The sequence below is a fragment of the Palaemon carinicauda genome, chromosome 15 (assembly GCF_036898095.1).
Source record: "Palaemon carinicauda isolate YSFRI2023 chromosome 15, ASM3689809v2, whole genome shotgun sequence".
Lineage (NCBI taxonomy): Eukaryota > Metazoa > Arthropoda > Malacostraca > Decapoda > Palaemonidae > Palaemon > Palaemon carinicauda.
The window spans coordinates 1,657,186-1,801,364 of record NC_090739.1 but is presented as its reverse complement, the minus strand read 5'-3'; the positions used below and the strand labels follow the sequence as shown (position 1 = coordinate 1,801,364).

Genomic DNA, 144,179 nt, shown 5'->3' with positions numbered 1-144,179 from the left:
ATATTTTGAAAGTCCTTAGTCAAAGGTCAAGGTTGAGAAATAAGCTGCTGTGGCAGAAGTTACAATTGTATTCATAGAGTAGTGAAAGTACGGGGATTAATTGTTCTGTTGAGAAGTGGAAGTGACTCGGTTTTGAAAGTCCTAGGTCAAAAGTCAAGGTTGAGAAATAAATTGCCGTGGCAGAGGTCACAATTTTACTCGTAGAGTAGTGAACCTTTCAGGGATTAATGTTAAGCTGTGGAAGTGATTCAATTTTGAAAGTCCTAGGTCAAAGGTCAAGGTTGAGAAATAAGCTGCCATGGGAGAGGTCACAATTTTACTCAGTACTGAAACTTTCTGTGATTTTTATGTTTAGATGTGAAAATTATTAAATTTGAGTCCTAGAGCAAAGGTCAAGGTCAAGGTCGAGTTAAAGGTCAAGAAATAAACTTCCATGGGCGGAGGTCTGCGCCCTACTGAGTACCCCTCTAGTTTCTTAATGTTTTAACTTCAGGCCTAGTATAATTATAAGAACTTTTTTTCTGAGAATGTACTTTCTCTCTCGCAGATCTTTAGCCGACAATGAAGTCACATGTATATCTCCTGGAGCCTTCAGTCAATTACCAGCACTCACTGAAATGTAAGTTATGTCATCATCCTCATAAGATTTTAATGTAATAAGACTTCATCGGGTTTTGGTTTCTGTTTTCTTTTGTCATTTAGATCAGTGACTAATTAGAATAGGTTTATACTTCATCAAAAATTGTGAAAATATATTTCAGATCTTGACGTTGATTATTTTAAAGAAATATTTCTTATTTAATAATCAACGTACTTTGTTCTTAAAAATCATCATTTTAAACTTTAGTGTATTAAGAATATGAGGTAAGAGACTGCGTCATTCATTCTTGGTTTTGTTAAAGTTGTGGAATAGTCATTAAAAAAAAACATGCATTCTGGAGCAATATATCACTATGCATGCTTAAAAATTCAAATTACACTTAACAAATGACAGCAATTATCTATCCACGGATATTTAAGATGGTTAATCCTGGAAAATTTAACAGATGGCTGATCTTAGAATATTTTGCATTTTAATTCATTACTTATATTGTTTATTTGCAATTCCCTTATTTCCTTTCCTCACTTGGCTACTTTCCCTGTTGAAGTTCTTTGGTTTGTAGTATTTTGCTTTTCCAACCAGGGTTGTAGCCTAGGCTATGATAATAATAATAAAATATACTTCGGAAGGAGAGACACTTTTGCAAGTTTGATTGAAGATAATGGCTGAAGCAGTCATTTTTCTCTCAAATTGCAGTGCTGTTGAGAAGATAAGAATAATAGATTATAAAATTAATGCCACCGAGACAGCCATTTTAAAAAAAATCAAACTTTAATAATGATAATAACAAAGGTATTAAAGTAAAATTTCACCTTTTTAATTATTTCATTTTTTCCAGAAACCTGGAAGGAAACCCTCTACATTGCAACTGTCACTTAGGATGGCTTGCAGAGTGGCTGAGGTCCCATCGCATCAGCACTGGCATTCCCAAGTGCCAGGCACCGCATCGCCTCAGGAACATTGCCATCACGGAAGTCCCAAACTCAGAGTTCATGTGTGAAGGTGGGAAAATTGTTAATGTTTTGCCAATTTTTTAATATAAACCCATATCTCGACCAGACACTGAAGTACTTACATGCTAGATTCGTATCTTTATTAAGCATACTGAAGTACGTAATAAAGTCCCAAACTCGGAGTTTATGTGCGAAGGTGGGAAAATTGTTTGAATTTTTAATATTTTGGCACTTTTGATTTTAAATAAACCAATTTCTCGACCAGACACCGAAGTATTTACATGCTAGATTCATATATTTATTAAACACACTGAAGTACGTAATAAGACTTGTGTATTATCAGAAATTCTTAAGTATATAATAGATTTGTATCTTTTTGAAACTTTTTTGAATATGCAAAATGCCACATTATCCTCGTGTGTGAATTTATAGTTGTTATAGTTCAATCGCTTCTCACTAAAATCCTTAACGCAAGGTATAGTTTTGCATTCTTAAAAAAAAAAAAAAAAAAAGCATAAATAGGACTGCCTCATTCTTTTGTTTTCTGCTCTAGTATTCTTCTTTCTCATTAAACCAGCCAACTGGCTTTATTCTGTTTTGCATTAGCTGAATTGAAATATTTGTTTCAGTACTTTTTAAAATTCCTAATAATTTTTTTCCCAGTTTAAAAAGATACAGATATTTAGATGGCTTTTTTAACATTAAAAGATACAAACGTTTAAATGGCTTTTATAATTTTAAAAGATACAAATGTTTGAATAATTTTTCTAACTTTAAAAAATGAGTGTTTGAATGACTTTTCTAAGTTTAAGTGGCTAGACTAAAATTATTTACTGACCATACTAGTCGTACTATCCTGACTGCACTTATAAAATAATCTCAAAAGTTTTTAAGGATATTTTCTTCAAATATGTTTAAAATATAATGATTAATTTTAATTCTGATGACAGACTTTCAAAGTTAACTATCTCTTGGAGTTTCAAAAATACATAAAACTTAAAACAACAATCCCTTAAAACCCACTGTTAAATCATTATAATGTTGAGACCATTTTTTTTTTTTTACAATGAACTATTGTAATAACCCTCGCTGTTATTACAATTGTTCATTTATCTCTCACTTTAATCTCTACATTATCTTTCCTTTTATGTGCTTATTCTTCCATACCAGGCTCTTTGATAAGTACGTATTTACATATTTTTCCCACGTAGTGTAGTGACATTTATAGAATGGCATGCCCAGAGAGGAGTAGATAGATTGCATCAACAAGGTATGCCTTGAAAAGGGGAGGAAGAATTTAGCGGGTCACTGTCTCAAATGCTAATATTATTTGGGACTAGTAGTGTATCTCTTGCCGAGTAAATATTCCCTCGGTGTTGATTGCAGAGTACATTGTTGCACACGTCTCGTATTGAGAACGTTGCAGTATTGGAGCTGCATAATATCAGTTGCTTCATTGTATTACATTATGGCTTATTATTTTCAGTAAATATATCTGAAATTCAACACTAGTGAAGCACATGTCAATCATTTCCAGCAAGATCATATCTGAGAACTGCAAAATAACAAATTGTAGAATTCAGAGTGTATCTCTTGCCTCGAGTAAATATTCCCTTAATGTTGATTGCAGAGTACATTGTTGCACAAGTCTCTTATCGAGAACGTTGCAGTATTGGAGCTGCATAATATCGGTTGCTTCATTATATTACATTTTGGTTTATTATTTTCAGTAAATGTATCAGAAATTCATCACTAGGGAAGCACATGTCAATCATTTCCAGCAAGATCATATCTAAGAACTGCAAAATAACAAATTGTAGAATTCAGAGTGTATCTCTTGCCTTGAGTAAATATTCCCTTAATGTTGATTGCAGAGTACAGTACATTGTTGCAAAAGTCTCTTATCGAGAACGTTGCAGTATTGGAGCTGCATAATATCAGTTGCTTCATTGTATTGCATTTTGGTTTATTATTTTCAGTAAATATATCAGAAATTCATCACTGGTGAAGCACATGTCAATCATTTCCAGCAAGATCATATCTAAGAACTGCAAAATAACAAATTGTAGAATTCAGAGTGTATCTCTTGCCTTGAGTAAATATTCCCTTAATGTTGATTGCAGAGTACAGTACATTGTTGCAAAAGTCTCTTATCGAGAACGTTGCAGTATTGGAGCTGCATAATATCAGTTGCTTCACTGTATTGCATTTTGGTTTATTATTTTCAGTAAATATATCAGAAATTCATCACTGGTGAAGCACATGTCAATCATTTCCAGCAAGATCATATCTAAGAACTGCAAAATAACAAATTGTAGAATTCAGAGTGTATCTCTTGCCTCGAGTAAATATTCCCTTAATTTTGATTGCAGAGTACATTGTTGCACAAGTCTCGTATCGAGAATGTTGCAGTATTGGAGCTGCATAATATCAGTTGCTTCATTGTATTACATTTTGGTTTATTACTTTCAGTAAATATATCGGAAATTCATCACTAGTGAAGCACATGTCAATCATTTCCAGCAAGATCATATCTTAAGAACTGCAAAATAACGGTTAAAATTTACGCTTTTCTTGATGAAAGTATTTTTATGTGAATTTTTGTTTGAGAAGACATTATCTTCAGTAATTTTGAGGATGCTTTTGCAAAATTAAGTAATAGTTGTTTGTAAAAAGAAAAATTGTTAACTTGTCATGTATTACAACAATTACACAAAAATTGCACCAAAGGTATATTAGTTAGACAGCCAGATATGAATGAAATACAGTACTTTTAAGTCTAATGCACGTAGCATTATTAATAGTAGGCTGTAGTAGCTACAAATTATTAGAAACTGGTTTATAGTAGTGGTATAGTTATTCTAATTATTTACACTGATTTGTGCTTACAACTATCTTCCAATATACACACCCTTTTGTCTTTTCCATCTTATGCTAATTGTCTTGAGTTATAATTTAACTGTAAATTTGTTTTATTTTCATCCAGAAGTTCATGCTTTGATAGTAAGTTATGTCATGCTGCCAGACCACATCTATGATACTTTAATACCGTATGATCTTACAAAACTCTAAAATGATCTGTCTCTGTTTTCTGTTTTTATGCACAAAGGTATCATTAGGTGTGATTTACATTTCAGGTGATGAACCAGGCTGCCTTGGTGTGGAGGAAAGCTGCCCAAGTGATTGTCGCTGTGAGGGGACAGTTGTGAGGTGTTCAAGAGCAAGACTGAGGGAGATTCCAGCTGGCATACCATCACATACCACTGAATTGTTAGTCTAGATCTTGTTATATGGGTGTTTATTGTCCAGTTACCATATAAGAGTTTATTTACCTCTTCTTCTTTCCCACCATTATCCCTACACTAATGGATTGGTTGCCTGATACGCCCTTGCTAGTGCTTTCTATCAAAGGCATACTCTTCCATCAAATCTCTCCTAATATACACTCTTATCCCATACAAAGAGATCATATCAGAATGCATGCATGCAGATATGATGTGTTTCACTAAAGTAGGCAGAGCAAGTTTGTTTTTTTTCAGTTGTGATAAATGAGTTATTTCTTTCTTGAATATGATAATGCAGTGTCATTGTTTGAATTAAATGCAATATTTTAAGTCTAAAAACTACAGAAAAAGCCTGAGAATGGCAGTGATAAGCCTTAGACAAATCAGTGATAAGCCTTAGACAAATGTGTTAGAGAATTACTAGAATTTTGAAAATTGTGCCTACAGTTTTACTTGCCTAAAACCCTCTTCAATCAATATTGATATCATATCTTCTAATTCTTTTCCAGGTACTTGGATGTGAATGAGATTACAGAAGTAAATGCGGAAAGGCTCTCCCAACTTACGGCTCTTACCAGGCTGTAGGTTTATTTAAATTCTGTAGATATACTGTACTTTTTTTGTTACGTCTATGCTTAGAAAAAACAACAAACAAGGATTTTAGAAATTGAAATATAGAACAGATATGTTTTAATGACACAAAAAATTATTTTATTCTAAAACCAGTATTATGCCAAGTTGATAATGTTGGATATTTTTTCTTTTAAAATTTAATTTTTAATTGATTTTTCTATTTTTTCTACAGAGATCTCAGTAACAACCAGATTGCTGTTCTGCAAAACAACACTTTTGCTAGTCTTCATGAATTGTCAACTTTGTAAGTGAATCTAATTATTTTACTGAAAAAATATATGGATATTGTAGCATTTAGCTTTTTTTAATTGCCGTAGACCTAATCTCAAATACGGTAAAGTGTTGATACTATTTGCAGTGTGCTCTGTAAAACCAGTTTTTGCTAATATACGCTCATTTAGTATCTGTTATTAAATATGTGCAGTAATTCTGAATGCTTCCGATACTACTTATGATAGAAATGTGATACAAATTTATAGTTCTTTTAAGCTGAGAAACTATAGAAAATTATTGATTACTCTTTCCATTAGCAAATTTTTAACTAATTATGTAAATAAAATACCATGTGTAAATCTCTTGTGGAATATTTCTCAATAGGATTGTGAGCTACAATAAATTGCAGTGCATGCAAAGAGATTCGCTAGCCGGCTTACGCAAACTCCGAATTCTGTAAGTATTATTTTGTATTATTGAGTTTGTCAGTAACAATGACTTTTCTGTATTTCAAAGTAAGATTTATTAATTTGTTTCACCCCCCCCCACGATATCGTGTCAGTAACAATGACTTTTCTGTATTTTAAAGTAAGATTTATTAATTTATTTCACCTCCCCCCCCACAACATCAGTGTCCCATTTTCAGTACAGTTGTTTAGATTGGAATGTACTGTACTGTACTATACAGTACAGTGTAGTACTTTGGGTTACGAGTAACTTAGAATACAGTACTAGCATACAAATCTTGAGTGTTTACGAGCATTGCATCGGTCTGTGAGCCAAGAAAACTATGCAATGATACTGAATGGTAAATATGAGAAAACTTATTGAAAATATAGTGTTCCGTATGGTAATTTGATTTGATATTCTCTCAATTTTAAATGTTGAATATTTTTCCTTTAATTGTAGTGAAATACAGTAATGTTATATTAATTTTTCAGTTCTCTTCATGGTAATGACATTTCAAAGATTCCTGATGGTGCATTTAGAGACCTGGAATATATTACACACATGTAAGTATATGCAGTATATTATTTAAGCTTTTTAATTGGAGATACTGTATAGTAATAGAAATACAAAAAAAATTTTAAAGGTAGAACCTAAAACAATTAGATATTTCAATTACTGTACATTGATTCTTTCAATTCTTACTGTGCTGTGGGTGTTCAATAGAAACTACGGTAATACTGTAAATATTTGAGATACTCTACTTAATTAGTAATTATTCTTTGTAATTCTGACAGTGCCATGGGAGCCAATCCTCTGTATTGCGACTGTTCACTAGCTTGGTTCAGTGACTGGGTTAAAGGCGATTATGTGGAACCTGGTATTGCTCGTTGTGCTGAGCCTCCAAGCATGAGAGACAAACTTGTTCTTACTACACCAACAAACACTTTCAAGTGTGTGCCAAAAGTTCCAGATGAGGTTGGTATCTGCAAGTTATACATGAAATATGAATTTGATTCTTCTATTAAGACTACATTAGGTCCCTTTGTCCTGTACTGAAGCATAAGCAAAGCCTCCATACTCTTTTTCAGGGGCATTAATATTTTTCTTAACTTATAGTTTTTACTCCACAAATGATCATACTGCACTGTTATGTATAAAATTAGCTTTTCTCAAATTAACATTAATTTAGGAAGTGATATTTTTTTGCCAGCCTTTTTCCTTACGGCCATGCCGTTTTCTGTGTCATCATAGGTACTGGCAAAATGTGATATGTGCTACAGTCACCCTTGTGAAAATGATGCTACATGTCGACCACTTGCTAATCGCAGTTATGAGTGCATTTGTCCTCCAGCATATTATGGCCCAAATTGCCAGTACAAAATAGATGCTTGTTATGGTAACCCATGCAAAAACTTTGGTACATGCAAGATCCTCGAGGCTGGACGGTTTGGGTATGTAGTATACAGTAGTTAGCATAATTTAATTAGTGAATGAATTAAAATTTATGGACATCTTCCTATTATTTATGAGTTTCTTAAAGGATTATGGCATACTTCCTAGTTTTTTAATGTGTAAACTAGCTTTAAATATAGTAATACTGTAACCTTTAATAAGAGTCTAAACTTATGAAAGAATCTGCAATAAGAATTGCAAAGTATATTTAAACAATAATATAAGTTTTAGTGCTAATAATCTTTGCTACTTGGAAGTCCATATTTATTTATACTGTATTCCTTTACAGCTGCCATTGCCCTTCTGGATTTGAAGGGGATCGTTGTGAAGTAAATATTGATGATTGTATTGACAACAAGTGTGAAAATAATGCTACGTGCGTTGATCTTGTCGAGGAATACAAATGCCAGTGCCCTGCAGGTTACACAGGTGTGTGTTGTCACCCGGTATTGCTTTCACACATTTGGTTGCAATAATATAGGAAAGCATTTCAGCTACTACGGAATGCCATAAACATTCCATAACTTTATATTGATGAAAAATGTTAGTGAAGCCATGGGGAAAAATTTACCAGTAGCTTTACTCTCCAAGCTCCATCTTGAATGTTTCTTTAATATCGTTTTCTTACAGGTGATTACTGTGAGCGTAAAATTCCTTATTGCACCAAGGAGTTTAACCCATGCAAAAATGGAGCCTCTTGTGTTGACCATTTCACACATTATGAATGCCAGTGTACTCTTGGCTTTGCTGGAGAAAACTGCACTGAAAACATTGATGACTGTGCTAATCACCTATGCCAGGTAAAGTAATCTTTGGTTAGTGTACAGTAATAGTAATGTACAGTACTTACGTTTTATTGTGGATTACTTTTGAAGTACAGTGTTGACAGTTTTGCATGATCTGTACTTTAGAACTTTTATGCATATATTAGCATTTTAGTATATCAATTTGCTTGTTTGAAATGATGAAAATTTCCAATTATAGAAACCATATTGTAAAACATTGTCATGTTTTGACAAATAATTCTGAATAAAAATGGTGATTAAACTTTATAATTGTTAATATCATGATCAGAATGGAGCTTCCTGTGTTGATGGAGAGAACGAATATACCTGCAAGTGCATAAATGATTATACTGGGAAGTTCTGTGAAGTAGGACCAGCAGTATTTCTACAGACTTCACCATGTCAGCAAAATGACTGTCAGAATGGAATATGTTTTGTTCCACCCAATTCTAAAGATTATGTGTGCAAATGCTCTCCAGGATTTTCAGGTAATATTTTTCTCATAGGTTCTCTTTCCTGTGTTAAAAACTCTTGTACTAATATATTGAAGTAAGAATAGTAATTACAATCAGGACAGTTACCATACAATTCATTATTTTACTAAGTACCTTATAGTAGTGATAAATTCATATCTTGTATTTTACTCAAGCCTACTGTGAATTACTCACAAGATTTTAATTTTTCAGGAAAACACTGTGAATATCTTACAAGGGTACATTTTGGCACCAATAACTCCTTCCTGGCTCTAGAACCCTTAAAGACTCGACCTACTGCCAACATCACTTTCCTTTTCCGCACAACTAGTCAAGATGGTGTCATACTTTACACAGGCGATTCTGCCCATCTTGCTGTGGAGCTTTTCAAAGGACGTCTCAGGATTTCTTTTGATGTAGGAAACCACCCAGTTTCAAACATGTTCAGGTACGAAAACAAAAATATTTCATGTTCACTGTTAAACCAGGGATTTTGAATGTCGATCTAAATGTTTTTCGTAAACCCAACATTTTCCTCTCGCTTTCCCTCTTACATATGTAAGAAACTTGCACAGCTTTTCTACTAGTAGGGATACTTTTGAAACTGCTCCTTTATCCAATCTATTTTGACTATACAGTACTTGTTTCTGTTTTTTCTATACAGTAGTACCAGATCTTTTTTATAATCTGCTATTTTCAGCATTGTCTAATATTCTGGAAAAGGCATATTTGCTTTTAAATCGTCTTTATCTCTCTGCTCGGGCTGATCCATAAAAGTAAATAGATTCCTAGGCTGGACAAGAGAGTAAAATAGTCTTTCCCAGAATTCATTTTTAAGATGTATTGTTATTTGTATTGGATCATTAGAGCATAAGCTAACTTCAGTGTAACTTTGCAGAATTGGCAGAAGAGAATTTCTAACTTCTTGCTTTACAGTAACAAATAAATATTATGTTTCAAAGATGGTATATACCAGATGTTTAAGTTTAAATAAACCAGAAGGACTAGAACTTTTGTTTGCTGGGTATAATAAAGATGGCCTTATATTTACAGCTATGAAATTGTGAATGATGGCGGTTGGCACGTATTGGAGCTAATAGTTGAGAAACAGAATTTTACACTCTGCATTGACCACGGTGCCGCGCGTTCCATTGTCAATGATGGGGTCAATGAATACCTGCAGCTCTCTGTGCCACTTTACTTTGGTGGTTTACCCAAGGAAGTAGCTCAGGCTGCTACCAAGAATTGGCATTTGAGGGAAACCGGAAGTTTCAACGGTAAGGAAAGACACTAGTTTTGCTTAACCTATACTGTAGTTGTTAATGATAACCAAGGGAAAGGCCAGTTTTGGTTTGTTTATTAGCATAGTCATGATGATCAATTTGCCTTGATAATATTTAGCATTGTTAGGATACTCTAGAAATGAAATAATTTTTACAAATATTTTTCTTTCATTAAATGAAAACAGGATGTCTTGAACGCTTGTACCTTAACGGCCGACTCACAGATTTGGGATCAGGTCAACAACACAAAGTAGCTCCAGGATGTGGTGGGGAAGAGACTGTCAGGGATCAGGGACTTAAGCACCACCATAACCGTGTATCAAGCCCTGGTGTTCTTCTAGAAGAGGAAAAGACATGTGGTGACAACTGCGTTGTAAATGAAGTACAGGTAGGGAAAAATTATATACAGTATAGTACTGTACAGTACTTATGGTAGTAAAATATTTGTTTTGTTGTCCTAAGAATAATCTTGACAATGTGGTTAAATTTGGAGCATTGATCTGGTTTGTCCTTTGTGTATTCCATCTTTAAAATAGATAATTTCTCCAGCTATAGCTGGGACAGCTGTTGAATTCATCAACCAAGTATTTTAGTTAATGGCAGGTAGTGTACGTAGGCGAGTCGTCCCGGACACAGTTTCTGTCAAACTTTTCACTTTTGCCTTTGTTTGTAACAAGTACTGACGTACTGTTGGGACCTTACCAAAGGCTTACATCCTTTTTCTTATTCTTATCAGAGTGTGATTCAGTGATTCATGAAGCTGACTATGGATGTTCAATCTCGTAAATGCTGGGAGAAAGGGTAGGCTTTGTAACTGGTTTATGGCTAGACCAATGGTAGAGACGCACACTGTTGTTCTTGAAAGGGGCATGATTATTCGCATTCATCCCCATGTTCCGAGATCAGATCGTGGTCTCCAATTTAGTGGCAAACTTACACTTCGTGAAGTCTTGTGCACTTCACAATTAGAAACTGCCAACCATCTCCCATCTTTTTACGAGGGACTGCATATATTTCTGAATACATGCAAATGTATTCTACAGCTGTCTACCAGGGAAAGTGGACATCTCCTGCAATTGGTATTGTAGATTGGGTATTTCTCAAGTTGGAGTATCTGTCACCGATCACAAACTTGCTCTTCTTCCTTCACTGAGAGAAGCACCTCTTGGTCATGAATGTAAATGGTTACTATTCACAGTTTGGTCTTTTGACTGAAGGATATTAGGCCTTTCTTCTTCATGGGAGTTGCCTATGCTCGTGAGAAGATATGAGCTGACAATTAATATTTCACATGCTAGCCTTAATATCGGCAAATAGAGTAGGCACATTGCAGTTTATCTTATGCAATAACCCATGCTGATAGTTGGAAGGAGGTCTCTTTTTCTGCTCAAATTTGTAACCAAATCCCAGAACCCATTAGAGACAACCTAAGGTTTAAGATCTTTTCTATCCCCTCTCTAACAACATTGTTAGTTTAAAAAATTAATTTATAAAAGCATATTGGCTAAAAGAAGAAAGGATCTACTACTGTTACAGCTCTAAATTTAAAGATACATAGTCAAAAAGAATGCTACAGAAACTAGTAAAGTTATAAGACAAAGTACAGTATAGTGTTTCATCTAGAAATTTAATAAATACTGAAATTTAATATGACTTGAATGTGCTTTAGATGATTGCTTGTCCAGGTAAAACATAATTCCATGACACATTAAATAACATTTTAGATTTTTATCATGTCCAACTCACAAGCAGCCCTCATGAAATGTTTTAACAAATTAACCTACATGTATGGTTTTGGTAAACAGATATTTGGACAAAAGTACATTCATACTATTGTTGATTAAACGAAGAAAGATAGTCAAAAGATTTAAGTTGTAGGGTATATTTGTACTGTATTAATTTATTAATTTTAGGAGGGCATACTAACAATATCAGACAGATGTTCATAATTGCTTTTATTTTGATCTCCATGTACAGTACTTTAAAATTTACACTACTAACATCATGTTAAAATATATTTTCATCAACTTAAAATCCAAGTGAATTTTAATCTTTATCATTTGTTGGTGTATCATTCTAGAAAAAATGCATAAAGTATTTGTGAATTTGAGCATACAGATATTATTACATAGGTTCTCTTAATAAATGTCAATGTTATGCATTATTGATTTGTTTCTTTGTTAGATCCACCCACCGGTCTTGGAGGAAGCTCACAGGAAGAAAGAAATAGTGGTTGATGATGTCGAAAGAAGAGATCCATGTGAAAATCACAAATGCAGACGTGGAAGATGTAAGGCCAAACGGGAGAATAACCGTCTCGACTACTACTGCCGCTGTCGTACTGGCTGGTCAGGCAGATTTTGTGATCAAGGTGAGGCTGTAGAAAAGATAATGTTGGGTGGAAACATGTTATATAACTACTTATGTATAAAATGTATACTACTGATAATACAATGGTCCCTGATATTTCTTTGTTAGTATAGATGTATCTTAAATTATCAAAATTTACCCCCAAGATAAATTTAAAATAATGTAAAGTAAAAATAAATTTTTTCTTAGTCATTACCACTTTCCTGACTATACAAACCCAAGTCTTTTTAAATAGTACTTCTGCTTCCGCTGAGCCACCTGGGAGAAAGAAAAAAGAACCCTGTTCTCCTGTAAGGCTATATAAACAACTCTCCGTTCTGAAAGTAACAAGCTTAAGATTTGCTGGAAGAACGAGGTTGGCAATAAACCTTATATAGATACTCAGTTAGACTACATCCAGGGCCCAAAGGTAACCGGAGGGCACAGCCTACTTTCCCACCAACTATTCTCGGACCATAGGAGAGAAGCGGAACACATGTCTACCACGTAGGCTTCCACTCAACGGGGGAATCTAGGCTTCATATAAGTAATCAAGCTTGTTGGATCAATGCTCTTCACCCCAGAGGAGTTAACCAAAAACAGAACCATACATCAATTCTCTTAAACTCCCCTGACAAGTCATCTTTAGGTAGACACTTCCTTTTTCCCGTCCCACTTTCCTAGAGCAAAAGTCGAGGAGAAAACACTTAGAGATTAGAAAACCAAGCCCACCCTCCCAGGATTACGTTTCTATCTAAACATGCGCTAGCTTACATGTTGGATGGCAACGACCGGGTCTGAGGATTGTCTCTCCGTCTTGCGTGTAACATACCATAGGTAATAAGCATTGAAGGTAAACTGCCTCTTTCATACTCCTGCTTTCAACATCTGCCTTAGTGTGGTAGTCTTTTTTAGACATGTTCCCACACCATGTACTTCGTGCACTTTAATGCTTAGGAGAGTCTTGCTGCCCTTGCTCTCCTGAATGTTTCCCATAACCAAGCTGCTGTTCCTTTTGGCTATCTCCTGATGGTCCTGACAGGATATAGAGATCCTCCAGTGAATCAGAAATGGAACTGAGGGAGGAGATCGAGGAAGAGTCAAATATTTGTCATTCACTGTATGATTGATTCTGTAATTTGGCCATAAATTCCGGTAAGAATTTTAAGTCATTTTGTTCCAAGCTTTGGATCGCGAGACCAGATAGGAGATTTTATGTAGCTAGCTAATTTTTATTTTGGCTGATGCCAACACTAGGAGGTCAAGGTCTCTTTCTGTTGCTTACTGCAGGGGCTTGATTAAATCTTTCCTGTAGAACAACAGAAACTTCCTGACCTCCCTTTCTGGAAGATGTAGCTGTTGGGGGTGATGCTATAAGCCCAAGAGTGAAAATAGCTCGATAAAGAAACTAATACTTTTCCTAGAAATAAACTATTCATAAGGTAATGAGAAGAAAAAAAATCCAACAATGTTAAAATAAACATTATACTGTATAAACTATACTCGGCCTGCTTGTTCAACGTTCCACCGATGCAACAGCCCGATTAGGAAAATCATACAGCATGGAGATACTTCCGGTGGCTCCCAGGTTGAGACGTCAAGTAGGAAGACCTAGCCTAGTGTACCTCGATAATCCTTAATTGCTGGCAATGACATCTTTGTTTTTCAGGAAAAATATCGGTTAGTCTGTTAAGGCAAATACGAAGGTAGAGACTAGACCAGCTAAATATTTTTTCTGCAGATTAGCGCAGAAGACTGCCCACTTAGTTTGGTAGACAGCCGTGATGGATTTCCTCAGGCATCCTGAATCTCCTGTAGTTCACCTTGAAAACCCCTTCTTCCCAAGGAGGAACTGGATAGTCTCTACCTGTGATGAGACATGGGTAGGAGCACATTGCAGTACGTTTTCACATGGGGTTGGCATTGTATGTCTGGTCATGGTGGCAATTCTTGCATGCCAGCTCATCCAAAAGAACAACAACTAGGTCTGGGTTCCATTCCATGTGTAACCACTTTCATACAACCAAAGTTAACTGAAGATTGAGAGAGGTTAGAACCTTCTCTAGTACTCGTCTGAGCAGGCAGAAGGGGGGAACGTGTACGTGTCCATTACTTTCCCTGGAGTGCTGGAGCACATCCTCTGTAAATGCCATTATGTGTGTGACTGGTGAGCAATAGGCTGGTCACAACAGGTTTATGGTCGCGAAACCCCTGGATGTTAAGAGGCCTCACCACGTTTGAGTAAAAACTTGACTTCTGCAGCCGAGTTTGTCTTGTTATGATATTCTGCTTCCTCAGGATGAATCTTACTCTTACATCTACTAGGTTTTCCATTGTCCTAGAGTGAGCCTGTCACCAAAGTGCACAAGGAGTGAGAAGCTATGTTGTTGCTCATTAGCCCCTGCCGAGTGACCTCTGGAGTCCAACTTACATGGATTGTGTTCTTACGATGGGTTCCCCACCATTCCTTGGATGCGTCTGCGACTCCAGAGGTGCATATTCCAGCGGATTGCCTCTTTGGGAATCCTTTGACAGTGACGACTATCAAACAAAGGAGGGGGTTCCTCCATCCCTGACCATGGCAGACCAGCCTGTACATTCCAATCTCTGATACTGTGTGGATAGGGGAAACACCTTTGCTACCATTGAATATAACCTTATTCCCAGAAACTCCATTTCTTGTGTGGGGATCAACTTTGACTTCTTTCCACTTCACGATGATCCCCAGTTCGGCACAGAAGTGCAGAGTCCATCTCTTTACTAAGCCAAGGCTTCTAAATGAGGAAGAAAGGAGTAGCCAGTCCAGTTAGCAAAGTAGTCTAATCCACTACAGACCTGAATAGATAGCAGGAAGTTGATCTTTTCATCACTGCTAGGGAGTCTGTTAGATAAACCTGTTCAAGGTGGCCAGATAAATGACCAATCTCCAAACCCTGTTGCCTTCATCCCCATGAAGAAGCAACTGTAGAAACCCAGAGATTGTTCTGAGGTTTCCTGCACTGGAACTTTTGCAGGAGACGAAGGTCCAATAGAAATCCCTGTGGTAAGACTGGAACTTTTGCAGGAGACGAAGGTCCAATAGAAATCCCTGTGGTAAGACACGAACGGCTAACTCATTCAGGTGTGAGCAAGAGAGGACTTGGATACGATGTGATAACAGTCCTGTAGCACTCATATGGTCCACTAGTCAGTCTTATGTTCTTGTCAATTTCCCCAGTGGCTTTTGACATAGCCCACCTGTAAACACTCGGGGGTTGCTACAGCTATTGCTGGAGAGACTTGCTCCTCCTTTTCCTTATTTGAAAGAATCCCGATGTGGAACGAAACAACTTAAAGAATAGCAGCCTCATGTGACACAGTATCGCTGTTGCTTCTCTTAAGAGTGAAAGGCTGCAATGACAAGGTTGAGTCTGGTGAAGGGTCCTGGTACATGCTTGTTGACCGGAATGACACTGCCTTTTGGAACAGTCTTGGCTCATTTTCTTCCTATACTCCACCATCTTATCTACATTTTCCTGGGCAGAAAAATGGCCGTCTATGTGAGCGGAGAGTTCCCCAACTCCAAAGGTCTCTGCTGGCTAGACATTTGTGTAGCTTGCTAATCTCATGGTCAAGCGTCCTCAAGATTCACTTCTTGGTGTTGAGGTTGTGATTCGTCAGGAAATCAGTGGTTTTATGGTCTTAAAAGAGATTGGTATATCTCTTGCGAACTTCTGGGTTACTCAAGTTCTTCCCCATGGCGAAGAGCACTGGAACAGATGGAGCCAGGAGGTAATGTGACTTGCTGTAACAGATGCAGTATCCATAATCATTGTCTCAGCCGCTCTTCTTGAGCGAGCTTCTCCACCGTCCAACTGGTTACAAGGTAGCAATATTTTCTCCTACTGTATAGGGAGAAAAAAAAAAAAAAAATTGCCTCCTCCAGCACCAGGTAGAACTTCCTCTGGATGTCAGGAGGTGAAATTGTTTGAGAGGGGAAGGGTTATTGCCCTCTTGACCTCCCAAATGTCTCTCCCCCTCCAAAAAAAAAAATGACTGTTCAATAGCTATGACCAACTGCTTTTTAGAATCTGGGAGGACTTGCAATAATGCTCTGGAAAACAAATTACAGCTTCCCGTCAAACAACGTAGACTTAAGGACCAAGTTCAAGGGATTTAACTCTGATCTACCTCTCCTCTTTACATTTGGAGAAGAATGAGAAGGATTCTTCCCTACTCCTCTATGAATACAATCCAGAGAGGAGAGGAGAACCACATTCTGTTGGATGAGGGACCCTTACTAGTGCACACGGCATGCCACTTCTCTGTTTCTCTTCTCTAGGAGTTTGTACCTGGCAAAGTGTTGTGAGTCTTTACTAGCTGATCCCACTGAAATATACGAATCTCCCTGGGTGGACAGTGACAATTTTCGATGATATCAACCACTTTGGCTAGGCTGAGGACAGTGTCATCTTGCTGCATCTCTCTTTCTTGCTCGGGGAAGCTTCACCCTAGGTCCTTAAGCTGGAACTGGAATCCCTCTCGGCCTTCTCTGGCTTGGCTGAGGACAGTGTCATCTTGCTGCATCTCTCTTTCTTGCTCGGGGAAGCTTCACCCTAGGTCCTTAAGCTGGAACTGGAATCCCTCTCGGCCTTCTCTGCAGCGACTACTACATCTACCTGATGCACGATTCTTCTGACTCTGAGAGGGTGAAGAGTGAAAGAGACTGCAGTCTAATTAAATTTAGTCCAAACAGGAGAAAATCCATGTGTATGAGTGCCTGCCAATGGAATAGTGTATTGCCCACTCTGGTGGGCAGGAATCTTTGTCAGTCTTCTTAGGTGAGGGAGGGGGAAGGATGGGATGGCACACTACTCTCTTCCCTGGGGGTGTGTTGGGAACAAAGGTATCCAACCATGTGGCAAACCAGATCTTGGTGTTATGTCTTTGGGGACTGCAGATGAGGTTGGCACCAATTAGCATTTCCTCAAAGGCTGAGGTCGAGATCGAAGTTGTCCTCAAGGAATCTGTTCCATGCCGGTGCCGAGGAGGGGGGAAGAAGTTAAGAAACCCCTCACACTATTCCCTGAAGAGGAGATTGTGATATAGGTGAAAACTATATTGAATACATTGGAAGGCCCACAGCAAATCCCAATGATGGATGGCAAAGCCTATAAAAAATTCTTAAGGGTCTGTAGTCTCTTAGGAACCCTGTTTATATGATTGTTCAAGCATCCTTGCCCTTTACATCCAAAGTTGTGTGCTCTCAGAACAACGTAAAAGATTGATAGCCTTTCTTCTGGTTGTAGAAGCCCCAAGTTCGGGATCTAGGTGGACTTTCTGCTGATCAGCCTGAGGCTACTGAAGTCTTTCATCTCAAAAGGAAAATACCTCCAAAGCCCCATATACTTTGCATGCTTTATACACTCCTTCAGAACGTATTCCCAATAACGAGTGGGAAAGAATCTAAACAACAATGCCTTCCTTGTGGATGGGAGCTCTGCGAGGCATGTCAGGAAGAAGTGCTTAGGAAGGATGAGTTGGGAAGAGAGCGCATGTCCCGTCTGGTTGGTGCTTCCGTATAGAGGAGCAATGTCCGGGAAGAATAATTTCTGGCAGACCTACTTGCACTGAAGATGCTCCTGGGTAGCGCCTGGAAGACACGCTCTTTAGGAAGGAGCACCTGTACTCTTGGTAACACATGCATCTGGTAGAGCTACTAGATGTACATCTGGGAGATGCATCCATGCTTGATAGATAGCTTGAAGAGAAGGCAAAACTGGGCCAGTGCATACAAGGCACACGCAGCTGGAGGGAGCGAATCTTGGGACGCGTCAATAAAAGAGATTTGGTGCTTGGTAGATGTGCATGGTCGTCATCGTCGGCGCCCGCTCGTGTCCGAGTATTGGGTTCTGTCGTTAGCCATCAGCCTCCTATCTTTGGGGTGGGTGCTTATGTCTGATGTGGCTGTTAAGTCCTAGTCTGTGGTGGAAGAGTCGCGGACAGTGTTCACAGGGGAGGGTAGATGCTGGGCGGGGCTGTTCTAATCGCTCTCTCTCCTTCTCATCCTAGCCTCCTCATTTTGTATCCTCTTCTCCTCGAAGTCCACGGTGCCATGGTGTACTGTACTCCTCCAGGTATTCCTGTCCCTGGCTGTTTCTTCCCATGAGGAAGGATCGATGTCAGTTAGAGCCAGGGTGCGCTTTAGTTGATCTTTATAGCGCATTTTTGGGGCTCCTTGTGGTCTGGTGCCCTGGGTCAGTTCTCCGTAGAATATCTTCTTTGGGAGCCTAGATCGATCCATCCTATGCACGTGTCCTGTCCAGCGGAGGTGGTAGTGGACGATGGTGGCCTCCACGCTGGTCAACGAGGCACGTTCTAAGACTTCAATGCTGGTGGTGTGGCTCTCCCAGGGGATTTTCAAGATCTGCCTCAGTTTCTTTTGTTGGAAGCGTTCTAGGTTTTTAATATCGCTTCTATATAGCGTCCATGTTTCACATGCATACAGGAGCGTGGAGAGGACTACTGCCCTGAACACCATTATTTTGGTGGTCATTGTCAGTGCGTGGTTGTTAAATACGTGGCAGTTGAGTCGGCCAAAGGCGGAGTGGGCTGCCCTGGCCCTGATCCTGTTCTCCATGTCCTTTTTGCTTGTGGGAGCTGATGTTAGGATGCTCCCTAGGTAGGAGAACTGGTACACCTGTTCTAATGGTTGGTCATTCACTGTGGTATTTAGGTTTGGGAGCATCAGTCCTGGTGGATGTTGGACGAGGGTCTTGGTTTTGTCTATGTTGACTTGCATCCCAAAACGTTTATAGGCAGAGTTGTATGCATCAGCTAACGACTGCAGGTCCTCTGCCGTCTGACCTGGGGTGGCATTGTCGTCAGCATACTGCAGTTCTCGCACTGCACACAAGGTGGTCTTGGTTCTGGCGCGGAGTCTAGCGAGGTTGAAAACGCCTCCATCCATGCGGAAACGTAGGTCGACTGAGGGTGTGTCTGGGGGAATCTCATTGAGCATTGCTGCGGTGTATAGCGAGAAACACGTTGGGGCCAGAACACAGCCATGCTTCAGGCCGCCGTTGATGGAGAATGGGTCTGAATGAGTGTCTTGGTGGCACTCTCTCCCAACCATTCCGTCATGGAGGGCATGCACCAGCTTGACAAAATCGGGTGGGCAGCCATATCTTTTGAGGACAGCCCACATGACAGGTCGAGGTACTTTGTCGAAGGCCTTTTTCAAATCCCAGAAGATGAACATTATGGGCTGTTGTTGTTCGAGGCTCTTCTCTTGTAGTTGTCGCGCGTAGAAGATCATGTCTATGGTCCCGCGGGAAGGTCGAAAGCCGCACTGGGACTTTGGCAGGACGTCTTCTGCGAGAATAAGGAGGCGGTCAAGGAGAATCCGAGCGAAAATCTTACTCGCGATGCTTAGTTGCGATATTCCCCGGTAGTTGTTACAGTTCTCCCCGTCTCCCTTCTTGTAGTTGGTAATGATGTTTGCATCGCGGTAATGATGTTTGCATCGCGGAAGTCACTTGGGAGGGTCTTGGTCTGGTCTCCCATATTTTCAGCAAGGAGCATCAAACGGTTCCTCAGCCCGGGGCCACCGTGAGTGAGGAGCTCCAACGGGATGTTGTCTGGCCCTGGGGCTTTGCCGGGCTTCATGCGCTGCAGGACCTAGTTGAAGTCCTGGATGGAGGGTGGTAGTGCCATCCAGTGACGGACGGGATGCTGCGGGGTCATTCGCAGGAGATCGCAGGAGATCGTCTGGGGTGTCTGCTTGGTCATTGAGGAGGTTCTCAAAGTGAGACCTCCACCTGGCCAGGATGCCCTCGCTGTCGGTGATGGTCGTGGCCCCATCCGCGTTCTTCAGGCCGCCCACTGATGACCGTGTGGGACCGAATATTTCCTTTGTTGCTGCATAGAAGGTGCGCAGGTCACGTTGGTCAGCGAAACTGTATTTATGCAGCTTTTCTTTGCCACCAGGTGTTCTGGGCTTCACGAATCCCTCTTTGGTCATCAGCTTCAGCCACATTGTGAGCACATTTGTTAGCAGCTGTTGGTTGGTTTTCTAAAGTCAGGCATGCTTGTCATTTGGTTTCAATGAGAAGAGAGATGGTAGCATCATTCTCATCGAACCAATCCTGCCGTTTCTTGGGGTTGTAACCTAGTGTTTCCTCCGCGGCACGGGCCATGGCGTTTCTGAGGGTGGTCCAGTGGTGCTCAACAGTGGCCTGACCCACGGGGTCTGCAGGCCTCCTTGTAGTTCCGTGCCACCTGTGGGTTGCGGAGCTTGCTACGATCAAAGCGTTGGTGTGGTACGCTGTCAGGTGCCCTTCTGGGTGGTCGTAGGGTCGTCATGGAGAGTCGGGAGATGAGGAATCTGTGGTCCGTCCAGCAGTCGTCCGCTCCGGATCGGGTGATGCGGACGTCTCCTTGGTCTCTGGCTCTGGTCAGGACGTAGTCCAGGGTGTGCCAGTGTTTAGACCGAAGGTGTCTCCATGTGGTCTTTTGTCACTTTGATAGCTGGAAGATGGTGGCGCTGCCTGGATGGTGCGGTCGAGCTGGGTGTAGAAGGCAGCTTTGTCATCATCGGTTGAGGTCATAGTCGGGGCGTAGACAGAGATCAGGGTGAGGTGTCTGTCCTGCGTGATGGGGATGTGGACAGTCATCAGGCGTTCACTGATGGCCTTGGGAGCAAGGTTGTGCTGCTGCACCAGCTAGGAACGGATGGCGAAGCCGACACCGTGGATGCGAGGCTCCTCTAGGGCCTTGCCTTTCCAGAAGATGGTGTAGCCTGTTCCAGCTTCCCTGATGTTGCCCTCTTCGGGTAGTCTGGTCTCGCTAAAAGCCGCCACATCAACATTGAAGCGTGCTAGCTCCTTGCAGACGAGGGCTGTATGTCATTCCGGGCGGTTGGTGTTCGTCACGTCTTGGAGGGTGCGGATGTTCCACGCACCTAAGGTTAATATTTTTTTCTTGTTGTTTCGACCGCATTAGTGGGATGTCCGCCAGCCGCGGTGAGCTGACCAGTCGGGTTTGCCGTGTCCGATGTTTACCCCACCTTTTCTAGGGGCCTCCCCATGTGGGGTGGGCTGCGGTGTCCTCAATAGGCCAGCCCAGTCACGGGTCCAGCTGCCGAACTCTGATGTCACGGCACCGTCACCAGAGAGCGACTGAATCTTAGACTCGGTGCCTGAGTGCAGTTGTGGGCTGAGGGCTAACAGCTATCCAGGCCTGCCCCCTTCACCCACGGTGCTGTCGCCTCAGGACTTGGTGGTGGTGATGATGATGGTGAGAAAGAGATGACGAAGGGTGGAGGAAACGACAGAATGCCAGTAGCTGGGTATATTGTTTTGGGTGGTCGTGGCTTTGCAACGGCCACGCACACACACTTGGCCCACATCGTTTTCACCGCGGCTCAAGACATATGAGACAAGCGGCTTCTCCGATGTTGGTTGCATCGGGCTGCCGGGTTCTTGTTATGTCAAGGCCCGCCTTGTTGCCTGCCCGACAGTCATTGCCCTCTTCCGCCGGCGCTGGGAAGCTCCGCCGTTGGGGTCTTGTTTCGTTTGATTTTGGAGTTTCCCTTCTCCTGGCCTTTGCCTAACTGAAATAAAGGAGAAGGCCTATAGGGTAGATATGCTTGAAGAGAAGGCAAATCTGGGCCAGTGTATACGAGAGACACGCAGTTGGATGGAACGTCTTAGGACACATCTACGTATAAAGAGAGAAGTCTGGAAGGGATGTTAGAAGGGAAGGCAAATCTAGGGTAGAGTGTTCGAGAAGCACACATCTGGGAGGTGTTGAAGTCTGAGAAAGAGCTTTTAGTAAGTTTAGAGACAAATCCTCTTCAAGCAAAACTCCTGGATGAGGCGCGATTGGAAGAGCGCACTGGCTAGTTATCTCCTGAGGAACTGAAAAGGTAGACTGCCTACGAAAGTCATGTCTACAAGCCACCACCAGAAAAGAGAAATGGCAAAGGTTTCGGAACAACCTTGCGGTAGTGTTCCGAAGGGCAACACGGATAGACAATTCTTTTATTTTGTCAGTGGCGAGTGTCAAGCACTCGTTTACTGGACCTCTCGGCCCTCTCAGCCCTCCTATCTGGAGAATCGGGAACAAAGTTCGCCTCAGAAAGGGGCCTGGGAAAACCTCTCCCTCCATATTCGGACTGAAGTTTTCACAGGCTGCTCTGAAAACACTCAAGGAAGGGCAAGACTAGCTGAAGAAGCAAGAGCTGAAGAGCACTTCCCTCAGGATAGGCACCTAGGAGAAGACTCTGATAGTAGAGTGGAGACTACACAGATACTTGGAACACGGAACCTTAAAGGCAAATTCAGGAAGCTCTAGTAAGTTCCAAAACTATCTGGAGAAACAGGAACTGAAGGGCGACTGGGAGAAGACACTCCCTCTAAGGATAGACTAGAAACTAAGCAGCTTTTCCGAGGACACCAGAGCTGTCTGTTGAAAGGTCTAGAAGTTCCAAGACGATCTGGATGAGAGATACCCAAGAGGCGTCTTAAGATCCCCTTCGAACAGGAATGATCTCTGGCAAGGTTGAATAAACCTTGTGAGCACACTCCAAAGCTTGGTTCTGGATGAGACCACCAATTTTGTCAAGGCTCAGAGCTGAAGGAGTCACCCGCAGTCCCCATCAGCTCCTTGTAAGGGAGAAATCCTATGAAGTCTCCCCTAAATGTCCCTAGACAAGGCTAGGTATGAAATGTCAATGACTTCTCTGGAAAGGTCTGCTTCTGCGAGGGCCTCCATGGAAATGCCTGCCTCAGTCCTTTGGGGGCTCTACACACAATCTGAAATAAAAGATGGAGGGAATGCCTGCCTCGGTCCTTTGGGGGCTCTACACACAATCTGAAATAAAAGACACTTCCTACTTCAAGGATTGTCAAGGTAAGGCCACCCATCTTGCCCAAATGGCCTCCGAAGGCAGATTGGAGAGGAGAGAAGGGAATTATCAGAGTTAAATTAAGACATTGTGACTTAAACATCTCAATGATGACCCCAAGGGGAAAGTGAAACTGTCTGCCATTGAAAACTGCTTCCTTAAGAATTACCAACCAAACTTGAGAAAGGTCTCGAAGTTCAGTCCCCTCCCCCCAATTGTCAGGAGAGACGAACCATAAAATAAGAACACACACTTGTCACAAGAAGCCCTTGGTTGAGGTCAAATACTCTGCAGGAAAGACAATGGGGAGGAAATATTTCTTACTCTCAAGAAGGCAATGAACTTTCGCCAAACAACCTTTTCAAAGTAATCTTTAAACATGCTGGAAAAGAAAGAAAAAGTTAAGTATGCGGGAACGTCTTATCACTGACGACTGTTATTGTAAGCAGTTTGTCAGTGAGGCATAAATTTTATTTGCTGTATTCCAGCTTCACTGTTATTTACCTCCTATGTAAAGGACAATGGTTTGTATTTGTTTTAGAACCGATAAATGTTTGTAAATTATATAAGGACATCTACTGTACATGTACTATACTAAAAACAATAAATTTCAGAAGATTTTTGAATTACGTAATTATAGCTAGACATAAATTTCTAAACAATGCCTATGATAAAAATAAATTTCCGACTGCTGTACATATTATATTCTGTTTATTGGAAAAAAAAAATGAATAAAAATCAATCTTTGATACATAATGTTAGAGTTAATAAAGTTACTGAATATGCTATTTTTACCTTATATTAAAAATTCTCCACTTTTCCAGCTCCATCCTGTCGTAAAGAGCAGTTCACAGAGTATTATGTGGAGAATGGCTGTCGGTCTCGCAAACCAATCAAAAATGCTATATGTAGTGGTACTTGTGGTTCTCACTGCTGCAAGCCAAGGAAGACCAAGCAACGAACAGTGCGTCTTATCTGCAACGATGGTACTCGCTACTCTAAACAAATTGAAATTATCAGGAAGTGTCGTTGTTCCAGAAGATGTTACTGAAATCAAAAAGTTGGAGAATCAAACTACTTAGCATAAAAAAAGTAAAAACATTTCTTTTAATAATGTTTAAGATTATTTTACCGTGCAAGTGAGACAAAGTGTTTGTTTTGGACAGTGATGAAGAAGTATTACTTGTTGTGTTCTGTATACAAAGAAAAGAGAGAACTTTGGGAACCCTGTTGAAATGTTGGAGATTTATTTTAGAGATGGAAGGTCGTCTCATCTGAGTTTCTCATGTTAATGAAGATGTTTTTCCTTATAATACATACCTCTTGAGATTCACAAAACTCATGGACAAAACCAGTGACTGTGTATCTTTTTATCTCATCCTAATTGCAGAATATTTTTTAGAGATAATTAGACAAATACAATCTGGTACAGAAGGCTCTTGAAAGGGAGATGTAACTCCAAGGAAAGCAAGTTGATGTACATCTTTGTTGTAACTTGTGAATAAAAAAGGTGGACGTTGCAGCTTTATAGATATGGTCATTCTAAACTACTACTGCCTCTCCTGCTACTTTTACTTTAATTGTAGTACTACTTCTACGTGTGAAATTCTAGGTATACGTGGGGCTGACAAGGTGTGCCATTCTAGATATTTGACAGATAACCACACTCTTGCAGAATGCACTATTAAAAGTATTGTGTATCTTGATGTAAAGTGACTGCCAGTTATGAATACCTATTAATTGAAGTGTACTAAAACACTGATGTACTTCATGAAAAAAGTTTTATCAAGATCAAAAGTGAGCAGTGTAGTCAAAGTAGCCCAACTAACTTTTTTTTTTTTTGCAGCCACATAGCTCAAAAATAAAATTGAAGTCACCTACACATTTTACACATATCACTGAAGACACTGAATTACCATCTAATGAATCATTTCGGTAGTGTACAATACTTGTACAGCATTAACGTTAAAATATATCCATAGTACTTGCTCATTCTTTTGAAATGGAGTATACCAAGTTAACCAAAATAATTGTCATGCCACTGCAGCCACTACACCAGGTGTCATAAGAGTTAGTGGAATAATTGCATGTGTTAACTTTTGTGCTGAATGACCACATAGTAGATAATATATACAGTATAAATATATATATATAAATAAAACTAAATACTTTTCTCCCTGACTCTTTACCTCATATGCTGTTGTGTTTATGGACGTTGCAGCATCAAATATGTGTCATACATCAAAATATTGTATGTTTATTGTATGCATAGATTATGTAACTCACATGAACTTGTAACAAATTTGAAATATATTAAAAGATACTTACATATGAACTGATATTCATAAATCATTATCGTAAGTTTCAGTATGTATATAATGACAAATTTTAGCATAGTTAATATTGAATAAATCTATGAACTGTAATATTGAAGATGAAGGCTTTATTTACATGTAAAGGAAGATTGCAATTATTTTTGCATCTAAGTTCTGACACTTATACTTTCTCCTTCAATACTTTTATGTGTGCTATTAAATTATTTTATACTAACTGTCTTTGTACATTAGAACCCTTAACTCAAATTTTCTAAACCTATTTGACATTTATAATCCTTATATTTTGTACAGATACTTAGACTTATATGGTAGTCTGACATAGTGGAGAGATCCCATACCTATAGAATATAAGAAAATTATTGTGCGCTAACCTGTAAGAAATCTTTCATATTGTTAAACACCCAATTAGACCAAAATGGTTATCAAAGATCTGTAGATATCTTAACTGTATTTTTACAGTGTTAAAATTCTGTAAACTAATCAAAAGTTTGACTTGAAGCAATTTAATTTATTTTACAGTTCATATATTTAGTATTTCCAGTTAGTTATTCAAATTCCTACTTTTAATTTACAAATCGGTGACACCACTCTGTAAGTGTAATATGACAAAGTATATACAGAGTGGATATACGGTAAAATCTTTTTTGAGTCATTCTTACCCAATAGCTCTCCCATACTGCCTCCTTCAGTAAACCATGTGGCTCGCAATCATTTCTTTTTCGTCTGTAAACAAAAACAATGTCATTATTTTGTAGATTACATAATATTTCTAGATTTAAAATCTCATGAAACTGAAGTGTTAAGTGTGAATAGTGAGGTGTTTTGATCTATACATATTACTGGATGAATATACTGTACTATACTGTACCTGTAACATAACATGAACTACATTCAACTAATATTTGCAATCAAGCAAATGTGTGTGCCATATATAGTATCCCAGTAGGTGTTAGAACTCAAGAAAAAAATAAAAAGTCAGCATAGATATCAAAGTTACAGTGTTCAAGTATATATATACCTTGTTAACTTATCCATATTTTGTCTCTACTCATAATAACTTCTTTTCCTTTCCTTTTTGAAAGGTACTGGGGTTGTGATAGTCCTCAAAATTCATGAATAAGAACTGTTGCCATTATTCACCAGAACCATGATTGTTCATATTCTAGACATTCTAAGAGCAATTCTGTAATGCATTCTAACTTAGAAGACAAATGTCAGCTTGTGTAAATTCTACTGCAATCTTTAAAACTGTAGAGAATCTTATAAATCCCCTTTGTATCTCATAGGAAAGGTCAGGTTATTAGTTTTATATATCCTTCAATTTTTGTCAGGAAATTCAGTGATGTATATTTTACAAAATGTGAACAGTAAAGCAAAGACAGGCCCTATATTTCACTGTACTTAAGACAGTAAAGCCTTTTTAAGGTTTGATGTTCTTTAGAAGATAGAAAATAATGAGAAAAACAGGTGTCCACAAATTAAGAAATATTGATTGCTTAATGTACATCACAGAACGTAGTTACCTCCTATTACTATGGCAATGCAATATTGAATACATAAGTGGTAAAATACCTACTGAATGCAAATGGCAATTCTTTCTTTAATTTTTTCCGAAGATTTAGATCAATAGTGTAAAGTTATAATGGATTTAAAAGTTGAAGTATTATGTGTAAATTAACAGGCCAGTTGCAGATAGTTAACCTTGCATTCAATTTTTACGTAAATAAAAAATTTACATTGATTTTTGTAAGTAAACAAAAAATTATCTTCAAGTACAGTATAGTATGTGCTCCTTCAACTCTCACTAGTACATTGCCTGATTTTCATTCTCAAACAAGCTGGCGCTTTGATGATCCCTCCGGAATTCTGCACAAATATAGATACCACTTGATTTATTCTTTTGCCACTACAGTATTGCATGCGAGGGTATCAGAATACCGACACTTATTTCTATCGGAATACTGACCACTTAAGACTGAATTCCCTCCCATAAAAAATGTGGATTAAAAATGCTGATGACCATGAATTGGTGGAACCCAACACTTCAAAATCCTGCACTCGATTTACTAACAAACTCCCATAAAAAAATAAAACTTAGCTTTTGTCAAAATCCTGGTTTACTTCAAATCTCTCAACATAAAAATTTTGACATTCTCATAGTCTAATTCTGTGTAACTCCTCCTTATACTTATTTAATTTTTGTAATAGTAACACTTTCTTTTAACAATTAAAAATTAAAATTGGTTTAAAGTATATGCCTTGTTTTACTGTCGGTCTCACGCTATAATTATATGGCTTTTTCATTTATACATTTGTCCTTGCTCTATCTTTACATCGTTATTCCTACTTGCGTTTTACAGCTTGTAGACAGTGAAGTCACATTAAATATTCTTATAAAAACTACTACTAACCAATGATACGACCTGCAACTGATCAATGGAAAGATATTTAGAAACATTAGACTCTACGGTAAAAGGAAATTGTAATTTGCTTTTCAGTGCTGGAAATATTAAATCATATGCTCAAAGGAGAAGTTAGGCCAGGGAAATTTATTTGCGTATAATAAGACCGTTTCAGTTTTCCTTACCCTCTTATATGTCAGAGGCTGCCTAACTATTCTTAATCAAATTATTTATTTGATTCACTTGTTAGATGAAAAAAATTATTACACTTTCTGAGATGTACAAAACTTCAGTCTTAAATAATATAAACTTTACTGTGTCAGGTTGAGTTTTCTTATCCTGGTAACCTGGTTATTTTGTGCATGCTCATCAACCCATTGCAACAAATTTGAGATCAGCTTAAAATCCTACCCCACAGAACGGCAATTCTTATACTCATAAATTTAATCAATTGCACATCCTATCCCTTAAATTTCTCCAACAGTGCAAGTATACTTTTAGTCTATTCTAAACTACGGTAACTTCTTAGGCAGTGTCCTGCCTGGCTAGGGGGTACTGCTAAAAAAATAAACCAAATTACCTTTAATTTGGTCCATCCTGGACTCCTTTCTTTAACGGGACACTAGCCTAAACTAGGGTGACACATCCTACCTGTCAAAGATGGGCAAGCCTGAACCCACTCTGGAAAAGAAATGGAAAAATTATAATAAAATAGGTGACTATGTGGGCTGCTGTGGGAAATACGTGGGGTAAACTCTTTAATGTGCATTGAATAAAACTTGTCACAGGAGGTAATCTGGATTACAAAATACTGTATACAGTACATGGAGGTGGAAATTTTATAACCAAAACTTACAAGAGCACATAAGGAAGATAGAAAGTGAAAGAATGACACAGTTAGATAGACAGGTCTGTGTCCTAAGAAAGACACTTGACTGGGAAACAAGAGTTGAAAGGGTAATAAGAAAAACAGTAGCTACAACATAAGGCATGTAGGTTACTTTTTTATGCAATTGAAATATTTGGACAGGCAATGAAAAGGGAGGAAACTGGAAAATATGAATGCTATAAATACAGATTCATGGAAAGATAGATGATAACATTACCATTGAGAAATGGAAAAGGGGTGTGTCCAGAGGCAAAAAATTTCATTCAGATGGCTTGTACATGTGAGAAAAGGGATGAAGGAAACAACTAATGTAAAAATATCTATGATGTTGATAAAGTTATAAATATGGTGTTCAGTGGTAGGAAAATAGACTTGGATCTTACTGATTATTACCGTGAAGACAAATTGTTTGGTCAAGATGAGAAATAACTAGCCAGACTGGGTTCAAGTCCCACTCAAGCTCAGTTCCTTTGATCGCTGCAACCTCGCCGATCTTCTGAGCTAAGGATGGGGGTTTTGGGGATCCTATAGGTCTATCTGCTGAGTCAGCAGCCACTGCCTGGCCCTCCTGGGTCCTAGCCTGGGTGGTGGAGAGGGGTCTTGGGCACTGATCATATGTATAAATTGTCAGTCTCTAGGGCATTGTATTGTCTTGCTTGATAGGACAATGTCACTGTTCCTTGCCTCTGCCATTCATTAGTGGCCTTTAAACCTCCAAACCTAAATTTGATACAAAATCTGGCAGTACATGCAAACTCCATATCTTTTACCCCACTAACTATAAACCAAGCAGACAACAACAACAGAATACCTAAAGGGTAATACTGTAGTATAAAGATATAAATTTTGCCCTTAATATCATATGAATTAGTAACATTATCTATAATTACTTAAAATAAAACCACTTCATCAGAGGTTATTTTGTAGATGCCAAAAACTATAAAGTGGAGATAACAGAAATATGTTAAAAACTATAAAGTGGAGATAACAGAAATATGACAATCTTATAACAGAGTTTGTATTTTTCCTAACATACAAACCCGAATTCTTTACTATAGGAGATATTCTAGCGCGAGCTGGAAAATACGACAGAAAAACCTTAGCAAGGTCGTTAACGACCGGGCAGGTAATTACCCACCTGTTAGTGGTGGGGGGCCGCCGGTTGGTAGCTGCTGTTTACCTTCAATCGGATTCTAGCTAGGACTATCCTAGGGGGACAGTGATGGAGGGAAGATTTGTGTAAAGAATTCGGGTTTGTATGTTAGGAAAAATACAAACTCTGTTATAAGTTTGTCATTTGTTCCTACACTTGATACAAACTCTCATTCTTTACTATAAGAGACTTAGTCTTGAGGCCAGGGTGGCCAAGGAGTTCCCTATTCCTAGGGAAGATAGTCCTCAGACTAGACTCTTTTGAAGCAACAACCTTCCGTTAATCTTCTTTCTTTGTAGATCCCCATAATCTCAGCACGACTGAAGGTTTGCAGCATCAAGGAAACAAATGTTTCAAGATGAAGTGGGTCAGGAACATTCAACTCGGACCCTATCATACTTAGGATTCCCCGACCTTGCAAAGGGGAAACCTCGTGACCACGAGTATAACTTATACCCTGTGAGAGGAATCAGATAAGTATCATACCTTATTTCCATTGGCGAGTCCAGCTGAAACTGGATACAGACTAGGACCCCCAGATGGGAGGGAGAAGGAGACGAGGAAGATCGATGGATGTCCTTCTTAAAACCTAGTGTAACCCAGAATCCTAAGCCAATGGTTACTGTCCCCTGAAAGAGCGTAAGGTAGCTACAGCACCCGTTGACCTGTCACAATAGGCCCTATAGAAAGGGTGTCTAGAGACCTATGTGTCACGTCGCTCGAATAGTGAGTGGTGAATGTAGATTGGCGTTTCCAGACCCCAGTACTTAAGACTTGGGAGACTGAGAAATTTCTCTTAAACGCCAGTGAGGCAGCCACTCCCCTAACTTGAAGGGTTCTGGGTTGTGCTGCCTCTGGGTCTGTGTGAAAACACCTCGCAATAACTTTCTTGAGCCAGAAAGGGATGGTGTTGCGAGATGTTCTCTTCTTTACCTTGTTGGTACAAAGGAAGAGATGATGGAGATGTGGTCTGAAAGGTCTGGTGCGCTTCAGATATTTCTTTAGCGCCCTGACTGGGCATAGTAATGACTGGTCTATATCCTGTTACCTTATTGAGTGTGGAAAACTGAAAATCTCTAAATCTCTCATCGGTAGATGAAAGATTATGAGTCTAGCCACCAAGCCCGGTACGAAGTTGCGAGACACTCGCCCCCCCCCATCTCTTAGAATGGGTGACGTAAGACAAACCATGTAGCTCACTGACCGTTTTAGCCGAGGACAGAGGTACGAGGAAGACGGTCTTAAGGTTCAGAAAGTAGCCTGAGGCCCTTAAGGGCTCATAGGGCAGACCCTTCAGGGAACGTAAGACATGTCTCAAGGTGATGGTCTAATCTCAGCTGGGGGGCAAGATCACTCAAACCTCGAATCAGCCAAGGTGATGTCTTCTGAGGTGGAGAGGTCAACCCCTTCTCCGTCTACAGATGAGGCTCAAGGCTGAGCGATAGCCTTTAATCGCCGAGACTGAGAGGAGCTTTTCCTCACTGAGGTACAAAAGGAAATCTTGGAACTACTGATCCTTCCTTTTGAGAACCCAATTGCTTCACATTGTCGCTGTTGTATCGGTTAAAAAGTCCATTGTCTTGGCTCCAGCAGTTAGGACTTCTTGTAGGGACTGCCTGGAGTTTTGGTTTGACAAGTCCTCGTGGCTCTCAAGGTCGCCGACTGTATCAGACCACGTGTCAAGCCAGAAGGGACATTGAAGTCACTTCCATTGCCAAGGCTTCTGTGACTGAGAAGAGCCTGGAAAAGTAGAGTGTCTCTTCAAGGATTAGCCTGGTGTGAGGGGATCCAAGATCAGAGGAGAAGGGTTGACGTCTCTGATCTCGGTGAACAGACCAGGTTTAAAGGTTTAAAGGTCGCTCAAGAATGGCAGAGGCAAGGGACAGTGACATTGCACTAGCAGTTAGGACAATGTCCTAGACTGACCATATATGGTCAACGACCAAGCCACCTTTCCATTCCAGCTAGGACCAGGGAAGGCCAGGCAGTGGCTGCTAAAGACTCAGCAGAAAGATCTATAGGCTCACCCAAACCCCCCAACCTTAGCTTACAAGGATGGTAAGGTTGCAGGCACTAATGGCACTAACGAGTCTGAGCGGGACTCGAACCCCAGACTATCAAACACCAGTCAGAGACGTTACCAATCAGGCCACAGCCAGAAGATAATTCTGGTCTTGGGTTTGGGGTGGACTACATAGCCTGTCTAAGGCTGGAGCGTCGAGGGGTCGAGGAGACAGAATCAAATCGCCGAGGCATGAGATATCACACAGTTCTTAGAGTCCTTAAAAATAGGAGGATTCTAAGTTCCTCGACGGCAGCTCTCCCGAGGAATCCTCAGGCTGCGATAATTCTTCGAGTGTTATTACAGGTAAAAGTGGAGACGCGAGTAGCAGACAAACCTTATGTCTTACCCTCGTATCTTTCTTATTGAAAGGGGAAGAACGGTAGAAGTCGGAGTGTCTGGAGGTAATGGCGAAGACCGTTGATGAGAGTCGGAAGACTCTCGTGAGAATAAAACTCTTAATGACAATGGTCGCGTGCATAGCGCTAATTCCGTGCCTGCGCGGACACTCTGTGCTAATTGTTACGAGAGTCCGACTACTCGGCGTAACTGAAACTCAAAGGTTCCAAGCTGTGTGAGCTCGAAAGTCCAGCGCGCCAGAGGCCTAACGGACTCCTAAGGTCATGAGAACCCGTAGGATCAACATGACAAGAGTTCAAAGGCTCCCGATCACGCCAGCCGAAAGGGTGATCGTCACGAGACCCCGAGGGGTTCAACGTGAGGAGAACCAGTAGGTTCAAAAAGACGTCTCCTTACAGCACGAGGGGAAGAACGTCAGGGATGAAGATAACGCCTCCGCAGGGTAGATTTGTTCTCCCGAAGGAGAAAGTCGCTTAAGACAACGCCCTCGCTCTGCCCCTGGAGGAGAACCAAAAACCTAAGGGGGAGGAGCGTGGATCAGTATACTCCTACAAGTTTTCTCTCGTGAATGGGAGGAAGGTTCTCCAGAAGGAGATCGCCTAAAACAAGCTTTTTCCCTGCTCTATGGGGAAAAGCATAGGCGTAGTAATTTCTCTCTTGCGAATGAGGGAGAAGTCCTCCCGAAGGAGGACATCACCTAAGACAAGCTTTCTCCCAGTTCTATGGGAAAAAAGCTTAGGCGTAATAATCTCCCTCTCGTGAACAAGAACGGAGTCCTCCCAAAGAAGGACATGGGCTAAGACAAGCTTTCTCCCAGTTCTATGGGAAAAAAGCATAGGCGTAATAATCTCTCGCGAACGAGAGAGAAGTTCTCCCGAAGGAGGACATCGCCTAAGACAAGCTTCCCAGTTCTATGGGAAAAAACTGTAGGCGTAATAATCTCTCTCTCGCGAACGAGAGAGAAGTTCTCCTGAAGGAGGACATCGCCTAAGGCAAGTTTTCTTCCAGTTTTATGGAAAAAACGTAGGCGTAACAATCTCCTCGTGAACGAGAGAGAAGTCCTCCCGATGGAGGACATCGCCTGAGCCAAGCTTACTCCCAAGGAGAAGTTCCCCCCGAAGGAGGAACAAGCCTTAGACTTGCTTTTCCCCAGCTCAAGGGGAGAAAGCACAGTCTTCGGGGACGAGATAGCAGGGGTAAAACTCATTGAGCTGTTTGCAACTCTTCACGAAGGAGGGAAGGTTGCTTAATGGCTGAAGTGGGGAAGCTTTCTCTTGGAAGGGGGGGTGGTTCTCTCACGCAACCCAATTCCGAAGAAGGTTATCACTCCCTCGTAAGGGGAGGATCTCTAACCACTGGAGGCGAACCTCCTGTCAGCAATCTATGTTTCCCAATAGGTTAATCAAGTTGCAGGTTGACAACGAGTGCTACCTCGTAAAATGGGCAGCTCATGAGCTGCCACATGAAGCGCAGGATAACGAACAGAGCGGCCGAAGCCCTCGGCATTGCGTTCTACGTCGCTGCTATCTAGGTGTTTTCTTTTAGCCTCTCTAACACGTTTCCCCTTTCCCTCCTGCTCTCAACCGAAGAGAAGAAGGGCCAAACCCCTGCATCTTCTTCCGAGGTTTCCGAGAGACTCGTAATCCTTAACTCATTAGGGAGCAAAGGAACTGGGGAGATTGTCCAGTCTGAAACACGAGAGCGAGGGATTGAACCCGCGAGTGTATGACCGGAGATTTGCGTGTGTAGCACTAATTGCGTGCGAACACCTTGCGTGACGGGAGTCTGAAGACTCTGCCATAAGAGTAAAACTCTTGATTGTCATGGTCGCAGTGTTGGTTGAGCGTACGCGAACACTCCGCGCGACAAGAGTACGAAGACTCTCCGTCATAAGAGTAAAACTCTTGGCGACTTGTTTCACGAGAACCAGAAGGTTCAGCGTAATCGTCCGTGCCCCTAGAGGTTGTCTTGCGAGAACCCGAAGGGCCAGGGCAAAGGGAAACGGAAGTTTCCCTTGTCATGAGACACCGAAGTGTCAGCGAGACAAAATGCACGAGAGCCCAAGGTTTCAGCAACTTGAGCTGCGAGAAAACGAAGGGATAGCGCACCGGGAAACCGAAGTTTCCTTGTCATGAGACCCAAAAGGGTCAGAGATCGAGAATTCAAAGGCGAGAGCTATCTCTCTGAAGATAAAGAGTGAAGCGAGGAGAAGCGCTCTATCTGACTTTTCTAGAGCGAACGGAGACCTTCAAACTATTATACAAAGAAGAGGGTTCGAGGTCAGGACGTGCTTTGCCCTTGGCCGCGCTCCTGGCTTCTTAGATGGTCCCTCGCAAGAGAAAGACGACAGCGAGACAGAACGATGACGAGAGGGAGCATTCTTCTTAGGTTTGTGGCAAAAGCGCATATAGTCTCGAGGCGACCGAATTCGAGAAAAAGCGAGAATGATGATGTCTCTTCCTATATCGCCTGTCTCTTCGGCGAGAACATCTAGGTGAAGGCGTAAACAGGCATGCGGGAGAGTGTTCTCGCACGTCTGTGCCAGCCGTAGGGCGCGCGCACAGGAGAAAATTTCCTAGCGCGCACAGGAGAAACTTTCTTAGCGTGCGGGCGCATAGTGGAATCATATGGGACGTGCGGGTGTGCGCACATATCCTTGCGGATGCGGGAGAAGTCTGGCATACCGGTAAGCGCTGGCGCTTTGGTAGGGTAGGCGCACGGGAGAAGCCAGCATGGCTGACTTGTCAGAAGTTCTTCTATCAGTAGAAAGTTGGCGCGCAGGTTTTACCTGGCGCGTAAGATGGTGCGCAGTATGGCGGGTAGGAGAGTGAGATGTTGGGCACGTATGCGCACGTGCGGGAGAATGTTGGCGCGCGGGAGCGCGTAGGAGAGCACTGGTGCGCAGGAGAGTGCCACTGCGCAGGAGAGCGCCACTGCGCAGGAGATTGGTGGCGCGCAGGTAGTTTGCGCGCAGGTGAGCACATGGCGCATGATGGAGCTATGCTCTAGTTGAAGCGTACGCGCATGTTGGCGCGTACACTGTTTATGCCCAATGTTAGGGTAAGGAGGAAGCACTCTTAAGTTTGTGACGAGAGCGCTTATAGTCTTGCGGCGAGACATCTCGTGAAGAGATAGAAGGCGAGGAAGAGCGAGAACAAATATGTCTCTTCCTATGTCGCCTGTGTCTCCGGAGAGAACGTCTGGGCGAAGGAGTGCGAGCTATCCTTTTTCTCTTCTCTCTCTCTCCCTCCTAGCCTTCGAAGAGGGCGAGGACAATGAAGTGGAGGTGGAGGAGGAGGTGGAGGAGGAGGAGGAGGAGGAGGAGGGAGGAGGAGGAGGAGGAGGAGGAGGAGGAGGAGGAGGAGGAGGAGGAGGAGGTACTGCGATGTCCACTTCTACATACTTGGCAGGGGGACCCTCAGAACACCTATGACCTCTGTAGCCAGGGCATAGGGAAAGAGGATCCACCTCCAGCGACGACATAAATGCGCCCTGAACACTTCCTCAAAATAGAGGACATCATATCTAACAAAGAAAAAGAAAAAGGATTAATCAAAACCCAAAAAAGAAAGGCTAGTCTGCCAGGCAAATAAAGCAGGAGCAGCAATGTTACCACTGCGACGGCTAGAATTCGATTGGAGGTAAACAGCAGCTACCGACCGGCGGTCCCCCACCACTAACAGGTGGGTAATTACCTGCCCGGTCGTTAACGACCTTGTTAAGGTTTCCCTGCCGTATTTTCCAGCTCGCGCTAGAATATCTCCTATAGTAAAGAATGAGGGTTTGTATCAAGTGTAGGAACAAAAATACCTTTTAATACTGACTAACAATCATACTGAACACGTATATGTCCAACAATAAAAGTATATTTCAGCTGAAAGACATATCTTGATATAAAATCTTAATTACCTTACTGAAGATGCATTTGTTAATAAGTGTCATATACAAGCTCATAACATGAGTAGTACCACAACCACTAACCAACAGAATTTGTTTCCAATGGTGATTTGTTCTAACACAAATATAAACCTTAATCCTTTTATAGGAGTATGACTTCAGCAAGGCTGGAACTCTGCTGTTAAAATTTATAAAGAGATGTCGGTAGTTGGTGACGGGGAAGTCCCGCAACCTTACTAGCCCACCGAGTTGCCATTTTGATGCAGAGCAGTATGGGCATAATCTCTGCACTAAACAAAGCTTAGCCAGAGGAAACCTGAAGAAGAAAGGGGACTCCGATCTGCCCTTCAGACAAGCTTCAGGTGAGGTGGTTTTATCACCTTTCCCTACTGAATTTGATATTCTTTGCCCTTCTCCTCAAAGTGAATCCTCTGCTGTAGTAGCTGACGATGTGCCCAGGAAACTGGACCTAAGGACCTAGTGGCCCGCCTTAAGACATTAATAGTGTTCCGTATTCAGATAAGTTAGGACCCCCAAGGACTTTTGCTGCTGTGCCTTCCTCGTTTGCTGCTCCCCCACCCCCCACCCCAGCAGAGAGAGCACCTCCGATGTAGCCCCTGTTGACCAGTCCCAGCCTGCCAAAGGAGGAGATCTTCGATCCTCCCCTCCTGTTGTGTATTGTCCCCAGCTGAGAAATCTGTGACATCTTCTGGCAAGAAGAAACATCCTCGTCCTCTGTTGTTGAGCCTTCAGATGATGCACAACCTACGAAAAAAAAGCATCTATACTAATTCTAACCAAACTTCTTCTGAACTCTTTTCCATGCGAGAGTGGCAGAGGTGGAACTAACTCTCATATATAGTAGTACAAGGAGATGGCACTTCTGCTCCTAATGCAGGTACATGTCATACTCATCCTTCGTCCGACAGCAGGACACCCAGAACAACTCAATGCAGAAGTCAAAGGAGACTTTCTGAAAGAGACATACGACAGGGTGAGACTTCAGAGCCAGCGAGATCCAGGCACATAACATCTATGCACACAATCACAACAGGGTCTGCTTCAGATCTTTCTTGATTCAGTCCCAGTTGGCAAGTTTACTGTAAATTTCTTGTTGCGTTACTATTAACAAATTCCAGATGCAGCCCACAAGGTATGTGGAGGATCGGGTGTTCTGTCCATAAGTTCTGCAAATATAACTATTCACCAAATCAGCTGTGGACGTCATGAACCACAATCCCACCGCAACAACAGCAACCACCTCTTTCCATGGAACCATTGTCTATTTTCCAGCACCCAACCAAAGGAAATAAAAGTGAAGTACTGTATGTTGATAATTCACCTTGCCGTGGGATTGTAGTTTATGTCACCAACTGCTGATGTGGTGAATAACCATATTTGCAGAACTTGTGGACAGACCACCCGATCCTTCACATACTTGCTGACTGTTCTATCTCTCAGCTGTTCAGATATTTCCAGCAGCATACTTAACTCAATTAGCAACGTAAGAGGTCAACACTGGCAAGAAACTATAATCAACATGAATTTGACTCATGAGAGCAAAAAATGTACCAACAAAAAATGTTGGGCCACCAACAAAAAATGTTGGGCCACCAACAAAAAATGTTGGGCCACCAACAAAAAAACAACTCTAAAGAGCAAAGCCCACCACGAATATCCGCAGTCACCCCCAATGAAGAGGTTCACTAACTCTCACTCAATGGAAAGCTAAATAACAAAGAAAGGGGATACAGTACTTAAAGAAAATGAAGATGGACATGGAACGAGCTGTCTGAGAATAACCAGGAATTCCTACCATTCACCATGCAAGAACTGAATATGATAATGAAATTTCATATAACTTGGAAAGCAGCTTGATTAGATGAAATTAAAGCAGAGATAATCCTACATTTTGGTGAGAGGAGAAAAGAATGGCTCCTTGCACTGTTCAATAAATGTGCAACAACCTATCGAACACCCAAGCTATGGAGAAGAGCCAAAGTAGTAATATTGCTAAAGCTAGGTAAAGACCCTATGTCTCCCAAAAGCTACAGACCAACATCACTGTTATGCATCGTATTTAAATTATATGAACGCATGATAATGCCACAAATATCTCCAAATTTTGAAGAAAAATTATCACCCAACTAAGCAGGCTTCCGACCAGGCCGATCATGCTGCATTCAGGTTCTGAACTAACTCCATACATCAAGGATGGATTAGAGAATAAACATATCGCTGGTGTAGTCATCGTAGACCTTTCAGCTGCATATTGTACAATAAAGTTAACCACCGGGCACTTCCTCTAAATGTGGCCCAAATAGTTGAAGATGCCAACCTAGTACGAATCATAGTCCTTCCTTGTATATTGATGATTCTTTGTAGAAATAGACAGCAAGAAAAGCAGGTGTAGAGGATCCAAAAGAATTGTCTCCCGCAGGGCTTTGTACTGGCGCCCATTTCATTTAACATTTATACAAATGACCAACCAGAGTTTCAGGATGTATGAAGGTTCATATATGCAGACAACCTATGTATTGCTGCACACTCACAATTCTTTAAAGAAATTTTAGAGAGACAGACAAGAGCTTTATCATCTCTCTCGGAATACCATATAAAATGGCACCTCAATGCAAACCTCAGCAAAATGCAGGTGTGTGCATTCCACCTTAACAATCATGAAGCTAACCAGAAACTAAAGATCATATGAAAAAATAAAGAATTACCAGTAGAAACCCATCCATATCCAGTATATCTAGGTCTTACTCTTGACAGAACTCTTAGATTTAAAGAGAACACAAACAAACAAAAGAACAAACTATCAACAAGAAACAACCTGCTTAAAAAATTAGCCGACACCAGCTGGGGAGCAAATCCAAAAGCCCTTAAGCAAACAGCTCTAGCAGTCTGCTATTCTAATGCTGAATATTGTTCACCAGTGTGGAAAATATTGTGCCATGCAGAGAAAGTAAACCCAGAGCTTAATACAGCCTGTCGAATAATCACTGACACATTATAGGCAACACTTTTTATGGACTTAACAGTACTGCACCGCCTCAAATTCAACGAGATGCTATTACCAAAAATGAAAGGGTTTAACAGATGAATGATCCAAGGCATCAACTTCATGGAAATCAGGCAACAAGACAGTGCATAAAATCAAGAAAAAGATTAATGGCCGTGGAGGATCTTGAACATCTAAACCACGCTACCTACAGATTGATGAAATGGAGGGAAGAGTGACTGTAATTCAACCAATGAAGCACACCTGACCCTAGCAAACACCTACCATATGGAGCATCCCTTAACAGAAAGGGGTGGACCACAAATAGGGCAAAATGCAAGGCCAGGAAGACAGGAGTTAGACCTCAGAAGTGAGGATATGACACCAATGTTGATTACCCCTGCGGTGAATGCCACAGACCATGGACCACTTCCTCCACTGCTGCCCACTGAGACCTGCATATTCTGATGTAGATTTACTAACATTAAAGTATATGTGGCAGGAGAATTTTCCAGTTCAGTTGAATTTCTGCTTAATGGGAGGCTCATACAAACAGCAGAGAGTTCACTCACTCACAATCGCTAACACCACTGAATGTGCGCAATGATAAAGAGCGCAAACAGGCAAATGTTCAGTCTAATGAATACATGCTAAATGTTGATTAAGTGCGATTCGAAGAGTTCGTACAGAAGAGTGCGAGCAAACAGGTGATTGTTTAAAAGTACGAGCATGCATAGTGTCGCACGTAGCTCTCGTCATATTTCTCTCTCCGGAGAGAAGATTTGTCTTCTGAGGATACACTAACATAATTGTCATGCCTCCTAGAAGTCTGCAGACTGCACTGAGCACTGAAGGGAATCCCTCTTTTTTTTGTCTTTGTAAGATGAGCAGAACTAGGCGAAGCCATAGAAGACATCAATGTTGAAGAAAACGGGCTGGTTAGGGAAGGAGGCTATAGTGCACTCTTTTCCTTCCCTTACCTGAAGATGTCATCTCCGAGGGTGATGGCACCCCTGAAAGCGAGGATTCCAGATCAACTGCACCCCCCGGGATCCTGAGTAGGATGGAGGGAGTCACGCCAAGGGCTTCTTCCATTGGTGTAGCGGAAGAAGACTCATGAGGAGAAGACTTTGCTTTTGACATTGCTAGGCCTTGCAGAATTCTTTCCTTTGGCAGAATGCCCTTTAGACCTAAGGATGGTCATAAAGTCCTTGGCTGCATCATCGCCTAAAATTAATACTTCTTCGTGTTCACTGCATGGAGAAATACCAGCTTTTCTGAGGGCACCAAGTAAAGCCAGCTTGCACTGGGCTTGCCCTATAGTTAAATCAATATCGTCATCCTTCGTCGCCTTTCCCTCACAGGAGGGGGACGGCTACGGATCTAAAGCCCTTGTACCAGGGAGAAAGTCTGTGTGAAGACCACAAAGAAGAAAAAACTTGCTTGGCCCTCTTCACCTCCTGCCACTGATAGGACAACCAAGCCTTACATTCTTCACACGGGGATGGCTGCAAGCAGTCATGACCCCTATAAGAAAGGTACAGTATAGAGAATAGGAATCCATGGCCAACTTGCTCATGAAGGTTCCACACTGCAGTCTGGAGACTCCTATGCAAAACTGCACTCTTTATATACTCTATGAGTCATTCATTTGAGATAATTGACAGTTTTTAACCTGGAAAACAAGTCAACAACTTGGAACAAAACCAATTTTGGTACCAGCATGAAGGACAATTAACAAACCACCTTTCCCAGTAGGGAGGCACGAGCTGTTCCATGACTTTATGACCTGAGGTCAGTTTAACACCCGAGATAGTAACTGGCAGTTCTGTAAAATTTATGTGCCACATTTATGAAGAAACATTCAATTCTATTGTTGTTGAAGAGGCTGATAGAGTTTAGTACTGCGTACTGGATGGTAAAGTCTTGGACAATCTAAATGCCAAGGATATTAATCTCCATAACAGGGATAAGGAATTAATTTAATAGGCAACAAGTTTACAGTGAACCCTCGTTTATCGCGGTAGATAGGTTCCAGACCCGACCGCGATAGGTGAAAATCCGCGAAGTAGTGACACCATATTTACGTATTTATTTAACATGTATATTCAAACTTTTAAAACCTTCCCTTGTACGTAGTACTGTTAACAAACTACCCTTTAATGTACAGAACACTTAATGCATGTACTACAGTACCCTAAACTAAAACAGGCACAAATATTAAAGGCGATTTTATATCATGTGTTTCCTAAACACGCCAAAAAGCACAATAAAAATGGCAACCAATGTTTTGTTTAGTTTATCTCTGATCTTAATGAAGAAACAAACGCATTTACACATCTGTGTATAGGTTAGTTTTTGCATGATTATATTGATTATTCAGTACAGTATGTTGATTTTGTTATTACCAATGTTTTACTTAATTTTTCTTAAGACTTCCAAATGAAATGTTTTTCTTTATGACGCCGCCTGAAACGACGGTGTCATAAAGTACGCTCAGTAAACAAACGAAGGCATTTAACGCGCATGATGAAAGTGATAAATAATGATATTACAGTAAAAGCTTTTAGAATATATGTTATTACAAATATTATTTACTGTATCTATAAAATCATACATACGTAGCAAAGCAGGAAAACAATTTACGAGAGAGAGAGAGAGAGAGAGAGAGAGAGAGAGAGAGAGAGAGAGAGATATTGTCTTACGTACGTAAATGTAAATTTAAAAAAAAAAAAAAATAGCCCCATTTCATATAAAAGGTTATTACAAATATTTTACTTTATCATATTACAGTAGTCTGTATAATACTGTAAAGTTCAGTACAGTATGTTGTTGTTATAGTCGTGGCGATGAAATTCTCACGAAACAAAAACACGGCATTCATTACAAGAGCTGATTCTCTCCTCTCTCTCTCTCTCTCTCTCTCTCTCTCTCTCTCTCTCTCTCTCTCTTCGTGTTATACAATACTTACATATAGAAACTAAAATTAGTTTTCTTAGTGTCAACTAAATACGAAACGAAAAAATTATGCCGAGTTTACATCCATTTCAATCGTTGCTAAAAATACGGCATCCGATTTCATCAGCAAACCACTATTTTTTGGGAAACATCATTTTATTCTAGAAAATTGCTACTCTTTAAATAGTTAATTGCACATTAAGAAAGCGTGTACTTTTGTTTTTAAATTTCGGGTGTGTTTTAAAAATCGAGAGTATTGTTGACTTCTTTTGGTTTTACTTTTGGCTGTGATTAGATCAGCTGAGGTCTAGCTGCCGCTCTTGAGAGTGTACGAATACACTAACAAAGTATCGTTTATACCATTTCTTAACTTATCCAAACCGTCTACAATATACAGTTGATATTACATAAGCACCAATGTGTTATAACCTATCAAATTTTTTTGTTTATTACATTTAAATCAACACACACACACACACACGCGCACACACACACACTCTCTCTCTCTCTACCTCTTTATAATGGAATAAAGGATTTTGACTTTGACTTTGACTCTCTCTCTACCTCTCTCTACCTCTCTCTCTCTGTGGGCTACTTTTCACTACCTCCCATTCCTTACCTCTCTCTATCTCTCTAACAAATGATATCTTTGTTGCTCCTCAAAGTTTCATTTATATTGAAAATCAATCATGATTCAATTTTCCTTACTTTCTCCAATCTCGCACCATCGGTCACATCGCGGTATTTTCGAAATTTCCGGAAAATCCGCAATATATGTATATACATGCGTTATGAAAAAAATCCGCGAAGTGGTAAATCCGCGATGGTCGAACCGCGAAGTAGCGAGGGTTCACTGTATGTCCAACAAATTAAGAAGCGAGTCAGCAACTGAAGAGTAGACATGAGAAAAATATTCAAAATAGGAAAGAATTAAAGAATTAAAACTGTTCCTCAACACAGATTATTCATAAAAAATCTCATAGCACTAATCAATACTGTATGCCAATTTTTTGCACAAATGAAGAAAAAACAGAACAGAGGTGTTTCTCAAAAGTATATTTTCCATCAAGAATCATACCTATAAATAAGTTTAAATAGTTGCACACTGTTAGAGACATTATTAATGAAAACATCTGCATGTTTGTAAGCCACTGTCCTATTACTTTGAGTTTTGTTAGTGTTAAACTTCATCACCCATAATTTGCACTATGTACTAATTTTAGCTGTACTGTATCTATCGAGGGATTCAGAACCCATCGTTCTGTATTCAGGGGGTGGATTAATGCAAAGAGTAGCATCACCTACATATGCAACAAGCTTATGTTCATGGCCAAACCACACATGCAAATATATGATAAGTAATCAGTCAAGTAACCTACCGTGAGGAACACTATTGATAAGACTATTGTATTCCAATGACTATGTTTCCCATCAACAACTACTCTTTATCAAGGCACAGGCAGGCTATCCCAGTCCCTTGTACCAAAAACCAAAATTCATTTCATCATTTTTAAATAAATAAAAGTATCGTTTTATATTAATGAAAGTTAATATTTTATGTTGAAGTTATAAATTAGATTTCCACTTCTAGAACATATCAAATGGCCTCACTTAGCAGGCTGCAGGTACACAAAAAAGTTCTTTAACCCAAAGTTATTCACACTAAGGGCTACTGATACAGTGAGAACCTGAGTCTTGCACAAAGGCAAAACTTGACTGGGGGACAGAAGGTCGTTTAAAATTTTTAACACCATGCCTATGAAAATGAGGTAAAAGTGGAAGTTTGGATAAAATCATAGAATAGCGCAATAAACGGTTTGTAGAAGATATGTGGTTGTTTTAACTGTTTTTGATAATGATTTTAGGCAGAAATCCATAGTTATCGAGTTATGGTGGGTTGACTACCATAACTGAAAAGCCATGCGCTTGCACTAGGTATCATCATCAATAACGTTCGAAACACCTTTAAATATAGCGTATCTGTCTAATTATAAATTTAAATTAACTTCCTTAAACTTGTTGTTTCCAAATGCCCTCATCATCAAAACCAGTTATCGTAATGAATAAAAATATTTACCGATAATCAAAACTAGGGTTAATAGCCAATTCCGAAACTGGAATTTGCTGTAAGACATGAACGAGTGCTGGCTAATTTGGCATTTTTTTCTATGTTTAATGGGGGCTGAGGCATGATAACTTACGTTTCGGTCGACTAAAATGTGAAGCCTAACTCTTACTTTAACTCCATTGTTTACATTTGGGGGTAAAGTTTTGGATTCAACCAAATTGGGAAATGTATTATATTAATATATTTTCCTAGTAAAGCATGTGATAACAAAACACTTCTTCTCAATACATTATTGTCGCTAATGCATACTTACAGAGAAAAAAAATATTTCAGGAATTGAAGGTCTTGACTTTTTCTAAGTTTAGTGTTTATCTTTCCATGGGCATGCAAGGTAGCTCTTGTTCGTTTGTATGTCTGTTTTCATCTTACTTGGCTCCGCCCCATTGCGTAATGTGACAATATTTACTTGAATGCGCATTTGCTCCTCCCACTAATGTCGCTCCTCCAATCAAAATACTACTGGGTTCTTTTCAAGGGTTATTATTGGACGGTTCATTGGTCTCTCAGTCTTGTTTCAAGGATCTGTTTTTCGTGCAATATAACATTGTAAACGATACTCTTTTGTTTTTTTCCCTATTTCATTATGGGAGAAACCCGTGATTGTCGTTTGTTTTCGGTTTTCAAAAGTTCCGGTTTCTATATTTTCATCACACGTCATTTTACTGTCATGGATCCTCCGGTACGGTTGTGTGAAATATGTCGTTATTCCTATTTTGATGTGATCGGCCGATTTCATGGGAATTATAATGGAACTCCTGAAGTAGTGAATCGTTTTCTAAGGGAGCATTCCGTATTACCTTTAAGTGTCCAGTGTGGTAAATGTGATTCGCCTTTACATTTTCGTGAGGATAGACATGTGTGGTATTGTACCAAATCTGAACGTATTCCAGTACTTGATGATTCAGAAGAGGGTCAACCACAACCTTCCACATCTTCATCGTCATCTTCCGTTTAAGGTAAGAAGTGATTTAACAAAATATATATATTCAAATTTACCCCTGGTTAAAGGGGGGGGTCGCAGGGGGGGGCGAAGCCCCCCCCGGTAGGGGTACAGGGCCCCTAGGTTAGGTTAGGTGGGTTTGTTAGGTTCTGTGGTGCCTTGAAAATTACTTTGGCCATAAGGGGGGGGTCGCAGGGGGGGCGAAGCCCCCCCCGGTATGGGTACAGGGCCCCTAGGTTAGGTTAGGTGGGTTTGTTAGGTTCTGTGGTGCCCTGAAAATTACTGTGGCTTTAAGGGGGGGTCGCTGGGGGGCCCTACCCCCCTCCCCCCGGTAGGCCTAGTTAGGGGTATGGGGGAGGGGTGCTGGAACATTAATTATTCATTTATTGCAAATATCATTCAATGCCCCAACACCCTCCCCCCCCTTCCCCCACCCAAAACCCCGGTTCCCAAAGGGTGTCCCCCATAATTGGTGGGATGAACTAGGGTACACATAGTAAATCTCTAAATCGGTTGGTTTGCAGTCAAAATAAACGTTAAATTCATTGAAACCACTCTATTTCTGATGCAACAAATATATTTTTATTGCATTTTTCCAAATTTGGCTGAAACTAAAAATTTACCCATTTGGGAAACTGATGGCGAGTTATTGCGCATACGTTGCTTGTATTCGCTTTTGCCAGATGTTCTGTTCTTTGTATGACGTAATAATTACCTGGCTTTTTTAACCAATTACGAGCTTCCAAATATTTATGCACGAGTTCTCGGATGTTGTTCTACAACAGCATTTTTTTTTTTTACCCTCCCCTTCACATAAAGACATCTCCAAGAGGGAAGTATAATCGACTGTATTTTGAAATAAAGTGTAATGTGTGTCTAAATTTAGTGAAATTTCATTTATGTCGGCAATTGGTTATAATGAAAACGCTCTCTGTTCAGTGTTGTTGCTCAAGTGAAAGTAAAAAATAACCCAGAAATTATGACCAATGGGGCTTGTAAGCACAGCTCAACATCTAGGCTACTGCTTGCCAGAACATAGGAGCAATGATTTAATACTAATTTTGAGAGTACAGTGAGCCATGGCAGAACACATTTCTCTAACCAAAAATCTTGGTTTCCCACTGGGGGCCCCCATAATTGTCTTTATATAAGGGGGTACACAAAAACTCGCGAATGGGTGGTTTGCCCAAATAATCATGGCCAGAAATTCATGAATCACATTATAGCGTGTAGGAAAAATAAATTTGCAAGTAATTTTTATTATTTCCTAGTATACAAACCTGGAGCTATTTATAGGGGTGGGGCGCATATGCCGCACCCCTATAAATAGCGGAGGGTTTGTATTTACGCCGGAACAAATATATGGTTTATATACTGGGCTAAAAATTAAAGTACCATATATCTACCAAGAGTTGTAATTACATTATATATTCCAATATTAAAAAAAATAACCATAAAGTTTAGAATAGAAAGCGTTGGGCCCTTTATTCTATTAAAAAACGTAACTTACTACAGAAGCACAACCTATCAGTTCTTTTCTCAACTACTGGGTGGTAGGAGGGTAAGGACCTTTAGCCTATACTAAAATGACAAAAGGAGCAAAACATGAATTTCTTTATCAAAATCTTCAACTTCATAAGACACTTCTGTCAGTAGTACTGAATATGGGATTCAAAATACTGTAGTGTACTTTTCAAGATCTATTCAATTATGCAAATTCTAATGTCCTAACTAATATTACACCACTTTATAATGAAACTTATATGCCTAAGACAGCGAGGTGATAGTGGAAAAGATTCCACTCGGCCAATAATGCCAGCACCCTATCTCAGGTTAGGTTAAGATGCATGCCTTTATTTGAGGTACAGTATTAGTCTTTCTTTCTTTTAAACCCCAAAACCTCATTCTCAATTATTCAGAAGACCTTTATTTCAAAACTAAAGTTTTCAGATAGTAATAAAGGTCGCAACCTTGAAACAAAAAACAGGAAAACCGTATTTCCTATTACAAACTATATTCCTGACAGGTAAAATTGATATACTTGTAGTTCTGTTATGCAGATTAATTTGAATAAAACTACTAAATACTTAACCAACAGAAGGAAGACTTTGTATTTATAGACCTAAATGTAGCCTCTGCTACTTGCTAGTGCTAAAAACATGTTAAGTTTACCAAGAATTATATATTTTATAAACGGAAGAGCCAGAAATATAGGATGCTTACATAAAGACTTCACAAAACTTCCCAGTTCCCAAAAAGTGTTTGTTTACATTTTCAAAACACTCCCAAGATAGCCTAAGTGTGATATAATATCAATGTTTGAAAGTGGAAAATACAATAGGTAAACCGAGGATGCTCACCACTATTCATAATTGAAGAAAAATGTTGAATCTTGCAATTGGATAAGTTGAAAAATGTTGAATCTTGCGATTGGATAAGGTGACAGTGGACGCTGAAGCAGACACACGTCACTCTAATGACACCAACACTGAGACTGACACTTCTTTAATACTTTATAGCAAATTAGCAATGTTGCCAGATATGGGAATTTATCCCTAGATTTTGGGATTTTAGGTGTCTGATGGGGATATTCTATACAAATTTCTATTATTATTATTATTATTATTATTATTATTATTATTATTATTATTATTATTACTATCCAAGCTACAACCCTAGTTGGAAAAGCAAGATGCTATAAGCCCAGGGGCTCCAACAGGGAAAAATAGCCCCGTAAGGAAAGGAAATAAGGAAATAAATAAATGAAGAGAATAAATTAACAATAAATCATTCTAAAAAAAGTAACAACGTCAAAACAAGACATGTCATATATAAAACATTAACAAGATAAAAAACAAATATGTCATAAATAAACTATAGAAAGACTCATGTCCGCCTGGTAAACAAAAAAGCATTTGCTCCAACTTTGAACTTTTGAAGTTCTACCCGATTAGGAAGATCATTCCACAACTTGGTAACAACTATGAAAGGAAACAAAGCTGAGTAAACATTCATATTGTTGCAATTAGTTTACTTGTACTTATATGAAGAATAGGGAGTCATTTCTGTTAGTAAAGCCTACAAGATCAGAAGATATATTTGTGGAAATGGGAATTTTTGGGTAGTTTTGGAAATTTTTTATCATGAGTTTCGGGGATTTTTAGACTAACCCATCTGGCAACACTGCTTTACAGTATTGCCACAGGGGTTGGTCTAAAAATCCCCCCAAAATCGTGATAAAAATCCCCAAAACAACCCAAAAATCCCCATTTCCAGAAATATATTTTCTTCTGATCATGAAGGCTTAACTAATAAAGAAATTACTCACTATACTTCACGTAAGTTCATGCAAACTAATTGCAACAATATAAAGGTTTATTCAGCTTTGTATCTTCTTCATAGAAATTTGTACAGAATATCCCCATCAGACAACCAAAATCCCCAAATCTAGGAATAAATCCCCATATGTGGCAACACTGCTAAAAATCAAGGAGTCTGAAGAACATGATGTTACAGTTAGTTCTTCTTTCTTCAAGAATACAGGAATCCAGGGCGATGAATTTTCTTGGAGTACCATCCATGAAACGTTATTATCATTATTATTTGCTAAGCTACAACCCTAGTTTTAAAAGCAGGATGCTATAAGCAATAAGCCCAAGTCTAAAACTGACACTTCTTTACAGTATTGCCACATGAGTGTCTAAAAATCCCCCCAAAAAGGGATAACCCCCCCCCCCCCCAAAAAAAGAAACCCATTTCCAGAAATATATTTTCTTCTGATCCTGTAGGCTTTACTAATAAAGAAATTACTCACTTCAAGCAAACTAATTGCAACAATATAAATGTTTACTTGGTCTGTTTCATCTTCATAGAAATTTGTACAGAATATCCCCATCAGATGCCCAAAATCCCCAAATCTAGGGATACGTCACCATATCTGGCAACGCTGCTTCTTTAAGTTAAGGAGTCTGAAGAACAAGATGTTACAGTTAGTTCTTCTGTCTTTAAGAATATAGGATACCGGGGAGATAGTTTTTTTTTTGGAGTACCATTCATGAAACGTTATTATTATTATTATTACATGCTAAGCTACAACCCTAGTTTTAAAAGCAGGATGCTATTAGCATTAAGTCCAATGGCTCCAACAGGGAAAATAGCCCAGGGAGGAAAGGAAATAAACTACGAGAAGTTCAAGAATAATAACATTAAAATAAATCTTTCATATATAAACTATAATGAATGAATGATTTGTAAAGTTCTCTGGCATTCTGACATCAAAGGTTCATATATAAACTATAAAACATTAAGGTCTACTACTAGATATGTCACCATATCCAATGTATTGGGCTTGAAAGGCATCATAGGACTATAATTGTGGTGGCATAGATCAGAATAATTTTGCCATTGATAATTGTGAAAATAGCTTTAGTAATGACCTCAGTTACTTACCGAGCCAGTACTTCTGACTCTAAAATATATATATATATATATATATATATATATATATATATATATATATATATATTTACATTATATATATATATATATATATAATATATATTATATATATATATATATATATATATATATATATATATATATATATATATATTTACACACACACACATATATATATATATATATATATATATATATATATATATATATATATATATATATATTCACATATATATGTGTGAATATACTGTATATATATATATATATATATATATATATATATATATATATATATATATATATATATATATATATATACACAAGCAAGGTTTCATGTCATAAATTAACTTCAGCTAATGCCTTCTCTATTCCAGGTTTACATACCATCCATTTCCTTTGTTACTATTGTTGTGTAATTTTGTGATTGTGCGATAGTTTTATAGTAAATAAAGTACCTTTAAATAATAAAATGCTCTGGTAGACTAGTTACCAAGTTTATCCCTTAATCAAGAAATATGTATTCCTTAAGTTTAATTCTCTAAAATTTTGGGGGGACCATGTTGAAGTTTTAGGAATTATAAAAGAAACTTCAACTTAAAGTGTTTTAATAGTTAATTCGTGGATTCAATCCATCAAATTTGCTATAGAAAATTAATAAATATACAGTAGTCTTAATTCCAAAGCTCCCTTTTCTAATTGTGGTTATGTTTTTTAAAGTATATAATTATTCTGTAGCTTACAAGCCTTACCATTTGTGACCTTTCACCAAGGTTTGCACTTATTGAAGCATTTCATTTTTGTTTTGTGTGTGTTTTTGGCACTGGCTCCTGCCAAAAGGCAGTAAACTAGTAGGCCTATAGTCACCAGGTTGGATATTTTAGGCTGCCTAGATACAGGCTTTGCTAGACCCAGAATTGAGCAAAAGATTTAACCATTCGAAGAGGCTGGTTGTCCAAGAACTTTGAAGCGAAACTAGTTCTTGAAAATGCAATAATATACTGAATTCAAAAAATTTATTGAAAACAGAGGGGTACTAAGATGAATTGAACTAGCATTGATCTGAAATCTGTCAAACCATGCTATATTTTTCTTATAATGACTGTCTTCTGCTTAATGGTAACCTTTAAATGATGAACAATACATGAAAGACAAGCTGTATAACTATGTACAATATTTTTTTTTTCATTGTTTACATTTCTATACTGAAGCAAGCAAAATGTATTATCATAAAAATGCATTTTCACACGTCAAATTATAAATATCTGACTGCTATGTATAATAAAATTTGCCCCTAAATATAGTGGCTTCACTAATCCATGTTTCAGATCACATTGTTTGTTTAAGATTAAAGCTCGAAAAGTAAGATGAAAATGCAACGCTCTTTTAGCCACAGCTAGTTCAGCCCTTAGCTGCATGCTTACTACCAGTATTCGCCATTCTTCACAGTACCGTAATTTTATACTTTTCCTCTTCTAAAATTAATTTAGAAATGGACTTTTTCTCCTCTTCTGCTATTACAACCAAATCCTAATATACGTATACATGTCACTCACCATCATCTCCTCCTACGCCTATCGACGCAAAGGGCCTCGGTTAGATTTCACCAGTCGTCTCCGTCTTGAGCTTTTAAGTGAATTCTCCCCTCAACATCCTAAAAAAAAACATTTCTAATCATGCATCATCTTTTGATCCTAAAAGAGAGATATAAAGTAGAGATGAAACCTACAATTGTCATAACAATTCATATACAGCAATGGCTGTTTCAGCTACTGTCTTATCTCCTGAAGATGTTAAAAGAAGCTCAAGGTTTCTCAGGGAGATGAAACATGGAAATCTGATTCATCCAGAATGAAAAATAACTTGAGAAAAGCAGCAGGAGAACCAGTAATCCATATGTTTAATATTGTAAGTCAAATGAAAACCAGATAGAAACATAGAAGTGGAAAAGGCCTTACAGTAATAGAATAAAATGGTAACTAAATTGTAATAAGATGGAAAATTGGCTTAACACCAAGCACTGGAGACCAGGGGTCATTCACTGCTAGAATAATTTATGAATTCAAGTTACGATGTATGCTGCACTACTCGGTGAAAATTAGTTACTCGACTGCTATAGTCATCCTTTGCAACTGCTAGAAAATGTGCTGGAGGGGAAGACAAAAATCACCAAAATTGGTCTTTTTTTCAGTTTTGCTTTGTCAGAGATCGGTAACAACAGTAGTCTATATGCTGAAACTCCATTAAAAGAAAGGTACCAAACCCAGAGGTTAGATCATGTTTGTGGATCTTGAACAGGCATTTGACAAAGTTCCGTGGCAAATGATTAAATAGACACTACGAAGGCACAAAGTACCATAAATACCATCATGTTAGTGATGTTACACAACTATAAAATAAATCTACAGCAAAGGCAGTGTAAGGTAGATCAGATAAGTTTTTGTGATAAATGTTGGAGTCCACTAGGACATGTTGAGCATTTTACTATTATATTGGAAAAAACTACAAAGGAATAAAAAAAATGGGGACCCTCAGATCAAATTTATGTGGATGACCATGTATTAACCACAGGATATGAGAAAGATGCGTAGAAGAAGGCTGGTACAACAATAAGCATGGAATCAAGACAAGCTATTTAAAAAGAAAATTAGATAAAATTCAGACTTTAAGGTGAAATAAAATAGGAGGAAAACACACAGTTCCACTATGAAGTAAAGGTTGAGAGACTGGACAGGAAGATGGAAGAAAGCAAGCGGTTACAGAGGTGTAGTAAAGGTTAAAAAGGAAGCATAGCTAGGTACTAAAGGGATGCTTTAAAGTCGATTTGGAAACACTTACAAGATAATGGATTATGTGGTAGCGTCCCTGATTGGCGATCGCCAGACTGGGGTTCGAGTCCTGCTCAAAATCGTTAGTTCTTTTAGTTGCTGCTACCTCACCATCCCTGTGAGATAAGGATAGGGGGTTTGGGGAAGCCTATAGGTCTACCTGCCAAGTCATCAGCAGCCATTGCCAGGCCCTCCTTGATCCTAGCTTGGGTGGAGAGGGGAGAGGGGCATGGGTATTGATCATGTGTATATATAGTTAGTCTCTAGGGCACTGACACTGACCCTTTCTTCTGCCATCCTTTAAAACCTTTAAAGGGGGTACAGAACTGAAAAAGAATCATTAAAGGGGTACTGAGATGGTTGTGAGAAGATTGTGGTGGTGGACTCTACCATGTACCAAATGTTACAAGAGGTGTTCTTGATTGAAAAAGATTCATTGAGAGAAAGTGTTCCAAATGCCCAAAACCTATAATGAGCAAGTCTTACGAGAGTAAAGCATTTCTAACCTAGAGATGTACTAAACTGTGAAGCACGAGTTGAGTGGGCATGAAAAAATAAGAGTAGCTGCTGTATGGATGAAATAGAAACATAGCTCAACTTTTGGTAAAAAGTCTTGGTTGTAGAGAACAAAACAAGATGGGTAACCAAGACCTGTAGTAGAAACATGGACACTGACAATGAAAATTGATCATTTAAAAACTTGACAATAAAATGTCCAGATTCACAGTGGGAACAACTCATTACAAATAAGGAATTAGAAAGATGTGATCTCCATTATCAGGATAAAACTGAGCTCAAGGATTGAAATTGGTTTTATATACAAGTCTGAATGGTAAACCTTTTAAAAGTGTAGAAATACCTTACCTGAAAATAAAAAAATAAAAAACTTACCAGTAATATACTTCGTTTTAACAACAATTAATGTCAGTTGCAGGAGTGTCACTTATCCCTAAAATTAATCCTTACAAACCACAAACCCTTTCACAATTCTAGTTCCCTTTGTAAGGTTATTCAAAGAAGCTTGGTTATCATAAAATCTTTATTTGAGTCAATCTCATATAAATCTAATTCAACGGACGTTATACTGGTTTGGAGATAAAAAGTTGAACGAGCGATAAATTCAATATCTAATTCAATTTTTAATATTATACATTAACTTATTCACATCAAACACATTCTTTCATGCGTTGCAAAACTTTTCAATTTCGAAAATTATTCTATCCACACCAGTATAATGAAATTAAAATTACGGTTTATATACAATACTCGAGACCTCACCTCACCATAGTCATCGCCATCTAAGGGTAAACTTTTCCAATTCCTTATTTTATGGCAGGATATATATAACATGGAAATGCACCACTGGCAATTTACAATACTGTTACAAAAAAAAATATACAAGTTGGATGGGAACTTTTCTCGACATACTCAACTTTATTACCAATTAATCTCTCCAAAGAAAATATGATTAAAAAATCACTTTTAAAATATGTCATCGGGTATATACAGCAGAAACTTCTGGTATTAAAGCTTTGTACTAATATTAAACAATGCTGTTACCTTGCCGGACCAGTCGAGCAAGAAATGTAAACAATAGTAAGGTAACCATATCCTCCAATTGTTCCTCGGAGTCAGATCTTATTTCAAGGAGATAAAAATTACTAGAAAAATTCACGGACAGCTGCTAGGTGGATCCCTTTTACGAAGATATTCAAAGTAAGTATCTAATACAGCACCATACGGTAACTCGACCAATATCCTACGCAGCAGTGCCTGCCTGGCATTTTCATCTAGGTTTTCCACCAAAACATCGAGAAGCTGTGGATTTTCGGACAACTGCTTGCAGAAAGTGTTTATTGTCTCACAGCTCACATCTGCAAATGAAAATATAACTACTTTACATCACTACAAAGATTACAGAAAAATAACAAAGCTACAAAGAATAAAAATTCAACACCACTGTATTAACTCGACCAGGTATCATCTGGTCTGGCATCAATGTGTAATTAATTACACGTACTGCATAACCAAAATGAGCTAACTGCCAGCACAAAATTGTATTACGCTCATATATAAGCATGAAAAAAATCAGGGAATAATTGTTTCAATAAATCCTCCCAAGTTCACTGCTGAATCCCACACTTAATTAGTAGATGGGATAGGAAATTAAGGGCAAGGGTATATCAAGTGTGAATGTATGTTGATGTTGAAAGTTCTCTCTAGTGTAAATTGTTTTAAACCACAGGCAGAGCGGAGAAAATTTTTAATTTTCAAACTGTCATTTCTCGATTTATGAACAAATCCTAAAAAGTTATGGAGTCTAAATATCCAAGTACCCTTTTTAATGTGAAAAGGACATTTTGAAAAGACATTGAAGCAATAAAATAACATCACTTTGAGGACTAGAGTAATTTCAACATAGTCTTTGGATTTCTGTCAATCTAAATTTGTATCACTATATAAGGGTAAGGGAGATATGCATGAGTGTTGTAATTCAAGGGGTATTAGTTTGTTGAGTGTAGTTGGAAAAGTGTATGGTAGAGTACTGATTAATAGGATTAAGTTTAAAACAGAGAATGCAATCTTAGAAGTACAGGGTGGTTTTAGAAGAAGTAGGGGTTGTATGAATCAGATTTTTACAGTTAGGCAGATATGCGAGAAATATTTAGCAAAAGGTAAGGAGGTGTATGTTGCGTTTATGGATCTGGAGAAAGCGTATGATAGAGTTGATAGGGAAGCAATGTGGAATGTGATAAGGTTATATGGAGTTGGTGGAAGGTTGTTTGCAAGCAGTGAAAAGTTTCTACAAAGGTAGTAAAGCATGTGTTACGATAGGAAATGAAGTGAGCAATTGGTTTCCGGTGAGAGTGGGGCTGAGACAGGGATGTGCGATGTCGCCGTGGTTGTTTAACTTGTATGATGATGGAGTGATGAGAGAGGTGAATGCTCGTGTGCTTGGACGAGGATTCAAACTGGTTGACGAGAATGACCATGAATGGGAGGTAAATCAGTTGTTGTTTGCGGAAGATACTGTACTGGTTGCAGACGAGGAAGAGAAGCTTGGCCGATTAGTGACAGAATTTGGAAGGGTGTGTGAGGGAGAGAAGGAAGTTGAGAGTTAATGTGGGTAAGAGTAAGGTTATGAGATGTACGAGAAGGGAAGATGGAGCGAGGTTGAATGTCATGTCAAATGGAGAGTTACTTGAGGAGGTGGATCAGTTTAAGTACTTGGGGTCTTGTTGCAGCAAATGGTGGAGTGGAAGCAGATGTATGTTAGAGAGTGAATGAAGGATGCAAAGTGTTGGGGGCAGTTAAGGGAGTAGTAAATAATAGAGGTTTGGGCATGAATGTAGAGAGTTCTGTATGAGAAAGTGATTGTACCAACTGTGACGTATGGATCGGAGTTGTGGGGAATGAAAGTGACGGAGAGACAGAAATTGAATGTGTTTGGGATGAAGTGTCTAAGGAGTATGGCTGGTGTATCTCGAGTAGATAGGGTTAAGAACGAAGTAGTGAGGGTGAAAACGAGTGTAAGAAATGAGTTAGCACCTAGAGTGGATATGAATGTGTTGAGGTGGTTTGGCCACGTTGAAAGAATGGAAAATGGCTGTCTGCTAAAGAAGGTGATGAATGCAAGAGTTCATGGGAGAAGAACAAGAGGAAAGCCAAGGTTTGGGTGGATGGATTGAGTGAAGAAAGCTCTGGGTGATAGGAGGGTAGATGTGAGGCAAGAGAGCGTGCTAGAAATAGGAATGAATGGCAAGCGATTGTGACGCTGTTCCAGTAGGCTCTGCTGCTTCCTCCGGTGCCTTAGTTGACCGCGGAGGTAGCAGCAGTAGGGGATTCAGCGTCATGAAGCTTCATCTGTGGTGGATAACGGGGGAGGGTGGGCTGTGGCACCCTAGCAGTACCATCCGAACTCGGTTGAGTCCCTTGTCAGGCTGGGAGGAACGTAGAGAGGAAAGGTCCCCTTTTTTGGTTTCATTTGTTTCATGTCGGCTACCACCCAAAATTGGGGGAAGTGCCTTGGAATATGTATGTATGTAAATTTGTACTGTAATACTCTTGTGATATCATACCAAAATTGCTACTTTACCATTACTCCTATAAACTGAAATGCTAAGCTAATCAAAGTTATTATCACTTGACTAATATCTCCCACAGCTACTATAGGTCCTAGAAATCAATTAACCTAAACACTAACCCCCGTTACAGGATCAATGTAAGGCAAAAAGTGATGTGCTTCTCAACTGAGCCAGCTCCAAACCTTTCTCCCAGGACATGTTCATGTAATTTAAAGAACTGGCGACTCCTCTAATAAGATGAGTTCTGTGAGCTTTACCATTAGACATTCTTGATAGCTCTTTTAAGAAAGTTCTGAACTGCTCTTTGAGAAAGTATGCCATGGTATTAATTGATAACGGCATTGTAAAAAGTCTAAATCCACAAAAAAAGATTCTTGATTGATGCCCTTATCTAAGGTCCTGCAAAAGATAACAGTAAATAGCACCTTCACAGGACAGAAGGATGAGTTCTGCCTAGCGTAAACAATAGATATTCTAATTCACTCACTCTCCTTGTGAATGCTGGGTCCAATGAGCAAAGTCTTTTGACTGTGAAGTTCCCAAGGTTAACCATTTTAAACAGTTCAAAATGCCTATCTTAATAATTGCAGAATTACTTCCATGTTTCACCAATTCTTGTCGTGAATTATCGGTTTTTTAAATAATCTAAAACCATAGTGTCTCTAATCTTTAGGCTGTTGCCTGGATCAAATCCTACAAACCAATTAGTATTGATGATAGCGTCAAACTGTAACCTATGATACTTGAGACTAAAAATTGTTTTTCATGCCATACAAACCTGAAAAACTTGATGAATATGTCCAGACTAGTACTGAAGGCTGATTTATGAAGGGCAGGTTCCTTTTGCTGCATGGGGAAGTCCAGAAATGAACTGAAGCTAACATTATCCCTAAATATGAAAGACTGAGCAAGAGACAGAAGAGACTTTTCTGGGATTCTCAGAGACTTTTTGTCCGAAACATCAACCAACCATCAAGGCACAAAAGGTATTTTTCACTGAAAACAGGCAATGGTAAAATCCTGGAGTGGATTTTGATTTCCTAATTTGGGCCATATGACCCTGCAGTGGACCCTTGGAGGCCATTTAGTGTACCAGTGCCGTCGTCGTCGGCGCCCACTCGTGTCCGAGTATTGGGTTCTGTCGTTAGCCATCAGCCTCCTATCAGAAGAAGGGTGGAGGAAACGACAGAATGCCAGTAGCTGGGTATATTGTTTTGGGTGGTCGTGGCTTTGCAACGGCCACGCACACACACTTGGCCCACATCGTTTTCACCGCGGCTCAAGACATATGAGACAGGCGGCTTCTCCGATGTTGGTTGCATCGGGCTGACGGGTTCTTGTTATGTCAAGGCCCGCCTTGTTGCTTGCTCGACAGGCATTGCCCTCTTCTGCCGGCACTGGGAAGCTCCGCCGTTGGGGTCTTGTTTGGTTTGGTTTGATTTTGGAGTTTTCCTTCTCCTAGCCTTTGCCTATCTGAAATAAAGGAGAAGGCCTATAGGGGTCCAGTCTTGGTCTGGTCTCTCAGAACTGGCCTTAGCGGTATGGTTGAGCCTGCCAGGGTGGATAAACTAGCCCACCGCCATTGCCCACCCCATCATTGAGACACTCAAGCCCCTCTACTGCAGCAAAGTGCTGGACCATCAGTGTAAATATGGGAAAAACCCTGCAATTACACTAAGTAAAAAAAAAGTGAAAAGAACAGGGGTAAAGCAGAAGGATATAAAGCAAGTCCAGCTAAGGGCCGATAGAAAGCTGTCAAGACACTTTAGTAACGGTTACAGTACACCATGAGAAGTTCAGTAACAGCACTGGCCCTCTCATCGGTTGAAGAGACTAAGGTTCTTCAGTTCATGTAACTAGAAAGGTATATCACAGCAAATTAGGTAACTCATGGTTGGTTGTATTGAACAAAATCTCCCTTATAGAATAAAGAATAAAGAGCAAGTGTCTGGCTATACTAATATATTTTCATCCTTGCCACACTGAACAGCAACCACTCAGAAAACAACAATCGCCGACAGATTCCTCAAACTAGCGTGTTGTAGATAGGAAAGGGAAATGGGGTGGGGAGAGTTGCATCTGTGTGCATATCCATCAAAATATTTAGCCATCATTTTAGAAGGCTCACATACACTAGTAGAAGTATGACAGAAGAATAGTTAAACAAGAAAATAATATTAAACCTTTCCAGTTAGAAAATCCAATATATATTCAAATTTAGTAAAACTTTAAAAAATAAGATACTATCAAACTTCCTATTTTACTCATACAAACAGCAAATACATACATACATCCATACATATACCAAGGCACTTCCCCCAATTTTGGGGGGTAGCCGACATCAACAAATGAAACAAAACAAAAAAAGGGGACCTCTACTCTCTACGTTCCTCCAGCCTAACAAGGGACTAAGAGGCGACTAAAAGGGACGGGACGAGGGGGCTGGGAACCCCCTCTCCTGTATCTACATCCTGTGATACAGCTATAAAGAGATAGAACAGCAAATACAAGACAGAAAATCCTCTGCAATGGTGACTTTTATTTGAAAAAAAAAAAAAAAAAAATCTAAAAGAATATTAGCATTACCTTCAACTGTGGACTCCAAAGGTGTGATTCCATCTTCTAAAGGAAGGTCTTCGTTCTCAAGCCCCGAGTGGAGAACAATCCCTGATTCTTCGGTTTTATCGGTAACTTTGCTCTTCCGATGACGAGTATCAACTTGGACCTCTCCGTCGTCACCAAAGATCTCGCTCAACTGGGCTTCAACATTTTCTATTAGAACATCAGTCCCTTTTTTATTCCTTAAATAAAAAAAAGAATACTTTTAATAATGATTTTTAATACAAATTTAACACAAGTAATGAAGTCTATGATAAACTTTTAAATCACATAAACAAACAAATAAGTAAAAATTACTCATACTTACGCAAGTCTCGTTTCTTTGTAATTCTCGAGAACTTTTAGTGCTGATGGTACTTTAGGGTCACGTATTGGAAGTTGCTTGATATCGGCTTCAGTTAACTGACAAAACTGGCCCACAGTCTGAATGCCACGTTCTTCTAAAACCATTTTTAGACCTTCAAACCTGTGAGAATATAAAGCAGAACAATGTAGAAAAGAAAACTGTTTACTTGAAAGTAAAGAAAAAATTTTTATTTCTATGTATATGTACATCTAAAAGACAAAGATACATGCTTGTGTTATGTACATAAAATCACACCACTGCATGGAAGATAAGAAATTTGTACCCAATTAAGAGATAAAATTCAGTAAGAAATCTATTTTACAGAAAATGTGGCAGTAAATTTTTGTTAATCAAATAAAACTAGAAGGGCACTTAGTAGAGCATAAAACTCAGCTGCAGAAGCTTATTTCTCGACCTTGACCTTTGACCTTAACGTATTAATTGGTGTGAATTTTCATACACTCAAATATAAATCAAGTTTGAAGTCTCTGTAACAACGATGTCCAATCTTATGGCTGATTACGTGAATTGGACATTTTGCTTAACTGTAACCTTGACCTTCTAAAATTTAATCCATTTCAACATTTTACATAACAGTTGATCACTGAAAGTTTCATTACTCTACAATCAAAATTGTGACTAGGAAGCTGTTCACAAACACACACAAACACGGGCAAAACCATAACTTCCTTCCAACTTTGTTGATGGAGGTTAAAATAATTTAGCTAATATACAAATCTAGTCAGTGGCTGTAGGGGAACACACACTGCCCTTACACGACAAACACAAGGAGTACGGGTCAACTTCGGGCTTTAGAGAGGAAAGCGCCACACGATTTGCCGGGCACAGGCCCAGGGCAACGACGGGGATGCTCCATAACGCACTAGTAATACACCGCGAGACAGAGGAAGCACACAAAGGGACCACGTGGGGACCGCGTGAGACACAAAGGGTCGCACTGGGTTAAGAGAGAGCGTCGGGGTGTTAACGCCGACGCGACCAAAAACTTACTGGAGATCGAGACCTGAGCAAGCACGCTCTCTGACCCCGGGTCATCTCTGGGCACGTAGCACTCCGCCAGAGAATGCCCCGCATAGAAAACGGGAGTAGGGTAAACTACACAAAATTCTGGTCGGATGGGAGGAGATCCCAGATACTCCTAAGAAAGTAGTTCGAGGTAAGTACTTCGTGTTGGAACAACCAGTCATTAATACTGTACAGTACTTAATCAAACCAACTGATGTATAACTTACAAGAATGGAGAGGTAAGGCCCACAGCAACAAGATCAACAAGATCTTTGCAGTCTATCAAGGGTGAATATATGGGTTGACTGCAATTAACATTAATAGGTGAATCTGGGTATGGCTGAGAGTCCTCTGGTTCACTTGATGGAGCTGTAGTGATAAAAAAGAATGGCTTTATTGTTTCTATCCGATTCGATAGAATAATATGATATAAGTTATTTATTTGAAGGTAAACTTGTTTAATTGTTTGCAAGTTAATGCTTTGAAAATATTGGATGTTATCGTCATCTCCTCCTACGTTTATTAACACAAAGGGCTTCGGCAAAATCTAACCGAGGCCTTTTGCGTCAATAAACGTAGATGATGATGATACCATCTAATATTTTCAAAGCATCAACTTGCAACAAATTAAACAAGTTTACATTCAAATAAAAAATTTTCATCATACATTAAAACCCATGTGTACTTTAACTCAAAATATCTAGAGAAAATAACTATTTCAAATAAAAAAGTATACATTTGGAAGGAAAATCAAAAGCTTACTTGAATAAATACAATGACCAAAAATCAGTCTGCAGTGCTAAAAATGTCATAACTAAAGGGAATGTAAAATCAGATAAAACATAAGTGGCTTCCATTAAAAATTACACAATGACTTTGCAATCTGTATATATCAATTGAGGTTCCAAAATATGTAATCTAATAAAATCTCTCCCACCAAAAGAAAAAGTTCAAAACAAACCTGAAACAAATAATGCCTACCTTTGACGGGGGAATCTGCTTTGGTCATATCTAGCCTCTTCTGTGCTCTCATACCTTTTAGGGTTTTGGGTGAAGCGGGAATTTCAACCCGATCAGAAACAGGGGGATCAGCAAAGCTAACCCTCCTCTGTTTAGACGGAGGGGATGTGGACTCTTTCCCTGAAATGTGCATGTTACTATTGTAAGCTTGAGGGAAAGTAATAAACTGATCTTCATGCTTTAGGACTGTCATTCCTTACAAAGAGCAAAGTCCACCCAATTCCCAGCAATATTCTCAATCTTGGATCATAATTCCCAACACCCATTGCCTGATTTCCTAGCAACAAACATAACCCGAAGGCAGGAAAAAAAGGCTGCAAGCCAAACATATAAAATACAAATAACCAAACACCTTTAATGAAAGTATAAGAATACATTATGAATGGTGAAACTTATGACTTCAAGTGCCTTTCTACAAAAACTTATTATTTGAACCTAGATATATGTCTACTGTAGGCTCTAGAGCCTTTAAATATGCAGTCCCAAGATTATACAATAAGCTCCTACTAGACATTTGAAAGACAGAAGATATTAAGACTTTCAAGAGGAAACTGAAGACTTTCTTGTCCTCAATGCAATTCGATAGTGTGGATTTAACAATTAACTAGCAATATGTGATGTGAAATAAATGATTTCGAACGAACATAATATGACTGCAGAGGTCCTGGAGAGTAGGGTTCCCCTGCTGTATATGACCAGAAAAGCAGTGATTAATGTAAGTAAAGTATATCAATCATTTGATACGTTATTTACAAAATAGTAAACTAGACCTCTGAAAGTACAGAACTATAAAACCATTAATTTATGCCATTCTACACCATAAAAATTTGGAAGGAAATCCTAACTGGTAATCATGATAGGTCTTAATCCTACTTTGTTATCTAAAGACTATTTGTGACCTACTGGTAAAGACTGTGTGACCTACTAGTAAAGACTACCTGTGACCTACTGGTAAAGATTATCTATGACCTACTGGCAGCAGCAGCAACACATTTGCTAGAGCTACAAATAACCTCACCAGTTCCACCAATCTCCAGTTAAAAATTCTACACGGTATTTCTGGCTCATCTTCTATAATCAATGATTGCCATGCTTTTATAAAAGACATTTACAATTGAAATATTCCATATATTTCTGATTTTGATCAAGATAACAGTTAAAAACCAGGTTTAACCATTATCATGACAATGGAAGAATATTTTTTTCAGTTTTCATATTAAAGCTGAAATAAAAATTCCTTCTACATACCAGTTATGGCTTTCCCAAAAATAAATGAAGAAACCTATGTATCATCATACTTAAAACTTGATGTTACCTAACCATTATCATCGTTTAATAGCTTACACCATGACATACTCTTAACCATATGAAAAATTCTCTACTTAAATTGATCATATTGTGAAATTCAAAAAGATCATTTACAACATTAAAGCCATTAAATGAATTCACCACAAAAGTATAATTTACTTGTGCAAATAAAATCGGTGACCGAGCAGATTCCCATTTTTAAAAAAAATGCAACAAGAACAAAAAACGCAGTAAAACTAGTCTATAAATCAAATGAATATACAGTGCTGTATTTTTCATAAGGAAAAATTAACCAAACATTTTTGCGTAGCTTACCGGGGATACAAGAGTCAAAATTTTTCAACATGAAAATATATAACAAACATCCAGACTTCAACAAATAAAACAAAGTACACAACCCAAATATCAATCTTCTTACACTCCAGGTGAAAGGTTAGTCTATTACAAACAATAAAATCACATAAAAGCCTAACATTGAAAGCAATACTTATTACCCTATCCTAGAACCCAGAAAAAACATTGTACATACATACATATACCAAGGCACTTCCCCCATTTTTGGGGGGTAGCCGACATCAACAAATGAAACAGAAACAAAAAAGGGGACCTCTACTCTCTACGTTCCTCCAGCCTAACAAGGGACTCAACCGAGTTCAGCTGGTACTGCTAGGGTGCCACAGCCCACCCTCCCACATTATCCACCACAGATGAAGCTTCATAATGCTGAATCCCCTACTGCTGCTACCTCCGCGGTCATCTAAGGTATCGGAGGCAGCAGCAGGGCCTACCGGAACTGTGTCACAATCGCTCGCCATTCATTCCTATTTCTAGCACGCTCTCTTGCCTCTCTCACATCCATCCTCCTATCACCCAGAGCTTTCTTCACTCCATTGTACAGTAATAAAATACTTGCTGGGATTTTAAAATGTTTTTTGAATGAAAGTCATCAGGTATTAGAAACAAATCCTAGAGTTAAGAGAAGCTTGGACATTTTGTTTATCAAACTGTTAGATTCTTAATGACATGCATTTTATTAAATAATGATCAACATATAATTGTTCCTACGTAAATATGACCCTTCGCCCATTAATAGGATTATGAAATCAACGTACAGAAGGTCCCCAACTTGCAAAACATTCGCTGATGCAAGCACAAATCCAACTGAAAATAAAGATAACAAAATACTGTCATAAAGCAATATTATATCCTTTTATACATTAAGCAAAACGACATTTGTAGTAACCTGATATCTATTTCATATGAAACTCGTCTATTTGTTGACTTTTGTAGCTGGAAATCATACTTACAAACAGTTTCTTGGAAGCAATTAAATTTGTAAGTTAAGGACTTTCCGTAGCTGGAATACGACTCCTAAAATCTATAATAGGGTGTCTGTTGTTATGGGCAGGTGGTGGGGGGATGTCTGGCCTACCAAGTCAACTCAAGACCATCTGCATGGGATGTGACTAGGGCCCTTAAAATAATCCCACAGAACCTTTGCGGCACGCATTGGATAAAGACCTTGCTCTGAAGACTGTTTTCCTCTTGGTGTTAGCTTTGGCAAAGAGAGTAGGTGTACTTCTTATGTAGTAAGTCAAACCAAAAATTGGAGAAAGATCTCTCGCCATTCTGGAATTTATAGCAAAAACCCAGAACACAGCTGTCAACTATCCCCGGTTTTATCATTTCTAGATCATCTGCGTCAAGGATGCGACTGACAATCCAGATGATTTGTTTCCTTAGATTCTCTTTGTTAGTGCTCGCAGGACTAAAAATATCTCCGGGAACAACCTATTTTGGCTTTGTGAAATACTAGAGAGATTGTATCCCCAAACAGTAAAAGACCCAGAATGAGCAATATCAGAGCTCACAACATTAGGGAAATTAGCTCAACGTCAGCTTTTTAGAAGAACCTGTCAGTGGTGCATGTGATGAAGGTTGGAGTCTGTTAATGTAAGCAACCGGTAACATTCCTTCCCGGATTTTATCAGTTATTTAGTGCTTTTCATATTCTTTTACATTTTCAATTAAAGTTTCTTTATACATATACAGTATATATATATATATATATATATATATATATATATATATATATATATATATATATATATATATATATATAAATTATGGAAAATGAATATAATGGGCACTAAATACCTAATAAAAACTGGGAGGAATGTTGCCTGATGCTCACATTGAGACATACTGAAATTAACATAATTTTCTCTAGAAGATTGGAAGATTTGAATTCATGGAATTTGAGTGATGGGGTCATTTAGTCAAACAGTGCCAATCTACTATGATTTAATAGTTAAAAGAAGGTAAAGAGCAAGATGGAAGACAGGAAACAAGAACGGAGATAAAGCGGAATGCTAAAACGAACATGAAGTCAGCTAGGGGACAAAAGGGCACTACAATGACAAAAGTGCACCACAGAAGATTGGAAAAACCACCATGAACACATGCACTGGCAACTTCCAAGAGTTCAAGAAATGTTATTCTTCTTTCCAGGATTTTGAGTATCTGACTTAGCACAGAGGCTCAAATAGGCTCAAGTAAAAATAATGGATTTGCTAGGAAATAACTCAAATTTAACTAAGAAATAGGGCTGATTCACACCTGACACTCACGTGCACGCAATTGATGGCGCTCAAATATTCTTTAATGATAAACAGGCAGAGTATTCACGGCAGAGTATTCAAACCATCCAGTCAATCATTTTCGCTCAACTCCAGTCACGGTCACAGTCAAGCTCACGATCAAAGCAAAAGATATTTTGAACGTGCTCAAACTTGACCGAGAGCTATACCCATTAATTCTAGAGCCGAAAAATCACACATGATTTCACCAATACCAACACAAAACAAACTGAGCTCAGGAGAGCTTGAGTGGCATATGTAAACACACCAGTAAAATGAGCTGAGTGAGAGCTTGACCGTGACTTGGGCGTGAGCATGAGCATGAGTGACAGGTGTGAATCAGCCCATAAAGATCCATAATGCTGTTTCCGAGGAGCAATAATGAGAGCCTGGAGATACTCACCTACGGTTTCATCTACACCTGATTTCTTCAATATACTTGGGGAAGGTGTTGCACCGGGAGAAGGCTCGTGTTTAACCCAAGGTTTCCCGTTCTCGCTGAAAGTACGAATACAAAAAATTCAATACAAAAGTTTCCTTTAATTTTAATTTCACCTACATCTATCTCCTTTGGAAATTACATTACAAATACTGAATGGTTCTTTATCAAAAGAACCATCAACACAAAACTTGAAGTCTCAAACTTGAACTTATTACTTATATCATCATATACAAATGAATTGGTATTAAAGGGAAAAATTAATAAAATTCAAAGGCATTGTATTTGTTTTCCACTGACCATTAACTAAACTGAATTATTCCGTTAATTTAATATTCAATAACAGATTACCAAACCTATTTCCTAAAAATATAAAATTCAAAATATTTCAAATTCCTTCTTGAATCTTAAAGGCAACTATACTCAATTCTTTTTAATGAGGCGAATTTGCACCGACTCGCAGCGGTGCCCTTTTAGCTCGGAAATGTTTCCCTCCAGCTGATTGGTCAGAATTATCTTGTCCAACTAATCAGCTAGCAGGAAACCTTTCTGAGTTAAAAGGGCACCCCTGCGAGTAGGATCAAATGCGCCTCATTAAAAAAAATTGAGTAGTTAACTGTTCTGTATACTAACATTTCATTAGACTTTCTTTTACAACTAGGTGTAGGTGGAGTGCCTGAGGGGGAGACACTTCTCGCACTGCTTTTGCGAACAGGAGAATGACCAAGACGATTCTTCACCGCATCTGCGGAGAAAAACAGGATTTTAAAAGTCTATTTCCGCATTTACTTTTGAATATTAGAATAATATTCATTCCTAAAAATTCCTATACATTTCCATGTACCAAGAGGTGGTAGAGAAAAATCCTATTTCCATATTTACTTTGGAATATGAAAATAATATTCATTCCTAAAAATTCCTATACGTTTCCATGTACCAAGAGGTGGGTGGAGAAAAGTAGAGAAAAATAGTCCCAAGAACATGATTCAGATAAAATTACTTGCACTGTGTACTTTCACATACTGCAGTAATACAATAACACAATTATTATTGTTATTACTTCTACGCTACAACCCTAGTTGGAAAAGCAGGATGCCATAAGGCCAGGGGCCCCAACAGGCAAAATAGCCCACTGAGGAAACGAAATAAGGAAAAACTACGGTGGAAGACTATGGTTCAGAGGCTATGGTACTATATAATCAATCTATTTTTTTTTTTTCTTGACCTTTGAGGTCCTTCAGAGCTCAAATACAACTGGGGAAACCCTGTATTTATTTGGAAGTAAAAGTTGAAGAGACTGGACACTAAGACGGAAGAAAGGACATAAAGCAAGTGTAGCTGGGGGTCGAAGGAATAACGCAAATACCCTAAATCATGCCTAGTGTGTTCAACGATTATTTGAGAGCAAAATGTATAAGAGAAATGTGACAGAGATGCTCACATTGCCTAACCAAATAACCACAAGTATCTTATAGCAAGATAGCCTGCCCTAGTGTGCACTGCCTGGCATAAAAAAACGATATCTATTTTTTTTTCTAAATCTATCACATAATTTACTTTTATCAACCATGAAAATGGGTTATCGTACGCTGCACATTAAAATTTAGCCACCATCTGTAGGTCTAATTTGAGTAATTTCTGGAAACTGAATACAGTACTTCTTAGAAAGTTTTAAGAATCAGTGTAGGTTGATAGATTTGATTCAGAAATTTATTCAAGATAAAGAAAAATACTGCATTGCTGAAATAAAGTCCTTCCTCACAAGCATAATTATGCTGGATTATTATAATTTATTAGATTAGCTAAAGTTATATTTCTAAACATTTTGTACTAACACAAGTAATTTCAGTTAAAATGTCGACACGGTTTAATAATAGAGCATGAAAAAGTTAAATTAGTTGGACAGCTATGTGAGAAACATTAATTACAGTATACCTAAAATATAAAAAAAAAACTTTACCTCCAACAGTCAACTTGGATGGCGAATCTCCTTCATTACTTCTATTCTTGATGTTTTGCTTCGCACAAGCCACCAACATGGCTGCTCTACTTCCAGCATACTTCAGAGAACCAAACTTCTTTTGACGTTCAGGAGTCCCTAGTGTGTGGGTGAATTTAGACGCACAAGGTTTTTCTGGAGAACTCTCCTCTTCCGACTGCTTTTCTTCTGCATTGATTTTGAAAACTTTATCCTTCTTAGGACTCTTAATACTTTTGCGGTCAACTTCTTTCAGTTCTTCGTCTATCCTCTGTGCATTTTCTAAGGAACTCGAGTCACTTGATTTACTATTACTTTTTGAAGTTTCATCAGAGCCATCTTTGCTCTCATTGCTTGATAATATAACAGGTTCAGGGTCTGCTTCAATGTTGTGGACCTTTTCAGATTCTTTAGATAAAACCACTGTTTTTTCAGATTTATCTCTGGTTTCTGGGGATATTGAGCATGATATATCGATAACTTCTTCGGCTACACAAGCTTGAACACTCTCGGCGGTCTTCCGAGATTTACAGGGATACACATCACTCTTTTCGGGTTGTTCCTGATCAATCATTTCAACATCAACTTCCATGTCACTATCATCGTCACTTTCAATTGGCTTTTCTGAGGTCTTGAGTGGACTTTCAACTGATTTTTCAGAGGTTTTGAATGGACTTTCAACTGATTTTTCAGAGGTTTTCAGTGGACTTTCAACTGATTTTTCAGAGGTTTTGAGTGGGCTTTCAACTGATTTTTCAGAGGTTTTGAGTGGACTTTCAACTGGTTTTCCTGAGGTTTTCAGTGGACTTTCAACTGATTTTTCAGAGGTTTTCAGTGGACTTTTAACTGCTGTGTCTGAGGTTTTCTGTGGAGAGAGGCTACTTTTAACATTTTGCTGATGTCTTTCATCATTTAAAATTTCCAATTCCTCTCCAGCCAGGTTTGAACCCCTCTCTTTTCTGGGACTATCTAATTTAGAAGGTAAATCTTTTTCAACAGGAACTATATTTTTCTCCTCTGAAACATCCTCTTTTGATTTTTCATGTTCTTCATTTCTTGAGGCTGCCATTTCTGTCCCTTTAGCAGTTTGTGCCCATTTCTTCTTTGGCGATAGCACCTTTCCTGATGTTGTAGTGGGAGACGTAATGGATGAACTGAATTCCTCTAAATCAATACTCTCTGGCACTGATGTTACCATTTCAACCGATTTCAGATTTTCAACGTTACAGCTCTGTAATTCTAAAGAACCAGCACTAAGAGATATTCTCTTTTTAGGGGGAGATAGGGTCTTCTTCAAGGGACTCAAAGACTTGGCTCTCGTAATTTCTTTACTATCTCTCTCGCTTATCCTTTCATCTATCACTTCGTCACCTAATTCCATTTTTTCATTAACTGCACTACCTTTACTACAAAGTTCATCTTCAACATTTTTATTACAGTTTTCTTCTTCAGAAGTATCTTTACCCCTAGTCTTGCTACCAATCACATCACTGTCATTAGTTGAACCATTTTTCATACCGTCACTAACACTAGTAGCACCCTCGAGAAGATCGTTTTCTAACTTGTCCATCTCTGGAAGAGTTGCTTTACCTCTAACTGGCTCTTTACCTCCCTTGTTAAACATGTCTGTTATTTTTTTCTGGACATTTCTCTTTGCTACTGTTTCCAAGTCTATATTATGTGGAGCAGTTTTCTTTGAAGAGGACTTTTCAACCTGAGAAATTGTTTCGGATTCTGGATCCTCTCCAAAGTCATGGTTATTACTTAACAAGCTAGGAGATACTGTAGCCTTCGGACTTTCAATAGTATCTTCCTCTAAAGCCTTTCTTTTCTTTCCAGAACTAGAGCCTGGAGGGGTTAATGGCTCCGGCATGTCCTTCTTTGGAGCAACAATCTTGCGACCAGACCGGGTCACCTTGGGAGGAGTAGTTAATGATGATTCAACTTCAAATAGGTCACAACTATTTTGGTCTTTAGGAGTTCTGAGATTTTGGTTAGAACTTCTCCTACCAAGTTTATTTGATTTTTCAGACTCACTCCCCTCCTTTTGAGGGGTGGCTGCCTCGCTCTTTTCCGGACCATCAACAGAAGCCTTTATAATACTTAATGAATCATCACCAGAATTCTCCCTCTCTGAAGTTAAAGTTTTCTTCTTCTTCAGTTTCTGTTCAACATCTTCCTCAATTTCATCATTCAAAGATCGTTTACGTTTGGCTTTCCTATCAACCTGGTCCGATGTTTCTTTTATAGACTCTTCTGATTCCATGACGATATCACTGTGATCTTTCACAGTATTTTCACTATTACAAAGTCGTGACATGGCAATTTTTTGAGCCATGTCTGTTAATAGCTCATCATCTTCCTGTGAGCTGGGAATTGGTTCTTCAGATTCACTATCAGACATAACATCCTTCTCTGCAGGCACACAAGGTTTTACCCCTTTTTTTACTTCAAGATGAACTACAGGTGATTCGTCCACCTCTTGTTTTGAAACACAAACTCCTGATTTATTAGCAAAAGAACCAGACAGACTCTTGGTCAATTCTGGTTTATTTTTCAATGGGCTAGATTCTGAGGGGCTTTTTGATACTGGTTTGTTTTTCAATGGGCTAGATTCTGAGGGGCTTTTTGATACAGACACTCGGCCCTTCAAAACTTTCCGTACATCTTCAACAGTCTTCTTACTGGGCGTCTGACTTTTTCTTCTGTTGGAATCTGAACATGATTTGTCATCAAGGGTGTGATCTACAGGGCTGTCCTCCGGTGACTTCTGTAAATCGACAGAAGTCTTTCCAAGTTCTCCATCTAGGTCTTCCTCTTTATGATCACTGTCACAATTCGAATTTGATTTTACCTTGCTAGTTTTACCAGTACTACTTTCAGCAGTATCTGACAAAATTTGGTCTCCTGGTGCATCTGCATCTACAATATCAACATTATCTTTCATCCCTTTATCACGTGATGTTACATCATCCTTTTCACTCACAGTTTCCTTGCCTGTTAACAAATTTGCTTTTTCACTATCGACTAATTTTTCACTTTTACCCTCCGAAATTTCCGAGGCTATTTCTGATCTCTTTTTGGATTCAGTTCCTCCTGAAACTACAGGTACAGAAATACTTACCACACATTCTTTAATGCTAGGCTCAGATACTTTTTTGTCTTCTTTCCTTGCTATTTTATTTTTGGTAGAAACTTCATTTACCGATTTCTTTTTAGACTTTGTATCTTTTCCACAAAGCTCTAAATTTTCAAACTCACCAGGCCCTCTACTTCGGCGCGTTCTAACTCCAGATACAATTTCCTTTGGGGTAGAATTATTCTTCCTGGTAGACATAGGAGTCCCCGAGACTTTGGTTTTATCTTGTGAATCCTTCCTAGTCAGCCCTTGCCTCGTGACAGATCGTAAACGAGCTCCACCTTCCGTAACTGGATTTCCTGCAGGGCTATCAATATTTTCCTTCATTTCAGACACCTTGACTTTATCCACAGCCACTCCTACTTCTGGTGAAGACCGAGACTTGTTAGCATTATCATCTTCCTTGACTTTTGAAACCGTACTGTTCTTCGAGCTAGCCTCTTTTGAATTTTTCAACCGTGATTGAGTCTTCTTATTTGGGACTTCAGACTCTAATGTGACGCTTTCATTTAGAATAGAGTCACTGTGATTATGCAATACGCTGACTTCCATTACACTTTCATCAAGAGCTTCGTTATCAATGTCGCTTACTTTGGTACTATCACTCCTTTGATCAGCGCTCTTCGTACTTACGTCACCTCCCTTATCATCTTGAATTTTCACGACCTCTTCTCTGGGCTCCTCAGAACCAACGGATTTCTCACCACTTGTAGCCTTGCCTTTAGCAAGAGGTTTCTGAACAGGCGTACTCTTTGCCATTGCACTTGGCAAATCAGTTTTATCTGTTTTATCATCCTTCTTATCAGGACTGAGAAACCCTGTAAATGTCAATTGCTTTGAGGATGATTTTTCATTTTCTGGTAGCAACTTCTTGGAATTAGAAGCTTCACTCAAGATTGACCTGTAAAACAAAAAAAAACTGCAGTTACACCAAAACAAAAGATACCTATCCTAATATCACAGTAGTTTATCCAGACAACCACATTAAAATCAAAAGCATAAAGTCATTCTTAAACATCAAGGATCAAAAACTTTTATCTATATTATACTCATACAAACCCAACAGGTTACTGACATAAAACTTGTTATTCTAAATTCTTATAGCTTGATGGGAAAATTAAGACTTGTATAGTTTTGTATGTAATTAAACCATGAACTGTATCATGCACACAAGCATATTCACTTACTCTTCAAAAGAATGTTGTGACGCAAACTGTGTGGGAAGAATTATTTGAGATGCCGACTGTGAGAGATCAGAGTACATTGCAGGAATATCTTTTCTTTCTTTGAATTTCTCAATCTGATGCTCTGTCAGAACTCTCCGCGAAGGCTTAGGAGAAGACACCTTCACAAAATCCTAGGTAGAAAAAAAAAATTACTTTCTATTTAACCATTTTACCCCCAGGGCAATTTGGAAATTTCCAACCCTTAACCCCCAGGGGGTTATTTTTTCCCAGCACATTATGCAGTATTTTTTTTTTAAATTGCTCTAACAGCCTTAATTTTTGTCATAGAGGGGTCAGGTTGGTCTCATTCTCTTGGAAAATGCCTGAATTTTCTCAAAAAATTATCAAAAATATGAAAAAAAAATGTTTATAGCATTTTTTTGCAGGGACGTACCGGTACGTCCATGGGGGTAAAGGGATGGCTTTTGTGAAACGTACCAGTACGTCCTTTGGGGGTAAAAGGGTTAAAAACCATAAGATATAAATTCAACAGATGTGTTGAGTGAGGAGAAAATATACATGAAATTAAATCAAAGAGGTTAGATTTACTAACCTCGTCTTTCATATCCTGCAGACCGATTCTCTTCTTTTCGCATGTCCTTGGCGACCCGAGACTCAACCTACTGACCTTTGGAGAGTCGTATTTTGATTTTGGAGATTCGTATCTCTTTGCGCTATCTACACCACCCGATCGTTTTAAAAAGCTACCAGCCATCACATTATCTGGGGACAAACACCGGAAATATTTTAAGAGTATAACAAATTGTAAATAACTTCACAAAATTTATCATACATCCCAAAACCAAAGGAAAAATTGATTCAGTAAAGAAAACCATGAATGATTTTTATACCATAAAATAAAAAACATCATAGAACCATTTGAAAGGTTTTATAATTACACTACGTTTACCTTCAAAGTATTAACTTTTAATACTGTAAAATAAATATCTTACCAGGGACATTTTCTTTTGGATTTATACCGAATTCTTCAAAATCATCCTGAGAATCATTCAAACAGGCTGGAGGAAGAGAGCAATCTTTCAACACCTCATACAAGGCTGATGGTATACTGCAACTGGTGTTGGAAAAAGAGGATTTCCAGAGCTGCCGCCCAGCTTGCTTTATTTCTTTCGTATTGGAGGTCAGCGTAAGCCGGAGCAAGGGTTCCAACCTATTTATATGATCGGGTGTGTGAGCCGAACCAATGTGCTCTTCAAACATTAAAGAGAAGCTCCTCACTACTTTAACAAATTGTTTCCCGACATCAGCATTGAATCTAACGAAAGGATTGATTTTGAAACCCTCAGTAAGGGTAGGCAATACCTCGGCGATCAAAGGATTCAAAAGTTTCTCCTGATGAACTCCTCTGAATATATTTATGATACTTTCACATAATAGCTGGGCTGTGCTGATTCGTCCGGGACAGGCTCCCATCCGCATGAGACCCACAAATAGCAATTCAAATAATTCGACACACCCCGATAAGTTACACAATGGATGGGACTTCTTCTTTGGCTTGGCTGGACTGTTCACCTCTGCAATAATGAGATTAACATTAAATGAAAAATATATCATGGAAGTTTTTTATATGATGTAATTGAAAAACTTATTTACAATTAAAAAAGGTAAATGGTATTAGTATCATATTATCTGCATTTTTCTTATTGCCTATTATCATTACTTGCTTACCATCCCCATTTAGATCATTATTACAAGCATGTTTACTACTACATTGCCTTTTAATAACCTTATCATTATTTTATACCAACAGTTTCAAAGGAAGTTTTGCTTTGATAGAAACCAGTTTCAAAAAATGTCATGTGTCTTAGCTATTACCAAGCTTAAATTTGAATTACTTTCTTCCTAATAACAACTAGCAACAGTGTTTCAAGTCATAAATGCTTGCACGCTAAACAGACAAGACAGAAATTTGGCTTCATTAGCTCCAAGAGCTCAATCACTTTTTAGCAACTGAACAATGGAGAATGTTGAGGACTTCAATAGGACACGAGAACACTGCCTTCAAAGGAGGAGAGAAACTAACGTAAACAAAGGGATAGAGCATCTCTCCATATAAATGGTCTATGAGAATGGGTTTCATAAATCTCTCTGGCCCCCTATGAACAGGGCTTATACTCAGCCCATAACTATTTCCATTACAGGACACAGAACGTCATATGATGGGTCACTATAAAGAACTTACCATTTTCTAAAAAGAACTACACTATATGAGTGGATGCTATAAATAGACAAACACAATTCACAGACAAAACTAGGTAACAAAGCAAAGATCATAAAATACAATAAATTACTCATTCAAAGGATTATCTTTCCTGTGTTAGCAGCAAAAACTTGTCCAAAAAGATTCATTCTTGAATGATGCAAAAATTAGTTATGAAAACTAAAGTTGGGAGAAAGAAAAACAAAGAAATGACAAGACAAATTGGGGAGAAATTCAACAAAGCATAGTAGCTGTGGCTGATATTGAATGATGTAAAGATTAAAGGTATGAAAACTTAAAGGTTGGATAGACATGTGGGAAGAAAGTAAAACAAGAAATGACAAGACAAAAGGGGGGGGGGGGGGAATTTGACAAAGCAATAGAATTGTGGCTGATAATGCACATTACTGAGAAACAAAGTAAAGTAATATGGATGTTGTACAGCACAAAACACACAGTACCCTAAAGACTCTTGTCTAAAATAAAACTAGAAAACATCTTGCTAAAACAATATGATTTAGAGCAAGGCAACCTGCCATGGTACTACAGTAGGTCATACTGAAGGCCGAAAAATTCAAATGATTCAGCATGTAAAAAGGGCATTCCTGACCATAGAGCACAATGAATGATTTGAAGTTCTCTGGCATCCTGACATCGAAGGTTATTGATGCCGACCATAGAGCACAAGGAGCAAGACAAAATTAGTTTTTGTTGATCTGGTTTTTAAGAACAAAATAAAGGATTTCAGTAAAATAATGGCGTACTTTAACGCTAAACTATAAGATACACATCGATACTGTAAAACCATTACTTAAAACACCTCAAGTTTCCAACTTTCAGCGGACACAGACAATGTCAACGTTTGTTAATTTTTGAGTTTGAAAATTGTTTCCTTTTGCATCAATTAAACTAAAAAAAAAGAGTAACCCGCACTTACGCCGAAGGGATGGCTTGCCTAATTCAGAAAATTTAACTTTCTGTGTCAACAACAACAGGATGTTAGCCATGAGGTTGTAAGCAATTCCAAAGCTCTCTGAAGTTGATGCTGCTATTACCCTCTTATACACACTTATCATCCCTCTTGCAATGTATTCTATCTCGCAGTTGGGTTCTGCTGTCGCTGCTAACGGGGTGAGCTCCGTGAATTTAAACCACAATTCACTCCAGTCAACCATCACTTTCTGAAAAATATAAATACACAAGAAACTTCAGGCCACGAGTACAAACAATGATGAAACGTCATTATAAAATCTTTAAAATACAGTACTGTATGATTAAGAAATCTTGACACTTGCACTATACAGGTTCTTGTATACGTTGGACAAATCGGCATTTCATCAGAATGCACACACTATCACACTAAAAAAAGGAAGAGTTATTCTTTTAATAGGGTTTGAAAACCATGCTTGTGCTGGCTACTGCAAGTGTAAGCGGGGTGGTGGGTCTCTCTCTCTCACTAACAAGCGGAGGGGAGTAACACCTCGCTAAAAGTTTTACAGCTAGTTTCAGCCGTCGTTGAAATGTATCTCCACAGTAGAGCTTAAAGGTTAGTATTTGGCGCCAGAACAAATGATTTTCCTATACATACACTTAATGAATACAGTACTAACATTTTCACAAACAGATACTTTGCAGTCTCATATGGTGAAAAAACTCACCTGGTTGAATTCCTCAGTTGTCTCTATAAACCCTGTGACCGACTGATTTATAGGAAACAGTAGCATGTTGTAAATGCAGATCCAATCGTGCTCCATCCCATCGCCTTGGTCAATTATTTGGGTCTGTACAAAGAAATTTAAAAAATTATACATTACTGTACAGTACACATCAATCACTAACACAAGTTACTTTTCACAAGATCATATGATTTGGAAGATGCTACAATCAAAGAATTGTATAAGATATAATGAAAATGTTTCGTTAGATCAGTGGTTCTTAAACTTTTTTGCCTTGCGCCCCCCTTCTGCATTAAGCATAGGTCCCACGCTCCCCTCCCGACCCTTGAAATTTTTGCCAAAGTAGAAAGTACCGTATGTATGTATGTATTGTTTTTATAAACAATATGTTGCGTTTTCTATGCTAATATACTTCATTGGTAATGTAAGTATATGGATGAATGATAGATTTTTATTTCATTGATGTTGATTTTTTATAGGAATGCACTGTACTATATTTCAATAAAATAAACATTGTTCACAGAAAATGGGTAAAATATATTATGATGAAACAAAATTTTATCATGGTTTTTTTTTCAAACTGTTTTAGCATTATTCAGAAAATTGATAGAAAATACTGGAAAAAATACTAATTACTGCAAAAATAAACATAAGTTTTACTCTTAATACAACCATTCATGGATCATGACCACGTAAAAAAAATATTACACATCCTCCTTAGTAATTGATTTATCCATATTTATGTAGTATTGTAAAACAAAAGACATCATAATTACTACATCTTTATTTTCATTGTTACTATTTTACCAACTTGCGCCCCCCTTGAAAGATCCTGGCGCCCCCCTCAGTTTAAGAATCACTGCGTTAGATGATTAATATGGACCCGCCCAAGAAGTTCACTCGACTTTAGTGGAGGGTTGGATTTAAACACAAACCAAGTAAAACAAGTAAAGTTATCATCAGATCAAATCATATGTTGGGATTTAAAGTAAGCCATTATGTTGAACTAAATTCTCACTGGAGGTGGGTAGTATTACATGACCTTAAAAGTCTCAATTTACCACGATGTGCATTTTGTTTTTTAGTTTCCCACAAGGGCCACTTGGTCTCTTTCCATTTAATCCAAACTTAGCCTTACTAACTCCACTTAACAAGAAAAAATTATAACTAATAAAAAATTATAAACAATGAAGAAAGTATAATGCATTTGAATATCAGAATGCAAGAAAAAAAGAGGGAACTGATATTAGGTAAGTTTAAACCATAGTTGAAGATAAGGGACAAAAGTTTGTTCTATTTGGTACCTTCCCACCTAGCTAATTCCTTTAGCTTTACCATGCTCTAATTTTAACATCTCGTTTAAGAACACTACTTAAACCTTTAAGCGAGAGTGGAAGTATTTTGCTACGGGATATCTACTACCTTTGGCGGATGTATTTTATATTCAGTAATTTCCAATTTTTTCTATCTGTATTTACAGGTCTGAGAATTTTACAAAATATAAAATTTACATATCAATGTTTATAGTCCATTTCTTTTAGCGATGCAGATTTGCACCGACTCGCGGCGGTGCCCTTTTAGCACAGAAAAGTTTCCGGATCGCTGATTGGTTAGAATTATCTTGTCCAACCAATCAGAGATCCGGAAACTTTTCCGAGCTAAAAGGGCACCGACGTGAGTCCGTGCAAATATGCATCGCTAAAAGAAATGGACTATAGTAACTTTATTCGGCTATATGGTAAAAAATGCTGTACATTTTTTCCTCTAATAGTTTTAGTCCTGTGATGAGTTGAGAAAAAAAAAAAAAAAAAAAAAAAAAAAAAAAAAAAAAAAAAAAAAAAAAAAAAAAAAAAAAAAAAAAAAACTGTGGCTTGAGAGCGAGTTTATATTTTTTAGAGGGAGGCATTGAAAAGGTCAATGTTTCAAATTTCGATGACTTACCTGTTCAATGTAGGAAAGTAATTGCCTTACTGTAACAGCCCACATTCTGCGAAGTGTGTCTGGATGACTAGAGCCAAAATAGGTTTCGGCACCTTCAATCTCCTTGACGATAGATTGTAAAAATCCAAGCTTTCCTGTTGATGGCTTACTATTATCCAGGACAGTAATCCAAACTGTGAAATACCTGCAATCAAACACAGTAATGTTCAAGTACTGTTATCTCACCAGGTAGTAAAGCACCATTTACTCAAGAGAGAATGGAAAATGGCTGTCTGCTAAAGAAGGTGATGAATGCAAGAGTTGATGGGAGAAGTACAAGAGGAAGGCCAAGGTTTGGGTGGATGGATGGAGTGAAGAAAGCTCTGGGTGATAGGAGGATAGATGCGAGAGAGGCAAGAGAGCGTGCTGGAAATAGGAATGAATGGCGAGCAATTGTGACGCAGTTCCGGTAGGCCCTGCTGCTGCCTCCGATGCCTTAGATGACCGCGGAGGTAGCAGCAGTAGGGGATTCAGCATTATAAAGCTTCATCTGTGGTGGATAATGTGGGAGGGTGGGCTGTGGCACCCTAGCAGTACCAGCTGAACTCGGTTGAGTCCCTTGTTAGGCTGGAGGAACGTAGAGAGTAGAGGTCCCCTTTTTTGTTTTGTTTCTTTTGTTGATGTCGGCTACCCCCCAAAATTGGGGGAAGTGCCTTGGTATATGTATGTATGTATCTTTCACAGACTGAGGCTACTTAACCCAAAATAATTAATTTCATGGTGAGGGGTAGATGGAGATTGTTTGGGCACTCTTTACACTCCCCAAGAAAGATTAGTTCACAAAACTTTCAACTGGGCTCCACAAGGTGCCAGAAGAGTTGGAAGTCCCAGGCCTACAGGGCTGAGGACTACAAAGCGTGAAGTAGGGGATGATGGATGGAGAAGCATTGATTTAAAAGCTCAAGATAGACACGCCTGGCAAAATCTAACCGAGACCCTTTGCATCAATAGGGGTAGATGATGATGAGGAGTTAATTTCATACAAAATATGGACAAAACTTAACACCGTAACTTGATAACTTGTATTTGATGCTTGTTTATAGATCAGATGGGTAATGTGTTTCTGAACTCATGTTCGAAGAGAATGAGTGAATTTATTAAACAAATTATGATACAGTACATGTGTAATAGAACATCTTAGTTGAACAGCTGATCATTTCAATCTGTACACATACAGTAGTAAGGCTTTTTTTTATTGTAAGTTAGTTTTAAACTTTGTGTTTGCTTTACTATAAATTTTTCAAGTAATTTCTCCAAGTTATCCTTTTTGAAAACTTTGCTATCCAACACCCGGACATTTAAATTATAGAGATTCTACAACATACAACGTAAAAATAAAATTCTGTGATTAAAAAATCGTTCTTACATCTACTGTACCGTAACATAGAATCTGTATACAGGCTAATACCTCATGAATAATGACAAGGAAAACCATAAATTTAGTAAATACATATACACAACATATCAGCAAGGTCATAAAATTTGCCACAAAAACAAGTAAATAAAATGGTATTACTGTACTGTATATTATCAAAGGTATAAAGGGATTTTGACGAAGGAAAAATCTATTTCTGAGAAGAGACCTGTGACGGCCGGTGAAAAGGGTCCTTCTTTACACTTTTTTTATATAAATCTTCCAAATATACCAGAGAAAGATAAAAGCATGGAATGCAGAGGTTACTACCCTCGCGCGAGCACCTTGTGGGTGTCGTGTATACATCAGGGGCGTGTGAAAACCACTATTCACAGGCTGTCTTCCATTCAGATAAAGGTGCTCGCGCGAGGGTAGTAACCTCTGCATTCCATGCTTTTATCTTTCTCTGGTATATTTGGAAGATTTATATCAGAAAAGTGTAACGAAGAACCTTTTCACCGGCCGTCACAGGTCGCCCCAGAAAAATGGTATTACTGTATATTATCAAAGGTATAAACAGTTGTCATCTTGCAAGTTTACAAAAAATCAAAATTAAACTTACTCCTCTTTTGTTGTTGCCAAGTGAAGCAAAGGAGGCTTGCACAGCTGCTGAATAATGTGATTTGAAAGTGTTCCACTCATCATGTCTTGCATAGAGTTTCCAGTGATGTTGTACTGCCTCGAGTTGATAACAGACAGTGGCAGAGCTAGTTCTTGGCTTGTAGTAATGATCTCATAGAATTTGAATACATATTCACTCAGTGGGGTTCCAGGTTTACAGCTGTGCTCGATTTCTGAGAACAGGGTGAACATTTCTTTAACTTGCTCGACTGATTCCTTCTTATTTCCCTCACTTTTAATAGACCTCAAAACTCTAGTGACAATAGACTGAATAATCAAAGCTACTACAGCATTTTGCCTAGTTTTTCTTTTCACATCTTCAGTTTCATCATTCAATGAATTCATAACTTCCCCAACACATGAAAAGAGCAGCTGAAGAGAACGGTAAAAAAGAGCATCATTTATTAGCGGCTCCTCAAGAGGAGAGATACTAAAAACAAACGGCTGGCGTTCAGGAATATTTATTCCGGCAGATAAAATCTGAGCAATCACTTCTGCGCATAACATAAGTAACCCACGATATTTACGACCGGGAGAGGCGGCAACCGACATCATTAGATTGCGCTGTGCCAAGCCAATATTTTGGCCCCCGGGTGATGAAGGCGAGGTGCCGCTAAAGCAGAACTTCAGGAGAGGCAACACTACTGTGTCAAACTGAGAGGCAGCATGCTTCTTCAATTTTATAACCAGATGCCACCAGACTAGTAGCTTTTCAAGGGCTATTCCCTCATTTTTGGCATTGTTGGCTTTCAAGGGCGCTAATAGCAACTTGAGTCGCTTCTGGTGAGTCAAGACATCCACATCTAGAGCAAAATTATCTATGAGTGCTTTCCAGCACCTGAACGCTTCAATCCTTACAGCGGGTGTGGAGCTCTTGAAACCCTTTTCTACTATTTCAAGAAGATCATTAATCAGGCTGGTGCCCTTATGCAATACTGATCCTAATACCTGAACAATCAATCTCCAACCTCTGAGTATATCGGTACTATCCTTATTTACCAAGTCTATCATTTTCTTGCATGTTTTGGAATGCATCTCACCGGCCAAACATGTAACGACAGACTTTCTCAATTCTCCCGTATCCCCCAACTCATCTAGGTACAATTTTGTACTGTGTAATATTATAAACACAATGCTACGGACCCTTTCAGCCTCGTGCAGAACATACCTAAAGGAGATGGAAAACCAGATCTTAATATCTTTAAGGATGATATCAGGGATAACCTCTACTAAGGTATGAATAACCTGCAATGCTTCAAGGGCAGCCGACACTGAAGTTTCACTTTTGAGAATATCGCAAACAGCCTCTAACAGGGTACCAGCTTTATTCTGGTAAATCTCAGTGCCAAATTTACTTCTGGAAATACACCACAGAGTCCGAACAACGACCTTTTTCCCTCTTTTCTCTTTTAACACTTTAATGAGATCTTCAATGATTCCTCTTTGGGAATCTTCTTCAAGCAGGCCTACAAAACTTCCGCTTGCCAAGAGACACCCACAAGCACCTGCTGCATCATAGCTTGATTCTTCCGAATCACTGGATAAATCTGCTCTGATATTGCGCATCACATTCTCTATTTTCTTTACTGCCAAGTAATTGGACCAGTTGAACTTGACCATGGCCCCAGTGCCGGTACATAATCTGCAAAAGGTTTCAAGAAATTAGGACAAAAATTGCATCAATTTAACCCTTTTACCCCCAAAGGACGTACTGGTACGTTTCACAAAACTCATCCCTTTACCCCCATGGACGTACCGGTACGTCCTTGCAAAAAAATGCTATAAAAAATTTTTTTTTCATATTTTTGATAATTTTTTGAGAAAATTCAGGCATTTTCCAAGAGAATGAGACCAACCTGACCTCTCTATGACAAAAATAAAGGCTTTTAGAGCAATTTAAAAAAAAAATATACTGCAAAATGTGCTGGGAAAAAAATAACCCCTTGTGGGTTAAGGGTTGGAAATTTCCAAAGAGCCTGGGGGTAAAAGGGTTAAAGGACATAAGGGCAAAGAAATTTCAAATATGTACATAAGATTAAGAAAATCTGCACATGTACTTTTTCCAATTGAAAATATCCTAAATACAAAGTTAACAATAATCAAATACTTACTGTATGAGACTTCGGTAGGCAGCGAGTCTTACGGACACTTGACGTGCCGTAAACTGCTCTACCAACTCTTCCAAGTCGGTGCCCTCTTTCATGGCACCCCTGTAATAGAAAATAAAACTATGAAATTCTTTGATAATCTTTAAAAATATATCTATTCTAAACATACCAAGAATTCATTCATTTTTCAACTACTGACCTTTGGTTGAAAAAATTATAATACAAATTTGTAGATAAAACTGATTTAAACTATATTCTATGTATAATGCCAGGTTAATCACCCTCCTATCAAACAGTGAAATAAATGACACTAATGTATAGATATATCTTAGCATACTTTCATTTTAACTTCAAGTCACAAATTAGGCATAAAGCATATCCTACTATTAACAATCATTCATGGTATACTGCATACAGTATACTGTATACAGTAATTCTTCAACTTCAAACTAACAAGGAAAAAATTCTCCATCTGGATAAAGTTACCACATGCTTGACTACTGAATGCCTTCGAGATGTAAACAAAATTGTCACGCAGAGCTATGTTTTCCTTCACATGCGCTCCAGTATTTATATTACCTGTTTATGTTATGTATACTGTACTACTACCATTTTTAAAATGAGTGTACAGTATGTACATGTACAGCATTTACCAATTCTAAAAAAAATTTGTCATTCATCATAAATGTTTATCGCAGACATATAAGGTTCCGTAAAATGGCATATCACAGATTTTCAAGGCAATTTGTGTTTTTCCTAATCACAAAAGCAATTGAGCTCCAACAACCATACGAAGAAGATAGTGCACAAACAGTTGGAAAATTCCTTTTTTGTGAAGAAAATATTGAAAATAAGAAAAGTGTACTACAACAGATGTGGATGAAAAGAGAAAACTAGTGAAAATAAGGAACACACAAACAAAACTAAAAGACACAGGCGTCGTTGCAAAGGCAAAGCCTCGACCTGAATCTGATCTGATAAATCTGAGTCCCTTAATCAGAGTAGGATTTCAGTGAAGATGGAAACTAGGCTGTTAAAATTTATAACTAGTTATTGAAAGGGTAGGCCCGCACCTCCCTCGTGTCGGGCGTCTGGTCAAATTTTGGTACAAAGCACCTGTCTATGAGTTTTCCGAACACCCTCAATACTATTATTATTACTTGCTAAGTTACAACCCAAGTCAGAAAAGCAGGATGCTATAAGCCCAGGGGGCAAAACAGGGAAAATAGCCCAGTGAGGACAGGAAACAAGGATAAATAAAATATTCTAAATACAATTGTGGGTCCCAGTAGGAAATCAGCTTTTTTTAGGGTAGGGAAACACCAAAGATGACCGGCTTTCACTAACAATCGTCAAAAATACATAAGAAAATAAGATCCGTTGGAAAAATACACAATCCATGTATTCATCTAATTATTTATACACCAAATCATATCACTTTTCTTAATTATTATTATTACTAGCTCAGCTACAACCCTAGTTGGAAAAGCAGGATGCTTTAAGCCCAGGAGCTCCAACAGGGAAAATAGCCCAGTGAGGAAAGGAAAAAAGGAAAATTAACCTGGTTTTAAGAACAGTAACAACATTAAAATAAATAAATGAATAAACTTTGTACTCCAAAATCAAACCATTGTTCTCTAGTCTTGGGTAGTACCATAACCTCTGTAGGCTACCATGGTTTTCCACTGTCTTGGGTAAGAGATCTCTTGCTTTAGGGTATACCCGAGCACACTATGCTATCTTATTTCTCGTCCTCTTGTTTTGCTGAAGTTTTTATGGTTTATAAAGGAAATATTTAATGTTGATCCTGCTTTTCTAACTAGGGTTGTAGCTTACCAAGTAATAATAATAATAATAATAATAATAATAATGATGGGAGGTGAAAGGTATATGACCTTGCTATACTGGTCTCCAATGATTTTAATGCAAAGCAAATTCTTCAAAAATTTTTAGCAATTACAGGATGAATCTGACAACGACTTGTGCTGTGTTATACCCAAAAACAGAGAAACAGCATACAGTATTGTACTGTGAAAGTATATAAATATGTACACATATATATATATATATATATATATATATATATATATATATATATATATATATATACATATATATATATATATATACATATATATATATATATACATATATATACTGTGTATATATATATACTATCATTACCATTATTATTACTAGCTAAGCTACAACCCTAGTTGGAAAAGCAAGATGGTATGAACCCAAGGGCTCCAACAGGGAAAATTAGCCCAGTGAGGAAAGGAAGAAAGGACAAATAAAATATTTTAAGAACACCAAAATAAATATTTCCTATATAAACTATAAAAACTAACAAAACAAGAGGAAGAGAAATAAGACAGAATAGTGTGCCTGCGTGTACCCTCAAGCAAGAGAACTCCAACCCAAGACAGTGGAAGACCATGGTACAGAGGCTATGGCACTACCCCAGACTAAAGAACAATGGTTTGATTTTGGAGTGTCCTTCTCCTAGAGGAGCTGCTTACCATAGCTAAAGAATATCTTCTATCCTTACCAAGAGAAAATAGCCACATTTTATATATATATATATATATATATATATATATATATATATATATATATATATATATACACACATATATACTGTACATATATATATATATATATATATATATATATATATATATATATATATATATATATATATATATATATATATATATATACACATATATACTGTACATATATATATATATATATATATATATATATATATATATATATATATATATATATATACACACATATATACTGTACACATATATATATATATATATATATATATATATATATATATATATATATACACATATATACTGTACATATATATATATATATATATATATATATATATATATATATATATATATATATATATATATATATATATATATACATATACACATATATACTGTACACACATATATATATATATATATATATATATATATATATATATATATATATATATATATATATATATATACACATATATACTGTACATATATATATATATATATATATATATATATATATATACATATACATAAATATATATATATATATATATATATATATATATATATATATATATATATATATATATATAAAATGTGGCTACTTTTCTCTTGGTAAGGATAGAAGATATTGTTTAGCTATGGTAAGCAGCATTGTGAATATATTTATATAGTGAAATGTGTAAGAGTGGTGATACCTCAATGTGGTGAAAGGGTTTGTGTATCGCCATGATCAGCAAAGCTATAGTAGTCAGGGCCCCTATGCTAGGTTGGTTTGTTATAAGCGATCATACTAGTCTCCACCATCACCAATCCGCAGTGGCTATAGCATGATTAAAATGGCTAAACCCCAGACATGACTAAGGACATATCTGAGGCCTTTGTCCTTCAGTGGACTAGAAACAGCTGCAGGTATTGTTATTTCATTTTAAAGGTATTTAATAGTATTTGAAGTTGGCAAAATATAATTATATCTATCCTCCCATAGGTTTCACATTTGTTGGAAAACTTTCACTATAAAAATACTTTTTCTATAAGTATCAGCCTGCTTCTGCCTACCTATAAACAGTGTGGAATTAATATGACCTACTGCAGTTAGTAAGCATTTCAATCATTAGCCTATTTAGGCTATATCAAGGACAAACCCTAACCATGCCATAGGCCTTAGATACTTATCTTAAAACTAAGTAAGCCCAAGGGAGCTTGCTGCATACGGTAGGCCTAACTTCGAAAGCACCAAAGAAGCCTATACCTACAAGATACCCTCTCTGATTACACAGCTTAGGCCTCTGGGCTCATGTAAATTAGGCCCCTACGTTCCATCACATAGCTTAGGCCTCTGTGTTCCGGCACACAACTTAGGGCCCTATGTTGCAGCACATAGCTTAGGCCTCTATGTTCCGGCACATACCTTAAGCCCTATACTCCGGCACATACGTTAGGACTCTGTACCCCGACACATAGCTAGGGGCCCTATGTTCCGGCACAAAGGCCTCCATGCCCCGACACAGGTTAGGCCTCTATGGTAAGCACATACCTAAGGCCTCTATGTTCCGGCATATACCCTAAGCCCTATACTCCGGCACATAGGTTAGGACTCTGTGCCCCGACACATAGCTAAGGGCCCTATGTTCCGGCACAAAGGCCTCCATGCCCCGACACAGGTTAGGCCTCTATGGTAAGCACATACCTAAGGCCTCTATGTTCCGGCATATACCCTAAGCCCTATGCTCCGGCACATAGGTTAGGACTCTGTGCCCCGACACATAGCTAAGGGCCCTATGTTCCGGCACAAAGGCCTCCATGCCCCGACACAGGTTAGGCCTCTATGGTAAGCACATACCTAAGGCCTCTATGTTCCGGCATATACCTTAAGCCCTATACTCCGGCACATACGTTAGGACTCTGTACCCCGACACATAGCTAGGGGCCCTATGTTCCGGCACAAAGACCTCCATGCCCCGACACAGGTTAGGCCTCTATGTTCCGGCACATAGCTCAGGACCCTATGTTCCGGCACATAGTTTAGGCCTCTATGTTCAAGCTCATTTGTTAGGCCTCTGTGCTCTGGCACATATCTTTGGGCCTCTATGTTCCGGCACATAGCTCTGGACACAATGCTCCAGCACATAACTATGGCCTAATTGTTCCGGCACATGGCTTAGGGCCCTATGCTCCAGCACATTTGTTAGGCCTCTGTGCTCCAGCACATAGCTGTAGGCCTATGTGCTCCAGCTGCTCGGGAACATAGTTAAAGTCCCTATGCTCCGGCTTAATTTAGGCCTCTGTAATCAAGCACATTGCTTAGGCCTCTATACTTCAGCAATTTATGCTCCGGCACATAGCTTTAGGCTTATATGCTCCGGCACATAGGTCTAAGCCATATTAAAGGACATGGCCTTCTTTCGCGTAATCTAGCATTAAAAAGACAAAAGGATATATATTGACTGAATGACATACACACAGGATAAATAATTTCGAAAAAGGAGACATGAAATGACGGCAAATAAGACACGAAAAAGCAAAAAAACAATCAATGGTGAAGGAGCTTATTTTCGAAAGACGAAAGTTATATCGTTCTATTACAATGGCACTGATATTGGCATCCCTAAACGCATCTATGATTAACTACCAATAAGAAATAAGATAAGAAATAGAATAATAGGTATAACCTTTCTAACCTGTCATATATATATCAACAAACACCGATCACTTTTCTACTCACACTAAAGTCTGAAAGCGCGGGAACCAACCCAGGGTTGCCAGATTATTTCGACTGAATTATCGTACGTGAGCCTTAAAATTGTCGTTTTTCAAGCAAAATTATCGTACACAGTTTCAATATAATTATTAAGGAGTTACATGATTGACCTATTTCAAAAGATTTTAATATAATTGTTTAATTAAACACAAACATACACATATGTATATACCCAAGGTATGTATCGTACATCCTACTGTACCTAAAATAATCGTACATGTATGATGATTATCGTACGAATGGCAACCCTGAACCAACCTGTGCCCACACCAGGGTTGCCAAGATTTGTAAATGAGAAAAGGCCAACATTTAATTAACCGCAGCTTTAAAAGGCCAACCCATTAGTAGAAAAAGGCCAAATATGTAGTATTTAGGGTCCGCCTTTTTTTCATGATATTACTAAAGGGTAATCAATTTAAAAAAGGCCAAATTTGAGGTTTTTTTTTTTGGCCTGAAAAAAGGCCAAACTGGCAACCTGGCCCACACCTACACCACGCCTGCGAGCGCTGTTTGAGCTGTTCCTTATACATATTTTTCGGATAAATTTACAATTATTATTATTATTATTATTATTATTATTACTATCCAAGCTACAACCCTAATTGGAAAAGCAAGATGCTATAAGCCCAGGGGTTCCAATAGGGAAAAATAGCCCAGTGAGGAAAGGAAATAAGGAAATAAATAACTGATGAGAACAAATTAACAATAAATCATTCTTAAAAAAGGTAATGTCAAAAGAGATATATCATATATAAACTATTAACAACGTCAACAACAAATATGTCATAAATAAACTATAAAAAGACTCATGTCCGCCTGGTCAACAAAAAAGCATTTGCTCCAACTTTGAACTTTTGAAGTTCTACTGATTCAACAACCCGATTAGGAAGATCATTCCACAACTTGGTAACAGCTGGAATAAAACTTCTGGAGTACTGCGTAGTATTGAGTCTTATGATGGAGAAGGCCTGGCTATTAGAATTAACTGCCTGCCTAGTATTACGAACAGGATAGAATTGTCCAGGGAGATCTGAATGTAAAGGATGGTCAGAGTTATGAAAAATCTTATGCAACATGCATAATGAACTAATTGATCGACGGTGCCAGAGATTAATATCTAGATCAGGAATAGACATCATTTCATTATCTTCTCGTATTATTTTACATTTAGATTTCCTCTAAATATGACTATGTATTTTTATTGATATTCTAAGATAGATCACTTAATTCTACACATACTGGTGGCATAAGCTATTGGAATTGTGCTGGATAAATTCACATCATAGGGCACATCTTTATCATCTCCTGATATTATTTTACATTTTTATTTCATTTAAATTATATGTATATTCTAAGATAAATAACTTAGTATTTTATATTTCATCTAAATATACTTTTATGTTTATGGATATTCCAAGATGGATAAATTCACATCTATAGACAGTATTTTATAATTTCCTCCTATTATTTTCCATTTATATTTTGTCTAAATATATTTTTATGGATACTTGAAGATAGATAATTTAACACTTAATATATTATGATGTCCAATCTTCATGAGAATAGGGTAACTTGAGAAAGGCAGCTTACAGAGTTTGTACACTTTAACTGTTTATACTATTAATAGTCTGGCCTCATACAAACGGTAAAAGTAGGAAATATGTCTTTATTTCCTTATTGAGATATAAGACTTTATATATAAACTGACCTAAATATTAAGCATTGAAATATATTTTTAAAAATATAGGAATTAGTTGTTATACAGAAGTGAATGTTGAAAATTTCATTAATAAAAATGAAAGAAAAGTAAAAATTAAAATGCCTAGGATGGTAAAAGTCAACAAGAGCTGCTATTTTGTAGTGTAGGCCCAAGTGTGTTTTTACAAACTGCCAAGGCACCACCCACCCGTTGAGATACTACTGCTAGAGAGTTATTGGGGCCTTTCATTGGCGAGGCAGTACTACATTGGATCCCTCTCTCTAGTTACTGTTCGTTTCATCTTTGTCGACACATACACAGAATAGTCTGGCATATTCTTTACTCGTTGTTCTCTTTCCTCTTACACTTGATAACACTGAAATCATCAAACAATTCTTATTCCTCTTAGTAAGGGTAGAAGGAACTCTTTAGCTATGGTAAGCATCTCTTCTATGAGGACACTCCAAAATCAAACCATTGTTCTGTAGTCTTGGGTTGTGCCACAGCCTCTTTACCATGGTCTTCCACTATCCTGGGTTAGAGATCTCTTGCTTGGGGGTACACTCGAGCACTCTATTCTATCTCTTCCTCTTATTGTTTTCAAGTTTTTTATCCTCTTGTTATTTTCAAGTTTTCATAGTTTACATGTGAAAGATTTATTCTAATTTTGTTTATTGTTCTTAAACTTCTCTTGTAGGTTTTCCTTATTTCCTTTTCTCACTGGGCTATTTTCCCCATTGGAGCCCTTGGGCCCATAGCATCCTGCTTTTTCCAACTAGGGGTGTAGCTTAGTAAGTAATAATAATAATAATAATAATAATAATAATAATAATAATAATAATAATAATAATAGTTTTCCAGTAATTACAATGACCAGCTTTCAACCTAACTCGCGCATATAATCACACAAACACACACACAAACACACACACACACACACATATATATATATATATGTATATATATATATATATATATATATATATATATATATATATATGTGTGTGTGTGTGTGTGTGTGTGTGTGTGTGTGTGTGTGTGTGTGTGTGTGTGTGTGTGTGTGTGTGTGTGCAGCAGTCTAGAGATCAGTTTGAGTGTGGTACTATCTGTCGTAATGTTGGTACCCCCTGCTGTCAGTACACACTGCATTGTTATTTTTTTTTTCCTCTATGGAACCAATATCTGTTATGGCTGATTTTGAATGGGGTGGTCGAAAAGAAAGTGAGAGTGAAAGAAATAAAATGGAGAGTAGAGGGTGAACGAGAACTTTAAGTACTGAAGAATTATTGCATTTCTTATAGTTTATTTATGACATATTTGTTTTCGATGTTGTTAATAGTTTATATGTGACATGTCTGTTTTGACGTTGTTACTTTTTTTAGAATCATTTATTGTTAATTTGTTCTCTTCATTTATTTATTTCCTTATTTCCTTTCCTCGCTGGGCTATTTTTCCCTGTTGGAGCCCCTGGGCTTATAGCATCTTGCTTTTCCAACTAGGGTTGTAGCTTGGATAGTAATAATAATAATAATAATAATAATAATAATAATAATAATAATAATAATAATAATGGGTAGAAATAAAGAACATAATCTATAATATTAGAAATTATTGTTGAAAATAAAATTTGTGAAATGAAATGTAATGAATGTGTTCAGCGGTGTCTTATTACAGTGATGGTTAGGTTCATGAATTTAGGATGCAGGGATGTAAAGAAAATTGTAGGCCTACTGTTAGCACATTATTTTATTACCAAATTATCGGGTCACGATTACTTAATGATTATTATTATTATTATTATTATTATTATTATTATTATTATTATTATTATTATTATTATTATTGCTTGCTAAGCTCTAACCCTAATTGGAAAAGCAAGATCTTAAAAGCCCTATAAGGGCTCCAATAGGGACAATAGCCCAATGAGGAAAGAAATAAGGAAACATAGTTTGCTTGAGTGTACCCTAAAGCAAGAGAATTTTAACCCAATGCAGTGGAAGACCAATGTACAGGGGCTATGTCACTACCCAAGACTAGAGAACAGTGGTTTCATTTTGGTGCGTCCTCCTAGAAGAGCTGTTTACCAGAGCTAAAGAGTCTCTTCTATCCTTACCACAAGGAGATTAGCTACTGAACAATTGTCATTTCATGACAAGATGTCAAACACGTTGTTCCCCCTCAAATTTCTTCTTTATTTTTGGTCATCATAAAGTAGTTGTTTTTAGAATGTCACTGCATTTTTTTTAACAGGGAATCTTGGCAAATAATAGAAGAGAGAGAGAGAGAGAGAGAGAGAGAGAGAGAGAGAGAGAGAGAGAGAGAGAGAGAGAGAGAGAGAGAGAGAGAGAGAGAGAGAGAGAGCAGCTGCTAGGATAATGCAAACGAAATATATGTTCTTTTGAAATATGTGAATATGAATAGTCAGTTCCAACAATAATAATTAAGGAGGTATTATATAAAAATGTGTTAAGGAATTCAAATATAGCAATGTGATGTCATTTCTAGATAATCTTTTTTTCGAAATAATATACGATTACATTTCTTAAATTATTATTAGCTAAGCTACAACCCTAGTTAGAAAAACAGTATGCTTTAATCCCAGTCAAAGAAGTCCAATGATGAATATATATATATATATATATATATATATATATATATATATATATATATATATATATATATATATATATATATATATATATATATATATATATATATATTCATCATTGCACTTCTTTGACTGGGATTATAGCATACTGTTTTTCTAACTAGGGTTGTAGCTTAGCTAATAATAATAATAATAATAATAATAATAATAATAATAATAATTTCCCTCCTCACCATTCAAACCATCCTATAGATACCTTGGTTTAAACCTAACTACGTGAGCTACCTTTCAGAGCAAGAAGGGCATGATCTCTCCAAATCTCTTACACAACCAGAAGTCACCAGCTTGACAAGTTTTTTTTTTTATTATTAATTATTTTCGGTCCGGACAGGTCTTCTGTAGTCTAGACCAACCTACTATGGATATCTATGGTCCCTATAGAAGCAGTCATGGCACCCTAAACCGAAAAATCAGGTTTTTGAGAGGCAACGCTGCTTTTGTTGCTGGGTGTACGATAAGCTATTAATAAGCATTTCTCTATGGTGTAACGTTAATTTTCAAATATGATTATTGAGCAGATGAGCGGCGTAGTTCTTAAGATCTTTATAATAGATATAAAAGAATGGAGATATGCCATCTCTTTGAGGCAATTAGTAAATTATTAAGGAAGAATTAGAATTTAATTTCTGGCAACTGTTTCGCCTTCGGGTTAGACTTCAAACCTGACAGGGACTTTTCTTAATGTTATCTGGACCGGTGCGGTAGGCGAGTAACATTGTCTATAAAGTGTTCCTGTTACATTACTCAAAGGTGAGTTAATTTAAACAATCTTAATTATTAAGGAAGAATAGGAATTTAATTTCTGGCAACTGTTTCGCCTTCGGGTTAGACTTCAAACCTGACAGGGACTTTTCTTAATGTTATCTGGACCGGTGCGGTAGGCGAGTAACATTGTCTATAAAGTGTTCCTGTTACATTACTCAAAGGTGAGTTAATTTAAACAATCTTAATTATTAAGGAAGAATAGGAATTTAATTTCTGGCAACTGTTTCGCCTTCGGGTTAGACTTCAAACCTGACAGCGACTTTTCTTAATGTTATCTGGACCGGTGCGGTAGGCGAGTAACATTGTCTATAAAGTGTTCCTGTTACATTAATCAAAGGTGAGTTAATTTAAACCATCTTATTCTAATTTGTCCCCAAATTGAAAACTTTCCAAAACGAAAAAAGTTAGCTGACTAAGAAAGCAACTTGCGGGAAAATTCCACCGACTGAAATGTTGTGAAGGTTTTCATGGTATTTTATTTGGAAATTTTAAATATTTTAATCAAATACAAAAGTGATTTAATTTAAACCATTATTCTCTAATTTAATGTCACATTGAAAACGTTCTAAAGTGGAAAAAAGTTAGCTGACAGTGAGAGAGCAACGTTCTGGAAAATTGCACCGACTGAAATGTTGTGAAGGTTTTCATGGTATTTTATTTGGAGATTTTAATTGTTTTAATCAAATACAAAAGTGAGTTAATTTAAACCATTATACTTTAATTTGATGTCACATTGAAAACTTTCCAAAGCGAAAAAAGTTTAGCTGACAGTGTGAGAGCAACGTTAGGGAAAATTCCACCGACTGAAATGTAGTGAAGGTTTTCATAGTAATTTATTTAGGAATATTAATTGTTTCAATCAAATGCGAAGTTCTGCAAAAAAAGTAAAAAAAAAAAAATACTCACCAAGAGATGTTTTTGCACTATGTAACAAAGCAGTTTAGAAAACTGTTTATTGTCCGCCATCAGTTTGATGAAATAGTTGTAGGCCTCCTGTCAGTATAAATAGTAATTAAGTCAAGGTCATAAACAAATTACCCATGAAGTCTCAAGGTCAATTAAAGAATTTTGTATTGCTTAGATCATTTCATAATAAGTTTTTAAAATGTGATTGAAGTCATGTGGAATATGCTGAAATGATACTAACGACTTAACGAGGAATAAAAATTAAAGTGGAGTTATACAGTACTTATGAAAATAATAAATATAAATTAAGGAATCATTTACGCAAATTAATATGTAATTAACGAATTATTTATGAGATTTATTAAGATTAGATGACTAGATGAACTGACATGTGACTAAATCTTATTAGCTATTTACTATACTTAAATGATGGGTGAATTTCTTTACAAAGTATTAGATTATCCAATTATTTTTCAACCGAATCACTGGATTATCATTAAGTAGTTTTTCGTTTTAGGTACAATTTTTTTTTTCAGCATCGTAGAATTGTTCAGAATGATTGAAGGGGAGAGTTTAGCATAATTCTTAGAAGGGTGTTTAAAATTTGAAGATTTTGCGAAATAATCAACTAGGTTTATAAGATGCTTATCCATAGTTATATGCTTATTTTTGGTATCCAACTGTTAAGAATGTATACGAGAAACTGAACGAGTAGGTCCTGTAGTGAATAGAGATTCCCCTGCGTGATAGGACCAGGAAAGCAGCCATTAAAATCAGTAAGAGAAGACACAGCCTATTGCAAGCGTCCCTGCCTAGCTCTCGCCGGAATGTGGTTGAGTCCCGCCCAAACTAGTTAGTTTCCTTTGGTCGCTGCAACCTCGCCATCCTTGTGAGCTAAGGGGTGGCGATTTTGGGGAGACTATAGGTCTACCTGCTGAGACATCAGCAGCCATTGCCTGGCCCTCCCTGGTCCTAGCTTGGGAGGAGAGGAGGGACCAGTCTCTAGGGCATTGTCCCCTTGCTCCTGACATTCATGGGTTACCTTTAAACCCGTCAATTTGATGGTGGATTATGCCTAATATCTGGCATATTCCTTACATATCCTTATTTTTATTTTTTCTGGTTTTATAAAACGTAACATTTAATGCTATTACTTGTTTAAATCTTTCATTAGACTTGCCTAGTTGTTTAAGGTTCCCCTAAATGTACCTAAATTATTTCTGAACGTACACTATTTTTTTCTTAGAGACCTATATATATTTTTTTTAAAGGCACTCTTAATTCTTATTTTGAATGGACTGAGATTTCATTGGTGTTTTAACACACAATTATATTTTAATAATTTTTTTCCAACGTGGTCTTAAATGTTCAACTCCCAAGACTATACAATAAGGCTTTCAAGAGAAACTGAATACTTGTTTTCTAAGTGCTTCGATAATGTGAATTTGACAATAACCGAGCAATATGCGTTGTGAAATGCTGAAAGATCTTGTAGAGAGTGGTGTTCCCCTGTAGCATAGGACTAGAAAACAACCTCTTAAAGTAAAAAGTAAACTTATTTCCACTCTGCAGGGAACTTTTAACAAGACCAACAAATACAAGTTCACAATGCTGGGATTACGACAGCTGATACCGGGTCATCAAAGGATAGTGGGAAAATGGGTCAAGCCCTTCGCAGAGGTCAGCTTTCAAACGAAACCACAAGTGGCTTCTGTTCCCACGCTCAGGTAAGGCTGTTTATTACCCTCGTCAACGAAGTTGGAAGGAGGTTATGTTTTACCCCCTGTTTGTGTGTTTGTTTATGTGTGCGTTTGTTTGTGAACAGCTTTCTGACCACAATTCTAATCGTAGAGTAATGAAACTTGCAGGGATTAACTGCTATGTAAAGAGCTGGAAATGATTACATTTTGGAAGGTCAAGGTCAAATGTCAAGGTCACGGTCAAGCAAAATGTCCAATTCACGTAATCAGCCATAAGTTTGGACATCGTTGTCACAGAGACTTCAAACTTGGTTCACATGTGAGTGGACGAAAATCCTCTCCAATTAATACATGTTAAGGTCAAAGGTCAAGGTCGAGCAAAATGTGGAGAAATAAAGTGCCGAGGCGGAGGTCTGCGCTCTACTGAGTGCTCCTCTAGTCTTAGTTATTACTCATGTAATCTCTAAACTTTAATTCATAACAATTATGATTAGTTTCCCTTATATTTATTTTGATATCTGATTTCAGATGGTTTTTATAATACCCTAATTATTAAATTGGTTTTCTAAACGTAATGTTCTTATGCTGAAAAGGCTGACATAAGTCTTTTGATAGTTTATATATGAAATATCTGTTTTGATGTTGGTACTGTTTTTTTTTTTCAATATTTAATTTTCCACTGTTCATTATTCTCAGATCGTTCATTTGTTTCCCTGTTTTCTTTCCTCTCTGGGCTATTTTCCCTTGTTGGAGCCCTTGGGCTAAGCAGCTTGCTTTTCCAACTAGGGTCGTAGCTTAGCAAGAAATAATGATAATAATGATATAATAATGATAATAATAATAATAATGATAATGATAATAAAAATAATGATAATGATAATAATAATAATAATAATAATAATAATAATAATGATAATGATGATGATAATCATAATGATAATAATAATATTAATGATAATAATAATAATAATAATAATAATAATAATAATAATAATGATAATGATAATAAAAATAATAATAATAATAATAATGATAATAATAATAATAATAATAATCATCATCATCATCAATCATCATCATCAATCATCATTTCAACTTGTGATAAACCTTTGGTCTAAGTGCAAAGTTGAAATATTCGAACACCTCATCATCATTCTCCGAGCATTCGTCACCCTTTATCACAAGACATTACGTGAACTTTGATCCTTACGCGTCAAGTGTTATGCTTTTTCATGATTTCTACATACGAGGACCTTGCCCAGTGGCGGGGGGCGTGGGGTTGGGGGGGGGGGTTGGGGGGGGGGGCAATGTTCATTTCTGCTGCAGAATAGATAAAAATCAATAATTCATTTATTTTTGCAGATGGATCGAATTCTAGACATTGCTCTCTCTCTCTCTCTCTCCCTCTCCTCTCTCTCTCTCCTCTCACTCTCTCTCTCTCTCTCTCTCTCTCTCTCTCTCTCTCTCATTTCTGCAGCAGTAAGATCAAAATCAATCAATCATTTATTTTTGCAGGTGGATCTCATTCTTGGCATTGCGCGCTCTCTCTCTCTCTCTCTCTCTCTCCTCTCCTCTCTCTCTCTCCTCTCTCTCTCTCTCTCCTCTCTCTCTCTCTCTACACACTCGTGTGTTGGGGATACCTTAACGTGAGTGGGCCGGGGGGGGGGGGGATGTTCATTTCTGCTGCAGAAAGATAAAAATCAATCAATCATTTATTTTTGCAGATGGAATCTCATGCTCTCTCTCTCTCTCTCTCTCTCTCTCTCTCTCTCTCTCTCTCTCTCTCTCTCTCTCTCTCTCTCATTTCTGCAGCAGTAAGATAAAAATCAATAATTCATTTATTTTTGCAGATGGATCGAATTCTAGACATTGCTCTCTCTCTCTCCTCTCTCTCTCTCTCTCTCTCTCTCTCTCTCTCCTCTCTCTCTCTCTCTCTCTCTCTCTCTCTCTCTCATTTCTGCAGCAGTAAGATAAAAATCAATCAATCATTTATTTCTGCTAATGGATCTAATGCTTGACATTGCTCTCTCTCTCTCTCTCTCTCTCTCTCCTCTCTCTCTCCTCTCTCTCTCTCTCTCTCTCTCTCTCTCTCTCTCTCTCTCTCATTTCTGCAGCAGTAAGATAAAAATCAATCAATCATTTATTTCTGCTAATGGATCTAATGCTTGACATTGCTCTCTCTCTCTCTCTCTCTCTCTCTCTCTCTCTCTCTCTCTCTCTCTCTCTCTCTCTCTCTCTCCTCTCTCTCTCTCTCTCTCTCTCTCTCATTTCTGCAGCAGTAAGATAAAAAATCAATCAATCATTTATTTCTGCTAATGGATCTAATGCTTGACATTGCTCTCTCTCTCTCTCTCTCTCTCTCTCTCTCTCTCCTCTCTCTCTCTCTCTCTCTCTCTCTCTCTCTCTCTCTCATTTCTGCAGCAGAAAGATAAAAATCAATCAATCATTTATTTTTGCAGATGGATCTAATGCTTGACATTGCTCTCTCTCTCTCTCTCTCTCTCTCTCTCTCCTCTCTCTCTCTCTCTCTCTCTCTCTCTCTCTCTCTCTCTCTCTCTCTACACACACACACACACACACACACGTGTGTGGGGGATACCCTTAACGTGGTGAAAGGGTTTGTGTATCGCCATTTTCAGTAAAACTGTACTAGTCAGGGATACCCATACTAAGTTGGTTTGCTTTGAGCGATCAGCCAATAGTCTCCCCACCATCACCAATCCGTACTGGCAAGCGTGGTGATGAAAACTGGACAAACCCCAGACTTCAAAAGTTCAATGTTGCAGCAAATGTTTTTATGTTGAACAGCCTGGTGTGTCTTTTTTTTATAGTTTGAATATGACGTATCTCTTTTAATGTTGTTATTGTTCTTAGAGTATTTTGTTGTTAATTTTTTCCCATATCGTTTATTTATTTCATTATTTCCTTCCATCACTAGGCTATTTTTCCTGTTGGAGCCCTTGGGCTAAGCAACTTGCTTTTCCAACTAGGGTTGTAGCTTAGTAAGTAATAATAACCAGTTCGCTTGCTTGAGGGTACACTCGGGCACGCTATTCTATCTAATTTCTCTTCCTCTTGTCTTGTTGAAATTTATAGTTTATATATAGGAAATATTTATTCTATCTAATTTCTCTTCCTCTTGTTTTGTTGAAATTTATAGTTTTTATAAAGGAAATATTCATTTTATTGTTGTAACTGTTTTTAAAAGATTTTATTTTTCCTTGTTTACTTTCCTCACTGGGCTATTTTCCTGTTGGGGCCCCTGAGCTTATAGCATCCTGCTTTTCCAACTAGGGTTGTAGCTTAATAATAGTAATAATAATAATAATAATAATAATAATAATAATAATAATATCATTATTAATTGCTAAGCTACAACCCTAGTTGGAAAAGCAGAATGCTATAAGCCCAGGGGCTCCAGCAGGGAAAATAGCCCAGTGAGGGAAGGAAACAAGGAAAAAATAAATATTTTAAGAATATTAAAATAAATATCTCCTATATAAACTATAAAAACTTGAAAAAAAAAACACGAGGAAGAAGAAATTAGATAGAACAGTGTGCCCGAGTGTACCCTCAAGCAAGAGAACTCTAACCCAAGATAGTGGAAGACCATGGTACAGAGGCTATGGCACTACCCAAGACTAGAGAATAATGGTTTGATTTTGGAGGGTCCTTCTCCTAGAAGAGCTGCTTACCATAGCTAAAGAGTCTCTTCTACCCTTACCAAGAGGAAAGTAGCCAGTGAACAATTACAGTGCAGTAGTTAACCCCTTGGGTGAAGAAGAATTATCTAGTAATCACAGTGTTGTCAGGTGTATGAGGACAGAGGAGAATCTGTAAAGGATAGGCCAGACTATTCGGTGTCTGTGTAGGCAAAGGGAAAGAACCGTAACCAGAGAGAAGGGTCCTATGCAGTACTGTCTGGCCAGTCAAAGGGACCCCATAATAATAATAATAATAATAATAATAATAATAATAATAATCTCATTACAGCTATAGTATGGTGAGTGGGGTTCCAAAAAGCGCTGGAGTAACCCGAAGATCAACATCGTACGTGATTCCAGTGGAATGCTGGCGCCTGGAAACCGGGCAACTTTCTGGAGGACCTTGGCGACGAAACTGGAAGAACAGGTTTCTGTATCTCAGATAGAAACCAACCATGAGGATAAAATGCTTCAAGTAAGATCTGATTCACTGTTGCCATAGGCCTTGCTTCGACCAAGAAAAAGGTGTTTACTGCTACCTCTCTTCTTCTTGTTGTTCTTGTTCTTCTTCTTCTTCTTCTATTTTAATAGGAAATCTGGCTCAATTCTTCTTCTTCTTCTTCTTCTTCTTCTTCTTCTTCTTCTTCTTCTTCTATTTTAAGTACGAAATCCGGTTCAATTATTCTTCTTCTTCTTCTTCTATTTTTAGTACGAAATCTGGCTCAAATCTTCTTCTTCTTCTTCTTCTTCTTCGTCTTCTTTTTCTTCTTCTTCTTCTTCTTCTTCTTCGTCTTCTTTTTCTTCTTCTTCTTCTTCTTTCTTATTATTATTATTATTATTATTATTATTATTTGTCAATCAAGGCCTACAAAGATACATCCAGCTCCTATAGGAATCCATCACTTTCCTCATCACATGCGCTATTTTAAGTAGCACGCTCTTCTGCACAAGTCCTGGGGATGTAGGACCTCATACCTTCTCAAGATTCCTTTCCAATGACTTAAGTATGGTACCTATACTCAATTTTTTTAATGAGGCGCATTTGCACTGACTTGCAGCGGTGCCCTTTTAGCGCGGAAAAGTTTCCTGCTCTCTGGTTGGTTAGAATTTTCTCGCCCAACCAATCAGCGATCAGGAAACTTTTCCGAGCTAAAGGAGCACCCCTGCGAGTCGGTGCAAATCTGCCTCACTAAAAAGAATTGACTATAGTGCTCCTATGATTATTGGCACCATATCTAGTACCTTATTCCATAGGTTATTATAATCATTATTATTTTGTCCTTCGTTCATCGTAATGTTGAAGATAGCGATTCGAAATTGTGAGCATTATCAACATTCGTAGGTTAACGAAATTTCCCAAAGAACACCTGTATAACAAAGGCCCTACCTCATTCCTTCACTAAGTAGGAAAATAAATAAATTAATAGATAAATAAATAAATAAATGAGCAGAAAGTTAAATAAATGCTATGCTAAATGTTGAAATTTCTCTTAATTGTTTGCAATTTTTTTTCTAAGATTTTTTTTCTGAGCAGAAAGTTAAATATATGCTATGTTAATGTTAAAATTTCTCTTAATTGTTTGCAATTTTTTTCTAAGATTTTTTTTCTGAGCAGAAAGTTAAATATAGCTATTTTAATGTTGAAATTTCTCTTATAGTTTGAAAATTTTTTCAAAGATTTTTTCGGAGCAGAAAGTTAAATATATGCTATGTTAATGTTGAAATTTCTCCTAATTTTTTGCAATTTTTTTCTAAGATTATTTTTCTGAGCAGAAAGTTAAATATATGCTATGTTAATGTTGAAATTTCTCTTAATTGTTTGCAATTTTTTCCAAGATTTTTTTCTGAGCAGAAAGTTAAATATATGTTGTGTTAATGTTGAATTTCTCTTAATTGTTTGCAATTTTTTTTTCTGAGCAGAAAGTTAAATATATGCTGTGCTAATGTTAAAATTTCTCTTAATTTTTTGCAATTTTTTCCAAGATTTTTTTTTCTGGTTTATAACAGTAAAAACATTCAATTAAAGAAACTGTACCTAAATGGTTTCCTAATTAACTAATCAGTGGCATTAGACATAGAATAAAAGAAAATTACTTCTTACAATTGATTTAAAGAGAAAATAAAATTCTCAATAAGCCATTAGCAGCATAATAATAAGATAACCTGTATGTAAGTGGTCCCCGATTAATATTCGCTTCGCTTAATCGGTGGATTTTAGGACTAAAAGAAAACAAAAAGAAAAAAAAAACTTGTAGCGCTGGTTGAGTATCTACGACCAATCAGAAAGTTCATTAGGTTTGAACATTCCTTCCCTGTCAGCAGCTGAGTAGTTCGACGTAAGTAAATAAAATGCGATTATTAGGAAAACGAGTTAGCTGTTTGTGATGGCGTCCAATGATCACTGTTTCTGAAGTCTTGTAAGAGAAATATTACTAAAATAGTGAAATTGGAGAAACATTATTGAACTAATGAAATTTGAGATTTCTGAATACTGCGAAAAACATTATTGAACTAATGAAATTTGATGTATCTGAATATTGCGAAAAACATTATTGAAATCATGAAATTAGAGATATCTGAATACTGCGAGAAACATTATTGAAATAATGAAATGAAAATATCTGAATACTGCTAGGGACTAGTTATTACCTCCGGCAACGAAGTTGGAAGGAGGTTATGTTTTACCCCCCTGTTTGTGTGTTTGTTTGTAAACAGCTACCTGGCCACAATTTTAATCGTAGAGTAATGAAACTTGCAGGGATTAACTGTTATGTAAAAAGATAGAAATTATTAGATTTTGGAAGGTCAAGGTCAAAGGTCAAGCAAACTGTCCAATTCACGTAATCAGCCATAAGTTTGAACATCGTTGACACAGAGACTTCAAACTTGGTTCATATTTGAGTGTATGAAGATCCACACCAATTAATACATGTTAAGGTCAAAGATCAAGGTCAAGGTCGAGCAAAAGGTCGAGAAATTAGCTTTCGCGGCGGAGGTCTGCGTTCTACCGGGTGCCCCTCTAGTTAAAGGTTACTGGGGCCACACAACTTCAACATTCAAGTGAGAAGATAGAAATTGAATATATATATATATATATATATATATATATATATATATATATATATATATATATATATATATTGTGTGTGTGTGATCACCTTAATTCTATAGCAAACCCATTTTCATATAAATATATATATATATATATATATATATATATATATATATATATATATATATATATATGTATATATATATATATATATATATATATATATATATATATATATACTGTATATATATATATATATATATATATATATATATATATATATATATATATATATATATATATATATATATATATATATGAAAATGAGTTTGCTATAGAATTAAGGTGATCACACACACACAATATATATATATATATATATATATATATATATATATATATATATATATATATATATATATATATATACAGTATATATATATATATATATATATATATATATATATATATATATATATATATATATATATATATATTGTGTGTGTGTGATCACCTTAATTCTATAGCAAACTCATTTTCATATATATATATATATATATATATATATATATATATATATATATATATATATATATATATATATATATACAGTATATATATATATATATATATATATATATACATATATATATATATATATATATATATATATATATATATATATATATATATATTGTGTGTGTGTTATCACCTCAATTCTATAACAGATCCATTTAGGATGTCACCAACTATATCCTATTTTTTTTTTTATCCTAGGTAACTTGGGCGAACGGGAAGACTGACATTTATCCCTACGTGTGGCTGAGGGATAATTGTGAATGTCGTACTTGCTTCCATAATCCGTCCAAGTCGAGGCTCCATCTCGTTCAAGATCTGGATATTAACATTAGGCCGTTCACTGCTGAGGTAAGGATTGTCCTTCTCGATATTGTTAAGTTAATCGGGTTTTGATATGTTTACACCCTTTACTTGTTGTTGTTGTTGTTGTTGTTGTTCTTCTTCTTCTTCTTCTATTGTTTCCTCTTCTTCTTCTTCTTCTTCTTCTTTTGTTTTACTGCTGATGCTTCTTCTTCTTCTTTTACTGCTGCTTCTTCTTCTTCTTCTTCTTCTATTGTTTCCTCTTCTTCTTCTTCTTCTATTGTTTCCTCTTCTTCTTCTTCTTCTTCTTCTTCTTTTACTGCTGATGCTTCTTCTTCTTCTCCTTCTTCTTCTTCTTCTGCTGCTACTGTTGCCTCTTCTTCTTCTTCTTCTTCTTCTTCTTCTTCTTCTTCTTTTACTGCTTCTTCTTCTTCTTCTTCTTCTTCTTCTTCTTCTTCTTCTTTTACTGCTGCTGCTTCTTCTTCTTCTTCTTAGCATTATTATCCCATTTATATGGGGCCGCTGTTCTTGGCAAGTCTTCTCTCCAGTTCGATCTGCCATGTACCATGTTTTCATTTACATTATTTTCCTACACATCCTCCATGACGCAGTCCTTCCACCTCTTCTTTGGTCTTCCCCTACTCGCCTTCCTGTAATCTCCATCTCCACCACTCGGCGGCCAATATACTCCTCACCCCGCCTCATCACATGTCCATACCATCTCAATCTTGCTTCCCGCGCCTTTACTGAGAAAGCCGAGTTTGTGTGCATAACCACAGATTAGAGTCCAATGAAAAATGTGTCTTTGTAGTTTATTCACTTAGTTTAAGGGCTGCGTTTCTGGGCCTATACTGCAGGGGAACCTTACTCATGCAGGGACTTTGTGTTCATTTTATCGTATACATTCATAGGCATTTAGCATTTTACACCGCTTATTGCACGTTTACTTACTTACTTTTACGGGTTTATTTTTCGCCCTCCATCAGACACTAAAGGTCTGTTCAGGCAGGCCTTGGTGTGTGAAAAATGATTTCTTTCCAGTTAATATTTTTCTTTGTATCATTATCAGTTATTTCGCTAGCATTTGTATTCAGGCTTAATAGTTTTCAGGTCACTATTATAACACTTTCTAAAAAGATAAGTCTTCAGGTTTTTCTTGAAAGCTGCCACATTATTGCTATTCTTGACATCGAATTATCGGTATTGAAACACTTACAAATCAAGAAAGTCTTAATTTTCTACTTGAAAGCCTTAATATCTTCAGTCTTTCTGAGGTCTAGTGGGAGTTTATTGTATAGTCTTGGGGCCGCATATTTGAAAGCTCCAGAACCTGCCTTAGACTAAATCATGCTCATGACACTTTTCTGTAAGTTGACTTTAATTAGACAACTTGAGCTCTCAGAGGTGTTGAGGTTAACCTTGTAGCACTTGATTCGATGTACAACTTTGTCGTTATCATACTTTTGTTTTTTTTACGATTTAAAATCCTTGAGGATAATCAAACATAGGCTATCTGAACTGGCTGCCGGTAAAGGCAAGATTCGAATACAAGCTACTATTACTAACGTTCAAGATACTGAACCAAAATGAATCAGAATATCTAAAAGAATGCCTGAAAAAACTAGAACTAGAAACAAATGTTACCATAAGACACATGAGTGACAAACATAGACTATCTGAACCAAGAACAAATAGTAAATTTGGTGAAAGGGCTTTTAGCTACTGTGCGCTTAGACATTATAATAAACTGCCAACTGAAATGAAGGACCTAAAGGGAGCAATTGAATTTAAGAAGAAACTAAAGACATTACTTTTCACAAGATCATATGATTTGGAAGATGCTACAATCAAAGAATTGTATAAGTTATAATGAAAATGTTTCGTTAGATGATTGATATGGACCCACCCGAGAAGTAGTTCACTCGACTTCAGTGGAGGGTTGGATTTAAACCCAAAACAAGTAAGTAAGTAGTCAAAGGTATTAGTTTTCCCAAAATCAATGGACCGTCACAAAAAGAGAGTTAAAGTGGTAGGTTATTTCACCCTTCGTAAAATTCTAGTCCTGCCTTTGAGAGAAGGAATATTTTGATTATGGTCATCATCATCATCATCATCCATTACTAGTCCTCTGAAGAACAAGGCCGCAGTGATACCCTTCCACTTGCGTCTGTTTATTGTCTTTCTGTGCCAGTCCATGCCCGCAAACTTCCTTAGTTCGTCGATCTATCGTCTTCTCTTCCTTCTTCTGCTTCTTTTACAATCTCTAGAGCCCATTCAGTTATTCTTAATGTCCATCTATAGTCTGTCATTCTCATTATATCTCCTGCCCTTGTCCATTTCTTTTTCTTACCTGTTGTTAGATATACTCTACTTTAGTTTGCTCTTGTATCCATGTTGCTCTTTTTCTGTCTCTTAGTGTTATTCCCATCATTATTCTTTCCATAGCTGTTTGAGTTGTAACTAGCTTATGTTCTGATTCTTTTTCTTACCTGTTGTTAGATATACTCTATTTCAGTTTGCTCCCGTATCCATGTTGCTTTTTTCTGTCTCTTAGTGTTATTCCCATCATTATTCTTTCCAAAGCTGTTTGAGTTGTAACTAGCTTATGTTCTGAGGCTGAATATCATGGTGATTTACCTTAAATCATATGAGCAGTTCCGGACATGAGTCTTTTTATAGTTTATTTATGACATATTTGTTTTTGATGTTGTTAATAGTTTATATATGACATGTCTGTTTTGACGTTGTTACTTATTTTAGAATGATTTATTGTTAATTTGTTCTCTTCATTTATTTATTTCCTTATTTCCTTTCCTCACTGGGCTATTTTTCCCTTTTGGAGCCCTTGGGCTTATAGCATCTTGCTTTTCCAACTAGGGTTGTAGCTTGGATAGTAATAATAATAATAATAATAATAATAATAATAATAATAATAATAATAATAATAATATTCTCTTATTCCAATATCCACTCCTCCAGCTCACGAACTCTGGCGATCAGATAGACATCGTGTGGACAGATGGACACCGAAGCTCCTACCGGTCGGACTGGATCTACCCTAGGGCTTTCAATTCTGAGCAGTGGGACATCCGTGCTCCTACTTACAAGTAAGTGACAGCTCAGTGTCCGTTTGATTGTGTTCTTTTTCAAGTAGGTGACAATTGAGTGGCCATTTGCGTCTGTTCTTTTTCAGGTAGGTGACAACTGAGTGTCCATTTGCAAGTGTTCTTTTTCAGGTAGGTGACAACTGAGTGTCCATTTGCAAGTGTTCTTTTTCAGGTAGGTGACAATTGAGTGGCCATTTGCGTGTGTTCTTTTTCAGGTAGGTGACAACTGAGTGTCCATTTGCATGTGTTCCTTTTCCAGGTAGGTGACAACTGAGTGTCCATTTGCATGTGTTCCTTTTCAAGTAGGTGACTAATGAGTATCCGTTTGCATATGGTCTTTTCCAGGTAGGTGACAACTGAGTGTCCATTTGCGTCTATTCTTTTTCAAGTAGGTGATAACTGAGTGTCCGTTTGCGTGTGGTGTTTTTCAGAGAGAATAAGCAGTGGAGCCCAAAAGGGGACAGGAGTGTTTTATAATTCATATATTTTAAGTTTTCTGTGATTTTGTTTCATAATACAGTATATATCTCCAAGTTTTCTGTACATTTTTATATATTTATAATTCCTTTTTTTATCTGCTTCTCCACTATCATCCCTACATTAAGGGGTCGGTTGCCTTATGCGACCTCTCCAATGCCTTCGGTCAAAAGCATCTTCTTCTATCAAACCTCTTCTCTTCATATCATCCTTCACCTTATCTCGCCATTTAATTCTCTGCTTCCCTCTCGATCTTCTCCCCCTAACAGGTTCCTCACTCTCTCCAATACCATCTATCAAAGGCATCCTCTTCCACCAAACCTTTTTTCTCCATATTATCCTTCACCTTATCTCGCCATCTAATTCTCTGCCTCCCTCTCGATCTTCTCCCACTAACAGGTTTCTCCAAAGCCCTCCTCACTCCATCCCCACCATTCATCCTCAACACGCGCCCACACCACCTCAGTCGTGATGTAATTCCTAATTTCATGCTGCATGGAATAACTATGACATACAGATTTCTATCATTCATCTCTTAAGATTGCTTTTATTTTGTGATTCTCATAGAATGAAGCGGAGTTACTGGGGCTCGGAAATCATGAACAATCTTCCGAGGGCCTCATTTCACGAACTGATGACGGAGGATTCCGCCTTACTGGCTTGGCTTCAGCAGTTGGAGGTCTATGGGTTTGCAATGGTCAGCGATGCCCCGACCAAGGTCGGTCAGGTTGACGCCCTTGCTCAGAGGGTCGCCTTCATCAAAGGGACACATTACGGGTAAGGAGGGAGAATGTTTACGTGCAAGGAATTACTGGTTGGTTAGGTTAGGTTAGGTCTCTCTCTCTCTCTCTCTCTCTCTCTCTCTCTCTCTCTCTCTCTCTCTCTCTCTCTCCATGAGATGTCTATTCACAGATGGGTCACCTGGGTGGAATGCATCTGAAGGTCAAATTACAGACCTTGTAACTAAAAGAGTCCAGTGCTTTACTACAGAACTATGACAATATATATATATATATATATATATATATATATATATATATATAAACAAACCTTTTTCCCTTTAGAAGGGCATCGCCTTTCAATAGCTCAAAAAATCTTAAGACGAGGTCATTATCCCCACAGTATTTTTATTGGTTCCATTTAAATTTGGGAGGAGGAATGGAAGGCCAAGTGTATTCTGGAATATTTTAGATGATGTTTAGTTTATGGTGTCCAGTCTTTGGTTGCATTAGTCAAAGGCAATAAGATGTAGTGGCAGGGAAACCAACCAGCAGAAAGAATCTATAGATAAATATCAAATATTCCAAGCAATCTAACTTTTCGTAATGAGAAGCTCAATAAAATCTAGAATGGAGAAATATTGATTTAAAAGCTGAAGTTTGAGACGACTGACGAAATCTAATCGATGCCCTTTGTGTCAATAGACTTAGGAGATAATGATGATAATGAGAATGAAATTAACTGATATCTTTCAGTGGGTTATCATTATTATCATTAATATTATTATGGAGTGAAGAAAGCTCTGGGTGATAGGAGGATAGATGTGAGAGAGGCAAGAGAGCGTGCTAGAAATAGGAATGAATGGCGAGCGATTGTGACGCAGTTCCGGTAGGTCCTGCTGCTGCCTCCGATGCCTTAGATGACCGCGGAGGTAGCAGCAGTAGGGGATTCAGCATTATGAAGCTTCATCTGTGGTGGATAATGTGGGAGGGTGGGCTGTGGCACCCTAGCAGTACCAGCTGAACTCGGTTGAGTCCCTTGTTAGGCTGGAGGAACGTAGAGAGTAGAGGTCCCCTTTTTGTTTTGTTTCTTTTGTTGATGTCGGCTACCCCCCAAAATTGGGGGAAGTACCTTGGTATATGTAAGTAATATTATTACATGAACTTTTCCTTGCAGAGAGGTTTTTCCTGTGATTGCTAGGGACGATGAAGATCCTAGTAATGTAGCCTACCTACATGGACCTCTGCAGCTTCATACAGATCTGCCATATTATGAGTACAAGCCTGGGGTAAGTCAGTATGGACCTATTGTACGGTGATCTTTAACCTTACAACAGTTACTTGAATCTGTCTCTTCCTCTCTGTTAAGTTCAGAACTTTGAATGATTTTGAAAGATTCTGTCTTTATATGCAGAACTCGAAAATTCTTTCTCCTTCCTCTTTGTCATTCAGTTATCTTTTTCGTCAACGATCTCCAGCCATCATTAAACTGCAGTAAAATACATTTCATTCATTCCTAAAATATCATTAAATATTATAAACGAAAATTACTGAGAGGCAAAGCAATAGATAGGGTAAAAGCTAAGATATAGCTTAATGATAGGGTATTCTTTTAGCAAGTTTTAACAAAAAACCACATTCTTTCCATGTAAATTCTCTCTCAATTTATTTCTAGGTACAATTTGTAGAATACATTTAATTCATTCCTAAAACATCATTAAACATTATAGACGAAAATGGCAGACAGCCAAAGCAACAGGTAGGGTAAAGGCTGAGATATAGCTCAATGATAGGGTACTCTATTGGCAAGTTTTAACAAAGTTCCACATTCTGCCCCTGAAAACTCTCTCTCAATTCATTTCTAGGTACAATTTGTAGAATACATTTAATTCATTCCTAAAACATCATTAAACATAAACGAAAATTACAGAGAGGCAAAGTAATAGATAGTGTAAAAGCTAAGATATAGCTCAATGATAGGGTACTCTATTGGCACGTTTTAACAAAGTTCCACATTCTGTCAACGAAAATTCTCTCTCTGTTTCTAGGTACAATTTGTAGAATACATTTAATTCATTCCTAAAACATCATTAAACATTATAGACGGAAATGGCAGACAGCCAAAGCAACAGATAGGGTAAAGGCTAAGATATAGCTCAATGATAGGCAATTCTGTTAGCCAGTTTTAACAAAAAACCACATTCTGCCATGAAAACTCTCTCTCAATTTATTTCTAGGTACAATTTGTAGAATACATTTAATTCATTCCTAAAACATCATTTAACATTATAGACGAAAATGGCAGACAGGCAAAGCAACAGATAATGTAAAGGCTAAGATATATCTCAATGATAAGGTACTCTGTTACCAAGTTTTAACAAAGTTCCACATTCTATCCATGAAAATTCTCTCTCTCTTTCTAGGTACAATTTGTAGAATACATTTAATTCATTCCTAAAACATCATTAAACATTATAAACGAAAATGGCAGACAGGCAAAGCAACAGATAGGGTAAAGGCTAAGTTATAGCTCAATGATAGGGTACTCTATTGGCAAGTTTTAACAAAGTTCCACATTCTGTCCATGAAAATTCTCTCTCAATTTATTTCTAGGTACAATTTGTAGAATACATTTAATTCATTCCTAAAACATCATTAAACATTATAGACGTAAATGGCAGACAGCCAAAGCAACGGATAGTGTAAAGGCTAAGATATAGTTCAATGATACGGTACTCTGTTACCAAGTTTTAACAAAGTTCCACATTCTGTCCATGAAAATTCTCTCTCTCTCTTTCTAGGTACAATTTGTAGAATACATTTAATTCATTCCTAAAACATCATTAAACATTATAGACGAAAATGGCAGACAGGCAAAGCAACAGATAGTGTAAAGGCTAAGATATAGCTCAATGATAAGGTACTCTGTTACCAAGTTTTAACAAAAAACCACATTCTGTCCATGAAAATTCTCTCTGTTTCTAGGTACAATTCGTCCACTGCATTGTGCAGTATGAGGGTGACGGAGGAGATTCTCTGGTAGCCGATGCAACTCACGTTGCAAGAGAATTCAGGCGATTATACCCTGAACACTTCGAAATCCTGAATAAAACTATGGTGGATTGGTATGACGTGGGTACCGACGTGTTGGGAGAGTTCAACAAGGTGCTCCGGATGCCTATGATATGGTATGACTAATTCAATCCCTCTATACCTCATTATTATTATTATTATTATTATTATTATTATTAGCAAAGAGGACGCCTAAAGGGGACCCCATAGCGACTCCATCTTTCTGAATAAATATATGGCCCTTATGGGTAGTGAAAGGGGCTTTCTTGGTGCATATTTCTCTCCGTGCACTATTAGAAATATGCACCAAGAAAGCCCCTTTCACTACCCATAAGGGCCATATATTTATTATTATTATTATTATTATTATTATTATTATTATTATTATTATTATTATTATTATTATTATTAAAACCTAAGCTTTAACCCTACTTGGAAAAGCAGGATGCCATAAGCCCAGGGGCTCCAACAGGGAAAAGATAGCCTTGTGAGGAAAGGAAAGAAAGAAACAAAATATTTTAAGAGCAGTAACAACATTGAAATAAATAATTCCTATATAAACTATAAAAGCTTTAACAAAACAAAAGGAAGAGAAATTAGATAGAACAGTGTGCCCGAGTGTACCCTCAAGCAAGAGAACTCTACCCCCAGACAGTGGAAGACCATGGTACAGAGACTATGGCACTACGCAAGACTTGAGAACAATGGTTTGATTTTGGAGTGTCCTCCTAGAAGAGCTGCTTACCATAGCTAAAGAGTCTCTTCTACCCTTACCAAGAGGAAAGTGGCCAGTTCTAGCTGTTGTTACTTGTATCATGCATCTGACATTGCCATAGCTTGGTAAGGTTATATGGTATTAGGAAGTTTATTTCGTTAGGTTAGTTTTAGTAGCTTCCCTGCTTGGCCAGCTACCTGTTGACATACTACCGCTAGAGAGATAATCGTGTCCTTTGATTTGCCAGGTAGTACTACATTGGACCCCTCTCTGGTTGCAGCTCATTTTACTTTGCCTACACATACACCGAATAGTCTGGCTTACTCTTGACACATTCTCTTCTTTCCTCATACACCTGATAACCGAAAAGTTCTTCTTCACTTAAGGCATTAACTACTGTAATGTCATTGTTCAGTGACTACTTTCCTCTTGGTAAGGGTAGAAGGGACTTTAGCTATGGTAAGCAGTTCTTCCATGAGAAAGACACTCCAAAATCAAACCATTCTTCTCTATAGTCCATTTCTTTTATCGAGACAGATTTGCATCGACTCGCAGCGGTGCCCTTTTAGCTCGGAAAAGTTTCCTGATCGCTGATTGGTTAGAATTATCTCGTCCAACCAATCAGCGACCAGGAAACTTTTCCGAGCTAAAAGGGCACCGGTGCGAGTCGTTGCAAATCTGCATCGCTAAAATAAATTAACTATAGTCTTGGGCAGTTTCATAGCCTCTATACAACGAGCTTCTACTGTCTTGGGCTAGAGTTCTCTTTCTTGAGATTGAAGGTACACTTAGGCGCCCTATTGTATTTATTTTCTTATTTCCTTCCTCACTGGTTCATTTTCCATACTGGAGTCCTAGGCCTTATAGCATCCTGCTTTTCCAATCAGGGTGGTAGCTTGGAAGGTAATTATAATGATCATGGAGTATACCCAACAAATACAGTCACTGCTTTTCTACTAATTAGTGTTATGCATGGAAAATAAGACTTAGTTTGTCAAATTAATGCTATTTAGAAGGTTAATCTCTAAAGAGAATAAATAATGCTGAATTTAAAGTTGGTGATATGGTCCTAGCTTGGGTGGAGAGGAGGCTTGGGCGCTGATCATCTGATATATGGTCAGTCTCTAGGGCATTGTCCTGCTTGCTAGGGCAATGTCACTGTCCCTTGCCTCTGCCATTCATGAGCGACCTTTAAACTTTTAAGTTTTATCTTCTTGCAAACAGCACCGACGCCGAGGGAGAGGTGTGCCGCATTAATTTCAGCCACCCTCAGAGGGACTCCTTCTTTCCCATTCCTCCAGAGAAGGTGGCAGCCTGGTACGAAGCCATGACCAACTACCACAAGCTTCTTTCGGATCCCCAGTTCTGTTTCCAGTTCAAGATGGTTCCAGGTAAGGAAGCATAAACTTTTAATTATCTCTTTTTTTGGTATCATGTCCTAGAGAGACACTTACTGTTTGGCCTAAGTATGTACAGTGTCTATATTAACAATCTCTGGAGGTTCATTGAATATTATCTTAGTTTTACTCATATTCATTTTCAGTCCTATAAGTCTACTTTCTCATTTCAAATCTTGTATCATCTTTTGTAATTCCTCCAATCACAACATATTGCGAGAAATTATTAGACGTTCTGGATTTTATCTTGAGGTCACGTAGCCTTCCTGGAATCAAAATCAAATCCAGGTGCTTTGACAATAGTTATCTTAAAATCCAGGTACTTTGACAATAGTTATCTTAAAATCCAGGTACTTTGACAACAGTTATCTTAAAATCCAGGTATTTTGACAATACTGTAGTTATCTTAAAATCCAGGTACTTTGACAATAGTTATCTTAAAATCCAGGTAGTTTGACAACAGTTATCTTAAAATCCAGGTACTTTGACAATATTTATCTTAAAATCCAGGTACTTTGACAATAGTTATCTTAAAATCCAGGTACTTTGACAATAGTTATCTTAAAATCCAGGTAGTTTGACAACAGTTATCTTAAAATCCAGGTACTTTGACAATATTTATCTTAAAATCCAGGTACTTTGACAATAGTTATCTTAAAATCCAGGTACTTTGACAATAGTTATCTTAAAATCCAGGTAGTTTGACAACAGTTATCTTAAAATCCAGGTACTTTGACAATATTTATCTTAAAATCCAGGTACTTTGACAACAGTTATCTTAAAATCCAGGTAAATGACAATATTTATCTTAAAATCCAGGTACTTTGACAACAGTTATCTTAAAATTCAGGTAGTTTGACAACAGTTATCTTAAAATCCAGGTACTTTGACAATATTTATCTTAAAATCCAGGTACTTTGACAATAGTTATCTTTAAATCCAGGTACTTTGACAATAGTTATCTTAAAATCCAGGTACTTTGACAATAGTTATCTTAAAATCCATGTACTTTGACAACAGTTATCTTAAAATCCAGGTACCATCCTAACCTTCGATAACTTACGGATCGTCCACGGGCGATCCGGATACAAGAGTGGATACTGCGAACGCCACATCGAAGGATGCTACCTCGACTGGGACGAGGCCCGGTCCCGTAGGCGGGTGTTGGAGAAGAAGCTAGGGCTGGCGCCTCGTCAGTGGGTCACTAAAAATGAAGAAGAGGCTGAAGAAGCGTACTGATTATGAACTGATGGAGGATGACAATTCTCAAGAATGCAACGTTTTAATGCAATTATGTTTACAGGAATTATGTGCCATATATAATCAAGAAATCAAATATTTTCATATATTTTTTACAAAGCTATATGTGTTGTACTGCTTAGTGGGTGGGTTTAATTAACATTATAATATTTTTTTCTATAAATTTTATTAACTGAAATTTTTTGGGTGTTTCATAGCCTTGTCTTGAAGCATTTTCCTTGTGCCAAGAAATGTTAATACCGGGTTTTAAATTAATGGATAAAAGAAACTATATTCATCATAAGCAAATCAAGCTACATTTGGTATATTAATTGATCTTTTAGATCAATTCCTTATCCGTAACACTGGCATTCAATGATGCAAAATTGTGGTGGTGGCCGATGCGGTAACGTCCCTGACTGCTGAACGCCAGACTGAGGTTCGAGTCCCGCTTTAACTCATCAGTTTCTTTTGTCGCTGCAACCTCACCATCCTTTTGAGCTATGGCTGGGGGGTTTGGGGATTCTATAGGTCTATCAGCTGAGTCATCAGTAGCCATTGCCTGACTCTCCTTGGTCCTAGCTTGGGTAGAGAGGGGGCTTGGGCACAAATCATATGTATATATGGTCAGTCTCTATGGCATTATCACTGTCCCTGACTGCTGAACGCCAGACTGGGGTTCGAGTCCCGCTTAAACTCATTAGTTTCTTTTGTCGCTGCAACCTTACCATCCTTGTGAGCTAAGGATGGGGAATTTAGGGGAGCCTATAGGTCCATTTGCTGAGTCATCAGCAGCCATTGGCTGGCCCTCTTTGGTCCTAGCTTGGGTGGGTAGGGGGCTTGGGCACAAATCATATGTATATATAGTCAGTCTCTAAGGCATTATCACTGTCCCTTGCCTCTGTCATTCATGAGTGGCTTTTAAACATTTAAACCTTTAAAAGAGAAGATTAATTTCAAATTCTCAGAATTCTCTTATTGTGACCTGATCTAGATAACTGAATAGATAAGTATAGACAACCTCTTTATCTGCCCGATAATTATTTCACCAACTTAATTATCTAATCAAAACAGATAGCCCAAAATCATTCTGAATGGATGTTTCAGACAGTACAAAAAAAACATGTTTATCTCTAAGTAGTGCAGCTAGTTCACCTCTTGCAATGCACTGTACGTGCTTCATATAATTCTCTAGATAGTGCAGTTAGTACCCCTCTTGCAATGCACTTTACTTGCTTCATATAATTCTCTAGATAGTGCAGTTAATACACCTCTTGCAAAGCACTATACTTGCTTCATATAATTCTCTAGGTAGTGCAGTTAGTACCCCTCTTGCAATGCACTGTACTTGCTTCATGTAATTCTCTAGGTAGTGCAGTTAGTACCCCTCTTGCAATGCACTGTACTCGCTTCATAGAATTCTCTAGGTAGTGCAGTTAGTACCCCTCTTGCAATGCACTGTACTTCATAGAATTCTCTAGGTAGTGCAGTTAGTACCCCTCTTGCAATGCACTGTAATTGCTTCATAGAATTCTCTAGGTAGTGCAGTTAGTACCCCTCTTGCAATGCACTGTACTTGCTTCATAGAATTCTCTAGGTAGTGCAGTTAGTACCCCTCTTGCAATGCACTGTACTTGCTTCATCTAACTCTCTAGGTAGTGCAGTTAGTACCCCTCTTGCAATGCACTGTACTTGCTTCATCTAACTCTCTAGGTAGTGCAGTTAGTACACCTCTTGCAATGCACTGTACTTGTTTCATAGAATTCTCTAGGTAGTGCAGTTAGTACCCCTCTTGCAATGCACTGTAATTGCTTCATAGAATTCTCTAGGTAGTGCAGTTAGTACCCCTCTTGCAATGCACTGTACTTGCTTCATCTAACTCTCTAGGTAGTGCAGTTAGTACCCCTCTTGCAATGCACTGTACTTGCTTCATCTAACTCTCTAGGTAGTGCAGTTAGTACACCTCTTGCAATGCACTGTACTTGTTTCATAGAATTCTATAGGTAGTGCAGTTAGTACCCCTCTTGCAATGCACTGTACTTGCTTCATCTAACTCTCTAGGTAGTGCAGTTAGTACCCCTCTTGCAATGCACTGTACTTGCTTCATCTAACTCTCTAGGTAGTGCAGTTAGTACCCCTCTTGCAATGCACTGTACTTGCTTCATCTAACTCTCTAGGTAGTGCAGTTAGTACACCTCTTGCAATGCACTGTACTTGCTTCATAGAATTCTCTAGGTAGTGCAGTTAGTACCCCTCTTGCAATGCACTGTACTTGCTTCATCTAACTCTCTAGGTAGTGCAGTTAGTACCCCTCTTGCAATGCACTGTACTTGCTTCATCTAACTCTCTAGGTAGTGCAGTTAGTACACCTCTTGCAATGCACTGTACTTGTTTCATAGAATTCTATAGGTAGTGCAGTTAGTACCCCTCTTGCAATGCACTGTACTTGCTTCATCTAACTCTCTAGGTAGTGCAGTTAGTACACCTCTTGCAATGCACTGTACTTGCTTCATCTAACTCTCTAGGTAGTGCAGTTAGTACCCCTCTTGCAATGCACTGTACTTGCTTCATCTAACTCTCTAGGTAGTGCAGTTAGTACACCTCTTGCAATGCACTGTACTTGCTTCATCTAACTCTCTAGGTAGTGCAGTTAGTACCCCTCTTGCAATGCACTGTACTTGCTTCATCTAACTCTCTAGGTAGTGCAGTTAGTACACCTCTTGCAATGCACTGTACTTGTTTCATAGAATTCTCTAGGTAGTGCAGTTAGTACACCTCTTGCAATGCACTGTACTTGCTTCATAGAATTCTCTAGGTAGTGCAGTTAGTACCCCTCTTGCAATGCACTGTACTTGCTTCATCTAACTCTCTAGGTAGTGCAGTTAGTACCCCTCTTGCAATGCACTGTACTTGCTTCATCTAACTCTCTAGGTAGTGCAGTTAGTACCCCTCTTGCAATGCACTGTATTTGCTTCATATGATTATCTAGATAGTACAGTTAGTACCCCTCATGCAATGCACTGCACTTGCTTCATATAATTCGCTAGGTAGTGCAGTTAGTACACCTCTTGCAATGCACTGTACTTGCTTCATGTAATTCTCTAGGTAGTGCAGTTACTACTCCTCTTGCAATGCACTGTACTTGCTTCATATAATTCTCTAGGTAGTGAAATTAGTACACCTCTTGCAATGTACTGTACTTGCTTCATCTAACTCTCTCCGTAGTGCAGTTAGTACCCCTCTTGCAATGCACTGTACTTGCTTCATATAGTTCTCTAGGTAGTACAGTTAGTACTCCTCTTGCAATGCACTGTACTTGTTACATATAATTCTCTAGGTATTGCAGTTAGTACACCTCTTGCAGTGCATTGTATTTGCTTCATATAATTCTCTAGGTATTGCAGTTAGTACACCTCTTGCAGTGCACTGTATTTGCTTCATATAATTCTCTAGGTATTGCAGTTAGTACACCTCTTGCAATGCACTGTATTTGCTTTATAAAATTCTCTAGGTATTGCAGTTAGTATACCTCTTGCAGTGCACTGTATTTGCTTTATATAATTCTCTAGGTATTGCAGTTAGTACACCTCTTGCAGTGCACTGTATTTGCTTCATATAATTCTCTAGGTATTGCAGTTAGTACACCTCTTGCAATGCACTGTATTTGCTTTATATAATTCTCTAGGTATTGCAGTTAGTACACCTCTTGCAGTGCACTGTATTTGCTTCATATAATTCTCTAGGTATTGCAGTTAGTACACCTCTTGCAATGCACTGTATTTGCTTTATATAATTCTCTAGGTATTGCAGTTAGTACACCTCTTGCAGTGCACTGTATTTGCTTCATATAATTCTCTAGGTATTGCAGTTAGTACACCTCTTGCAATGCACTGTATTTGCTTTATATAATTCTCTAGGTATTGCAGTTAGTACCCCTCTTGCAATGCACTGTACTTGCTTCATGCAATTCTCTAGGTAGTGCAGTTAGTACTCCTCTTGCAATACACTGTACTTGCTTCATATAATTCTACTTTACCGCTATTCTTGCTTCCATTCTTTCACCTTGCTGTCCAACTTCTTACAACTTTTCTCTGTTAATGTGACCAGAGGCCCACTTTTAGGGGGGTGGGGGACAGTCAGTCCCGCTTTTTCAACTTCCGACAGGATATTTCAATATTTGGGAGGGTCAAGCCTCTGGGTCACGTTACCCCCTAGACCCATATGACACCAATGACCTTCACCTGTCAATTCTATGGGTTTTTTACTGTATATAGAATAGTCCTTCATTCTATACCCTTCGTTGTATTCTAAAACAAGTATTATATATTATTGATACCTCACTAATTTCTAGTTATGTCAGTTACTTTGATTTTGTTTTCTCAAGTCTATTCTACATAATATGGTATATTCTCGATTTTATTTTTATATAAAACCTACCTGAGATTTAACACCCAATGTCCATCATCAAGTTATTGTGTCCTTTGATTCTTTTTTGTTCTTGGAATTGGTAGCTGGTTGTTTTACCTTTATTCTATCTTTCAATTTTCTTTCTTGTTTTATTTCAGACTCCACTAGTTTCCAAGCTAACAAGTAGGCTATCGTGTAAAACCTTTTTGTTTTCATTTCTTGTAAATTTCTATTAACTCTTTGCTCAGCTGTTGTAGTTCCTTGCATTAACCAATGTGACTTTTGTGTGTGTGTGTGTGTGTGTGTGTGTGTGTGTGTGTGTGTGTGTGTGTGTGTGTGTGTGTGTGTGTGTGTGTTTATCATAACATACTGCTCCCATATAATTCACCATTTTCTGATTTGTTCCCCAAAATCGCCATCTATGTATTACATCTCTATGAGAACTCTTGCCGCTATTTGTTGGTACTGGGTAGGACCTCATGAGAGGTGGTGGGTGGAAAATTGCATAAAGTGTAGAAATATAAGTTCTTTATCCAAATCAATATAATAATCTTTAAAAATTCCAAATTGTCCATTTAGAAAACGAATGAAATTTAATTATCAACATCTGAAAAGTTGAGCAACTTGTTTTTCAGTGTTGATAAACCTTTGGAACGTCACGAATGTTTCTTTTTTGTAGAAGCTCGGCCGCTAGCTGTATCACTCCTAGTACAAAGCAAGTAATGTTAATAAAATATACTTTGTTATGAGTTAAACAGTATCAAATATTAGTATTTCAATTATACAGATTTATATTATGAATATATTTAAGCAAAATATTTATATGCAACTTAAATACGACCATGACAATAGTCCAGTGTAAAAACGAGTTTATGGATGAACAAAAACAATCAATGAACTTCCCGCTCATGTTATCACAAGAACATTCGTGCATTCAAAGCTCTTGTCTCTTATGTAAGATGGTCTGCAATAGTTTATTTGCTCTGCAATAGTTTACTTGCCTTGCAAGACTTTCAAGGCAAAAAGTAAGTATATAGATGATATAGAAGTCTCTTCCAAGAATAAATGAACCGGTTAAAAGTGGAAGCCTGGGCATATTTTCGATGTCTATTATTATTATTATTATTATTATTATTATTATTATTATGATTATTATTATTATTGTTGTTGTTGTTTTTGTTTTTGTTGTTACTTGCTAAGTTACAACCCTAGTTGCAAAACCAGGATGCTATAAGCCCAAGGGCTCCAATAGGGAAAGTAGCTTAGTAAGGAAAGGAAATACGTAAATAAACTACAAGAGAAGCAATGAACATTATGAAATATTTTATGAAATGTAACATTAAATCAGACCTTTCATATACAGACTATAAAATACTTTTTTTAAAAAAGCAAGAGAAAGAGAAATAAGATAGAAAAGTGTGCCCGAGTGTACCCTCAAGCAAGAGAACTCTAACTCATGACAACGGAAGTCCGTGGTACAGAGGCTATGCTACTACCAGAGACTAGAGAATAATGGTTTGATTATGGAGTGTCCTCTTAGAAGAGCTGCTTACCATAGCTAAAGAGTCTCTTCTACCTGTGAAGAATTTTCTTCACTCTTCTTCTTTTAATCGTATTTTTAGCTCTCTTCTACTAATACTATAGCTACCCCTTAAAAATTCTCTCCTACATCTAGTTTTCTTTAACGAAACATAGGGAGGACTAACTTAAACTTGTTGACAGTGGCGCACGCCATGCTCGTGACGTCACAGCGTAGATACGCACGATAGAGGGCCTTAGTGTAACCACGGCGTATGTTGGTTCTTTCCTTAAACTACACGGGTCGAGATTAAAATTCCTAAACTACATTTTTATATAAATTCCAATACTGCTGAATTAATGCATCTTATATTTCTCAATACCAATTAAGGTTTGTTAATTTTAAGATGTATGCCCATCGTACCAGTCCATTGCTAATTAATCATTTTAAATATTAATTTTTAGCAAGCCAGAATAGGTAGGATTGTTGTATATATAACCTCCCTCAGAGCAGCAAGATTTATCTGAGTATTTAGTACAAAATCCTGCCTCCTCTGCACTCCTTTCAACAATATATTGCCCTGTCCTTAAGTCCCGATATGGCAACCCCAATGGATTACCATGCGCATCAAGCTCTTCACCTGTCTGGAAAGGTGAAGCCAGGTGATCTCTTCGACCGTAGTGTCGACCACATTCTACGAGGAGCTGCCCTGGCCTGCTGACCTGCCTGGTCATTGAACCCGGCCAATTCTGGCTCACCCCACTCTCTCTTCCAAAACGTGTCTCACCAACGAGTCCTGTTGCTGCCGGTCGGAGAGATTGAGAAGAGGTCCCTGGTGTACCTAGTTGCAGCCACAGTGAGAATTCTTGGGGTGAGCCAGGCAAGAGTGCAGCGTGCCAATTAGTGCAACAACCAGGTCAACAGCTATCACGGGCATAGGACTAAACTTCAAAGGAGTGCAGGTACTACATCAATGGCCATTTAGTTTTCCCCCATTTTTTATTAGCTTAGACTAATTTTAATTTGATAGGGTACCTGGCTAATTACAATATTCGGACTGTGTGCGGTGGGATTGTGTGTAAATATTTTTTCGTTATCATTTCTGGTTTGAGACTAGCATAGTCTCTGGGTCACGTGGGCCACGTGCCAGACCCCATTATGATTTTTGATTGTTGCAGACCACGTGTCTAACCCATCATTTTCATCATTTGAATTGCATTCTTTTTATACCATTTTTTGCCTTTGTTAAGATGTCCGTTTCTTTCATGTAAATTTGTGAAATAAATCAATATTAGGTTAATTAAACCTCTTTAGTATTTTTGCTCCCTTATTTATTTTAATGTGTGAAATGAATAGTTAATCACGGGACAAAGTACCCAGTATTTAAAGAGAAAACCTAAGTAAGTCTATAGGTGGTAACAGCGAGGAACTTTGCATTAATATATTTGCTTCGAAGGTAAAGATCCTTATCTTTAAACTTTTAAACTACTTTACATCACTGCTCCCATTTTGGATTTTGTCTACCTTACATTAACGTAAAATAACTGTCCAGCATTTCATTGGGGTAGCTGGGACGGAGCCGGAACAGAGCCTGAGAATGAAATGACTATAGACCTGACAAAGCTAGAGTAGGCCATAAATTATTCTTAATCCTACGTGTGGAGTGCTTAGGCCTCTGGACAGTAAAATTTCCCCCTTTTGTATGTAGAGTGTTGGTTTGTGAATTGTGACAGTAAAGTATTAGCAGGGTGTTTGTGCCCCGAGAGTAAGTGCTCCTATCCTCCCCTGTTGAACTTTGTGTAACTGTTATAAGGAGACTTTCCCGGACTAAGTTCCCACTCAGAACAGTAACCATCAAAAAATTCTCCACACGAGTGGTCCTTCGAACCGGATCTTTTACCTTTGACTTGTGAAGCATTAACGTAATTAATCAGCTTGATTAAGCATATAGTAACTCGCTATATCACTTAACCACACGCACACAGCCAGTTTGTCGAATGTGTAATGCCCAGACTTTAATTGGGAAGAGAAATTTGTAATCATCATGATGTTTTTGTATCGACCACGTGTTTAAGGAAAGAACTACGTAACCAGGTTAATTTGTTGCTTGAATGTTCTCTACAGAAAGACTAGAATTTGTCGTAGGAACTTCACTTTGTCTCGGATCCGTTCACCCACGTGTGGCGGAATCCACTTATACCAGAAAGTTCTAAGCTACTTGAACTAAGGTTTTTGTTGTTCAGACGCCCGTGATTACTGCTCAGCTAGAGCACCGGTGTACTCGTCCTGTCAACTAATTTTGCTAGCTAAGCATCTAATTTGTAACATTTTGTACCTTGGTCTACCTTCCTTTGTGTCGTTTACCTTCCCTAACCAACCTTAACCTTTCTAACTAACGTTCCCGTATACCGAGCACGTGTCCTTGTCCTAAAGAGCGAATTGGCGCAGCATAATTTTAAGCGTTCTTAAAAATAACGTAGAAACTTAATAACACCAAGTCCGTTTCATTCCACGTGTTTGTTCCGAGATGGCGGATCTTGTTTACAGCCCAAACTAAGGGTTCGTAATTGTTTGCTACCGTAAGTAAATTACTGCGTGTAGTTAATTTACTTTCCTTTAGCGAGGAAATATTGTTTTTGTCCTTTAGCGAGGATATTTTTGTTTTACCTCCACGTGAGGGAAATTTTATATTTGTTTAGCCCCCACGAGAGTGCACTTTAAAAGTCTTTGCCTTGTGCGCCAATCTACATTTTGAATAGATCAGTGGCTGCCTTAGTGCGCCCGTAATTGTGAAATCGTCACAACAGTGTCAGCCTCGACCTGTTATTTTAACATTTAACTTGAATCTTTGCATTTATAAGCCCTAGCGCTTTCTCATATGTTTTGCTTCTCATAAATAACTTAATTAGTCATTATCGCCACGTGCGTATATAATTCATTTTTAGCAAAGTCTAAAGTCACGTGACCCGGGCATCGTCTGCTTTGTTGGACCCGGTCACTTTGAATTTTAAAGTAATTTCATGAGTTATATGTTTTTGCCCATTTAACTTTTTCCTCCCATCATGAGTAAATTTAAATGTTCAATTATCAACCTTGTAAATTTGTAAAGTTTCATTTTTACATTCCTTGAAAATTCAGATTTATCCCTTGTTTTGTTTTACGAATCCGTTCATCAAACGTGGTCAATCCAAGATGGCGGACTTCATGTTTAATGTAAACGTCCCTCCAACGCCTAAGGCGGAAACGCTTAGCCCCGAGGAGATTAACGCTAGGCTTAAGGAACAGGAATTAACATTCACCTTTGTTTGTGAGGACGCAGACCTCGCACTTCATGGTCTGGCTTCTGTAGATTTTCCCAGCATGGGTCCAGAAGCCGTAAATCATTTTAAAAGTGAAATTGGTAAAGTAAGAGATGAACTTTTTAATTACAAGAATTTTTGGAGACGTCATTACGACCATCCCATTGTTAAATTAAATTATCCCGTACTTGCTGCCTGGTCGAGTAAAGTTGAGATTGCTTTTAATAGCCTCATGGCTCATCCAAATTTACTTATAAAACCTAATCAGTCTTGTTCTTCTTCGAATGCAACACCTTCAGTGACACGTCCCCTAATTGTTACTTCTAACGTATCGGCAGTCAAGCACAATGTTCATAATTTTGTCTCAATTCCCCAACCAGTAAAATCATCACATTTCAATACTATGTTGCCAACACGGCAAACGATTAGTAATTTTGTGTCAGCCCCACCTGCTCTGTCCTCATCTCCGAACCTTAAGCCACCAGTGTATGATCGCCCTCATCCCCCTTTGTCTTTGCCGCCGGTGACAGTCCGTCCCGGAGGAAATACCGTTCATTGTCTTGTCATGGACCCCCCTCGTGGTAGCTCAAATACCCCACAACTTAACCGTGTGCGTGATGGCCAGCAGAGGCCTGTACCGGTTGTAGATTCATTCATTAAAATCGTACCATCCCATGGACCAGTGCTCACGTTGCCTGATTGTCCTATTCTTAAGCCCGTAACTTCCGCTCCAACCCGTGTCAAAGCTAAAACATCCCCGTTAGGATTTGAAACCCGCCCTCAGAAAGAGCCACGTGATCACAATGTTAAGACCTTAGCAGTCAAAAAGGAACCTTGTGCACTGACGGCGGATTTAGTGAAGGTCACACATGTAGACCTAGCACCGGAGCTTAGAGTCTGTTTACAAATAACTTTGCTTAAGGATAACGGTGCATTGAACGTTATTTATTATTTTCATTCAGTCATTTATGACGTCACATTAAACTTTTATTATTTTTGCCAAGTCATACAGCAGCATTTTCCAGGTCAATCCCATGCTTTAACTTCGAAACGTAAATGTAGCTTTTGCCTTGACAACTTGTCATGTTTTTATAATCCCCCTGATATCCTTCAGCTCGTGCTGAATATAAGCTTTGCTTTAAATGTTCACCTTGCAAACATTTCCCTTGAAAATGACATCCAAGACCTTAGTTGTCAGAAATACGATGTCCCCAAGGACCTAGTTTGTCTCATTTTATCATTCAGGCTAGTGTCAAATAACTTTTCACCTTTTAACGCCGAGAAGGAGGTAACTTTTCTCCTTTTGTCAGGCGACAAATACAAAGTTTTCAGTACGCCAGTAATTTTATTTGTAGAAATATTCTATGTAAAACGTTGGGTGTCAGACCGGGATTGGGATTCACCCCCATAATTTTTAATTTGTCATTTGGCCTGACTTGTTGCTGAACTCGACCGTTATTGGCTTTTGTTTTGTTTGCTCTATCCGTACCCCTAGGGTGGGAAGAATTGAGTGTTTTTAATTCTTTAATTACTATTGCATCGTACGTTTCAAGTTAACACTAATCATTTACTTATATTAACGCTTCCGTGAAACATTGCCTGCGTGGTTCAATTTTCCCCAAATTCACGTGAAAGCATAACTTTTGATTCAATTATTTTAATTAACGTTAAAGGCGTTTTGTTAACTTTAAACGGACGATGATGTGAAGAACAACTTCACTCATCATTCAGCCAGTAACCTTATCTCGCTCATACTAACAAGTAGTAGAATCACATTTGCCGGAACTAACCCCTCTCCCTTTTTCCTCCCCTTTATCCCCAGGGTGTGAAGAATTTTCTTCACTCTTCTTCTTTTAATCGTATTTTTAGCTCTCTTCTACTAATACTATAGCTACCCCTTAAAAATTCTCTCCTACATCTAGTTTTCTTTAACGAAACATAGGGAGGACTAACTTAAACTTGTTGACAGTGGCGCACGCCATGCTCGTGACGTCACAGCGTAGATACGCACGATAGAGGGCCTTAGTGTAACCACGGCGTATGTTGGTTCTTTCCTTAAACTACACGGGTCGAGATTAAAATTCCTAAACTACATTTTTATATAAATTCCAATACTGCTGAATTAATGCATCTTATATTTCTCAATACCAATTAAGGTTTGTTAATTTTAAGATGTATGCCCATCGTACCAGTCCATTGCTAATTAATCATTTTAAATATTAATTTTTAGCAAGCCAGAATAGGTAGGATTGTTGTATATATAACCTCCCTCAGAGCAGCAAGATTTATCTGAGTATTTAGTACAAAATCCTGCCTCCTCTGCACTCCTTTCAACAATATATTGCCCTGTCCTTAAGTCCCGATATGGCAACCCCAATGGATTACCATGCGCATCAAGCTCTTCACCTGTCTGGAAAGGTGAAGCCAGGTGATCTCTTCGACCGTAGTGTCGACCACATTCTACGAGGAGCTGCCCTGGCCTGCTGACCTGCCTGGTCATTGAACCCGGCCAATTCTGGCTCACCCCACTCTCTCTTCCAAAACGTGTCTCACCAACGAGTCCTGTTGCTGCCGGTCGGAGAGATTGAGAAGAGGTCCCTGGTGTACCTAGTTGCAGCCACAGTGAGAATTCTTGGGGTGAGCCAGGCAAGAGTGCAGCGTGCCAATTAGTGCAACAACCAGGTCAACAGCTATCACGGGCATAGGACTAAACTTCAAAGGAGTGCAGGTACTACATCAATGGCCATTTAGTTTTCCCCCATTTTTTATTAGCTTAGACTAATTTTAATTTGATAGGGTACCTGGCTAATTACAATATTCGGACTGTGTGCGGTGGGATTGTGTGTAAATATTTTTTCGTTATCATTTCTGGTTTGAGACTAGCATAGTCTCTGGGTCACGTGGGCCACGTGCCAGACCCCATTATGATTTTTGATTGTTGCAGACCACGTGTCTAACCCATCATTTTCATCATTTGAATTGCATTCTTTTTATACCATTTTTTGCCTTTGTTAAGATGTCCGTTTCTTTCATGTAAATTTGTGAAATAAATCAATATTAGGTTAATTAAACCTCTTTAGTATTTTTGCTCCCTTATTTATTTTAATGTGTGAAATGAATAGTTAATCACGGGACAAAGTACCCAGTATTTAAAGAGAAAACCTAAGTAAGTCTATAGGTGGTAACAGCGAGGAACTTTGCATTAATATATTTGCTTCGAAGGTAAAGATCCTTATCTTTAAACTTTTAAACTACTTTACATCACTGCTCCCATTTTGGATTTTGTCTACCTTACATTAACGTAAAATAACTGTCCAGCATTTCATTGGGGTAGCTGGGACGGAGCCGGAACAGAGCCTGAGAATGAAATGACTATAGACCTGACAAAGCTAGAGTAGGCCATAAATTATTCTTAATCCTACGTGTGGAGTGCTTAGGCCTCTGGACAGTAAAATTTCCCCCTTTTGTATGTAGAGTGTTGGTTTGTGAATTGTGACAGTAAAGTATTAGCAGGGTGTTTGTGCCCCGAGAGTAAGTGCTCCTATCCTCCCCTGTTGAACTTTGTGTAACTGTTATAAGGAGACTTTCCCGGACTAAGTTCCCACTCAGAACAGTAACCATCAAAAAATTCTCCACACTACCCTTACCAAAATGAAAGTAGCTACTGAACAATTATAGTGCAGTAGTTAACCCCTTGAGCGAAGAAGAGTTATTTGGTAATCTCAGTGTTGTCAGATGTATGAGGACATAGAAGAATTTTGAAAGAATAGGCTAAACTATTCGGTGTATGTGTAGGCAAAAGAAAAATGAGCCGTAACTAGAGAGAGGGATCCAATTTAATACTGTCTGGCCAGTCAAAGGACACTAACTCTAGCGGTAATATCACAACGGGTGGCTGGTGCACTGGTCAACCTACTACCATTGTTATTGCTGATAATAATGGTGTTATCATTGTTGATTTTTTGTTGTTGCTATTGTAATGTTATTTGTGTTGTCATTGAATTCAAGCTTATGACTAGAACAGAACACAAGTGCATACTAAATTTTATGAGTAACAAAGTCTCTCTCTCTCTCTCTCTCTCTCTCTCTCTCTCTCTCTCTCTCTCTCTCTCTCTCTCTCTCTCTCTCTCTCTCTCTCTCTCTCGTGTGTATATATTTTACGCTTGATAACCTATAATGTCTTAATGGCGTCTAAAAGCAAAGTCAATATCAACTGACATTTATATTAATTAAATTCGTACTTCTCTTAAGTTATTTTTGTGATTGACATTATACTCAATCACAGTTATGAAATAATCATGGAGAGAAAGTTCTTATAGCGAGTTACTTATATCACATAACCCATTTCCCCAAATGAAAGATGAAAAAAAGGTAAACTATATCATAAGTGTCCATGCCAACATTTTGAGTGTCATCAATATTCTATGGAAAACAATATTTTTGTCTAAACTTTGTTAGATTTTCTAAATATGGATTTATGTGCACTTATTTTTTATTGTTCAGTAAGCATTAAGTGTTACTATTATTATTATTATTATTATTATTATTATTATCATTATTGTTGTTGTTGTTGTTGTTGTTGTTGTTGTTATTCAACTCTACTCCACAAGGCACTATAAGAGTTAGAAGACCTAGGCCTACATGGCTGAGGGCTATGAAACGAAGTAGGAAATGCTGAATGGAGAAATATTGATTTAAAAGCTCAAGATAGAGATGACTGGCGAAATCTAACTGAGACCATTTGCGTCAATAGGCGTGGGAGGAGATGATGATGATGATGATTATTATTATTATTATTATTATTATTATTGTACGTCCCGTAAATGGTAAGTTCACTAAAGTCCAAATATACTTCTGTGTGTAGGCCTACTCCCAAGTCAGCCATATTTGAGATGGCTGAAATAAGAAAATCTTACTAATTTTGTATCTGAGTTAAGTAATATTTCCTTTAAAATTATATTTGTTGGGGTTAATCGATTGTTAAATTTTCATTCTTCAAGTAAATGTTAGTTCGTGATAGGTTTTCATGCATGTAAAAGACATTATTAGGTAGAAAATGGCAAGTCTAACACTGACTACTGTAGGCCTATATAGATTCTTAGTAACATAATAAATTTGGTTTTATAGAAATCATAGATATATCTTGTCTGATTTTCTTCTCAAGTTTCATCTTTTTTCCAGTTCAAGGAAACTGTTATCTTACATATATATAAAAAAAAATAAAAAAAATAGTGTAGGACTATGTTATACTCGCTTTTCTCCGTTTTCTTATTAGATTGGAGACCCATTCTCTTTTAGATAACATCCTATATTGCATAGGAAACTATAGAAAATGATAATCCTCAGATATTCCGTCAGGAATATTTGCTAATCATTTTCATAAACTTAAAGTATATATACAATAGATGATTTATCCCCAGGAATCAAAACTAACTTGATCGTTTATACATTCACTGATTTGTGAAATTCACTCGAAAATTTCAATGATATTGTATAGTGGATTTGTTTATTAATAGGCCTACACACCCTTGTTGATTGTTACTCATGCTAACTTAGTAATTTTACAAAGGCTAGAATGATTTTATTTGCGTCTGAGAAGGAAAGTAAGAGACATCGGTCTATTAGTACATAAATGGAGATTTGATTTTTCACACACACACACACACACACACACACACACTTCGCATTATTAACCACAATTTCAGGATCATCAGATAAATCATCATCTTGTAAGCAAATCGAAAGTGGTTGTTCTAACTTCTAAATATATAGTTTAACTTTATAGCCCTTTCGTTGTTTACTTGTTTTGGGTTTAAATCCAACCCTCCACTGAAGTCGAGTGAACTACTTCTCGGGCGGGTCCATATCAATCATCTAACGAAACATTTTCATTATAACTTATACAATTCTTTGATTGTAGCCTCTTCCAAATCATATGATATTGTGAAAAGTGATCTTTAGTTTCTTCTTAAATTCAATTGTTCCCTTTAGGTCCTTCATTTCAGTTGGCAGTTTATTATAATATCTAGGCGCACGGTAGCTGAAAGCCCTTTCACTAAATTTACTATTTGTTCTTGGATCAGATAGTCTATGTTTGTCACTCATGTGTCTTATGATAATATATGTTTCTAGTTATAGTTTTTTCAGGTATTCTTTTAGATATTTTGGTTCATTTTGGTTCAGTATCTTAAACGTTAGTAATAGTAGCTTGTATTCAATTCTCGCCTTTACTGACAGCCAGTGTAATTTAATTAGTGCAGGGGTAATTCTATCACTATTGTGTAGTCCTTTTATTAATCTTAGCAGAAGAACATGAGAAGATGGAAAAAAATGGATAGTTAAGTGTTAACAAACTAGCTAATTTGCTAAGTATAATAATTACATACTAGAGAACAATTTGGTGTTCTATCCCCATTGTGCAGTCCTTAGCAGAAGAACATGAGAAGATGGAAAAACTGGATAGTTAAGTGTCAACAAACTAGCTAATCTGCTAAGTATAGTAATTACAAACTAGAAAACAATTTGACGGTAGTTCACATATTTGAATGAAAACAAGATAATACATTAATCTCCCGTAAGACATCCGAAAAACTGAAGATATTAAGAATTTCTAATGGAAACTGAAGACTGTTTTCTAAGTGTTTCGATAATGTGATATGATAATAAACTATCAATACGCGGAGTTAATTCAGTGAACTCATTGAGATGATTATCATGGAGGAAAATGAATTGGTTATTTGTGGAGACTTCAATCTTTGGATGGATGACACATCAAATCCTGATGCTTTAGCATTTAGTGAGTTAATGGAATCATATCAATTAGTGAATAATGTCGACTGTACAATTGCTTTAATTGGGCATATGTTAGACCTAGTTTTGAATGGTGGAATGAATAACATTGAATCTGACATAAATTTTGAAGAAAATGCATAATCTGCAAGTACTTTGACAGTGACGATTTAACAGTAAAGGAGCAATAAGTGATATGAAATGTTGAATTACTTTAACTGGGCATACGTTAGACCCAGTTTTGAGTGATGGAATGAATATCATTATATCTGAAATAAATTTTGAAGAAAATGCATAATCTGCAAGTACTTTGACAGTGACGATTTAACAGTAAAGGAGCAATAAGTGATATGAAATGTTGAATAATCTGAACGAACCAGATAGAATGACAGTGGAGGCCCTGTATAGAGTAAAATTCCCCTGCTAGCTGCTTGGGTAGAGCCCAGAAGTCCACATCAGACCTTTTATACCCTTTCACATATCCCAACTCAGCCAGCTTTATGCTAAACCATTTGATTGATAATAAGGGATATTTTGATAAAATAAATATTATCCATTTCTTAAACCTAGCTCATTATTTATTTATATATATATATATATATATATATATATATATATATATATATATATATATATATATATATATATATATATCATACAGATTAAGATTATTAAATTCTAAAATTCTGTTGTCTGTAGCTAGTACACAATCTTTTCTAACTAGGGTTGTAGCTTACCCAATAATAATAATAATAATAATAATTATAATAATAATAATAATAATAATAATAATAATAATAATAATAATTTAGTTTATTCTGTAAGGATTCTTTGTTTTTGCAAGTTTTTCCATGTTTACTTAATTTTGAATTATTTTTTTTTTTTTGCTCTGTACTAACAGCAGTTCGAAATCCTTTAGCAATTTTTGCTTTTATTTTCTCAGATCATGTAATGTTTTCATTTCTGTATGCATTTGTGACAGATCCAGGAAAACAGCCACTTAAGTAAGTAATGGTCAAAAGAAGGTAGCGTGGTTAAATAGGCCTATGTGGATAGAACACCAGTCTTCAGCAAACAACGGAGACGAGCAAAGAGGAAATCAAGGATTATTATTATTATTATTATTATTATTATTATTATTATTATTATTATTATTATTACTTGCTAAGCTGCAATCCTAGTTGGAAAAGCAGGATGCTATAAGCATAGGGGCCCCAACAGGGAAAACAGCCCAGTGAGGAGAGGAAACAAGGAAAAATACAATATTTCAAGAACAGTAACATCAAAATAGATATCTCCTATAAACTATAATAAAATTAACAAAACAAGAGGAAGAGAAATCAGATAGAATGGCGTGTCAGAGTGTACCCTCAAGCAAGAGAACTCTAACCCAAGACCGTGGGAGACCATGGCACAGAGGCTATGGCACTACTCAATACTAGAGAACAATGGTTTGATTTTAGTGTCCTATCCTTTACAATGTGATTTGGTGTTCAAGCTCATTATTTTCTTCTGATACATTTGTCAAACGTGGTTCGATATAAACATTTTTTTTCTGTATTATTTCTTCAATGATGTAGATTAAGCCAAGGTATATTGGCCCTTGTTTAATATGACAGCCCATGAGAAACTATAGAACTATATTAATATTAAAGTGAACTTAGGGGTCAAGAAATAACCCTTTTCAATCACCCATTCTCTTTCGATGATGTTAACTATTCATTGTAATTATTTTCTTATCTTTAATTCCTTCAGTGGATTCAAATAGCTATTCTTGTATTTGGACCTGTTTTTAGGGATTTTAGAGATTATTTGGCACTTTTTTATACATGCTATACTTTAGTCAATACACTTTGCAAGGTGTAACTCGGGCATAGGCCTACCATTCTATTTGTTTCCTTATTTCCTATCCTCACTGGGCTATTTTCCCTGTTGGAGCCTTTATGCTTATAGCATTCTGTTTTTTTTATGCTATACTATAGTCTACACACTTTGCAAGGCTGTAACTCGAGCATAGGCCTACCATTCTGTTTCCTTATTTCTTATCCTCACTGGGCTATTTTCCCTGTTGGAGCTCTTATGCTTATAGCATCATATTTTCTTCCAATTATGGTTGTAGTTTAGCTAGTAATAACAACAATAATGATAACATGAGACTAGTATTTTATTCAAATAAGAAAGAACTACCACAATACAGTGGTGATGTTTCTGCAATCTTTACCATTGGATACGTTTGTTAAAATTACTAATTGTTTTTATTCCTAACATATACCCATGTTTATATAAACTCGTAAAATTATGCGTAGATATTAAATAAAAAATATCAAAGAGGATTTAATGAAAATATTATTATTTTTATTGTTTTTGTTTTTTTTGTTTAAAATAAAACAATCCCACCACAATACAGTGGTGATGTTTCTGCTATTTTTACCTTTGGAAGAGTTTGTTAAAATTACAAATTGTTTTTATTCCTAACATATACCTATGTTTATCTAAACTCGTAAAATTATACATAGACATTAAAATATAAAATATAAATAAGTAATTTATAAAATATTATGACATTTATTATTTGTTTTATTTATCTTATTTAAAATGAAACTTTTGTTGGACTGAACAAATCAGTTTGTTTTCATTCGTGCAGTGAGTCAGTGCGTGTTCGCGTTCTTCCTGTTATAAATTAAGATTTTCTCGGTATGTATGACTCGTTTACGGTTAATATTGAATGGGAAAGTAGTTAAATGTCCCTTTTACTTATCAAAGCGCAAATTTCACAAAATATAGCACCCTATTACGTAAGAATTCTCTCTGACATGTTATCTTTGAATGTTTCGAGGCATTTCTTGTCCTTAGGTTCGTGATTCGTCCAGAAAGCATTTCCTGGATGCCTTTAGTTCAGTTGCATCATTTTGCTGGAAATCATATGGAAATGATTATGAATGGCTGTTGTTTATTCTAATTGGTTTTTTAACCTTTAAGGCATTGCTCATTTGGGTTTAATTTCCATGAGGTTGAAGAAAACGTGGTAAATTCGTTCTACCCCCAAGGTTGTATTTTCAAAACGTGGTAAATTCTTTTTACCCTCAAGGTTGTATTTTCAAAACGTGGTAAATTCGTTCTACCTCAAGGTTGCATTTTCTAAACGTGGTAAATTCTTTTTATCCCCAAGGTTGTATTTTCAAATCGTGGTAAATTCTTTTTACCCCCAAGGTTGTATTTTCAAAACGTGGTAAATTCTTTTTATCACCAAATTCGTATTTTCAGAATACGTGGTAAATTCTTTTTATCCCCAAGGTTGTATTTTCAAAACGTGGTAAATTCTTTTTACCCCCAAGGTTGTATTTTCAAAACGTGGTAAATTCTTTTTATCCCCAAGGTTGTATTTTCAAAACGTGGTAAATTCTTTTTATCCCCAAGGTTGTATTTTCAAAACGTGGTAAATTCTTTTTATCCCCAAGGTTGTATTTTCAAAACGTGGTAAATTCTTTTTATCCCCAAGGTTGTATTTTCAAAACGTGGTAAATTCGTTCTACCTCAAGGTTGTATTTTCGAAAACCTTGTACGTCAGTTTAAAGGCTATTTGGTGCATGGAAATGGTTAGGCTGATCAGTTGTTTTATTTTTATTTTGGAATATATTTTTTCATTATTATTATTATTATTATTATTATTGTTATTATTATCATTATCATTAGATGCTAAGCTACAACTTTAAATGGAAAAGCAGGATGCTTTAAGCCCAGGGGCCCCAACAGGGAAAATAGCGTAATGAGGAAAGGAAACAAGGAACAATAAAATATATTAAGAATAGTAACAACATTAAAATAAACATTTCCTATATAAACTATACAAAAAAACTTTAATAAAACAAGAGGAAGAGAAACTAGATAGAACAGTGTGCCCGAGTGTACCCTCAAGCAAGAGAACTATACCCCAAGACAGTGGAAGACCTCGGAACTGAGGCTATGGCACTACCCAAGACTAGAGAACAAGGTTTTATTTTGGAGTGTCCTTCTCCTAGAAAAGCTGCTTACCATAGCTAAAGAGTCTCTTCTACCCTTACCAAGAGGGAAGTGGCCACTGAACAATTACAGTGCAGTAGTTAACCCCTTGGGTGAAGAAGAATTGTTTGGTAATCTCAGTTTTATCAGCTGTATGAGGACAGAGGAGAATTTGCAAAGAATATGCCAGACTATTCATTGTCTGTGTAGGCAAAGGGAAAGAACCTTAACCAGAGAGAAGGATCCAATGTAGTACTGTCTGACCAGTCAAAGGACTCTATAACTCTCTAGCGGTAGCATCTCAACGGGTGGCTGGTGGCCTGGCCAACCTACTACCTACTAGAGTCTAAGGTCTCTTGGGTGACCTTGGCAAAGAATTTGATACATTTTGGAGAGATGAAAATCTGCCAGTTTTCTTAATGGATATTATTCTGAAGGTCTGAATAGTAAGATAACATTTAGCAGGATTTCAAGCAGTATCTTCAGCAATGAATTCAATTGTATTTTTATATACATATAGAAATTCTACTATATAATATATACACATATATATATATATATATATATATATATATATATATATATATATATATATATATATATATATATATATATATATATACTGTATATAGAGGTATTTGAGGCAAATTTTTGGAAAGGCAACACTACAAATGACCCTTAATGCTAAAAATGCTGGGTTTAATCCTTATATATATATATATATATATATATATATATATATATATATATATATATATATATATATATATATATATATATATATATATACTGTATATTCTTACACACACGTCAATAATATATTTTTACTGTTTGCGTTTGTTTTAGTTTGTGGAATGGCGGACCCACTTGCAGACTTGTTAGCATCCCCGGTATTAATTCCCTGATGTAGGTGAGGTTAGATTATTCGAGGTGTATGGATGATAGCGGCCACCTGTGTGTATTATTATGGCTAACTAAGAATACGGCAGTGTAAGGGGGGTCACACAGGGCGTTAGCCCCCCCCCCCCCCCACCCTATTAGGTAAGTAGATAAGGACACGGCTTGTAGGTTAGGTTAGGGGGGAAAGTTTAAGTTAGTTCATGTCCATTTTTAATCAATGCGGAAGGAACTGGCTGCTTATATAAAAAGGCTTCGATTATTCTACCTCAGGCTAGGCCATAGCTCTTATTAGTTGAATTGGGTTGAATTCCCTTTTTCTTATGCACGAACCAGCTTGTATGGGTTGTTGTACAAACCTTTCGCGTATTTTAATAGCAGCAAACTCAAAGCTTCACTTATGATTACAGTAATACCTCAGGATATGAAATTGATTTATTCCGGTGTGGCTTTCGTCACATGATTTTTTCAGATACTGTAATGAAATAGAGCCAAATACCTTTGAATCATTCAATATTCAATATATATTCCTAACCTAATCGCTCGAATTTTGTTCCGTATCCTAAGTAATTTGTTGTATTATGAGGTGAGAAAATGTTCCTATGTCGTTTCGTAAAGTGAGTTTTTCGTATACAGAACCTTTCGTATCTAGAGGTTTCACTGTACAGTACTTTGAAATTTTGGGGTGTACGTAAGATAGCGACCACTTGTATGTATTATTATGGCTAACTTAGAATATGGCAGTGTAAGGGTGGGTCGCATGGGGGCGTTAGGCCCCCCCTCCCCGTTAGGTATGTAGGTAAGGACACGGCTTGTAGGTTATGTTAGGGGGGAGAGTTTAGGACCATTTTTAATCAATGCATGAGGAACTGGCCGCTTATATACAAAGGCTCCGAAATTTTACTAATACTGGTGGAATAACCAAAAAATTCCAATGTAATTAAACACCAACGTATATAGCTCAGTCTTGGGTTTGACTGGAAGTACTGTATATTGTACATGGTACTTTTGACAAATACAATTGGTAACCCTTTTATTTGGTGTTTCTTTGATTAATTTATTGCCCATTTCTGTTAACGGTAGTGAGGGAACTTTAATCGGCGTTTACTCAGCCTAATGAAGTGTTTCATGAGCAGTTGCTGACGGAAACGATCCCGCCAGCTTTAAATTTCTCCCGCGTTATAGCGCATTTAGAAAACATGAGGTTTTCCTCTACTGGTGATGTTGCAGGGGTAAAGATTTAGCAGAACTTTACCATTGTAATATTTACAGATACTAAGATGTACTTTGAATATGAACACAATGTCCAAGTTCAGTTGGTAAATACATACCCATGCTTTGTTTGACACAACAAAGGCGTAATTTTGCTTTTCAGACTTACCGTATTTCAAATGTTTTTGATATCCATTTATATTGGAAATTACTGGTAAGGGAAGGAATATTTTCTATGATAATTTCCAACAAAAGCAGTAACTATTAAAATAGTGTACGTATGCCAATTCTAGTGGCATAGGAAATGAATGTTTCAATCTCGCTGTCTCTGCTACTGTCGACTTTGTTCGCCATTTTTCTATAGTTGGTAGAAAACTAAGGAAGTATATCCTAGTCTAAGGTATTCCCACCTAATCCGACTTAAATCGCTGCGTCCATAACGCTAGGCTTACCTGCAATCCCCCTAAGCTAATACTGAAGAACAATCAAAGTGTAATTACATACCGGTACTATATTAGAAGCTGTGGAAGTTGTAGTCCTTTGGGGTCAATAATCTTCAGTTTCTTGAGGGAGTAAATTTTTTTCACGTAGAAAACCGTATTTCCAGAAAAAGTTGAATAAAAGGAAATCATTTAACTTGAAGAGGGTTTTGGCAATGCGGTAAAAGTGCATATAAAGTCGTATACCTGTATAACCTATATGAAGATAGCACTGATATGTATATAGATCAATTTAAGGAGGCTGGATTGCAAATTTTTTGTCGTATTAGGAGGTAAAGCAGATATCAATGTTTACTGGTGCATGATTAGATATACCAACCAATGTTCCCAAAGATCATCAGGTCACTATACTCAATTTTTTTTTAATGAGGCGCATTTGCACTGACTCGCAGCGGTGCTCTTTTAGCTCGGAAAAGTTTCCTGCTATCTGATTGGTTAGAATTATCTTGCCCAACCAATCGGCGATCGGGAAACTTTTCCGAGCTAAAAGGGCTACGCTGCGAGTCCGTGCAAATCTGCCTCACAAAAAAAGAATTGACTATAGGCTAAGTTGATAGTAGATTGAAATTCTTATGACCATCCTTTGTCTGTACTAGGGTACTTTTGGAAGATGCCCTTGCTTATCCTAGACTATTATTATTATTATTATTACTATCCAAGCTACAACCCTAGTTGGAAAAGCAAGATGCTATAAGCCCAGGGGCTCCAACAGGGAAAAATAGCCCTGTGAGGAAAGGAAATAAGGAAATAAATAAATGAAGAGAATAAATGAACAATAAATCATTCTAAAATAAGTAACAACGTCAAACCAGACATGTCATATATAAACTATTAACATCATCAAAAACAAATATGTCATAAATAAACCATAAAAAGACTATGTCCGCCTGGTCAACAAAAAAGCATTTGCTCCAACTTTGAACTTTTGAAGTTCTACTGATTCAACCACCCGATTAGGAAGATCATTCCACAACTTGGTAACAGCTGGAATAAAACTTCTAGAGTACTGCGTAGTATTGAGCCTAGTGATGGAGAAGGCCTGGCTATTAGAATTAACTGCCTGCCTGGTATTACGAACAGGATAGTTTAGTTTGATTGCAGATACTGTATATGTTATGTACACTTTATCGTCTATTATTGATAACTTGATTTAAGGCTTGAAAACTAGGTGTGTTTTACAGTACCGTATAGGGATATTGTTATTTTTGTCAAAAGTAAATCTAAAATTATACCCAAGTGTTCTTATGCTACATTTTATTACCTCCGCCAACAAAATTGGAAGGTGGTCATGTTTTATCCCCTGTTTGTGTGTTTGTTTGTGAACAGTTTCCTGGCTACAATTTTAATCATAAAGTAATGAAACTTGTAGAGACTGACTTATGTAAAATGCTGGAAATTAGCTAAATGTCCAATTCACGTAAGCAGCCATAAGTTTGGAAATTGTTGTCAAACAGATTTAAATCTTGGTTCATATTTGAGTGTATGAAAAACGATGCCAATTAATACATGTTAAGGTCAAAGGTCAAGGTTGAGAAATAAGCTACCACGGCGGAGGTCTGCTCTCTACTGAGTGCCCCTCTTGTTTTGGTTATGTTTTAAAGTTGAACAGGATTTTTCTATTTGTATACTGTATATACTGGTATTTAAATTGGAAAATTCCTGGATTTTTTTACACCGCCTCCCCTGTAACCTTACCAAACTATACACTATTTTTTCTGGGTCAAATACAAACCTTTGTCCTTTACATAGGATAAATTAGTAGCGAAGCTCAAGTATACAGCAATTAAAAATTTTGTAACAAGGTGTAAACAGGTGGCCAGTAGTTACTGTCCAGTAGTTAGAAGTCCTGTCCCCCTGCTTGCTTACTGAGCACTCATTCTGATTTCAGCCGTCAGTGAGAACAGATGTTCTGCCACTGACTGGAGTTCTTGACTTTTATTTACTTTTTCCAGCATTTTTTTTATTGTTTGCTTATCTGCAGTTGAGCAAACTTGATATGAAATTTTTTTTTTTAACTTTTGGAATTAATAACTCGAAAGGGGAATAATCTTCAAGATCTCATGACAGTGCCCTTGAGACAGTCATCCTGATTGTTCTCCTACCTTATGAGTCTAGAAGATGATATCAGGAGCAACAACCTTCCGTAATGGAGTTTCACTTGAGGCTTGCGCTAGCGAACAATATTTCTCTTAGCATGCAATAATGGACTTTCAATTGCCATTACCATCAAACATGCTACTTCTCAAGCGCAGGTAAATCCTGCGTGCCAGACTGACCTTGACTGTGTTAGTGTGCTCATGATACAGTAGTGGACATGGGGCGCGCTCAACAAGTAACATAACTTCACGCTATCCTGTGAATTCGCATGCTCTTTCCTTAGCGCTCTCCCTACCAAGGGTAGAAACATGCATATTATTAGCATGCCTCTCAAACCCGTCTGGGATGTGTACTGCATAGAATAACTGACCTGTCCATACTTGACAACCCCTCCTCATCTGAACCTGCAGTAGTAGTACGTGCTGCCCCCCTTTACGTGTTTTCCCCTCACGTTCCTTGCTGGCATGCACTCAACCTGTAAAAGGTTGAGAACAGGCAATTTACCACGCATGTGCCAGACGCACCTAACCATTGCAGCCTGTAATAGAGAACTGCACTTCTCATAAGGATCCCTGTGTTACCAAGCAACTTGTTTCTCAACATACGCGCGGGCATGGCTGCATGCAGACCCTTAAGCGCATTGACTCCTGAGAACGATGTGGTTTGACTTTTCTCCAGTAGACAACCGCTCTCTCACCTGATTCTGTTGTGGTAGCATGTTCAATTACCCGCCACACTACCTCCTGTGCTCCTCACTGGCACACGCTCAGTTTTTTAGGGGTTGGAACTGGTGGGATGCTCCACGTGTTCATCACATGAGCATGTTGGCGCTCCATACCGCTCGTGTGGATTATTTCAGCTATCTTCACTAGACAACCCCTTTTCTTCTAAGCCTGTTATGGTAGCTGAAGCTCAAGTGTGTGCTCACCCCAGCACGCCTCACTGGTGCGTGCCCAGTTCTGTTAGGGGTTTGAAATAAGTGGGTTACCACGCATGCCACTCGTAAATGTGCCCCAGTACTTAGCGAAGCGCGTCTCGCAGATGCACTTTACCCCTTCGCGCGTCACATAGGCATGCTTCAATGCTTCGCACATCAGCAAATTATGACCTGCAGATCTATCTAGTAGACCTTACTGACTGTGGAGGTGTGGCCTTTGCCGCCTATTTACTCGCCTAGGTGACCCTCGTCCTCAAACTGATCGCGATTGAGATTAGCCATAGTATGTTTTTCCGACATATAGATTTTCTCCGATCTGTGAGTTTCCAGTAGGGAAAGTCTTCAGTCTTCTTTGGCATGGAATATATGCCTTTCAGATCCTAAGTTCTCTGACACCTTGGAGGATACAAGGTTTTCAGTTAACCCCTTCCTTCTTTTCTCGAAGGGCTCAAGTCTCGGAGCAAGTAGGATCTTTAGTCAGGACTGGAGAGCAGATCTTCTCGCAGACCAGAAGGGATTCTCGAGCTTCCGGGGAGATCATGACTCAGGATCCAGACCTGATTTTAGAAGAGGCACTAAGAACAGCCCCTCTTGTCTTCGATCCTCTCCAATGGGAGAGGAACGTGAAAGAGATTCGAGGCATGAACATTTTTTGTTAAAGATATATGGCGAGTTGTCAAAGATATTCTAGGAGACACCCTCTATCTAGGGCGCAACACTCCAGATCAAGAGCTTCACGCTCAAGCGCAAGTTCAACTTCACACTCCACCTCAAGAGACACACAATCATGGGCTTCGTGCTCACGATCATGGGATTTGTGCACAAAGTCTTAACGATAAGCACTCGTGATCAAGTTGCTCACGATTGTAAGACAAGCTTTCTAGATCGCGAGTGAAGTGCTCACGATCCAAAGACCGTCATTATCGAAGATCACAATCTAAGCGCTCTATACGCTCAAGATGAAGGGGATAGTCTTCCAGAGGACACTGTAGACGCGCGCTCTCCATCCACTTATGGTGCTACATTTCCTGACCCTCATCCCAGTCGATCTCAGACCGGACAAGGAAATAAGCAAGACCAACCCTCGGAGAAACCTCTGCTTTCAAAGTATGGGATCTCTTTACTAAGCGTTCGCTTACACAATGCCCCTCTACCAGCTCTTCTGCAGTTATCCCCCTCCCACTCAGCATGTTGCCCCCACTCGGAGGCTCCCAGCCCCCTCATCTTCAAGCGTGCAGAATGCCCCTTAGTCACAAGAGCCCGGAGGCCTTCTACTTCTCGCTTGCCTTCAGTTGCTTGTGAAAAGATGACTTCTGCTCACGACTCACTTGCCTTTGAGCGTGAATCTCTTGATTCCGTGTGTGACTTATGCGCTTCCTCGCATTGTCGCGAGTAAAGCACCTCCTCCAGCAAGTTAACCTGTTGAACAGGCAAGTGTCTTGCGGGGCAAGGCCACAGTTTCGCGAGCTAGTGAGGACCTAACTCCTCCAACGACATCCGCCGCAACTGACGGCTCTAGCGGCAGGCCAGTCCCCTTTCCAGAGTGTTTTAAGGAACCTCCCAGTAAGTATGCAAACGATCCTATCTCTCCTAATCGCCCAGTGCGCATCACCTAAGACCATCTCATGATGCCCATGAAGCTTCCTTTATCAGAAGCTGGCCCCTCTAAACACCATCATAAGAGACGATCTCCTCCTCCAGGACTACCTAAGGAAACTCCCGACTTGTCTCAGGCCGTAGAGATTTCTTCTTGGTTTGACACCTTGGTGTCATCTCTGCAGAAGTCGCTGGGGTCGCCCATTCCACCTGTCCAACCCCGTATACCTTTGGACATGTCATCCTCATCCTCTGCGGACGGTTGACCCTAGGAGAAGGTCTGCTCAGAGTTCTGTTCCTTCAATGATTAGATCAACACCACCTAGACCTAGCACCAAGGAAACAGGACTCTGTAGCGGGCCCGCCTACAGGACCTCTTCACTTAACACCGGTCCAATGGGGTGACAGGATGACTAACAAACAGAGGAGGAGGATGAAGCGCGTCACAACACCACACACAGATATCATCCATCCGCGTATAAGTAGGGACATTGTTTCTCCCGGGAGATCACCATCCACCCCTTCGACCCCAAACCCATCGAAGTTGTTCCTCTGGATCAGCGTCCTGTATCTCTTCCCTTTGAAGAGGAGGAAGTCACGGCTCCCGAACCGCAGAAGCTTGAGGAACCGCAAGTTTCTTTGGAAACAACGGTCCTGGAGAAACACTTCCCTCCTAGGAAGGAATCTAAAGATTCCAAAATGGTTCCAAAGAATTCTAAGGTCAGGGAAGCACGAAGCCTGGAACAGGCGAAGGGGTCTCCCGAGGTGAGACTACCTCAGGTTCCAGATGACGACTTTGACCTACCCTAGGCTTTCTTAGACGAGAGTTCGGAGGTGGATTAGTTCAGGGATATGGACGAAGAATTCCTCCTTAAAGCGGCGGGTCCGAAGTTCCACTCTGAGGCCGAGCCCAAAGAATTGTAAGAATCGTAACATGCCTACTGGCAGGTCCTTGCGTGCATGAAAACCTTAAAAAACTTGCCGGATTCCTGCTCTGCACCACAAGAGGGCAAGGATATGGTTTTGGATCAGATCCTTGGTTACTGGAAACCCACCAAGGCCAGTGCAGCTCTTCCCTGGTCAACGGGACTTAAGGCAGCGAGAAGGAAAGATATCTCCCAGATAGCAGGCACTTCTAGCTCTCTTAGAGCAGGGTCTTCCACCCAATCTCTGCCACTTCCTTATGTACTCCAAAGGAAGAACTACGAAATCCAGGACGATCCTCGTCCTACCCAGACTCTTGACCTGCCAGTGGAATCACTCACACTAAGCATTCCAGTTCAGAGACTAGCCTCCCGTTCTGCCTCCGAGCTACTAAACATAGTGCAAGGTGTGAGTAACGCCATGCAAGCTGCTTCGTGGCTTGACCTATGGTTTGGGTCTCTGGGCCACACTGTGCGCTCCTTGGATCTTTCTAAGGAGACGAATCAGGCGGTCCCTGGAATCCTTCCTTCTGTACAGTATCCGGTCCTTGGAATTCCTTTCGCACCATACGGTCAACTTGTGGGCAAGTGCTGAAAATGAAGGTGACTCGTCTTCGGAGCTTGACCCTCAAGCGACCTTCCCTCTTCAACCCTGAAGAGGTGGAACGAGCAGCTGACAGGTGGAGAAAATCCTTCAAGGATTCTCTCCTCCACAAAGCCATGACACAGGGTCATCAGTCTCAGCCTTTTGGGAGGGCTCCTTGACCCCCAAAGATCAGTCCAGCTCTTCCCATCCCTCGAAATATAAAACAAAGGTGTCTAGAAATCCTTTTCAGTCCAAGGACCAGAAAGGCGGAAAATACTTCAGAGGAAGGAAAAATGGAAGAGGAAGCAGTCGAGGTGGCCGCTCCCACTAGGGAGGGCAATCCTCTCATCAGACCACCAGTGGGAGGATGCCTACAACACCTCTGGCAGAGGTGGCAGCATCACGGGGCCGATCCCTGGACGATCGCAGTGGTCAGTACAGGGTACTGCATCCATTTCATACAATCTCTCCCTCCTCATACTCAGAATCCAATTCCTCTAAGTTCCTATGTGAAGGGATCAGCAAAAGAGCTGGCTCTCCGGATCAAAGTTCTGACCATGCTGCAAAAGCGAGCTCTCCAAGAGGTCTCGGACGGGTGTACAGGCTTCTTCAGTCAACATTTTCTGGTGAAAAAGGCGACGAGGATGGAGATCAGTAGTAGATTTCTCACCCCTGAACAAGTTTGTCCTACAAACTCCGTTCAGGATGGAGACGGCAGACACGGTCATTCAAGCTGTTAGACCTAAGGACTTCCTGGATCTCTAGGATGCATACTTCTAGATCCCAATCTATGTCTTCAAGAAGGTATCTCAGGTTTATTCGCAAGACCATCAGTTCAAGGTTTTGTGTTTCGGTCTCTCAACAGCACCCCAGGTCTTCACCAGGGTGTTCGCCCTAGTGTCAGCGTGGGCTAACAAGAACGGCATTCGTCTCCTAAGATACCTAGACGACTGGCTTGTTCTAGCAGACTGGAAGATGACCCTTCTTCATCATCGAGACATGCTTTTCGAGTTTAGTCAGTATCTGGGGCTCGTGATAAACCTCAAGAAGTCATTACTGCTTCCATTACAGAGACTAGTGTACCTCAGTATAATACTGTACTACTGTAGTGTATGAACACACTTCAGCCCAGTACTGTGTACAGTATATGGTAAGACGACTCAACACGAGTCATCACTTCACCACCCTATTTATATACGTACGTAACAACCAAACACTGTTGTCCCTATCAGACTACACTAACTAATACTATAGTGTATATTACTGTAATAAACTGTATGTACAGTACTATTGCTACCATACAGCTAAGGTGAGACAACATATTACTCGTAAGTGATTGCTCTCTTGGCGATGTCATCTCACAA

At 38.1% G+C, this 144,179-nt stretch overlaps 3 protein-coding genes across 4 annotated transcripts in view; 2 read left to right on the top strand and 1 right to left on the bottom strand.

Moving 5' to 3' along the window:
* The window catches only part of sli (slit guidance ligand), a 32,021-nt gene extending 4,228 nt beyond the window's left edge, over nucleotides 1–27,793 (top strand). The window contains exons 6-22 of the mRNA XM_068388759.1: nucleotides 548–619; nucleotides 1,440–1,603; nucleotides 4,692–4,824; nucleotides 5,348–5,419; nucleotides 5,644–5,715; nucleotides 6,069–6,140; nucleotides 6,626–6,697; nucleotides 6,929–7,109; nucleotides 7,386–7,585; nucleotides 7,876–8,015; nucleotides 8,217–8,386; nucleotides 8,661–8,859; nucleotides 9,058–9,292; nucleotides 9,898–10,121; nucleotides 10,313–10,515; nucleotides 12,312–12,498; nucleotides 24,189–27,793. Of these exons, the coding sequence (XP_068244860.1) occupies nucleotides 548–619; nucleotides 1,440–1,603; nucleotides 4,692–4,824; nucleotides 5,348–5,419; nucleotides 5,644–5,715; nucleotides 6,069–6,140; nucleotides 6,626–6,697; nucleotides 6,929–7,109; nucleotides 7,386–7,585; nucleotides 7,876–8,015; nucleotides 8,217–8,386; nucleotides 8,661–8,859; nucleotides 9,058–9,292; nucleotides 9,898–10,121; nucleotides 10,313–10,515; nucleotides 12,312–12,498; nucleotides 24,189–24,415 (2,623 nt within the window). The 3' untranslated portion in view covers nucleotides 24,416–27,793. The remainder of the gene's footprint in view (nucleotides 1–547; nucleotides 620–1,439; nucleotides 1,604–4,691; nucleotides 4,825–5,347; nucleotides 5,420–5,643; nucleotides 5,716–6,068; nucleotides 6,141–6,625; nucleotides 6,698–6,928; nucleotides 7,110–7,385; nucleotides 7,586–7,875; nucleotides 8,016–8,216; nucleotides 8,387–8,660; nucleotides 8,860–9,057; nucleotides 9,293–9,897; nucleotides 10,122–10,312; nucleotides 10,516–12,311; nucleotides 12,499–24,188) is intronic.
* A 26,008-nt stretch (nucleotides 27,794–53,801) lies between these two features.
* Nucleotides 53,802–87,925, bottom strand: LOC137654432 (telomere-associated protein RIF1-like). 2 transcript variants are annotated; one of them, XM_068388036.1, is made up of 17 exons: nucleotides 87,876–87,925; nucleotides 82,625–82,723; nucleotides 80,455–82,155; nucleotides 78,440–78,623; nucleotides 76,481–76,603; nucleotides 75,760–76,003; nucleotides 73,555–74,136; nucleotides 73,155–73,324; nucleotides 72,563–72,732; nucleotides 68,219–72,276; nucleotides 66,892–67,003; nucleotides 66,223–66,317; nucleotides 61,834–61,992; nucleotides 61,080–61,221; nucleotides 59,788–59,946; nucleotides 59,448–59,662; nucleotides 53,802–54,650 (listed from the first exon to the last, which is right to left on the bottom strand). In XM_068388036.1, exons 2-17 carry the CDS (start codon nucleotides 82,714–82,716, stop codon nucleotides 54,448–54,450), a joined length of 8,409 nt encoding a protein of 2,802 aa, XP_068244137.1. In that variant the 5' UTR covers nucleotides 82,717–82,723; nucleotides 87,876–87,925; the 3' UTR covers nucleotides 53,802–54,447. The 2 variants fall into 2 exon arrangements, with proteins under 2 accessions (XP_068244137.1, XP_068244138.1); XM_068388037.1 differs by having other exon boundaries at nucleotides 87,867–87,914.
* Nucleotides 87,926–93,167: 5,242 nt separating this feature from the next.
* Nucleotides 93,168–114,257, top strand: LOC137654208 (gamma-butyrobetaine dioxygenase-like). The gene is given in 11 exon segments (XM_068387843.1): nucleotides 93,168–93,248; nucleotides 95,566–95,720; nucleotides 99,687–99,700; nucleotides 99,703–99,872; nucleotides 103,227–103,376; nucleotides 106,308–106,435; nucleotides 107,480–107,689; nucleotides 108,809–108,920; nucleotides 110,617–110,819; nucleotides 112,643–112,809; nucleotides 113,852–114,257. Coding segments are annotated over 10 exon segments (1,476 nt in total). The 5' UTR covers nucleotides 93,168–93,248; nucleotides 95,566–95,601; the 3' UTR covers nucleotides 114,055–114,257.
* Nucleotides 114,258–144,179: the final 29,922 nt, after the last annotated feature.

What these genes read in the sequence shown, in the direction of transcription:
- LOC137654432 (XM_068388036.1), bottom strand. Translation starts at nt 82,716, where the DNA reads ATGAAAGAGGGCACCGACTTGGAAGAGTTGGTAGAGCAGTTTACGGCA. An exon ending in AGGCAAGCCATCCCTTCGGC is followed by an intron (nt 74,137 to 75,759) that starts GTAAGTGCGGGT and finishes TCATTATTGCAG; the next exon opens with AGGTGAACAGTCCAGCCAAG. An exon ending in TGCAGGATATGAAAGACGAG is followed by an intron (nt 72,733 to 73,154) that starts GTTAGTAAATCT and finishes TTTTCTACCTAG; the next exon opens with GATTTTGTGAAGGTGTCTTC.